The 144179-nt window shown below is 34.9% G+C and overlaps 1 pseudogene; it reads left to right on the forward strand.

Annotated features, from left to right (window-relative positions):
- The first annotated feature begins 10142 nt into the window (after positions 1-10142).
- On the forward strand, positions 10143-110171 carry LOC113932636 (annotated as a pseudogene).
- The last annotated feature ends 34008 nt before the right edge of the window (positions 110172-144179 follow it).

Here is a 144179-nt window from a genome sequence, read left to right on the forward strand (position 1 = left end):
TAATGACAGTAGAGGGATACCTTGAGTATTTTCTGAGCCTAACAAGCTGTTTCCCAAAGGATTGAAAAGAAGTATCCAATCCTGGTTTATAGTGTCCCAAGAGCTCTAACAATGCTCCTTGTGGAAGCACACACACATGGAGAGAAATAAGCAGTTTTTCCTTGGGTGTATATGTAGAGCTTTCTAGTCTTTCTCAGAGCATACAACTTTTTTTTGGTAATCACAAGAAAAAAATAGAAATTATAACGCACACATTAGTTTTATCTTTCAGTATTGAGATAGTCTGATGATGACCATAGTCAGGACAGTTTGCAAAGTGTCTCAAGGATCTTGAATATTTATATCAATATTCCAAGACTAAGAGAGGGAGATGTAATATAAAATAGAAACTGACCTTGAATCAATTATGTAATCTTCTCAATAACTTAAAAGTGTTTAAGGAAAAGCATGCTTTGACTTAATGTCTTCTTACTTCAAGATCAAGAGTTTTGCCCAATGATGTCCTGCTTCTCCAAATCACCCAAACTTCTGAGGTTTTTGTTTATACAACTAATTATATTTAAGAAATTTTTTAATCCAACATGACTATTTGATCATAAGGTGCATTTTTTACTATTAAAAGTCAATCCGTAACGTGATATATGTTGTCAATGATATGGCAACATTGAATAATCATAATTTCTTGACACCAGGGCAACTCCTCCGTATGATTGCTCTCAGTGAAACAATACTGTCCAAGGGCAGTAGCCTGTCAAGCATTACTGTCCTCATGACCTCATAAAGGGTTGTTGAAGTCCTCCTCTAATAAATAAGGAAAGCACCACTGAAAAGTTTAAGAGAAATACTATCTCTTTCCTGTGATTTTTGAATTTCAAGTGGCAGAAAGGTAATACCTAAGTCTCCTCTATTCAAGATAAGGCAGGTGAGATATATGCTTGAAATAACACTCTAAACCTGACAGGACTCAGGATGCCTTCCTTGTCCAAAGTTCACATTGAAAGAAACAACAACAGACAGTTTTCTCAGAAATAACCATAGTCAATCAAGCCATGATGCTGAGCCAAAACGCATTTCTGTAGAGGCAGACCTGTTGTCTATGGAGTAGCCTTATAAGATTACTCTGTTTATTGAACATGGACAAATGCTCTCAGATCCTTTCTATTGGGGAATTTAGTGAGAGAGAGAGAAATTAAGAATAATGACACAAAGAATGAGAGGGCCTTAAGCAGAATCTATTAGGCAATAAAATTAGTGAGTGAACAGGAGCCATAATTTAGAGTAGAAAGGAGGTAGCAGGACTGGAAGAAAAAGAGAGTAACTGGAAAAAGAAGCCATAGATACCTCTGAGGGAAAGAAGGATTGGAAGTCATTGTGACCTGAATAATTTCCTGATTCTCCTTAAGACAGCACATTTTTATGTTCCCAGGCATGTGTCCTTACAGAAATCTATTAATTTTGGCAATCTGATTGTCCACACCTTGAAACTTTTAAGATAATAGGACAAACATCCTACAACAGTGCAGGAGGGTTCACAAATAAATAATAATAATAATAATAAAGATAATTTTTTAAAAAATAATAATTTGCTCAGAATTGTGCAGTATGTTTCTGAAGTGCATGAAGCTTCTGACACTGAACAAGGCATTGAAACTTACCAACTGTAAATGTGAAATCTATATTGCCCCCAAAGGATATTTGGCAATATTTGAAGACATCTTTGGTTGTCACCAAAGTGGGTAGGCAGCTGCTACTGGTATTAGGGAGTAGAAACCAGAGATGCTGCTAAATATCATCCTACAATGCACAGGACTCTCCCCTGACAAAACAAAGAATTCTCCAATCCAAATGTCAGTAGCACCAAGTTTGAGTCTATACACTGATCTAAACCAAGACAACTTGGATCAAACAAATTAAAACTTTCTAATTGTAACTAATTCCCATCTATTTCAAATCAATGTTTACTCTTTTACCTATATGCCTCTATCATAAATATAATTGAATATATATAATTTCATAATTGAAAACATCTAAAATTAAACATGTAAGCTTTCAGAATATAATGTTTTGAGTATTTTGTTTTGAAAGATTCTATCCTCTATCCAAGAAAAATAATATTGTGAGAAGTTTCCTTGAATTGTATTATTGCCATTTTGCTGATATAAGTCAAAGGAACAGGCTGAAATGAATGCTTTCAGACAATAGGGAAATCAATGCAAGTGATGAACTTGCAGAGTCAAGTGTGTACTGATTTTTATAGCAAAATGCCCAGAGTCTATTTTCTTGAATCCCTGATACAGCTACGTGTGAATATTTTGGCCTTGTACAGACTGATTATTCACTTTATAGCTGACTCTTTGCATGTAGGTGCTTATAAATGTTATGCTATAGACACCCTAGAATTATATGTGAACAGATAAATGTTTACCTAGTATGATTTCAACATCAGAGAGTAAAATCTTTTCTTCCCTGCAAAGAAAAAATTCAATCATCATTTCATAATCATCAGACTTTATGATTAAAAATGCAAATATCCTCAAGCTGTGGAGAAAGAAAGCAGTTCAGAAGAGAGGGTTCAGGCTTTAGCAGGCAGCTTACATATGAAGGGGACAACCATAAGGCAACCTGAATCTTTGAAAATGTGGTAGAAAAGTGTAATTCATTGAATATTTCATAATTTGAACTAGTGCTCTTACTAGTTTACACTTACTAAATAGTAATAAAACATTTTTTTTTCTTACCAAAGCTCATAAGACTGCTATGACAGTTTTACATATGTGAAAATTGAGGCTTAAAGTAGTTCACCAGTGTGTCCAGGGCCACACAGTGAGTGCATGGCAGAGGGAGGGTTAGAATCCAGATCTTACTGAGAAGAGAGTATATCATTTTTTAAATTTACTTTTCAAAATCTCTTCATGAAGATTATAGGACCTAATTTTTAATGGGTGGTCATAAAGTAAAGAACACTAATATTCACTGAATATTTATATTTTAAATGCTATGCTAATGTCGTTACATAAATTACTTTTTCAGAATAATAGCTGTATCATTTGTTAGAGAAGTGATCAGGAATAAATAACAGAGAATTATAATGGAATAGTTTAGGCAAAATATGTTTATTTTTCTGGTATTAAGAATCCTATGGGATGTAATCCAGCCCTGGTGTTTGTTGACCAAGTTCCTAAAAAATCCACAAAAATACCTTTGTTGACCAAAGTCCCTGAAAAGTTCACAAAAATACCTTTCTTATAAAGTTTTCTACTCACTGCTTAAGAAAGACCACTACCTTGAAGATATTTTAGTAGCCACAGACAGAGTAATTACAGATTTTTGGTGTCTAGTTTAAGAGGGCTCTCTCAATGTTGGAGCCTATGTGAGAGTAGGTGAAATTTAACTTGTGATAGTTTAAGATTAGTGAACACAGGAAGGTAAGGATTTAGAAGGCAATCTTGAAGGGTAAACAGCCAGTTGAGAAGCTAGTTTGCACTATCCATTGCCCTGAGAAGAGAGAACGACTAATTGTTCAGTTTCTTGCTCAGATAAACAGACTGGAGTGTGTTCCTGAAACTAGCAATAAAGTCATTTGCAATGTCATTTGGACAAGAGTTTCTTGGATTAGGTAAGTCGTATTAATTGCAGATATGTTGCTTCTCTTGTTTTAGCTCAAAATGCCATCAAGAATTCAGGTTTCTTTTTCCTCCTCCCTGCCATCTTTTGAGAGAGGCATTTATTTTAATAATCTGAAGGTAACTTGAACACTTTCAAACATCAATACAATGTGGATTCCAGGTATTCAGAAGAGAAAGGAAAGAGAAGAAAGGGGGAAAGTCTAGATTATGCAAGTCTGTCTTTTTAAGAATGTTTTTCCATAAATTCTAGGTTTTGCTTTTATCCCATTTGTCACAACTAAGTCTCATGACTAGCTCTAACTAAAAGGAAACTGGGAAGGTAAATCTTTAGGCTTTACAGTCTCTAAAGCAAAAGAAGGAAGTTAAAAGAGGTTGTGAATTGATTTTATGTTGCTAATACACAGCGTTGGTTGCAACACTGATTTTAGCTGAATAATCTCCTAACTGGCACAGTTATCAATATTATTAAGGTTTCATATCGAGTTGCACTATATCCCCAGGCACTCTACTGTATTATTTACATGCATCATTTCTTGATACTCGACTCCAACCCTATTTGGTAAAAAATAGTATTATTCCTCTTACAGATGAGGAAACTTGATGGTAGGTAACTTGCCTAACGACACAAAGAGCTTATGTATCAGATGGAATTTAGAACTCAGAACAATTTTACTCTAAAGCCTGGGCTATTCACATAATAGCCACTGTTTCTTCCAATGTAAAAATATAACATTCAACTGTAGTGGGCCTGCTAACTGTGATTCTTTTTATGACTAGTGAATTATCCTATACTCAAATAATTTCTCATTTTAATCAGAACTTCTTATAATCAGATAAGTTAAATTTGTCTAAGTATCCAGAATATGTTTTTTACATGACAAAGACTGTCTTTAAAAAAAAAATAAATTCTACCTAATGTGGAATATATTGTAGTATTTTTTCATATACTGAAATCAGTGAAATGGAACTTGTGTTGTAAGCTATGTTTTTGTTGGCAACTGTTATCACCCAAGAACATGTATTCAAAATAATTTAATAATTTCATCTTACAAGTTGCAGATTCAAAAATATTTTTAAAAACTCATCTAAAAACAAATCAGCATGAATTTTTCCATTCTCATTTAGTATCACTACAGCTGATTATTTTAAATAGAAATATAAGTAGAATTTCAAGTTTAGTAAAATCATTTTCTCCCAACAAGCTGTAAAATCTTTGTGTTTACATTTCAAAATCAACTGATTCAAAATTAGAAACATAGTATTGCCCGCTACTTTTTCTGAGGCTGTTATGAAAACATAATCTGTCATTCCATTAGAAAATGGTTAAACCAAAACCAAGTAATCTAACAATAACAAAATACCTATTACAGCTGGTGCCTTGCAGATTTTTTTTTTTTTAACTACTGCTTCTTGTATGCTGATTGTAACTCAGAATTGAGAGTCTGACCATGACCTTATAGATTTGTCAGGGTAAGTGGATCATATGGGAATATAAGCCTTCACTTACATTAGGCAAGATACTTAAAAATTAGACCACACACATTGCTTCCATACAGTATTGAACTTGTACATTCACAGAGCACACAGTTGCCACAAAATGGTACCTGAAGGATATTTAGAAAAGTCATTTTATCAATATAACAAAAAGCAAAAGAAACAAATAAACATTGATCTGTCTCTATGTTTGCAATCCTTGATTTTTTTTTAAAAAGATTATTTATTTTAGAAGAGAGAGCTTGTGCACACATGTGAGTGGCAGAGAGAGAGGCAAAGGGAAAGGGAGAGAGAGAATCTCCAGCAGCAGACCTCCCCACTGAATGCAGAGCCTGACTCAGGGCTCTATGACCCTGAGATCATAACCTGAGCCAAAATCAAAAGTCGGATGTTTAACCAACTGAGCCACCCAGGCACCCCTTGATTTTTTTAATATGAAGAATATCGAGACCTCTGTAGGTATGACCTATCTCCAAGGAATAATACATTAGCCATGAGTTATTAATCAATAGTTTGTTTTGTGAACTATGTTTTTTGTTTGTTTGTTTGTTAAAGAATTTATTTATTTATTTGAGAGAGAGAGCATGAGTGGAGAGAGGGGCAGAGGGAGAAGCAGACTCCCGTCTGAGCAGGGAGCCTGATGTGGGGCTAGATCCCAGGACCCTGAGATCATTACTTGAGCTGAAGGCAGATGTTTTACCTACTGAGCCATGAACTATGTTTTGTATTAGATTGGCAGTCTTGTCACTGAGCAGGGACCATTGAGGGTAAAAATCAGAGCCAATATGTTTGTAGCCTTGGTATCGTTACTTTTGTTGTTTATAGACTGTTCTAGATTGGACTAGCTAAGGGAAGAATTGGCACATTAGGAAATCCATCTGCTCCCCAGGAAAGTTTGAACAGATAGGCAAAGCATTCTGACAACTATATACTTTATTTTCTTTCAATACTGGCATATATGAATAGTATCTGTGAAGAAAAGTAGCCATTCAAGGTATTTTGTCCCCAGAAAGTTCCACAAAATAATCATGGGAGAACAATGAATTTGTTTCCTAAATGTTTGCTTTTTAAAGCCTCATTTTGACATCTGCTTGCCTTCCTGCTCGATTGTAGGCTTCCCTGTTTTCCTGCCTTTTTTCCTTACCTCATTTTTTTCCTTCAGAAATAGTTCATTTTAAAAGTCATTAGGTGGGATTAAGAAAAGTAGGAATCTACTTGCACTTGAGTGGGAGCACAGCACACTAGTTAAGAGCCCAAGTGGAGTGAGGAGGATGCCCATCCAGTAGGTTAGTAGGAGGTAGGCAGCATGCATAGCGTATCAGAGAATAGAGGATGCTGCTTGCCACTGAGCATCGTAAGCCAAGCAGGGTGAGAAGGCCATCTGCACAGGAGGGATTGCAATGGTGACTAGACATTAATTAACTGCACGAGGGACTTGTCAAAGAGAGTAAATATATTAAGGATAATGGAAGCCATGTTTCTCTCTGTCAAAGAACACATGGAAAGGGAAATGCTAGAATGATTTCTGTGATGTTGAGTTAAAGTTAGAGGCATCAGTGTGAAGATATGGTTTTGAATATATAGAGACATAAATATGTGGGGAAGAGGGAAGGAGTAGATATGTTCTTTAGCTCAGTCCACTGAGAGGCTGTAAAAACTTGAGGCAACAGTCACCCCATCATAATGAGTATACCTAGGGCCCACATCTTCCTTTCTAGGTACCATTGTCCACCAAAAAGAACAAGAGCTCTGTAGAGAAATTACTGATTTCAAGATTGGGACAGGGATGATAAAAGATAAGCCTGGAATAATTTATGATACTAAAAAGTAAGTACTTTCTCTCAGAAAGATTAGGAGGCATCAAATAAACACAAAGTGGAAGCCAGCTTGAAGGATCTACCACAGGCAATATTGGGGATAATCTGATAATCAAAATAAATAATGATAGGAATTAATTGTCATAAACAAATATAATAAGAACTCATTATTTTTTTACTAAATATAGAAATTAATTTTCAGATGGGAAAATCTTTCCTTGAATGGTATGCCAATGGAAAAGTGTAGAAAGGGAATGATGGAATAAATAATCATCACCTGGTAGCCATCACAGTAATGACTAATTCATCCACGAAGCAGAAATAGATATTAAACTACTGGGTGAAAGTTTGAGAAGGAATGAAATAGTCTCAATTACCTCCCTGCAAGATTCTTATAAAGACAAAAAGATTACTGTGCCATGGAGAAACTTGGCAGGGAACACTTTAATCAGGGTATCAAGTTTAACATCATAGGCAATGGGACAAATTGAAATACTGTACCATCTGATAGAAAAGAATGGGAAGAACACAGCATCACTTGTGTGAGACTCCTACCAAAACTATATAACCTAAATTTCAAAATGAAGACTTTTCAGATAAATGTTATCTGAGAGACATCCTGCAGAACAATTGGTCTATGATCTTCAAAATGTCAAGGTCATGAACATCCAACAACTTCTCCAGAGTACTAAAGGTTCATGAAGAGTAAGTGTGAAAAGTAATACTGGCCTGATCCCATTTAGTGAAAAGGACATTATTGAGAAAATTGCCAAAATTCAGATGGAGTCTTTGGATTAGATGGTAGTAATATACCAGGGTTAATGACCTTATTTAATGGCTGCATTGTGACTATATAGGAGGGTGTCTTTGTAACTTGATATATGTTTAAGTGTTCAGTTGTGAGGGGGCATCATCTAAGCAACTTCCTCTTAAGGGCTTTGAGAACAAAAAAGTTTTTTGTGATACTCTTGCAATAGTAAAAGTTTGTGGCTGTATCAAAATAAAAGGACAAAAAAGTTTTAAGAATTATAATTCCATATAGAACTTGCCCCAATCCATTAACTCTGAAAAATTTGACTCACTATTTTCCATACAAGCGTCTCTTGGAACTCAAGGAGAACAGAGTTATTCAAAAATGAATGTATGATAATTGTGTCTTTAGGAGCCTAAGCATAGTTGCAGAAAAGCTTCGAAGAAGTTCTCATTTAAAAATAATGTTTAAAATGTGTATTTCTAAATTACTCTAATATTATATCTACCAATTACTGGTACTTATTCCTTTATAGCTTCTAAAATTAATTTATTTTCCCCTTACTCTCTTTTTTTTCTTGGCTGAAATCCATGTTTCCATATCTCCTTAGGCTGTTTAAAGAAAAGTAGAGTTCATTGGATTCTCTTTCAAATTATTTCTCTGCCATCTCGTCGGACAAGTTTTAAAAGTGTAAATTTGCTTACATAAATTTCAATATAGTTTGTAGCTCAAAATGTAGCAAAAAGGAAAAACACAAAAAAGTTTGTACATAAGAGGAAAACAATTGGTATAAAATAATAAATAATTTAAACTGCTGAGAATCAAAGTTAAAGTTACATTGGGTTTAATTAATTAAAATAAATTATAACACAACCAAGTATTAGCCCCTGTGACCTTAAATAATTCAGGATTGAACCCACGAAAAATACATGAAAACCTCTGGTGGAAATATAATATATATATATAATATATTATTTAAAATATAATAATGCTATCTTACTAGAGTTAATTTGCAATGTGTTTTTGAAGTTGAGTGCTATACTCATGCAAATTGAAAATTAAAATATTTTCCCCTGCCATCAATCCTACCTGTCTCCTAAGAATCCTATGACTAAAATCATATTGTAACACTCTATTGGAGTGAGCTAACTTACAGCTAGCAGTTTGCTCCATTATATCAAATGACTTATTTTTTCTACAGTATGACAAATATATGATTAATTCTCTTTCTTTATGAAAGCTTCTCTACTTGTGTGGCTTTGAAAGGAAAGGTGCCTTTGAGGATGAATGAGTGGAGTTCCACAGAGACAAATAGTCTTGAGGGCAACAGGTTAACCCACTCAATCTGTAGTGAAGTGGAGCTTCCCTGGAGATTGTCCAAAAAGCAAAGAATCAAAAATAAGGAAGATTTTAATTTTAGTGTTCAAACCCAGGAAAAGTCAGTGTTTGCTTTTTATAATATTTTTAGATATAAGTGACCTGGAAAAGTAATAGTCATCATGCTATAAGATGTCATAGAAATATTTTCAAATTCAAGAAGAAAACCTGGGAAACATTTGAGGATATAGTTTTTTGTGGGTTTTTTTGTTTGTTTGTTTTAACCTGTGCTTAAAATATTTTACTATACAGGGGCGCCTGGGTGGCTCAGTCGGTTGAGCGACTGCCTTCGGCTCAGGTCATGATCCTGGAGTCCCGGGATCGAGTCCCACATCGGGCTCCCCGCTCGGTGGAGAGTCTGCTTCTCCCTCTGACCCTCTTCCCTCTCATGCTCTCTGTCTCTCATTCTCTCTCTCTCAAATAAATAAATAAAATCTTAAAAAAAAAAAAAATATTTTACTATACAGTATTTCTTCTAAATGATTTTAAAGCATGATGCTAAAGGGGAAAAAATCTGTAAATCCATTAGCTAAATTTAACAGAGATCTTTACACATGAACATATTTGTCATTGAATTTATTAGTGTGATACAGAGAAGTTGTATAGTTAGATATATTACCATTATTTTGGATACAATATATTCCTTACAGAAATAAACTCAGAGTTCTGGGTATTTAGAAATCAGAGGAATTTCCACTGGAAAACATTTTACTTTTATAGGAAAAGTAAAGATTTCAGAATCAGAGATCTGGTAATAGAACCCTGAAGAATGTAACATGCAAAGTAAAACAACCTTCTGTAGAAGTAGATTCTTGAGAACTGATTATGACATATTTGCCAGCCAGTGTTATATAAAGCAGTAAATGTAAAGTTGCTTTGTTCCTCTAACTCAAAGGATCCCCAGAATCCACACTGACTACGGAATTTGAGGCACCTTTGTGTGAGGAACGACATCCACTCTCTGCTATCTTTGTGTGTGGATGTATGAGTATTCTCTCTGCTACTTGTTTGCTGGTTCAGTGTCAACTAAAGGAAAAACAGTCTCACTGTGAAAAAGTCAGACTAGCCTATTGGTAAATGAGAACATGGAGGAAGACCAGTGTCCAAGCTGTCAGTCAGGCGAATGTGATGGAAGGTGAAGGAGACTCCTTGGACTCTCCAAACCCGGTTGTGATGTCAGATGACTACAGGTAAATGAGAAAGCCAGAATAGATGAGCCAAGACCTGCCTGGCTAACCTACAGAGTCAGGAGAAATAATAGATCATTGCTGTTTTAAGTCAGTAAGTGTTGGGAGTGAGAATTTAAGTGGCAATCGATAACTGAAATAGGCAGTTAATGAGAAGGAGAAGAGGAAGAAAGCAAAATGGTATCCCTCGTCCTCCAGTGAATGCTTAGGGACCAGTTTCTTGAGATGGCTTTCCGCTTTCTACTCTCCTGCCAGGAATCACATTCTGCTTTTTACTGCAACCCCTGGGTAGAAATCATGTTCCTTTTGCTTAGAATGTTTTTTTTCCCCCTTTTCTTTTTTTGCCTAACCAATCCTTACTTATTCCTCAAAAAGGTTTACAACACTTTCTCTAGGCAGCTTTACAAACCTCACCTCAATCTTTCTAAATATCCCAATTTCAGTCTCACATTTCATTCTAGGAATGTCACTACGACTCTTTACAGATTACTTGCTTATGTCTCCCTACTGAATTGTGAGGCTTGGAAAGGTGCCATGTTATATCTAGCTTTTTGCCATCACCACTTGATATGTATCTATTTAACAAATTCCTAAAATGTTTATCTATGGGAAAAGTGTGGTTGTTTTATATAAGGTAGATGGATATTACTTTTAGCCTTTATGTACACAAATTCATCTAATTACCACGTCTTATCGTGTCATAAGAATAAAGGAAGAAACTTTACCTGGCACAGCGTTTTGTTCTATAAGCAGTGTTTGGTTGCTTTTATTTTCTAATTCACTGTTCATTTGTTCTTCAAATAAAAAAAAATGAAACTGCTTTAAATAAGTATTTTAAATAAATGAGGAAGTCAAGGGTGTAAAATGAAATTAAGACAGGTATGACTCTTGCTCCCAAAACACATAGGATGGCGACGGTCTATGAGTTTCTTCCAAGAGATGAGCTGAAAATATGGCTCCAAGATTTTTTGCACTCAGTTTGAAAAGGAATACATTATTCTAAGTGGACCTTGGGTGATAAAATGATAAACATACTCAGATACACAGAAAGTATGGGGCAGAAGAGTGGCAAATTTCTAAGGACTATTTCTTTTAATGTTCTTCAGTTTAATCTGATTCTGCTATGGCCAAAGCATAAAGAAGGTAATCCTGTGGGAATTTCCTAAGTGTCTTATTTCACCGAAAAATACATTTTAGTTTGCTTAATGAGTATATGGACATTATATACTCAGGCTATCCTCCATAAATACTTTCCTTACTTTGGATTTTTATCAGAATAGACATAGTGAATTTTTTGGAGTACATATATTTGGATTGTAGATATTTTTCCTTGCCATTCAGTTTGTGCCAAGATAAGCATCACATTTTAGGAGAGACATTGGAAAATATTATGTGTTCATGGAGTATGATGACCATGGTAATAAAGGACCAGAAAGTCTTGAAAGAATTGGAGTTTATAACCCAGGAAATAAAATACAAGAAAAGTGATATATTCCTCAAATATTTGATAAAACTTAAGGTAGAAGATGCGTTAAACTTGTGTTGTCTGATCCCAAAAGGTAGAACTTGGAGTTACAATGTAAAGTTATAAGAAGTTATATTTCAGTCTGACATTTGAAAGACTTTTCTGACACTTTAAACCATGTAAATATGATAAAGACTCAATGGTTTACAGACTCACTTTCAGAGAGGTATGCATTTGTAACAAATTTTTCACCAATGAAGACAAAATGGAACAAATACATATTTTTGTGTGTGTGTGTATAATTGTGTATGGTAGCCCATGAATATTTGCCGACTGTATTTTCTGGGAAATGACTGGTCTTATGCTCATCTTATTTTTTTTAAACATTCATTATTTTTTTCTTTTTTAAAGATTTATTTCTTTGAGAGAGAGGAGAGAGTGTGTGAGTGCATGTGAATGTGGGGAAGGGCAGAGAGAGAGCATCTCAAGCAGACGCTGTGCTGAGTGCAGAGCCTGAGGTGGGGCTAGATCTCACGACCCACAAGATCATGACCTGAGCAAAAACCAAGAATCAGACACTTAACTGATTGAGCCACCCAGGCTCCCCTAAAATATTCATTCTGCATGAATTGATGATGATGTTTTTTTGATGTCTGGATTTTTTCTTTGGTTGGTTTAAAAAATTATTCTTGAAGGTCAAAATCTACAACCTTTGTAATAGATAGCAATATAATGGTGATATTCATGAGGGAATTCAAGCAAACAATAATTAGAATAATTAGTCTATGGAGTCTCTCTAATCAAGAAGTTTTGCTTCTCTGATTCAAAACTCATAGCCAAGAATACCTGGCTGGCTCAGCTGGAAGAGCATGCAACTCTTTATTTCAGGGTCGTGAGTTCAAGCTCCACATTGGGTATAGAGATTACGGGAAAAAAAATAAAAATAAAAATAAACTTCAAAACGAAAAGAAAAACAACAGCCTCATAGCCCATGGATTTCAGTGATAGTGATCTTTCACTGTACCATTATTCTAGATCTGTATTTTTAAAAGCTTCCAGACGGGTCTTTACTTTGTCATCTCACAACATCTCTGTTTTGGACTTAATAGACTCCAACTCCATATCATAGATTTCACACACAGTGGCACAGAAGTAAAGCAGTATAAATGGAGTCAGGATTTTTACAATTGAAGATAACTTTCACAACGATCACATATAATTTAAACCTCCGAAGAGGAATTTTTATTTCATATTTTCTAAATTAAGGAAATAGTTGGAACATAAGATGTATGCATTTACTTTTTTTCTGCATCTGATATTAAATTAGTGTCTTAATGACATACAGCACTCTGGCTATTGAACAGATGGCTATATAAACATTACCATCCCCAATAAATAATGTAATGGTAGTAAAAATGCCCAGATATTATCTGCTATTAATGTATTTTCATTGTCATTCAATAATGTTTTCATATTTTCAACCATGTTGTTAATATTTCATCAGCTAACATTTATTTTTACTGCAAATATTATGTAACTATTTAAAATTTAACACAAAATAGAATCAAAATACATAGTTCATTAAGTTTTTAATCTATTTATAGCTGTTTGAGTCTAAGAATTTGACCAAACAAGAGATGCTCATATTAATAACTAATGTTAAGACTGAAATATATTAGACATCTGTATTCTAACAGTGAAGAGAAAGATGGAAAGAACAAAGTAAAATCCATTTGCATGTAAAAGAGAAAGCACCAGTGTTATTTAAACTATAGTAATATCCTTGCTTTTTGAAAAATCTTTTATTTATTTATTTATTTATTTAAGTTATTATTTATTTATTTGACAGAGAAAAACACAGTGAGAGAGGGAACACAAGCAGGGGGAGTAGGAGAGGGAGCAGCAGGCTTCCCGCAGAGCACGGAACCCGATCTTTTAGCAACCACTATTTGTCCATGAGAATTGGCACTCTAGTTAAAATCAATCTGCTTTTCTATTTGCTCTTCCAAGTAGATCATGAGAAGCTGGAAAATTCATCCTGGAACACTAAAATAAATTTAGGAAACAGCCCAGAGCTTGGATGGTGAAGTTGTCTATACACTACAATAAGTAGATTTCTGAGGTCTAAAATTATCCATTAGCCTAAAGGACATCTAATCTATGAAGATGAAGGATACTCTTTTGTTCACTTAAAACCCATCATTGAAAACATTTAAGAAAATCCATATCATTTCTAACCAGTCTGAAGTAAAAACTGTTTAGGTCTTCCACAACAAATAATTTACCAATGATGGGTGTTGGGGGTGATAGGAAAATGAAGTTAACTGTCTTTAGAGAGCTTAGAATTTTCTCTTAATGACAATCACATGCTGGTCATTAAAAACACCACTGTAAATAAGACAAACAATATCCTTTCTCATGGATCTTACATTTTAGCTGGGGGGTAGTAAACAACAAACGATTAAGCAAATAAATAAGATAGTTTTCACAGGAAAAAGTGCTCCAATGGAAATTCAACAAAATAATGGAATAGGGAGCAAGAGGGGAGGGGGTACCATTAAGAATCATGGAAGTACTCTTTGAGAGCTGAGAGATAGATTACAAATAGGGAGGAATTGGGATATAACATTAATGTCAATGCCATATTCATTCTATTAGGACTGCTTATGTCCTGTTTTATTGTTAATGTTATCATGGCGTAACTGCATTCACAGAAAGGAATGAAAGAAAAGAAATCCAGGGAAAGAAAATAGTAAGTACAAAAGCCACGAGGCAGGAATAACCTAATTTATGCTTTTGCACAATATGTGATTAATATTAATCAGCATATACAAAAGTTTTCAACTGCTTACAATTTATACAGAATGTTTACTTCAGATAGAACACATTCATGACCAAATGGAGTATAATCCACTGCATATAGATTACTCACATGTTGTTATTTGCTTTTCTCAATGTAACTATTCAAACCATTATCACTAGGGGTAGATATTGCCTCAGTTAGTACACTCACTTAACTATCTGTCATAACTATTTCTCTCTTCATTGGGACAAAATTTTACTTTTTCTGCTAAATGTCAATAGTTTAAACTCGGTTCAGGGTTATTAAGCATCTCTTAATTGTGCAATACTTTCAGCAAACAAATTGAAAACATTGGAAAAATTTATAATTGCTATAATTATTGTCTGAAGCAGTGATAGGCAAACCACCCTTTACAGGCCAAGTCTGATCTGCTGCCTGTTTTGGTACATAAAGATTAATTGGAACACAGCCGCGGCCCTTCATTTAAATATTGTCTATGTCTACTTTGTTGCTGCAACAGGGAATTGAGCAGTTGCAACAGAGATCACATGGCCTGAACTCTGAAATATTCACTATTTGGTCTTCCACAGAAAAAGTTTCCAAACACCCTGTATGAAGTGCTTCAGTAATGTTGGAGGACATTTATTTATTTATTTATTTTTAATTTTTTAAAGATATTTATTTATTTGTCAGAGAGAGAGAGCACAAGCAGGGGGAATGGCAGGCAGAAGGAGAGGGAGAAGCAGGGTCCCTGCTGAGCAAGGAGCCCGCTGATGTGGGACTCGATCCCAGGACCCCAGGATCATGACCTGAGCTGAAGGCAGACGCCCAACTGACTGAGCCACCCAGGTGTCCCAGTAATGTTGGAGGACATTTAAAACACCAATGTGTTTTATCAAAGTCTTCAGTGATAATTTCATTTCTGGTTCTTATTTTTATCTACTTCTTTTCTGTAAATTTCACCTGAGACAATTTAATTAATTTTATTTTCAGTTCTAGAGAAATAAAACTTTTTATTTTTTTTCTAGAGAAGTATTTCTTTTTGTTTTCTTTTTTTAAAGATTTTATTTATTTATCTGAGAATGAGAGAGAGAACATGAGAGGAGAGAGGGTCAGAAACAGAAGCAGACTCCCCGCTGAGCGGGGAACCCGATGCGGACTCGATCCCGGGACTCCAGGATCATAACTTGAGCTGAAGGCAGTCGCTTAACCAACTGAGCCACCCAGGTGCCCCTCTTTTTGTTTTCTAGACCAAACTGCTATTTTCTTCACCAGTGGAGTTTTTTCTCCTTTTTTCTTTTCTTTTCTTTCTTTTCTTTCCTCTTCTTTTCTTTTTCTGTTCTTTCCTCCCTTCTTTCCTTCCTTTAGATTAAGAATACTTCTCTCTTTCCATCCCTCCTCTAGAATATTTTTATAAAATATTACTTGAGTTTTATAGTAGAGTCCCTCTATAGGCAAAATTTCTGCTGTCAACTTGGAAGAGAAGCCTTGACTAAGTAAAAGTTACCCCAGTTGTCCTGGCTGGAGATTAGAAACCTTACCAAATTGAGATCCATCCATCCATGGTCAGGAATTGTTGCTGTACAGCTCAAAGTGGCAATTTGAGTGTGATTTGTTTCATCAAATAATTCCTCAGAACCAGATAAACAAATACATATATATTTAATTTAATTTTAATTTAATTTAATTTTTCTTTTTAGAACACCACATTAAGGGATTCCACATTGAGAAGACTGATACTTGGGAATAGTTGTCAGAATTGGGATTAACATCTCGATTTATCACAGCACTTTAATTCACTATTTACAAAAGCTTGGCCACTTGAAAGGCAGCAAATAGGAGTCAGAATTCTATATTTAAGTTTCAAATTATAGCATTTACAAATCGGATGGACTTGACCAAATCACTTACTCTTTCTCTGTTTAAATGCTTTCTGCTATAAACTTACTTTGCTAATTATTTTAGTAAATTAATACCAATATGATAGGCATTTTGTGGGCTATGATAGGCACATCATATGATAGGCATTTTGTGGAATAAATTGAAGATCAAGAGATTCTTGCCACTTATCCTGCCTTTTGTGACCTTGAGGACATTATGCTAAGTGAGATAAGTCAGAGAAAGACAAGTACTGTACAATATCACTCACATGTGGAATCGAAAAAAATCAAACTCGTAGGAAACAAGTTTTGGTTACCGGGGCTAAGAAATGGAAGGATATGTTTGATGTTGTCTAAGGGTACAAACTTGTAATGAGTAGTAAATAAACCATGGGCATTTAATGCATAGTATAATGAATATAGACAGTGATATTGTTCTACAATTGTGTATGTAATATGATAAATATCTCTACAATGGTAATCATATTATAATATATAAATGTATCCAAGTAATATGTTGTACACTTTAAATTTACACAATGTTAAATGTCAAATATATTCCATAAAAATAGAATTCTGACACCAAAGAAATAACATACTAATTATTTTCCAAGATATTTACAAAAATATTAACAATATTATAAGTGCTTCAAACAAAGTACAAGCAAAAGCCATAAATGATCAGTGAAATGAGAAATCACTTCTACACAGTGGAAAGTTTATGGAATTTGTGTTGAATCTTATAAAATTAAGATTTCAGTAACTTAATTTCAGAATCCTAACCTTTCCAATATATCCCTTTATACATCGTACATACAATGTATATATGATGGAAGTTTAACATACAACTTGCCATTATTTATGAAAGTGTTGACTATAAGCCAGAGTTAGTAAGTACCTACTTTTAAATATTGATGGCAGGCAAGGTTAGTTAATTAACCCTAAGGGGAAAGAAAAATATCACCCCATTTTGATATGTTTTCTGCTAACATATCTTTCCACTTGGCCATAAGAAGTTTTAGTTCTCAAAGTTTATTTTACAAAGCATGATTAAAAGTACATTAATAGTTTTCTTAATTTTAGAATTCAATTCCATGGTCATAAGAACATGGAAAAGTATTTAAAAGAGTTATAATGATTCACAATTTATCAAGTATTAAATTAAAATATGCAAGTTGATATGTTATAGCTAGATTTACACAGTAAGCTTGTAATAGTGCCTGGATCATTGATTCCTTTAGAAGCAATTATGACTTGCATTTATCACAGTACTCAGAATATGAAATGCACAAGCTAGAAATAGTTTTAAAATGTAAATAAAAATAGAACTTTGATTATAAGTTATATACATACTCTTCAAGTGTTTAATGAGATTCATGACTTTGAAATATGAATTCATAGAAGTCTCTGTTAGCTGTATGATTTGCACTAATCCCATAAAATTCAGGTTTTTAAAATAATCAGAATTATGGTACTGTACTTTATTTCATTAGTACTTGTAGCTGAAGAACTGCATATAACCTTTTTTTATATTACAGAGGAATGGATTTATGGCATGATTACAGCCGTTTTCAAATGAAGCATTTCACTTTAATATTTGTAGTAAAAAAAAAAAGAATTCCTCTTTGCTCTTGATAGATTTTCTATCCTGCCCTATCTACAAAATAAATCATAGATGTTTTGATACTGGAAGACTCTAAAAGGTAAACCAGAACATTTGAAAATGTTAGCATAATATTACTAATTTGTTTTGCCTCTATTAATGACAAAAGCTATGTAATGATTGTGTAATATACACCCTAGACTACAACTTGTAAATGGAATTTAAGCCATTATAAATTATGCTGCTTCTTTTATGCTAGTGTAGTTAAGAAATCCCCAACATGTCCATTATAAATCTTAATCTTTTGGGCTTTTATATGCCATAAAGATGTGTTTAAGCACAGCTTAGAAGGTTACAGTTTGGGAAAATATACCTTTTAAGAACACAGAGAAAAAGATTGCAAAGAGATCATTTTATATATATGGCCTCACTATTAACGAGTGACTATTTAAATTAAATATTGAAAACCGTATTTAAATATATGTTGTCAAAAACCGTGAAATGTCTGAGATGTCACCCTACTTACATAGTATATATCAGGAACATGAACCTGGGTCAGAGCAAAGAGCTCTAGTATAATTAGACCACAATTAATTGCCAAAATAACATTGTGGTATACGTTTTCCCACTTCTGCAATCTAGAAGACCAGTATTATGAGAACCAGATGGAAAACTTTCCTACACTCATGATGGGCTCACTCCATTGGTGAGGTCTGGCAAATATGAATTTCCTACATTTGTAAAGAGGAGAGATCATTTTCTCCCTTCCTCTTCTGAGGGAGTTTTATTGGAAAGGAAAATAATGCCTGAACTGAGAGTGTAACCTTCAGCTTTTGGGGAGATAGGAAAAATCTTTACTGGATCAGAGCAATAAATAGCTCAACCAGTAGGCTGCAGATCTAGTCCTCATGGTATGTGAAAAGTAAAATATTTCTAGAGGAAGACAAATGTTCTCATTCTTTTATAGAGTATACACTTTCATTACTCAGGAGATGGAGGCTTTTATAAGAACACTGAGAAAGCTAAGAAAGCTTATTTCTCCACAATATATAAACCATAAAATTTTATCTTAATTATTATTTTGTAATAGCAAAAAATTCCCCGTTTTATAGGAAGCCTCGATATTTTTGTCAACTAAATGTGATTATTTTAAACATATATTATTATTCTAAATATATGGTATAGCAATTATGTATGCTACATAACTTTTTCTTGGTTTAAACTAGTTTATAAATAGTTTTAGAAGAGAATTTTCATTTTGAGCAACAAATACAAATTTTAATTTTATCACCATTCAGTTAGATGTAAGCTAATCGGTTTATTTATTTATTTTTAATAGCTTGGTTGAGGTATAACTGATAATCAAAGAACCACACATATTTAATATATACAATTTGATGTTTTCTGATGTATGCAAACACCCATGATATTATCATCACAATCCATCACAATCAAGGTGATGGACACATCCAACATTTCCAGAGTTGCCTTTTGTTCCTTTTATTTATTTATTTATTTATTGTTGTAAACATACTTAATAGGAGATCTTTGAAGTGCAGTTCCAGTTATGCTAAGTGAATAAATTCTAGAGATTTGCTGTGCAATATAGAGTCTATAGGTAAGACTATGTGGTATGGTGTACTTAATATTTAATTTAGAAAGTATTATTTATTTTACGTTGGCATAAATAAATAGTTTGACAAGGTATGATCATTATGTTCTATTCAATATATATTCCATCTTACTCCAATATAGGTAGTAGAGACAGCATGTTTCTAGAATCAGCAACTATGACATTGAGGTCCTGATTTACCAGGCTTTCTGAATCTGCATCAATTTGTACTGGGCAGAGGCAGGAGTTACTTTTTAGTTTGGTTCTTAGCTGTTGTTTGAGATTTTTTAATTAATATATAGATTATAGACATTTTTAGGGCCCCCATATGACTCCTTGAGCTATGTATGCCATTTACTAATCTCCTCTTATATCACCTCGATTTCATTTTCCTTAACTAAGAACCCTATGCATTACAAGCACAAGTTTGTATTGCCTGTAAGGGGAATACAGTGACTTATATTAATTTTTGAGGAATGGCATATTTTAGTAAATGTATGGTGAAGGTGGATATGTCATGTGTAAAATCATCTAAGTGTAATTTTTGAGAAATAACAGTTTACTCTTTTATACACTCTGATTCTGGACAGGGTACTAATTTGTCTAACCTTGTAGTGAAAAATATAGTTTTCATTGGAAGTTGTACTCTAAGTGGAAATACATATTCTAGACACTGGCCAAATTCTGGTCTTCTGTTCTACATAGGTGTTTCAACGGATTGAATTGGAAGTCAAGACATCCTTATACACTTTTAAGGACTCTCAAGGCGTTATTTTATATAAATTGATCTCACTGCAGGAGAAGAAATCAGAGGACCCAGGCAGTTCATTGAGATAGAATGATTCTTGTTATTTCAGGGATTTGACCTAATGCACTTTTTCTTCAGAACTGCTTTGACAAACACTTGGGAATCATGTCAAAATATTTGAAGATTATGAGAAAAGAGAAGATAAAGATTTGAACTTTGTCTTTCTAGCTGTCTTTTTTCCCCTTACACTTGGTGAATACAATTCAGAGATAAAATTAAATCAAGTTATTAAAATGTGCTGTTTATTTTTTCAGATTATAAAAATGACAAATATTATTTGTAAGAAAATTACAAAAATTAATCATATTAAATTTAGAAAATATGTAAAAGCCCCAAAGAGAAAATTAATCAGCTACATCTTAACTACTTAAAAACATCCATTGTTAATAAGATTGCCCTATACATTTATCGTAAAGTTACAGACATATGTAAGTATATAAATATAAGATATATTTATGCATATACTTAGATACACATATATATTCTACACTTAGATTATATAACATAGTACTGAACCCTGTTTGATTATAGCATCATGTCAAAATTGATAACAATTGTATAATACATTTCATGAAACACCGTTTCATTTATTTCATCAAAACATTATTTACTTTAATAATTTCTGTGGATACACAAAAATTGATTTAAGTAAACATTATTCCATTACTAAATACTTTTCTACCTATGATATTTTATATAATTAGAATGTGTTTCTATCAGTGGTAATTTGAACGTTTTATCCCACATTATTGCCCATTGCAGTTCCTTTGTGGATTTTCTTATCATGAGCTTTCAAAAGGAAAAATCAGACTATATTGTTTTTCACAATCTCCTAGAGCATTAATATTGTCTGTCATATCTGTGGAAAAGTCTTTATCAATTTGTTCACATTATTTCACTTGTTATAAAATTTTGACGTGCAAATTTGAAAAAAGATAGTAAAATATAATGTAGTTATTTGTGATTTCTTTTAATTGCTTGATGTGTATGAGTTCCACCTTGTTCCTGTGATCAAACACATTTTCCATCCACATTCTTTACTTATATAACTCATATAACAGTGGCTGGGGGTCAACATAACATGTCTATGTTTCAATACTTTTCCCTTTTTCTTAGCAAATTTTAAGTAATTCTCCTTTTTAAATAATCAGTGGCACACGAATTTTTCTACAAAAATTTTGTAGGCTTAACAGTTTCCTTCGCCCCTCATATATCTCTGTTTTTATTAAATTGCCCATTATTTTAAGATCCCATTATTTACATAAAGTCAATTTATAACATGTTTTAAAATATGCCAAGGCAAGTTCTCTTTGTTTTCTTTGACTTTGAAAATCTTTTGGCTATTCTTTTTCTGAGTATTATAATAGACATTTTTAAATATTTTTTATGTTTTTGAAATAACATTTATGAATTTATTGAAAAATAAGTTTCTATAAGTTCTTAAAGAATGACAAGATTCTTTAAAGAGACTTTCTATTTAAAAATAAGATAATTCCCTTATATTTATGTTGTTTTTTTGTAAACCCATGCATGTTTTAGCACTATGTCTTTCATCCCTGTTAAATAACAATTTATAGTACTGATTATATATAGCGTCTAAGAAGGTTGTTGGTAGTGGAATGTGGATTTTGATTCTGATCACCTTTCTGCATACCGATTAGTTCCTTTTGTTTTCAGTTCCTCTGACAGGAAGCTATTGTTGGGGGGGATTCTAGTAGACAATATCAGCTGTTAATAATAATACTAATATCAGCTTCAACTTTCACATACATACACATGTATATATTTCTCTTTTGCTTTTGTTTCATCTTATTGGTATAATTTACCTTTATGAGAAGAGATAAAAGTGATATTTCTTACTTTGTTAATAAGAAATACCATTTAAGTGTTCTTCATATTGTTCAAAAATATTCGTTTGCAAGTTTTAAATAATGGGTCTCTAGCTTTCTTCTAACTAAAGAGTGATACTGTTTCTTTAAAGTATTCTAATTATTTACTTCTTTTTCTTGTGTTTCCGTAACATTATATATCTCTATGTCTATCTATCCTAACAAATCATATGTATTTTTCTTTTCTTTTTTTTTTTAAGATTTCATTTATTTATTTTAGAGAGAGAAAATGAGCAGGGGCAGAGGTGAAGGGGGTAGGAGAGAGAGAGAGAGAATCTCATTCTGCACTGAACATGCGGCCTGAGGCAGGGCTGATCTTGGGAGCCAAGGTCACGACCTGAGCTGAAATCAACAGTCAGTTGCTCAACAGACTGAGCGACCCAGGCATCCTCTATTTTTCTTTTAAATCATACTAAATTCACAAGACATTTGTTCTGTTAGTTGTGATTCCTGATATTTTCTTCCTTAACAACCTCAGCTTATTAAAATTAATTATTCATATTTTGGTTTGATGTTTACTTTAGGGAAGATACTTCTCATATTCTTGACTGGGTTACATCTCTGCCTTAGAAACATCATGTATCTCTTCTCTGTAGTACATAGGGTAGTTATGTGCTATTCAGGTATGTGCTGTTCTGCAATTTCACATTTAGTTGTGCTAATTTTTTAACATATGTCTCCCTCCAACACCTGCAAGATGCTTGACCCTGGATTTCTAAAGACTTTTACTCATCCTTGTGTCCTCAGAGACTAGAACAAAGTTTGGCTCCTAGTGGGCCCCTTCCTTCCTGGGGCCCAGTATGAACCAGACATGACCCACATCAGGGGAGAGGTCACTGTTTCCTGTTGCTCTAATGGGGACCCCCACCCCAACCTACTTCTCTGCCTCCCTTTTTCCCTTCCCTCAGTGGACTTTTTTTTTTTAATATAATGTTCAATGATTCCTTAGTTGCATGTAACACCCAGTGCTCATCACATCACATGCCCTGCTTAATGCCCTCAGTGGACTTTTTATGCCAACAGTGCTGTTTACATTTTATTCCCTTTTTATCCCTTTTCACAGAGAAATAGAAGTCTACAAATTTAAAAATGTATAGTAATTAAATAAAACAGTGATAAACATCACATCGGTAAACATGAAAATACCCCACAATTCTAATATGTAAGCAATTTGATATTAATTTCATGTCAGACTTCCCTGTTTCCTGTGTTTGCACCATTACATTTTCTTCTGATTATCTCATACTATCTGACAGTAACCACTATCAATGGCGATGATTGCAAACAAGAAGGACTTACTTAGCAAGCCTTTATATATTTATATGAATATACTGATAATAATAAATAACTGAATGCATAATTAATTGGGAGAAGGGAAAGCTTTTTGAAAAGCAGAATTTTAATCAATAAACATAGAAGGAATAATGGAAATAGAAAATCATCTTTAGGTAGACAGTAGTATAAATGAGCATTGCAAGTAAGAATCAATGATGGAGATATCATTGTCTTAAAGTATCTACTCGTAAGAGACTTGTTTATTAAAGGAAAATTAGTAACTTTATAGGGGGGAAGCTTGGCAGACTTGGCAGCACATTTGTCCAGTGACCAAAGCTAACATCACCAATAAGATAAATAAACACTCTGTACCTCTGCATGTGATACACAGAGAAGCAGCTCCACATTATTTCTGTTTCCTTCTTGCCAGAAATGCACAAACTCAACTTAATCATGAGAAAACATCAGACAAATCCCACATAAGATGCCCTGAGGGGCATTCTACAAAATATCTGGTCAGTATTCTTCAAAAGTGTCAGGATCATAAAGAGAAAAATTGATGTACTGTCACAGATTAGAAGAGACTAAGATGACATGACAACTAAATGCAGTGTGGGTCCCAGATTGAATTCTAGACCAGAAAAGGACAGCAGTGAGAAACCAGTGAAATTGAAATGAGTTCCATAATTAATTAAGGATGCTGTATCAATGTAAGTCTCCAAATTTCCATCTTTGTACCTTGGCTGTGTAAGACATTATCATTAGGGGAAGCTTGCTGAAGAGAAAATGCTTTCTATTTGCAATTGTTTCTAGAAGTCAAAATTATTTTATTTTATTTTTTTAAAAGATTTTATTTATTCATTTGCGAGAGAGACAGAGAGAACAAGCAGGGTGAGAGGCAGAGGGAGAGGGAGAAGCAGACTCCCTGCTGAACAAGGAGCCCAATGTGGGACTCGATCCCAGGACCCTGGGATCATGACCTGAGCCGAAGGCAGACGCTTAACCATCTGAGCCACCCAGGCGCCCTCTAGAAGTCAAAATTATTTTTAAAAAAAGTTTAATAATTTTATCCATAGTTACAATAATAGGTAGTACCTATGAAGTTTGCTAAATTCCATGATGGTTCCGTGTATTTCTTCTATATTAATCATTTCATCTTAAGAAATTTATTAGGTGGCTACTACTATTAACTCCACTTAAAACTTGAAGAAATAGGGGTGCCTGGGTGGTTCCATCAGTTTAGTCTGGCTCTTGATTTCATCTCAGGTCTTGATCTCAGAGTCACGAGTTCAAGACCTGTGTTGGGGTCTATGCTGGGATTGGAGCCTACTTAGAAAAAAAAATTTTGAAAAAATAGGTACAAATGATAAATAAATACAGCCAGTGACATGAAGCAATATTTCAAATGGAAGCAAGCGGTTGATCATTCACATTTGTGCTCCTTAATTACTCTAGTGTGTTTGTCAATAATTAATTTTCTCATATTATTATGCTTAATATGTTGATTATATCTAATTGAAAATTTAGAAATTTTAAGTATTTTTAGATTTAACATATTTTTGATAAGCTTTATATTTAGAGCAGCTTTATAGTTACAGATAAATTTAGAAGATAGTACAGAGAGTTCCTGTATATCCCATCCACAGTTTTCACTATTTTAACATCTTACATTAGTATGATATATTTGTCACATTTAACAATGTAATATTGATACATTGTTAACTAAAATCTATATATATATATATTTTAAGATTTATTTATTTATTTTATAGAGAGAGTGAGCATGTGTGAGTGGGAGAAGGGACAGAGGGAGATGGAGAGAGAATCTCAACGAGACTCCCCTGAGCATGGAGCCTAGCTCAGGGCTTAATCTCATGGCCCTGAGATCATGACCTGAGCCAAAAGCAAGAGTCGGACACTTAACCAGCTAAGCCATCCAGGGTCCCCTAAAATCTATATTTAACTGGATTTCTTTAGTTTGTACCTAAGATCCTTTTTCTATTAAAGGAGGTCACTCTATATTTAGTAGTCATGACTACTCTTGACTTCTCTTGACTAGGACAATTTCTCAACTGTCCTTGTTTTTCATGACTGTAATAGTTTGAGAAGTACTGTTCAGGTACATTAGAGAATGTCCCTCAACTAGGAGTTATTTGATTTTTTTCCTTATAATGAGATTGTGGTTCTTGGTTCTGGGGAGGAAGACCACAGAGGTAAAGGGCCAGCATCATGTCATATAGTAGGCACATACCTTTGACATGAGTCATCAGGGTAGAAACAGATTCCGTGACCTGACTGAGAAAGCATTTGTCAGATTTCTCCACTGTAAAGCTGCTCTTCTTTATACCTCTCTTTTTACACTCTACTCTTTGGAATTGTGTCATTATGCACAGCTCATATTTGAGGAGGGGGGGATCGTGCTGTGTCTCCTTAAGGAGACATAAATTATTTGGAATTCCTCTGCCCATGAGATTTGTCTCTTTCCCACCATTTATTTATTTATTTATTTATCTATTTATTGTTATCAGGATAGATTCACAGGTGTTTGTTTCTTAACTTTCCCCCCAATTCACAGGCACGATACACAAAGTAGAGTAGAGCAGACTAGAGGTCAGAGAAATATACTTCCAACAAGTGGAATAAGGTTCTGGTAAAGTCTTTGCCCCTAGAGAGTAGGTCTCTGTTAGGAAGAATGCTCTAGGGCTACTTTACAATTGTTACTTTTTCCTTTCCCTTGCCATGAGGGGAGATTTTTTGGCTCTTCACTGTGAGAACCTGGTGGGGTTCCTGGAGGTAAAATCCAGTAATATCCAAGGGGCAATTAAGACCATGGAGCACAGAACTTTCTTGGTCTCAAGAGAGTCCACACTCAGCCTTCAGGCATTTTTTCAGCATCACCATTTAAATATTCCTTCCAGCTTAGTGCTTCAGTGGTCTCGGTTCCACTTACACAGATATCAGTTGAGACTTTCTGGATTCCCCTGTCTCTCCAGATTTCAGGGACTTTGTCCTGGGACCTTAGTTCCTTAATGGATCCAAGAAAAGTCATTGATTTTCAGTTCATTCAACTTGTTTCTTATTCTAAGATCAAGAGTAATGACGCTTATGCTCTTTATGTGTCAGAGATAAAACATAAAATCAGATTTACCATTTTCCCATCCTTTTTTTCATGAACATATTAATCTTCCTTAACCTTTAACCACTCCTTTTCCCACTATTCTAGTGAAAATAAAGAAAATTAAAACACTTTCAACACACTGTTGTCAATAAAATACTTAACTTCTTTACTTGCCATTTTATCTCCATATTAGTACCACATCTAAGTACCACACGGTAAGTACATCCTCCAAACAAGTGAGTAGATGGAATTTGACATGACATAAGTTTATTTTTAAAATACCTATTTGTACATTGTACTTTTTTCATTCTGCACAATGAGCTCATCATTTTATTCATTAAAGACTTTTTCCTATTATATGACCAATCCTGTAAATTAACTGTAAAGACAAAGTATTTTGAAAGCAGTCGTCATACAACTTGTTAAGTAAATAACAACTTTGTGTTGCTATTTGTTGACAACATTTTGATACAGGGCCAAGGTCATTTCTGTGACTATAGGTCCACTTTGGAGCTCCTCATTGTTTTTCTTCACATAAAACACAGCTATAATACAATCATTAATTATTGTTTATTTCAGGTTATTTCCAATCAAGTGAAAACATAAGGACTTATGAATCAAAATGAAGGCATACTCCTAGATTTTCACATAAATTTTTCTATCTTTTGTCATTGTCATTTGCACAGCTCATTTACAAAACTTTTTTTAAAAAACAAACTAAATTCATAAAATCTTCCCAAAGGAAATTTTCCCAAAGTATTCAGCCTTCAAGAGATCACTTTCTTTTTACTCCCGTATTTCTTTGGTGATATTGAAATGCAGCAATTTGTACATCTGGCGGACAGGATTTTGTCAATAAATGCCACCAATACCAGGGAAGCAAAAATTTAATTGTAGATGAATGAGGACGCTATACGGTTTAGCCTAGCACAAGAAACAACATTTGAATCCTTTGTATCTCCACACCAGTTTACATGTTGTGGGAATGAGGAGGGAATGGGTAGTAATAGTTTATTATGTGAGTTAGTTAAATAAACAATGGTAAAATATATTCTGCATTTTTCTCTAGCAATTCCTGTAACATCATCCTTTTATTCCTGGATGGGAAACTTAAGAAGTTGAATGATAACAAAAGAGTAATGGGTATAACTGCTTTCAAATGAATTATGTTTGATTTCTACAAAAAAAAAATTAATTAAAAAAGAGGTAGTACTCTATGCAGTAGACTATCCCTCTATTTTTTTTAAATAACAATCAAGTAACACTTATTCTTTTTTACATATTAAGAATATTATTTTAAAAAAGATGCATCAGTGAAGCATTAAATATCAGAAAGAAATAAGATCGGAGTACCTGGGTGGCTCAGTCAGTTAAGCATCTGCCTTCTGCTCAGGTCATGATCTCAGGGTCTTGGGATCCAGCCCCCATCAAGCTCCCTGCTCAGCGGGGTGTCTGCTTCTCCTTCTCTCTGCCTCTGCCCCCAACCTGTGCTCACTTTCTCTCTCTCAAATAAATAAATAAAATCTTAAAAAAAAAAAGAAAGAAGTTTCTTACCAGCAAATAGATACTGTCTTATGCCAAAAATTCATTATGAAATACATTTTAAATACAAAAGCAAATAAAGTTAACAGATGTTACTATTTAAATACTATTAAGCTTTAAATAATTTAGTGAATAAACAAGTTATTTATGTGATTTTTGCTTAAATACTTTTTACATATAAATAGAAAAATTTGAAGCAGACCAGTTTTTCTAAAGGAACACCCTAAAACTATTTTTCATTTTAAAAATATAAAATAATTATTAAATATTTTTCATTTTCTTAACATGCAGGAGCAATTACATGAAATTGAGTAACAGGATCTTTAAAAATAATTTTAATTGGGAGCTCATTTAATACGAAGAAATTCAGGGAATATGTGAATTATTGTTTGAAGACATTAAGACGGGGAAGAAGAAAGGTTAAAGTAACTTCTCATCTTGATACATTTGGCAAAACATCTAACAGATGTTAGCCGACTTGCAGTTTCCAATTAGAATTTTTAAACACACTTAAAGAGGATAACCAGTTTTGTTTTTAATTAGTTAGAAAGCCATTATTTTGGTTGAATTGGTTTGTTTTATAAAACTTTAAAGGGAAGTCATTTTGTGTTGTGGGCTAAAGCAACTCCTGGGTCATTAGTAGTTCTGTTCTAGTTTTAATGATCTGAAAGGCGTTTTCTGCTCAGACTTCTGTTTCTTCCTGTGTCTCTCATAGCTCCTTGCACTGCCTCACCCAACCAAAACCAACCCCATCCTGGCCCTGAGGAAACAATGGTTGATTGTTTCACCTAAAGAAATTGTATATCTCTTATACAAATGGTCCCTGACTTACAATGGCTTGACTTACAATTTTTTTTACTTTATGATGGGGCAGAATCTATACACATTCAGTAGAATCCAAACTTCCAGTTTTGAATTTTGATCTTTTCCCAGGCTAGTGATATGAAGCATGACTGTTTTGTAATTCTGGGCAGCCCCCAGTCAGCCATGCCATCATGAGGGTAAACAATTGATACCATCATTCTGTACCCATACAAACATTTTGGTTTTCATTTTCAGCACAGTATTCAATAAATTACATGAACTATTCAACACTTCATTACAAACTAGGCATTGTGTTAGATGATTTTGCACAACTGTAGACTTATGGAAGTGTGAACATGTTTAAGGTAGGTTAAACCTTTGTTCTGTGGGTTGGGTGTAGACTATCCCTCTATTCTTTTAAAATAACAATCAAGTAACAACTATAACTTAATGATACTATAAATTTACGATGGGCTTATTGAGACATAACCTCATCATAAGTCAAAGAAGATTTTTCTTGTGTCTTCAAATACTAGTTTAATTTCCATAAATAATTTATTTCTGCCTAATCCAACCAATTCATACCTCTTTTTAGCTTCATGGTAGAAGCTCTCTTGCTAAGGAAAACTGGTAGCTTCCAAATGGTTGCTTGTGGATACATTAGTTAGACACAGTTACTTCTGAAAAGAATTATGTTTTTGATTTGAGACCCATTTTTACCAAGTAAGGGTATTCTGTTTCTCAAACCAAAACAAACAAACAAAAAAACTCTCTTCCTTTTCTGATATATTTTTATTGTGTTTTTTTTTCCTACTCCTCTGCCCAAATACATCTGTTTTTACTACTTTGTACATTTTTGAAGCAAGTACAGTTCAATCGTATCTTGAGAAACACAATCAAGAAAAATTCTCTCAATCTGAGTCACCACTCACTGGGCTACTTGCTCTTTCTCGCCCACAGAAAAAAACTGTAGTTTACCACAGATGAGTTTCATTTAGAAATTTACCCAAAGATGCACAGCTATTCAAAAATGAGTATGTACTCTAAGGGTAAATACAAATCAAAAAAGAAAATCTCTGTTAACAAGAAGGAAAGAAACTCATCCCACACCTTATCTTAGAGCATTTACTTTAGAAAAATTGTAAGTTATTTCTCTCTCTAAAATGTATGTGATTTTTTAAAAGCTAAATAAGCCTTTTCCCGGCTTTAAGACCCAGAGAACCATCTCATTGAAATTTAACCATCAAAGAGGATGGAACTCCCAACTTCCAGTTTCTTGTAGGGGATAAAACCTTAACTTTGGCAAGGGCCTTACTCCTAAACTACTTCTTGTCATAAAGATGTGATGAGCCTATTTGTCCTTTGGATTAAGCTAGTTAGCTAACACAGATGATCAGTCTCATGGCCAACGGAATGTAGGATGAACTACATTTGACAAATGGTGCTGTCAAGTCCTCCAAAATTAGTTATTGTTTATCTTAAGGACATGCCTGTAATGTGCTGTATGTGCATGGCTATATAAAAGGGTGAGATTTCTTTGTTTTTGCAGTCTCTTAGGGGATTGCCTGTAGAGTGCATCACATTCAGAATTGATGCTTACTCAATTTTAAAACTTTTTTTTCTTTTTTTTCTACTTTTGTGGAAAGGTTTAGTGGGTTGGGAGGAGTTATGTTTTTAATTATATATTGCCAACAGTATTCAGTATCGATGTCCACCATGTTAAATTTTATCTAAGCCATGTGGTTTCCAAAAGCAGGAACTGTTAAGAAATCATCTCCCACCTTTTGTGTTTTCAGAAAGGGCTGGTCAAGAACCACCACATATTCTGAAATAAGGCCTGACTCTGGCTCTCCTCACGATGCTCCTGAAGCTCATGGAGAGTTCCCTTGCTTCACTGCTTCTATCAAACCCTAGACCCTCTTCCTTCTCTTTGACACATTCTTTGTTAATAAATGTTCTCCTTACTGTAAACTTGAATAAAATCATTTTCTTAATTGTCTTGTGCATACTGTATTTAGCAATGCTCATTTTTTACCAACCCATTGGGTAGTTGTGGGTTTTTGTTGTTTTGTTGTTGTCCCTTTGCCAATTATTTTTCTTTAGCTTACTGAGTATTGCCAAATGAATGTCACAGGGTTTTCTTATCTTTCTCCTTCAGATGTGTTACCGAAACCCAAGTTCAACTGCTTGTCGCTCTAAAGGCCAATACTCAAGAGAGAAGCTTTGATTGGAAAGGAATATGAGTTTTATTTAGGGGACGGGCCACCTGGGGAGAAAGCAGACTCTTCTCCAAAGGCCAGCTCTGAGGTTTCTGCCTGGCCCAGAGATTTTTAAAAGGGTTTCATCAGTTAAGGCAGTGCAGTGGTTTGTGACATTTCTTGATTATGTATAGACTCGATGATGCTAGCTAGAGTCCTCTTGGTGCTCTGAGGTTGTGTAAGAAGGTCTGGTTCCTTGGTACCTGGGGTTTGTGGGAGAGTACTCTGTTCTTTCTGCAGAGGGCAAGGTCTACAGATGCACAAAGGGAGGTCAGTAAAGTCATTGTGTGACCTTAAAAAGCAAAGCAAAAAAAAAACAAAACAAACAAAAAACAACTTTTTGCTAAAAGATTGCTGGGCTAATCAGAAAGCTGAGGCAGCTTCAAACAGACTGGCTGGCCTCTGTGGTCCTTTATTCCCCAAGGTCCATGGTTTGCAAATTTCAAATAAAATAAATTAGTTCTGTTACAGATCAAGGGCCTTAATCAGCAGGTAAGGAGTGTGTTAACTTGCTTCAAGTTAACCCTTCAGACCAGCTGGAGTGCTGTAACAGATGTCTGAATTAACTACTGAATTGCTTACTAGGCAGGTCTGAATGGAGGTCTTCATACAGTGCTTAACCAACAAGTTTAAACTTAACTCATTATCTTGACTCTTCGATCTCGACTCTTTCTATCTATTGTGGTGATAAGTGAAGACTACTCAAATGAGAACAAGCAAAGGCTGTTTATTCAGAGCTTGCCATTGCAATAGTTTGCTACGACCTGTATTTGGCAGAGGTTCAAGACATAGAGGGGCGGGAAAGCTTTATAGTGTAAGAAAGGGAAGGCTGCAGGTTGGCCTTGACCGGAGCCTGCTGGCCAGGGAAAGCTGGAGGGAAGATAATTACAAGCGGAGTGTTTTCTTTGATTTTCTAAGGGAGCATATTTGGCTTCCCTCAGTTGGTCCTAAGTTGGGAGAAAATGTAGGGAAGCTGTCAGTTATTGATCAAGTCCTGATGATTGGCGACCACTTGCTACAGAGCTTGTGGTTTGGTTTACTGCACTGGTTGCTGCAAATTTTAGGTGAAAGTTCTATTTTTTTGTTTTAAGATTTACTTATTTGAGAGAGAATAAGAGAGAGCAGGGTGGGGGCAGAGCGAGCGAGAGAGAGAAAATTGCAAGTAGACTCCCTACTGAGCACAGAGCCCATTGCCAGGCTCAGTCTCTGGACCCTGAGGTCATGACCTGACCCAAAATCCAGAGTCGGACGCTTAACCAAGTGAGCCACTCAGGTGCCCCTGAAGTTCTGTTTGTATATGTGATCTGGTCATTGCTTGTTTTTATATTGTCTCTTGTTGTTAATGTCATTGTCATTCTCTCTGTCATTTAAGCTCAAAACTGTAGCATCATCTAAATTTGTTTTTGTTACCTCTCAATTTTCTTATCAACTTACTTTTTAAAACTTATTCATTTTTATCAATTGGGTAGTTGTGAACTATGACATCCCATATTCTTCCCATGGCCACATCTTTAATTCAGGTCTTTGATTTCTTTATCTAGAAAATGTACCAGTGTTCTTACTGGTTACTCTGCTTTAGGAATTTTTCTCAGCATTCTATTTTCTATACTATTTTTAAATAAGGACAACTTTATTTTGATTAAATTGTCTCCCCCACCAAAAAAGTCCTTCATCCTTCCCGTGGCATAGCTGTCAATTCTGTCCATATTCAGCCCAGCTGTCTTCCTTGTACATGTCATAAAATCAGTAAATGACATTTATTGGATGAACAATATTGAATAAAATGAATTCACTCTATATAATTCCCCTTTTGCTTTCCCTCCAAATCTGCCCTTTTGTCATTTTCAAGGCTTTATTTTGGCCTAGAAATTGTTCAAAAGGAAACAACAGGCCCCAAATAGAGTCATTTGTGTTAACCCCCATGTCAGCAAATCAAGACTTCCTAATCTAACTGTAGTTTCAGCCTCTCCCAGCAATCTAACTTTTAATAGTCAACCTGGAATTACCTGTTGCACTAGTGAGGAAATCTGCCTGAGAGACCCCTATCATCCCCGCTTAGAAGGGGGCCTTGCCTAAAACAATACACTCTTTGCTAATAAGCTTCCTTTTGTCGGCCTCCTTTCTGACTTTAAAAACTTTTCCTTTTCTACAGCTCTTGAGGGCTCTTTTCTATTTGCTAGATGGGATGGTGCCCGGAATGAATTGCTGAATAAAACAAATTTGATCCTTAAGTTTACTCAGTTGAATTTTGTTAATAAAGTAAGATTTGTTTATCGAAAATATTTTCAAGTAATGATATTCCAATTGAAAAATTAAATAATTATATACAAATCGACTAGGAAAAAACATGCTAAAATAATTTCCCTATTCTTTCTTATAAATAAATTGAGGTAAGCCAGAGGGAATTCTCCTACTGGATTTTAAGAACAGGGACCATTTCCTTCTCATCTTGCATCCTATTAACCCCTATCATAATACTTTGAAAATAGCAGATGCAGCTACAAAAAAATTTTTAATTAAATGTAATCAAATCTAACTTTCGGTACCGTGAATCTTTGTGTGATGCATATTATAGCTCAAAGCAATCACTGACAAGGGCCCAGTAATGTGAGTGCTAGGAATTTTGCAACTCTAAATTCTTACTAAGGGCATTTGAAGATTGAATCCTGGCACATTTTGCATGGGTGGTGGAAGGAAATGTGCATGACTATATGGATTCAGAGCGTACCAAATATGAACCCTCTGGAAGCATGTCCTGGATCTATGCTCTACTTCCCTAAGCACAGGGTAGGTGTCTCTCCTGTTCCATGACACTTTGCCTGTAGCATAGTATTCATCACATTAATTAATCTTTCTCCCCTAGCTGGTAGTAGTTCTTTGAATAAAATGACATCATTTTTTTTGTTTGTTTGTTTTTGTAAGCTATTTTGAATGTTGGTTATAGAAAGCATTAAATACCTGAAACTGACAGTAGTGAAGATTTTGTATATTAAGGGACAACAAATTAAGGCTGTTTGAGTAAGTCATAGTACATATGACAGTTTGCAAAAACACGGGACTTAATTCATAAGAAATATAAATTAGATATGGGTGTTTTTAAAAGATTTTATTGATTTATTTGACAGAGGGAAAGACAGTGAGAGAGGGAAAACAAGCAGGGGCAGAGGGAGAGGCAGAAGCAGGCTCCCCACTGAGCAGAGAGCCCAATGTGGGGTTTGATCCCAGGACCGTGGGATCATGACCTGAGCCGAAGGCAGAAGCTTAACCAATTGAGCCACCCAGGTGCCCCTAGATATGGGACTTTTTTTTACCTTTTTTTCCCCCAGTGCTCTTATGTATCTCATTTCTATAACTAGTAAAACTGAAGAAAAAAACAGCATTCAAGAGGAATCTGAGTTTGAACTTTCTAAAGAAAATAGAATAAGTGAGCATTGAGAACAATATAGTTTAGACATCTTTGTTTTCAAAAACTAGGAATGTTAACTCTAATATTGTACATATGATGAGGGAAACAAAGGCAGAAGAGAAATTATTAAATTTCCTTACTACCTATAAGCCATTGACAAGTTCTTGAAACAGACAGAGTGACATTCCTTTAGGGACTCAGCTGCCTCAATGTTGACACTCTGCTAAGGGCAAAAAGCAATCCTAGCCTGACCCTACCACCTCAAATTGTAAGTCTACTTTAACATATAAAAGTTCCTTTAGAAATTTCCTTTATCTCTAAACACCCCGCCCCCCCCCCCCCCCCCGCAAGATACGTGTTGGCAATCATCCTCCAAGCATATGACCCACTGATATACATCTGAAGGGTCTCATGACTCAGGTTTTATTAGATGGTAATAAATGACCTTTTCCCAACAATAGCTAGCCCCCTCAAGGTCCTGGAAACCTTGTTTCCAAAATTCCTTGGAAACTTACACTGTCCTTAACCCCCTCCCAACTTGAAAGTATATAATGGGCCACTCCTCATGACCCTGGTGCAGCTCTTTCTGCCCACGGGTCTTGTCCCTGTGCTTTAATAAAATCACCTTTTTGCACCAAAGACATCTCAAGAATTCTTTCTTGGCCATTGGCTTCCAACCCTAACACCTTTCCTACATCACATAGACTAAAATCTACCCCATAAAACTATAGAAAAAATAAAATCCAATAGCAACAAAGAAACATGAATGTCAAATGTAGCCATCACACACCTTAATTCTACGATGGTTTGGTAATTCTGGTCCAATATACTTGCTAGATAACAAGAAATCCATCATTTTGATGAGGGTTACTCTATCTTGTGTTTTATTATTTCCAGCTGTGAGAAAAAAATATATTGCACTCTGTGATCTAATGATTATATGTAGATAGATAGATGATAGATAGATAGATAGATAGATAGATAGATAGATAGATAGATGATAGATAGATAGATAGATATTGAATTAACTAATTCTCCAAGCTCATGACTACACATATCTTTCACATTATGTGACATATGTAACAGTTTCAATCATGTTGATTTCATGAATTCAAACTCAGAAAGAATTTAATTTCAAGGAGGAAAAAAAAAGTGAGTGGTTATGATGATGAAGGCGTTCAGGACACCATGTATTCCTGCCCCTCCCCCCAAAGTGTGCCCCTTTGGCATGTGGATTATTTTGAGTTGAAGGTACTTGAGACCTTGGAGGCTCAAGGGAAACTTTTAGCCATCCCTTAGCCACATGGAAGAATATAAATTGGGGGCCTTTCCCAGAATAAGGGTTATTAACAGTGATAAATTTATCTGAGTGACCCATGGGTATGGTAAGGCAAATGTCTAATTATCAAACACCTGTTATATTGCCCTGTAAAGTGCATTCCTTTCCTCTGAATTCTAAACCTCTACTCCTTACTCTTTAGTTCAGAATGACATATACATATCTCATTTTGCCTCACTGTTTTTGGAATTACCATGTCTATGTTGATTTCCCATATGTAGACCTATTAAATTTGATTTTCTCCTGACAATCTGTCTCATCTCAGTGTGATTCTTAGTCCAGCTGGAAGGACTTTTGAGGGGACAGGATTTCTTGCTCCCCAACAATGAAAAATTTTTAAATAAATTTTCCTCTTGGATCTTTGCAAAAATTAGAGTTGTGAAAAGACATAGACTGATATTTGTAGATTATATGAAATAATATTTCTTTAAATAATGTATTGAAAATTCAAGGCATTACTATTAAAGTTAAAATGGGTATTGTTAAAACCTTGAGAATTATCAGAAAACTAGAGAATATTGTGACTCCACAGTTTCGAAATTATTCCAATGGGGGAGGATTTATGCGTTCGTGTAAGGATTTGGTGCTACTTGATATTATCAATAGATACCTAGTTAAGGTCTATTACATAAGAAATAGGAAAGCGGCAATGTGTAGAAAGTTGCATAATACCTGCTTCTCAAATATTCTAATATGATAAGGCAGATAGACATATAATTCTGGTTATAGTTAATTGTCAAGCAGGAGAAATTTAAGGTGTTACAGAGGCATATAAATTGAGAATTTACATTAATCTCCTTTTCTATGGGTGGGAAAGAACTATTTAGATAAGTCTTTGTTATGATAGTGCCAAACAAAGACTTGAAAGATTAGCATGGAGTTAGAAAAGAGAAGCAGAGACGGGGGAGGTATACTTTGGGTCTTGAGAGCACATGTGAATATCCTTAAGGTAAAAAGTACATGATACTTTCAAGGAAGTAAAAAATGCCTGTTAAAGAAAGAAATTTAAAAATAAGGGACGATGGAACTAACAGACAATTATTGCAAGGTTGTAGGAGACAGGTTAATAGAAATTTAATTTCTTATATAACAGTAAGGGACATTTGAAATTTGAAATTAGAAACACAATATCATTTACTTTAGCACCAGCAAAAATGAAATACTTAGTTATATATCTAACAAAATATGTACATGAACTATATAAGGAAAACAAATCTAGGCATCTGACAAACAAATCACATTTTATCTGACAGAATCCGCTATTTCAAGTCTATAAAGGCCAAATAGTCCTTTTATTGTTTTTGGATATTTTCATTAAAATATTAACATGTTAGATCAAGTTGGCTTTAAACAACATAGATTTAATCTGATTTTATAAAGTATCTACATGATTAACTTGTTACAGGGATCTGCCTGAAACCTGTCAGTTGTTAGGTGGAAAATCAGGAACAACTTGAAGAAAAATTATCATAATAAGTAAAGATAGATATGTCAAGCCCTCCTGTTGATTATATACTCATTGTACCAAAAAGCCTTAGGCCAGATTCTCTATTGAGTTTGATTTTTTAAATTCTATTTTAATATATGCCCTGTTATTCTTGTTGTTTAATTTTTGTTTTAAAAATATAAATAAGAGGAGTTCAAGTATGCACAATGCTACCTTCTTTGGTTAAGAGATATTTGAGTTAGAGTTAGCAACACTTTCCTTGGGTACCTTGTAGGAATAAAATACAAAAAAAAAAAATGCTTTCTTCAATATAAAGATATCAAATAAATCTCTGAACCTGAATCCTGGGAGAATTGTTGGAAACTTGTTTCAGTTTAGGCTCCAAAAGCAATAAGCAGAGGTTTATGTGAGAAAACAAAATAAAAATAGAAAAGAAGTTTGTTGGGCTTCATCCAAATGAGACCTAGATTGGCCTGTAAAGACCCTCAAACCAAAAGGAAATTACATCTGTCATGCTGGTTTGTCATCTCATCAAAACTATTGAGATATATTTTTGATGTGTACTACCCTTAAATTTTTGATACTTTTGATTTTATGATGATAATCCAGATGTTAAAAAAAAAAAAAACAGTAAAATTTTACCACGGCATTGTTTTGTATTACAGCAGTCTGTAAGTTTTCCTTCATGTCAGAAACATTGGACATATTTAAATACCAGTGAAGAAAATTTTAGTTTCAGATTTCCACCTATGTCAATCTAAAGTGTTTTATTTAGGGACGGCTGGGTGGCTCAGTCGGTTAAGCATCTGCCTGTGGCTCAGGTCATGATCCCAGAGTCCTGGGATCGAGTCCCACATCAGGCTTCTTGCTCAGCAGGGAGCCTGCTTCTCCCTCTGCTTCTGCTGCTCCCCCTGCTTGTACTTTAACTCTCTTGCTCTCTCTCTGGCAAATAAATAAATAAAATCTTTAAAAAATAAAAAATAAAGTGTCTTATTTGTACAAAATATTTTAGGAAAAATAACTAATTTGAACAACTTTTGTATTCCCTATTTTTGGTAACAATAATGCAAATTTTTTTTGCAAATAATTTTTATTAGTAAATGGCTTTAATGAAACTTATATGTAAATTTATTCTAAATTAAATGATTTTTCACAGTTAACATTTGTGGATTAAAGTTTGTTTTATAATATGAATCTTCCATTTCATCATCTAAAAATACTGTGCATATATTTCTTGATTACCAAAAATGAGATGCATTTGTTTTATTGGGGGAAAAAACTTTATAATTTCAAGTTCAAAACGTACATTACAACTATTCATAGAAGTTTATTCAGTAATGCTGTTTATTGTTTTTTTTTCACATTTGGTAAATAACAGTAAAGATTTTCAACTGGGAATGTGAAAATTCTCCAATTATATAAGTATATATTTTTGTTCACATATTTGACTCTAAAGGTCAAATTTTCTTTTATCTAAAATAGCTTATAAAATGAAAGCACAGATACAATTTGGTATTGGCAGTCATTATTCTTTCTTTTTTTCAGCATAACTACCATTTCTTTATGTTCCCTGAAGTTAATTCTTTTCTTTTAAAGATTGATTGAGTGATTGATTGATTGATTGATTAGACAGAGGGAGAGAGGGAGTGGGGTGAGGCAGAGGGAGCGGGAGAGAAAGAATCTTAAGCAGACTCCATGTTGAGTGTGGAACCTGATGTGGGGCTCCACCTCAGGACCCTGAGATCATGACCTGAGCTGAAACCAAGAATTGGATGCTAAACCGACTTTGCCACCCAGGCACCTTTCCCTGAGGTTAATTCTAAATAATAATAGAAGAAATCACTATTCATTCATTACTAAAGTTGGCTATAACTTTTTTTTGCATAATCAGTTTAATATATTTGAACACTAAATTCAACTATGCTTAAAAATAATAATTTCATTAAATTATTTTCTCAGAAGTCAAAGTGTTTCTTAAAATCACAGAAAGAAATTCAGCATCTGAAACATAAACCTGAGGTATTATCAATATGTGGGAGGTATATTTAATGCAGAATAGGATTTAAACAATATTTTAACATCATTTTTACCCTTTTAGAAAAAGACAGTTTAAGTTTCCTCGTTCTGAAGTAGCATTTTAAATCACTTAGGTCTAATTACATAGTGAAATTTCAAAATATTGTAATGGAAGTAAAATAATCCCTTTAAAATACAATTAAAGTACATTAAAATGATGAAGACATATATTAAAAAGTATCACTCAAACTGCCAAAGGCATTTTTACTTATAAATTATGTTGTGGGCGCCTGTGTGGCTCAGTCAGTAAGTGTCTGCCTTCGGCTCAGGTCATGATCCCAGGGTCCTGGGATCGAGTCCCACATCGGGCTCCCTGCTCGGCGGGGAGTCTGCTTCTCCCTCTGACTCTCCTCCCTCTCATGCTCTCTGTCTCTCATTCTCTCTCTCTCAAATAAATAAATAAAATCTTTAAAACAAATTTAAAAAATAAATAAATAAGTAAATAAATAAATTATGTTGTATTGTAAACAGATATTAGAATACACACTCCTCTCCACCCAAAATACTATGTTTTCCAGTGATTTTCTTTCTCTTTTTCCATCAATCTCTTCAGTCACTATTATGCTGGTGTTTATGTATTTTAATGGTCTCAGACTCTTTTCTGGATTCTACTATCAAATTTCCAGAAGCATGAAGATAGTATCTTCCTTGACAATCTCTATGGAAACTCAGAATCAATATATCTAGAATATTTTCTTGCCTTTCAATCTCAAAATGACAAAATTTCCCTAGTCTGGCTAGTTCTTGTTATATCCCACTAGTAGTATTATACTTCTATTGATTCTAAATATACTGTTCTAACCTTTAGTTTCTCCCCTTTCTAGAATATATTACACTTCTAGATAAATTTTCCAAAATTGCTGTTCATCATGTCACTCTCTTGGTCAAGAAAATAGTAGGTTCCTGCTATCTTTCTGAACAAATTAGTCAACAATTCAAAAATAACCATCTGGTGTTTCTATCTGTATTCATCTCCTATTATAACTTTAATGATGCTTTTCCTAAAGACTAGTCTCTTTTCCATCACCCTTAATTTTTTTTTTTTTAATTAGAGACTTATGATAGCATAATAGGAAGAACACGGTTTCAAGTTAAGTCCTGTGTGAGGGATTCTGGGGTTTTGTGGGCCGGAGGTGACTTATAATGATGTCAATAATGATGTTAAGAAGGAGTGATGTCACAAAATAGTGGAGAAGGAGACTCCAGCCTCCAGTGCTGCACAAATACCAACCATTAGCTATTCATGAACAAAAACAGCTCTAGGAGAGCTTAGAAGTCTAGGTAAGAAACTTCAGTAACACAATGGAACAAAAACCCTGAGAGTAATGCACAGGGAAGAAAGAACAGTTTCATTTTGCTTGTTTTATCTCATTCCAGGCCAGCACTGCGCAACACCAAGAGGAAACAATCTTGCTAGAAGTTCCCTTGCTGGGAAAGGGAGAACAGGGTGAATGACCAGCTTGGCTAGCTTTTGGGGGCACTGCAGGAAGGACTCATCTTATTTCACCCCACCCAGAGACTGGCAAAGCTGAGACATATAAAGACAGGTAGAAATAAGATTCACCAATGTATGACTCAACAGCCACAGTGACCTGCTCTGCAAAGTACCCTAGCCTCTTTTGCCATTGAGGAAACCAATTTTGGGGACAGCCACTATGGACCGTTACGGATTTCACTGGTTGTCACCCGACAGATATTTGAATTTGCAGATGACAGCTGCCTGAGTCCCTCCCACTCCCTGCCTTCCAAACCCCAGCAGGAACCCAGGACATGCACTGGCATATAGTCCAGGCCTCTGTGGTTGTTTGAGTACAAGACACCAGCACAGATCCATGAAGCTGACCCCTCTTCAGGTCGGCACTCAGGGCTAGCCCTCCCAGCTATGATCCTGCACATCCCTGGCCCAACTCCTATCACTGGCCTTCACTGCCATGTGCATGCCTGTGGCTGACCAGGAGTGCACACTGGACGGCATCCCTGGGCTCACCTGCACCTAGCGCCTCCACTGTGCACCTGTGTGTCCTTGCCTGGTTCCTGTCACCTGCCTCCATTGCTGTGTGACTACCTGTGTAAAGACCCTTACACCTACCATACTGCATACCAACAGCCAGGGTCCCACAGTTGCTTGTGAGCCTGGATTTGGGCCATTTTCTTTCACTGGTCAGTCCCAATGGACTTACCTGCAGCTAGCCTTTCCTCTATGTACCCTAGTCTCTCTAGGCTGAAACCTGTCATAGACTTCCACTACTACACATATCTCCTGCACAGGTGAAACTGTGTAGCTCCAGGAGTGTACACAAGCAGCCAGGGCCCAGGCAGTTGCCAGAGCAACCCACAGTTGGTTCTGGCCCTTGCTTCTGGCCTCATGTGTGTGTCCACAACCAACCCCTGCTACTCCACAAGCAGCTGCAGTGTGGAGTTCTCCTTCCACAGCCAAGTGTGTGGAAGTCATGGCTCCAGCTACCATGGCTGCCTACCCTAGTCCCTGGCCATTGAACCTGGAGGTGTCACTGAGGACTTTAACAGTCCTTGCAGACTCTGTAGAACCCCACAGCAATTGCCAAGTATGAGGAAACATGCCTCATTCCTTGTCCTTCACACCAGAGCCACATGTTCTCCTGCAGTAGGAACCCTGCCCCACTAGGCCCAACATCAGAGCATGTTCCAACATGTGCTCATGTGCAGGTGAAGGCCTTTTTTTTTCTTTTTTTTTTTTTACTAGAGTCAGTCCATAAAAGCAAATCAAAACCACATTGGGAAATCAGCTCACACCTGTTAGAATGTCTATTATCTAAAAGACAAGAGATATTAAAAACTCTTAAATAGAAAAGACAAAACACTGGTGCACTATTAATGGAAATGTAAATTAGTCCAGCCATTATGGAAACAGCATGGAGCTTCCTCAAAAAGTTAAAAATAGAACTACCTTATGATCCAGCAATTGCACTACTGGGTATTTACCCAAAGAATACAAAAACATTTAATTCAAAGGACTACTTGCACCCCTATGTTAATAGCAGCATTATTTATAATAACCAAGATATGGAAGCAGCCCAAGTGTCCATCAACTGATGAATGGATAAAGAGGATGTGGTGTACTATTCGAATACTATTCAGTATTCCACACAATGGAATACTATTCAGCCATAAAAAATGAAATCTCGCTATTTGCAATGACATGGATGGAGCTAGAGAGTATTATGCTAAGTGAAATAAGTCAGTCAGAGAAAGACAAATATTATGATTTCACTCATATGTGGAATTTAAGAAACAAAACAAACAAGCAAAGGGAAAAAAATAAGAGAGAGAGAGAGAGAGAGAGAGACAAAGCCAGAAACAGACTCTTAATTATAGAGAACAAACTGATGGTTACCAGAGGGGCAGAGTGGGCAGTTGGGTTAAATAGGTGATGGGTATTAAGGAATGCATTTGTCATCATGAGCACAGAATGATGTATGGAAGTGTTGAATTACTATACTGTACACGTGAAACTAATATAACACTATATATTAACTAAGTAGCATTAAAATAAAAACTCAGAAGAAAAATAAAACATATCACTATCAAGATCCCAAACAAGCTACTAAGTATCTCACATTCAGGTCATGTTCAAATAGCACTGCGGAGACTTTAAAAACACAACTGAGGGGTGCCTGGGTGGCTCAGTCGTTAGGCATCTGCCTTTGGCTCAGATTGTATCCCAGTGTCCTGGGATCAAGCCCCACATCGGGCTCTCTGCTTGGGGGGAATCTTACTTCTCCCTCTCCTACCCCCCCTGCTTGTGTTCCTGCTCTTGCTATCTCTCTCTCTGTCAAGTAAATAAAATAAAATCTAAAAAACAAAAATAAAAATAAAAAATAAAATAAAAACACAATTGATATTGCAAGCACAGCACAAAAATGTCTGATCAATACTTGCAGTCTGAGTCCAACTGGGCTGATGGCTAAAACAGAAATGCCATTCTTCATAGGCTTTAAGTAAGAGCCAGAATCTTGTAAGACAATATTCAAAATATCCAGCATGTAATCCAAAGTTATTTGGAGTACAGAGAACAGGAACATTTCAACTCACATGAGAAAAGTCCACCAATATGTGTCACCACTGAGATGACATAGTTTAAATATCTGACAAAGATTATTAAAGCAACTACTATAAAATGCTCCAAAAAGTGAGCATCTAAAAGACTACCATCAACACCACAATGAAGTTCTCACTGTGCGGGCTCAACAGTGAAACTGAGATGAAAGAGAAAAATCAGTAAAGGTAAAGAGAGATCAATAGAATTTGTTCAATCTGGACACAATAAAGATAAAAGATTGAAAAAAAACAAGGCACCAGTGACATGTGAGACAAGAGCAGAAGTTCTAAATTTTCTGTCACTAGAGGCTGAGTAAGACAGGAAAAACTGTGAAGAAAAATGGAAAAAAAATGATATAAAATTTTGCAAATTAGTGAAATACATAAACCTACAGATTCAAGAAGGTTGAGGACCCCTCAAATAAGATAATCACAAAGAAATCTATATCCAAAAACATCTTAATCAAACTGCTGAAAACTTAAGAGAGAAAAAATTCCTCAGAGCATTCGGAAGAAAAATGCACTTACAGGAGAAAACAATTTGAATGACTGTTAATGTGACATCAGAAACTAAGGAGAACAACAACAAAAAACAGTGGGACGTTATTTTTAGACTGCTGATGTAAAGAACTTAAAACCTAGGATTTTATATCAGGAATGAACATAAAGTTAAGAAATTCTCAAGATGAAGAAAAGCTAAAAAAAAAAAAATTGTCAGCAGATCTATGCTAAAAACTTTCTAAGGAGTGTTTTTGGACAGAAAGGAAATTATATCAGGAAGGAAACTTTAAACATCACGAGTAAATGATGAGTAATGCTCATGGTAAATGTTTGGGTGCATGTAATAAACTATTATTCTCCTCTTGAGTTCTTTAGATATGTTTGATGTTTGAAAATATGAATTATAACATTGCCTAATCATGTTTTAAATATGTGTATAGATGTAAAATATAAAGCAGCCAAAACATAGAGTAAGAAGAGTAAAGATAACTTTCCTGGTGATGAGATTCCTATATTCCACTTGAAATGGTAAAACACTGGTTCTAAGTAGTCTTCGAAAAGTATGTATATCATAATCATTACATCAAACCCTAAAAAGAAAACTATATACAAAGAGATATAGTAAAAAATATAGTTGGTAAATTAAAATGGGATAGTAAGAGGGTTGAAATAATTTCAAAAAAGGCAGGAAAGGGGAAAGAGAGGAATAAAAACAGAGGGAACAAACAGAAAACAAAAAATGGGAGGTCTAAATTCAAACCAATAAATATAGTAAAAGTCTAATTATGTTAAAAGTCTAAGCACAGCAATTAAAATACTGAGATTGTCAGAATGGATTAAAAATTACCCAACTATATGTTGTCTATAAGAAATTCACTTGATTATTATTATTATTTTCATTTCTTTTTAGAGAGAGGGAGAGAGTGCATGTGTTAGCAAGGGGGTGGGGAAGCAGCAAAGGGAGAGAGAGAATCTTAAACAGGCTCCAAGCCCAGCGATGAGCCCAACACAAGACTCAATCTCACGACCCTGAGATCATGACCTGGGCGCAAATCAATAGTTGGCTGCTCAACTGACTGAGCCACCCATGTGCCCCTGTAAGAAATTCACTTTAAATATAATGATATAGGTAGGTTAAAAGCAAAAGGATAGAAATAAATATGCACATCATGCAAATACTAATCAAAAGAAAGATTAAGTGACTATATTAATATCAGGTAATATATAGACTTCGGAACAAAGAATAAGCATAATCACATCAAATTACTGCTTTGTTGAAAACCTGTGACTTTCATTCACTCTCAGAATAGCATCCAAATCCCTTATCTTGATCTAACAAAAAATACTCGTATACACCTTCCAGCACTCCTATCCATTCACTTGCTGTTTAACTTCATAGCTTTTCAAACTATTCGACATAATCTTAATCATTGTTTGTTGTTTTTTTTATCCTACTAAAATGTAAGCTCCATGACAGAATTGTCCTTGCTTGTCTTGTTCATTCTGATATATTTGGTGTGTATGAACAGTGCTTGGTATAGAATATATTATCAAACATATATTTTGAGTGCATAAATTAATTCTCTTTCTAGAAATTATTACAGAAATTGTATTTTTCCCTGGCATAATAATTTTAAAATCTCAGAACAACACAAGAAATAATTTAATATGATTTCTAGATTTTTAAACTCATTGTCTAAAATTTCCATTTCATTAGTATTCTTCCACAGATAAATATTTCTTGACTTACCTTCATATGAATGTCTATAGATAATGTGAAGAGAATGCTTAAATGCTGATTCTTTTTACTCTGGGAAGTTATTCACATTATATGACTATAGATTTTTCAAAGTAAGCAAGACTCAACCAAAACTTACATAAGCTGTCCTGAATATCAGAAAACATGCTGAATTTGGGTTAATGATAAATTCCAAGAGAATGCAGGGCCAACTGGTCTACTGCAATTCAAATAAAGAAGGAAGGCAAAGGAATATAAGGAGAAAAATAAGTAGTTACTAATAGTCTTGTGATTTTTTTTTAATGTTTGAAGAATCACAGAATCTGAGATGGATAGAAATTTAAAAGTCAATATTAACTTGATTCAATTCAATTCAATTTGGTAAATACACTGAAATGTGCTTTCGGTTGGAAGGCACCAAATGATTAAAAATACACAGCAGTACAGGTCTGTTTAGCAAAGACTGAGAATCCAGATCATCTTGGCATCTAGTGTCAGGATGCAGTGCAAATAAATGTTGGATAGCATAGCATTCATCACACTCTAGACGTTCAATAAATATTTGTTGAATGGATGAAAGGTAAGCTAAAGACATGTTTTTAGGGATTTTTGAAGACCATTACACTGTGTACTTAGAAATGCTACTGGTCTCTTTCTATAGAGATATTCTGCTTCTCTGCTCCCAGGGGTAAACATGAAGCCTAGTCTACGCCAAGGATAATTGCCTCATTCAAATGTACACAGTGACTTTCCAAGAGATAAACATATGACCCAAGTTAAGCCAACCAGAATTTTTCAATAGAAATTTTCAATTTGCAACCAGAAGAAACGAGTTTTTCAATTGGTGTTTTGTTTTGTTTTTATTTTTGTTCTCTGCCACTGAGTTTTCTGTCACTCCATAATTATGAGTAGAGGAATACCAATGATCTCACCCCCTCATTACATACTGATCATCAGTAAAAGAAAATGAGTGTGTAGACATTTAGATATAAACAGGAGCTTAAGCAGTGGGGGTCCACTTTCTCCTCAAATTATGTTTCTTTTCATTTGGAAAAAAAATTCAATTAATTACATACTTGCTCAAATAAAAGTTTTTTTTTATTATTTTGAGGTCACAAACTGCTTTGAGGATCTAAAGAAAGCTATTTCTATCTTCTACATTGTTATACATTAACAGACTTGACCGATATTTTGGCTGTCTTGATGTCCACCCATGCAGCATTTTTGGACATTATATATCCCAACGTAGTGAAAGGAACTTAGGCAAGTGTAAGTGGACACTTGCCTTATTTACACATCAGCTTTTATTTCTAATAAAGATATGCCTGCATTTTTCCTTTTATTCCCTTGATTTAATTTTATCTGTCTTCTTTATCTTTCCTCATCTTTGTAAAGGCCCATCTATATTATATCAGTTGCAGAAAATTCTCAGCTTCTTCATCTGATATGTCTCAAAAATCACAATTTCATGGCAGAATCTTCCTCTGTAGCATTTCTGGAGTGTTAGTTATTCTGGCTTCAAGTAACTATTGCACTAGCCCACACAAAGCTTAAATGTTCAAGTTGGACTCTGCAGAGTCCAACTTTTTATTTTTATGTAAGAATGGCTTTGCTCTCTGTGAACCTCACTTCAGAACATCTTTAATTATTCTGTATGCTCTCAAGTATGTGCTGTGAAAGCGGATGTGGATTTATTTTCTGGTCTGAATCATGATGGGATGAGAGCTGACTTCAAATTGGTAGAATCCAAAAATGTTTTTCTCCTGCATGAAGATTCTATCTTGTAGTTATTTCTAACTTACTGCATCAGCCTGTGGTTTTACTACTGTAAGACTTCATGTCCAGTACTTTAAGGGTTACACTGACACAATGCTAATTTTATCATTTTAAAATTATCACTGTTATTAGCTCAAACTTCTCCCTGCTCTGAATAATTTCCAGAAGTCAATTCATTGTTAAAGGATTCTTTGTGCAACTATCTAATTGGTGATAGTGATTAAGCTTAAATATTGCTGGCATATTTACTAAGTACTGGTTGTATGCATAAAAAGTCCTAAATACTCAGCCAGACATCTCAGAATCTTGATATACTAATGCCAGCAGATGTATCCAGACTTCTTCCTCCCCCCGTACTCCTTAAAAAATATTCTTCTTAAATTGTCAGCAATATTAACACCTAAGGTATACTAAATGTACATTTTTGTCAGACACTAGTTTAATTGCTTAATCTTACTCCAATCACCCTTTCAAATAGGAACTATAATTATTCCCATTTTACATCTAAGACAGCAGAGGTCCAGATGGATAAAGTAATTTGCTTAAGATTACAAAAGCACTCTTACCCACTTCAACAAAAAAATCTATGATGGTAGGATTTGTCGGTTTATTAATGTATCTCAAAAAATATACCACAGTACTGAAACACATATAAGCTTTGATAGTTTTTTAATGTGATGGATATTCTCCATTTGTTCCTCCAGATACACTGTCCACCATTTTTCACTTTTCCCTATGCCCTGAGTAGGGATAGGGGTGACTTTATGAGCTGGATTAACTGATCTCCCTTGCTTTCTAACTTCCTGTTGGGCTCAGCTAATAGTATATCTGTGAAAGATCTAGGCCACCATGAAGTTATTCTTGCACTTGCTCCATGTGGCATAGCAGCTTCAACGATGTTTCAAGTACCTATTACAGATAGCAATGCTGTATAGGGTCATTGGCAGCATTCTGTAAGGGAAATACACAGCACATCTTCAGTGCACTGAAGTAAAGTTGTACCATCCTCTTCAAATAATTATTCTCTTTTTACAAAACAGCTTTCTGCATGCTAGGGAGCCTACTAGAAACTGAAAACTTGACTATGAGCCAGCAAGTTAGTATGGAACCTGAGTTGCTAAGCATAAACTTCATTTTATTTAATCCAATGAGCTGTAAGATTGGGCAAAGTACTCAACATAATTCCATTATCACATGGAAGTGGTGTATATGTTATTGGGTTTAAAGAGATCCTGAAGGTATAAGTAAATTACATGGCCAAGTGGTATGGATGCCCATGACACTGACTCTTATTACCTCGCCTCCACCCTCTGAAACTATACCTATGAACTTATAAGGCATTTTCTACAAATGGTTAATAGAGGAAGAAAAAAATGATTTTGTACATATGCTGGTACTACTATAAAGGAGATTAATATAGTATTTATTATATGCCTCCTCATGGTCACCCCAAAGAGGAAGAGGCAAAGAGTTAAGCAGTGTGCCAATTGTTCATTTGCTTAGAAAAAGATAACCAGCAAATGAATTTACACTGAGTGTTGTCAGTGGCTAATGGTTTGGTTGGATGGTCAGATGTATGAAAAGACTGAAACTGGAAAGTTGATGAGAGTGAAGTCTAGGGAAGAGGTATATGTTACACCTCTCTGAATGGGCAGAGAGTGTGAGGATATTTGGGTTCCATGTGAATGCTCACAGAAAAGTATAATCTTAATAATCAGGTGGATAAGATAAAATGTCCTGTGGAAATCAATTGATCTTGTATCTGTCCTATGGACTCACAAACAAGGTAGGCATGACATCAGGGGTGGAGGTTTTGCATGGATTCATCAATGGGAGCATCCATTTGCTAAGCTCTTCTCATAATGTTAATAACGGCAGAAATAAACACTATACCCTTAGTATGGTATAATTCCCCTGAAAATGGAAGGAAGTTCAGCCAGCCACTTCAATCTTGGAATCAGCAATGCTTTGATTTCACTAGAAAATAGTTTTCCCCTTCTTACCAGCAGTGGTCCTGCAAAAACCATTTTCTGTGGTCTTGCAAATAACTTTATCATTACAGTATTACATGTAGCATTGTGTCTGACTGAGGAACTCATATTAGAGCAGATGATGTATGGCAATAGACTCGTGATCATGGAATTTAGTGGTCTTACCATGTTTCCCAGCTCTGGCCTGAGAGAAGAATGGACTGGGCGTTTCAAGGCTTGAACTTAATGCCAGCTGGGTGGCAATACCTTATGTGGCTGCAGTAAAGTCCTCTGGGTTGAAGTACATGTTTTAAATTGTTGACAAATGTGTGGTACAGTTTCTTCCATAGCAGGATTAACAGGTACAGGAATGAAAGTGTGGCTCCTTTCAAATTGCTTTTGGTAAATATTTCCTATAATTTTGGCCTTTGCTAGTCTAAATATTTAGTGCCCAAGGGAGGATGATTCAATAAGGGTACCAGCCTTGAGGCACGTGACTATTCAGTATATTGGTGGAAAAGGAAAAGCAGTCAGCTGAGTAAACTGATAGCAACCACTAAGGTAATGGGAAAGCAAAATCACAAGCAGACAAAAAAATAAACAAATAACAAGACTGGTTAAAGAAAAAAGTGGTGATCAAGTACAGTAGACTTTTTTTTCCAACTGTGCATTGATCCACCTTCTTTGGATGACAACATCCTGATTTGCATGTGAAGATAACCCTACATTTTAAATAACCAGTCTTAGAGGCAGGCACTCAAGGCTGACTGTGCCCCAGCCTAGACAAAGCATGGTTTCACAGTCCAAACTAGACCCATATAACTTTATCCTAAAACTTTGAAGTTGGACAGAGTAACATGTGGATTAGAAATTCTTAGTATTTTTTAAAATTTTATTTTACTGGCAATATGGAACCGACTATTATTGTTTTTTTGCCACCTATATCCCACAGCCATCCACGGTTCTAACTTTTTTTTTTTCCTGAAACCTAGTCATTTAGCTTTTCTTTCATTTCTATGAGCTACGCTTACTGTGTTTCACTGAAGTTACCTAGCATCATTTTTCATGGTTTAAAACCAAAGAATTAAGAAATTGTTTAACATGAAGATAAAATACTATCCATAGAATTTGGCAACTTGGAAATCATCATTGATCTTGCAAAAAGTTTAACATGTTTCCTGAGTATTGAGATGAGTATAGTCTTGGGGAGAGGGAGACATTGAATGCAAACTTTTTTCACAAAAACCTCTGTAAGGGAAGAAGAGAAATTAGGTGGGAGTTGAAGAAGTTGAGCAGTATCAAGAAGAGGTTTCTTGTTTTGTTTTGTTTTCTTTTTTCTTTCAAACAGAAACACCAGACTATGTTTATATATTGATGGGAAAATATTTAGTTTTTTCTTTAATTAATAAAAGAATGTTACTAATTTAAAACTTAAAACAAATTCTTTCATTCAACATACAAATCTTAAGTTTCTATTTATGAAGGTAGTAAATGTTAACATTCACGGTTAAGGAGCCTTTGAGTAAGGTTAGTTCCCATTTACTAACTTTAATTTTTTCTAAAAGACTTTATTTATTTATTTGACAGAGAGAGAGAAAGCACAAGCAGGGGGAGCAGCAGAGGGAGAACAGGCCCCCCATTGAGCTGGGAGGCCGACATGGGGCCTCTATCCCAGGACCCTGGGATCATGACCTGAGCCAAAGGCAAACACTTAACTGACTGAGCTGCCCCGGTGCCCCCAACTTTAAATTTTTGTATAAGTATATTCAATTCCTTTTCTTTAAAATTTGCTAAACAAAGTCTTATTAATTTCACTCTTTGTGGTAAATAAATTATCATCACAACATAAAATAGAAATAACGTTCTTCAGAAATGGAGGTTAAATGTCATATATCCATTTTATTATATAATAAAGTTTTAATATTTAAAAGGTATTTAATTCATTACATAATAGACTTTTAATATTTAAAAGGTATTTATTACATAATAGATATTTAATATTTAAAAGGTATTTAATTTAAAAAAATCTCTTTGCCACTCTGGAAAACAGTATGGAGGTTCCTCAAGAAGTTAAAAATAGAGCTACCCTATGACCCAGCAATTGCACTAGTAGGTATTTACCCCCAAGATACAAATGTAGTGATCTAAAGGGGCACCTGACCCCAATGTTTATAACAGTAATGTTCACAATAGCCAAACTATGGAAAGAGCCCAGATGTCCTTCAACAGATGAATGGATAAAGATGTGATTGATATATACAATGGAATATTACTCAGCCGTCAGAAAGGATGAATGCCTACCATTTGCATTGATGTGGATGGAACTGCAGGGTATTATTCTGAGTGAAATAAGTCAGTCAGAGAAAGACAATTGTCATATGGTTTCACTTAGATGTGGAGTATAAGAAAGCACAGAGGATCATAGGGAAAGGGAGGGAAAACTGAATGGGAAGTCATCAGAGAGGGAGACAAACCATGGGAGACTCTTAACTATAGGAAACAAACTGCGGGTTGCTTGAGTGGAGGTGGGTGGAGGGATGGGGTAACTGGGTGATGGGCATTAAGGAGGACATTTGATGTGATGAGCACTGGGTGTTATATGCAACTAATGAATTATTGAACTCTACATCTGAAACTAATGATGTACTATATGTTAGCTAATTGAATTTCAATTTAAAAAATTAAAAATTAAAAGTTTATGTGGAATAAAAAGCTCTTAGAAAAACAAAATTCATGAATACATGTTTGTTTAATGTGTATAATATACTAAAAGAGTGGAATCATTGCCTAATCTTGATCTTCTGAGCTTTGTGAACACTGCTTCCAAATCAATAAACTCACATTTTTATGGATCACAGGACCCCAAGTTCTAACTCAATTTTGAGGGAGTAAATCCTTAATCTGTAAAATAAAGATTGCCTCACATATGTTTAGAACAGACTTGAAATATTTACAGCTGTTTAAATTTCTGTGTCTATTCAGTTTCTCTTGTTTGACTAAGATGATTAATTTCAAATGCCAATGATTTCTCTTCCCTCTGGCTCTTGCAATCAAAGTTTAATCTGAAGAGAACATTACTCCATTTTGATAAATTTCTAATTATTTAAATATCTTGTTATTCTATTTTTGAACCCAACAAATTTTGATAGTATTTCTTTATAAGCCTGTGGTTCACATTGAGTCCCATTTGCAAGTTTCAGTAGGCATTTATTTAATAATTTTTATAAGTACATTATATTAAAAGGGTAAATATGGAAATGGAAATTCTTAAATTTGCTTAATTGATCCAAAAGAGTAAATAAACTTGTTTCAACTTAAGTCACAAATACAAAACAGTTACTCAAATTGTATTTTTCTAAATCACAAGATTGACTCAGATACTCTAATAGCTCTATCTGCTGGATTTTTGGATCAGCTCAGATTTGCATGCTTGCTTGGCTCTTTAGCCAATGGGAATAAACTTTGGATAATGGAGAACAGAATCCTGAGGGTAAATTCATTTCCCTTTCCATCCCCAGATGGGCTGGTTGGACACAAAGTAGTTCCATATGACTTCATGTGACAAGCCTGAGCAATCAGCATTTCCTTGTATTTTCGCTTCCCCGGTCTCATTCCTCTTTTCCCTTATTTCTGTTCTTCTAAAATTGTAATCCACTTCACACTGCAATTCCCTAAGACTTTGTCTCATTCTTTGTTTTCTAGAAAGCCCTACTTCAGATAGCCAGAATCTCATAAATATCACATGCCTGTAAAATGCCATTTTGGCACAATTTTCTTAAAACATTAATGCTTTTGTCATATGTGTACTATTTTTTCTTCTGTTAGCACTGGTGGCTATGTTATTTAATTGAACTTGCATTTCCTTGGATCTTTAAGCTATTTCAGATCTTCTCTGCTAGCTCAAAATCTTTTTACCCTTGATGAAAAAATTTTATCCTTATTTTCTCACCTGTTAAAGCCATAAAATCTTATGACGCTTTGAGATTTTCCACTTGGCTTTGCCTGATTACATGGTTGTTGAATTCTAATAAAATCCTCCTCAAACTTTAGCATGCATTAGAATCACCTCAAACTATTGTTAAAATAAGTTTCTGGGCCTCCTTTCCAGACTTCCTGATTACGTATGTGGACGAAGTCCTGAGAATTTGAAATTCTTACATGTTCCAAGGTGATGCTTATGTTTCTGTGCTGGAAACCTCATTTTGGGAACCACTGTTTTAAGAGAATGCAAGTGACATGTACCAGATAGGAAGTCTTAATTAAGAGTGTGTGATATAGATATGGGGTAGCCAAGTAGAGAAGCAGTACAGAAAAGCTTATGGAAAATATGTAAAAACCAATTTGACAGTATTAAATTATAATTTGTTCCTTAAATAAGATAAAGTAATCACAAAGATTGACAGGTTTGGTCCCTTTATAGCAATATTCTATTTTGTGAAAATTTCCATAAGTAAATTTATTTTATTTATTAAATTTCCATATAAGCAAATGATATTTGTCAGATAAGGAGAATCTCTACAACATATATAACTAACAGAAAAATAATTTTAAGAACATATAAGCAATACATATGAGTCATAAAATATCAATAATCTGACAGATAAGTGAATAATGGACATAAATATGAAATTTATAGAAGTGAATATCACATGTTTCCATTAACCTAAATATATAATCACATTAATAATAAGGAAAATAGAAATTAAAACAAGATACTGCCCACATTCATTAGATTTGTAACATTTAACAAATTGCTTTACATCAAGTGTTGGTGAGAATGTAAAGAAATTCTTTAACATTTCTTTCTGATAGGATTGTTATTTGAATAACTAGCTTGGAATGTAGCCAATCTTTTTAAATTTTAGTCATTGTGGTAGGTAGGTAGTAGCATCTCATTGTGGTTTTATTGTTAAGTATTGATACCTAGGTATTGATTTTGAAATATTTTTTAACCTGTGTCAATGTACTAAATTTACAAAATAAACATAGATACATATTCAATGAAGAAATTTAGCCTTAACATCTGGCCCTTGTGGTAAAGGTTGGAACTCTAACATTAAATCACTAAATAAAACATGATAGGTAAGAGTGAGAGGCTCTATTCATTATCACTCACATACTTTTTGGAATAATTTGTGTGTGTCTTGGAAATATAAGTCTGTAGGGAGGTTTTTTTAATTTTTTTAAAATATTTTGTTTGTTTGACAGAGAGAGAGAGACAGCCGAGAGAGGGAACACAAGCAGGGGGAGTGGGAGAAGGAGAAGCAGTCTTCCCACGGAGCAGGGAGCCCGATGCGGGGCTCCATCCCAGGACCCTGGGATCATGACCTGAGCCGAAGGCAGACACTTAATGACTGAGCCACCCAGGTGTCCCTGTAGGGAGGTTTAAATGATAATTCTTGTTCTAGGTGGTATTGAATATTCTGGGACAGGCTGACTAATATTATTTCTAGGATATCTTTGAGACATATCACGACTTTACTAATGCAGATATTGAGCAAGAAGAACAAAGCTGACAACATCACACTTCTTGATTTCAAAATATGTTACAAATCTGTAGGAATCAATACAGTGTGGTACTGGCATAAAAACAGACCTATAGACCATTAAAACAGAATAAAGACTCAGAAATAAACCATTTGACTGAACTTTTACAAGGGCTCCAAGAACACACCACAGGGGGGAAAAATGAATTTAGGCTCTTATCTCACATCACATACAAAACTCAACTCAAAGTGGATTAAAGGCTTAAATGTAAGATCTGGAATTGTAAGACTACTAGAAGAAAACATAGACAAGAAGTTTCTTGACATTGGTCTGGGCAGTGATTTGGGGGAGTATGACACCAAAAGCATAGGGAACAAAAGCAAAAAATAGGTAAGTAGGATTGATCAAACTAAAAAGCTTCTGGACAGAAAAGAGCACAATCATCAAAATGAAGAACAACCTATGGAATGAGAAATAACATTCATAACCATATATCTGATAAGAGGTTAATTTCCAAAATATATGAGGAACTCCTAAGATTCATAGCAAGGAAACAAATAATTTTAAAAAATGACAAAGAAAACAAACAAATAACCAACAAGTATATAAAAAGGTGCTCAGTATCACTAATTATCAGAAAAATGCAAATGAAAACCTCAATGATATATCATCTCACATGAGTTGGAATGACTATTTTCAAAAAGAGAGAAGATAATGAAGGGTGACAGAATACGTTACCTTAAAATATGCCACTTTGGCATTGGGTTATTTTGAGTTAAAGGCCCTTGGAAAACAGTGAAAGCAAAACAAACAAAAACAAAAATAAACAAAAAAACCCACTGACCTTTCTTCTCTTTGAGTAAAACTGTAAGAGACTTCTAATTCTAGAAAAAAAAACTGAAGGTTTCTGTAGGGGAGGTGGATGGGGGGATGGGGTAACTGGGTGATGGGCATTAAGGAGGGCACGTGATGGAATGAGCACTGGATTATATGCAACTGATGAATCACTAAATTCTACCCCTGAAACTAACAATACATTATATGTTAATTGATTTTAAATAATAAATAATAAAATAAAATAAAATAAAATAAAATACTGGAGACAGTGGTACCTGGCTGGTTCAGTTGGTGGAGCATGAGACTTTTGATCTCCAGGTTGTAGGTTTGAGCCCCATATTGTGTGTAGAAATTTCTTAAAAAAAAAAAAAATCTTTAAAAAAATAAAAATAATAAATGAATAAATCTTTAAAAAAAAGCAAGAGATGAAAGTCCCATGTGAAAAATGACCTCCCTGTTGCAGAGGTAAAGATATATCCTCATCATCAGGGGAAAGAAGTTGAGACTGAGAAAATTCCATGCAAACAGACCTTGATAAAATAATTCTCATCTTCCTTTAGCCTCTCCACAAAACGTAGTTACATTCCACAATTGCTTCTTTTTGTTCAACCTACTATAAGATCCTATAGATTCCATTATTTCTTTGGGTCATCATGTCATTTTGAGGACCCCTATGTCACATAAAACATATATGTAAGTTTAGATAACATATACTAAATGATTTTCTCTTTTTAATCTATCTTAGGTCCATTTAATTGTCACGCCCAACCATAAAACCCTACTAGCGTAGAGGTAAAATTTGCCTCCTATACAATAATAAGTGTTGACAAGATGTGGAGAAAAGTAATCCTTGTATGCTGTTGGTGGAAATGTAAATTGATGTCCCCATTATAAAGAACAATATGAAGATTCCTAAAAAAATTATAAGTAGACCTATCATGTGATCTGAGAATCCAGTTCAGGGCATACCCAAAGGAAATGAAATCATTATCTCAACAAAACTCCTATGCCATTTCAGCATTATTCACAATAACCGAGATATAATGGAATATTATTTATCCTTAAAGAAGAACGAAATCCTGTGATTTGTGACAACATGGATGAACCTGAGGGAAATTATGCTAAGTAAATGAGTCAGACACAGAAAGACAAATGCTGCATGATCTCACATAAAATGTGGAATCTAAAATAGCCAAACTCAAAAGGAAAAATAGAATGGTGATTACCAAGGACTGGAGGGTGAAGGAAGTGGGAGATGTTAGTCAGATAGTACCAAGTTTCAGTTATGTAGGAAGAATAATTCTGAAGATCTAATGCACAGTAATGTGACTAAACATCATAATACTGTAACCTATACTTGAAATTTGCTAAGAAGGTATATCTTAAATGTTCTTACTGCAAAAACAAAAAAAATCAAAAAACAAAAGATACAAGAAAGGAAAAAATGGTAACCATGTGACATGATGGATATGTTAATTATTTTGGTTATGGCAAATATATAGTGTTGTGCATCTTAAATGCACAATAAGTCTTTTATTTGTCAATTATATTTTTCAATGAAAGTGGAAAAAACTTGCTTTGAACACCAGGAATCTATATGTGTGCTTTTTTTGCATAATAGTCAGTATTTGCAAGTAAATTATTAATTGAAGACAGTTGATTAAAGTTTTGAAAAAAAAAATCACACATTGTCATTCAGTATTTCCTAAGGTTTTGAATGCTCATGTGCCAATCTGAGTCTCAATGTTTGTATTTAAAATATATATTAAGAGGGGCGCCTGGGTGGTGCAGTTGGTTGAGTGTCTAACTCTTAGCTTCAGCTCAGATCATGATCTCCAGGTAGTGGGATCAAGCCCCATGCCCAGCTCTGTGCTCAGCATGGAATCTGTTTGAGTTTCTCTCTCCCTCTCCCTCTGCCCTTCCCCCCCTCAAATCAATAAACAAAGATTTTAAAAAACAAAATATATGTTAGAAAAAATATATATGTTAGGATATTTTTTATAATTAGCAATATTTTCCATGTGAAAAAATATGTTCTGAGGAATTACAATCAACTACTGTTTTGTGTGATTTTTGTGAATTAACTTTTTTTTAAGATTTATTTATTTGACAGAGAGAGACACAACGGGAGAGGGAACACAAGCAGGGGGAGTGGGAGAGGGAGAAGCAGGCTTCCCATGGGGCAGGGAGCCCGATGTGGGACTCGATCCCAGGACCCTGGGATCAAAACCTGAGCCGAAGGCAGATGCTTAACCAACTGAGCCACCCAGACGCCCTATGAATTAACTTGTTTAACCCCTGTAACACCACTGTTAATTTTCATTTTCCTTAAGAACTCATATAGCTATGTGTAAACATGTGCTAGTCACTGTTCTCAGACCTTTACAACACTTAACTCTTGTAATCTTCATAACCACCCTGTTGGGTACCTCTGTTACTATATGCATTTTACAGATTAGTGAATTGGCCACAGAAGGCTAAGTAACTTGCACAAAACACAGCTAGTGAGTGGCAAAGGCACAATTCAAAACCCAGTAGTTTGTGCTGGTAACTATTCTGTTACATTGCCTAAGAGTAGATAATGCTAACATGGATAAGAAGAATAAGTCCAGGGAGAACAAACTCCTAACTGGGCAATGTCACTCCTGAATCTGGGCTTTTACCCTGTGTACAATGGCTCGTGGTGGTTTTTTCATACTACTAGCTAGCTTTTTTTTTTTTTAGTTTATTTATTTATTTTTTTAATTTTTTAAATCCCTACACCTGACATGAGGCTTGAACTCAGGACCATGAGATCAAGAGTCCCAGGCTCTTCCAGCTGAGTCAGCCAGATGCCTCAATGATAGCTAGTTTTTCATCAGATATCATTTTCTAGTCACTGCAGTCAACACTTTCTATGAATTTGCTCATTTAATCCTTAAAAAAAAGGTATATTAAATACTTAAAATATTATTATTTTATTTTATAAATAAGGAAAATGGATCTTAAAGTAAGTTAAGTGATTTAGACAGGTTACAGAGCTGGGGATTGTGCAAACCAGATGCAACTACAGGCACAATCACTATGCAGTGCAGTCCAAATGTATCATAAAATCTATTTGAAATTCTACAAACTTAATTGAGGTTTAAGCAACAACAGTCATGATACAACATCAATAAAACAAACATGCAAAAAAATTCCTCTTTTAAAACTGTGGTAACAGTTCCTTTTTGTTGAATAGATTATAAATAATTTGTTATAATCTGAGTTCCATGAGCTCCAGAGACTTTATTCATCCCGGCAATGTACCCCTTTATTCACCAATCATCTACTGAGTGCTTGCTATTCATTCTTTCATTTATTTCTCAGCATATGTTTGCTGAGTGTCTAGACTATCCCAGGGGCTCACCAACACACCATGGATCTGGAGTGAACAAAGGAAAAAGCACTCTGGTTCTTTGGGGCTTATGTTCTGGTGAGTGGCTTCAGGGGAGAAAGGTGGTAAGTGGAAAAAAACAAAATAAGCAAGGGAATTTCAGAAAAATATTTGTAAATGACATATCAGATAAAGGGCTAGTATCCAAAATCTATAAAGAACTTACCAAACTCAACACCCAAAGAACAAATGATCCAATCAAGAAATGGGCAGAAGACATGAACAGACATTTTTCAAAAGAAGACATCCAAATGGCCAACAGACACATGAAAAAGTGCTCAGCATCACTCGGCATCAGGGAAATCCAAATCAAAACCTCAATGAGATATTACCTCACACCAGTCAGAATGGCTAAAGTTAACAAGTCAGGAAATGACAGATGTTGGTGGGGATGCGGAGAAAGGGGAACCCTCCTACACTGTTGGTGGGAATGCAAGCTGGTGCAACCACTCTGGAAAACAGTATGGAGGTTCCTCAAACAGTTGAAAATAGAGCTACCATAAGATCCAGCAATTGTACTACTGGGTATTTACCACATAGATACAAATGTAGGGATCCGAAGGGGTACATGCACCCCGATGTTTATAGCAGCAATGTCACAATAGCCAAACTGTGGAAAGAGCAAAGATGTCCATCGACAGATGAATGAATAAAGAAGATGTGGTATATATATATATATATATATATATATATATATATATATATATACACACACACACACACACAATGGAATATTATGCAGCAATCAAAAGGAATGAAAGCTTGCCATTTGCAACGATGTGGATGGAACTGGAGGGTATTATGCTGAATGAAATAAGTCAATCAGAGAAAAACGTGTATCATATGACCTCACTGATATGAGGAATTCTTAATCTCAGGAAACAAAGTGAGTGTTGCTGGAGTGATGGGGGATGGAAGGGATGGGGTGGCTGGGTGATAGACATTGGGGAGGGTATGTGCTATGGTGAGAGCTGTGAATTGTGTAAGACTGTTGAATCACAGACCTGTACCTCTGAAACAAGTAATACATTATATGTTAAAAAAAAAAAAAAAGAAGATAGCAGGAGGGGAAGAATGAAGGGGGGATTTGGAGGGGGAGATGAACTATGAGAGACTATGGACTCTGAAAAACAAACTGAGGGTTCTAGAGGGGAGGCGGTGGGAGGATGGGTTAGCCTGGTGATGGGCATTAAGGAGTTCTGCATGGAGCATTGGGTGTTATGTGCAATCAATGAATCATGGAACATTACATCAAAAACTAATGATGTAATGCATGGTGATTAACATAACATAATAAAAAAAAAAAGAAGAAGAAGATGCCATTTAAAATAAAGCACAAACACTGAGAAAGAACCAGACACATAAAGATCATTCCAGCGTGAGGAGACAAGAGGAAATTTGCCTGTGCCAAGCACCATGGGGATAATTTCCCTTTATTCCCATTTCCATCTTTTTCATCCTGGATTTCATTATTCTTACTGAGTCTTATTATAGTTCCCTAATGATCTCTTTTCTTTCACTTTCTCTGATTTCCAGTTTAGCATTTTTTCATCTGACAGGTGTATCTTTTTGAAGCACAGATTTTACCATTAACATCCTTGTTCAAATGTTCTTATTATTTTTTCTCAGTCTATGGTATCGAATGTAAACTCTGTAGACTAGACTATCATTATAATCTTTCTTTGTTCTCATGACAATCTGCATTTTCAGTCATATTTTTCAGTATACCTTTCACACATATTTACCCTGGCCAAAATAATTTATTCAGTGTTCCTATCATCACTTTGTGGCTGAGGTTTTCCTCCTGTTGCTCTCTTAACCTAAATTCCCTTCTACCTTGCATTTATGCCATTTCCAAAATGTTCCCATATTCTAATGGCTAATAAAAGTTCTGATCTTACTCTAAGAAACTCCCAAATTGGTAAATTATTTGTAATTACTATTCCCATGTTTTGCATAACCAGAAATATACAGTGGACTAAAGAAGTGAATTTTTTAAAAAAAGACATTTTGGCAGATACATATTTTATATAGTGGACATTTATTAAGTTTTCTTTCTTTCTAATCATTGGATGATTTCTCTCTTTATGAATAATACATTCTGTAGCCAGAGCCTTAAAACTCACCCTTGAATGTCCTTTGAAGCTAGAAAAAAGACATATGAACCTTTGGCTTCATCAATCGATTGAAGGAATACTTGATTTTAAATAAATGGTGTATAGTTCCTGGGAAAATTTCCTGTTTTCTTATTGTTTATTTGACACCCTCAACAACTGTAACAACTTGGAGCTCAGGGAGATGCATATTGTTTCATGTATTCTCCTACTGATGTCACTCAGCAAAACTTAAAAAAAAGACATCTGTATTCTCACCTTTTATACCAACTGTCCTAATGTACATGTACTAACTTCAGGAACCATGGGAAAATATACAACGTTTGTATATTGTACTACTTTGCTTAATTAGAATTGACTCTGAATGAAGTACAATTTTGCCCTCTGTGAAACTGCCATGAACTTTCTCCACTTATATGGATTCCTCAGCTTTGTTGCCAAGCAACCATGCTTGGATTGCCACTTTGCCTTTGCAGTGAGAGGAGTCAACTATACTACACATTCACTTTGCATTTTTTAAGCATAAATAATTTTTTTTCTCCTCTCTTTAAAGCAGATGTATCTTTTAGTAGTGTGTTCTTGACAGATGTGCTCCATAAGCTATTTACATTCTACATCTTATACCTTACAATTTTCCTACTCGGTCAATTTAGGAACTTGGCATTTATCTCCTTTTTGGCTTCTAGTTTAGAATTGTACTTGTATCTTACTAAGTAAAATAACAACATTTATAATAGAGGTAAAAATTTAAAAAGATGAAGTTATTAACTCAGCAAAAATTAACTATATTCTAGTTATTCTTTTTGGGCCTAGGGATATAGCAGTGACCAAAACGGATGAAAATACCTGCCCTCATGAAGCTTACATTCTACTCAGGGAAAAGGCAGAATACATATGTGAGCAAAAAAAGAAGCTATATACATAGATGGTTAATAAGTTATAAGCAAAAAAAGATCCACTTTTTGTGTAGTCTTTTTATATCTCAATGTATCTCTATATCTACATATATATCACATATAATATGATGGCACTTCTAAGAGAAATAATAAAAACCATAAATACAAAATTAGAAGAATTTGGAAGAGGCTGTGCTAAAGAGGACTTAAAATGTCAATGGGGGCTTTGAAATTTAAGCACCCTCAGTTTCATAACAATAATACATCCACCATTGATGTTATGTTTGAATATAAAAATGAAATGAGACATGTGGAGCTCCAGGCTGGTAGGAAGTTGCAATTCTGTATAGGGTACCCAAAGAAAGCCTCACTGAGAGCATGGCATTTATCAAAAACTAATGATGTACTATATGTTGGCTAACTGAACATAATAAGAAAAACAGCAATTTTAAATCATTGAAAGAAGTGGTGGTATGATTGATAAATGGTTATGGTTGGGTGGAACTAAAAGATAGGAAGTTAAATTGGAAAGATAAGATAGAAAGTTGTTGCCTACCAGAATGTGTGAAATTTAGATTATGGATGTTGAAGATGTTGGTAATAACAAAGTATGGGATTATCTGTGGGAATGAACAACTGAAGTAGAGTGAAGAATATGATTATTGGAAGGATAGAGGTCAAAAACTGAGGAACAAAGTTATTAGGTAAATTAGATACATTGATTTTTAAATAATCAGAAATTAAGGCAATATTAATGGTGGACTGCATGACTGTTAATCAGGTGCTAAAATCACCTATGGGTGATTGGGTAATGAGCTGAGAGATGGTAGTAATAAGATTGACAGCATGGTAAGGAGGAGAGGAGGGGTAAGAACCTTGCCAGGAACACCCAGAATTTTTCAGTCATGTATTCCTGTGTATATGACAGCAAAAAGGATAGATAGTGAGTGGTATAATCTGGTGTCATGAAATTTATGAGTGGGGTAATTCAGTGAATATAGATGAAGAATATTCTGAACACAACAATGAAGAGCATGAGTGTTATGAGCCCTACTTCCAGGACCTTTATTATGTACAACATATAAAAGAAAGCAGCCATCACTGAGGACTACAAGGGGAATAGTTTCCTAAAGGAGATCCAAGTTTCGTTTCCACCAAGAAGGTAAGGGAAATGTTCAAAGAAGAGATTTAGACTATAATGTGCTTGTTGATGACCAACCATGAATCCCTACAGGCACAATGGAAAATTTTCAAAAATTGAAGAACAGCTTCAGGAGCAGAAGCTGACAGGAGCAACTGACAGAAAAAAGGGACGTGCAGACCATAAAGAAAAATTAAGTCTCCATGATGAGGTTTACTAGTTAGTATTTATGTACATTGGAATCAAGAAGATCAGTCTTGCTGTTCTCAAAGAAATTCAGTTACATTGACATATGCATTTATCATATCTGCATATATATCATTCATATTCATATACTTATAAGCATATTCAGATACAATCACAGAAAATAGACATTGGAATTTTCAGAAAACAGGCAAAGATGAGATATTGATATTAATTATCATGTCATGCATTTAACTTGCAAGTAACTTCTTCCTCTGGAGTTCCATAAACATCTCTCTAATGAGTCACCTCTAGCAATAGAAGTCTATTATTATATCCAAATTTCAGAGAGCCAAAGCAAGAGCAAAATTTTCTTATACCTTAGGTAGATCACAATGGACAATATCATCTGGTTACATAGCTGCACTTGGAGGCCAAAAATTAAAATGTGTGTATCTTTTATGTAATCTTTTTATTAAGATTTACTTTGAAATAAGCTGATTTACTTATTAACAGAAATAATATTAGAAGAAAAACCAAAAACTCAACATAACACCCTCACATCTATAGACCTGTTTAATGGGTTCTACTCAACTACTAATCTCATTGAGCAAACATTAAATCTATGTTTTTTGAATTCTTATGTTTAAAAGGAAGAGGCCCATTTCATAAAAGAATCTTGTACTCCTTAATTAAATTATAAATTTCAGTGGTAGTTCATTGTATGACTCATTGACCTTTATCTCTCTGATTCTCTCATTTAAAATTGAACTCACATAAGCATTCCTAAAAACCCACACTGGTAATTTGTTTGTAAAAATCCACTTTGGAAAAAGATTTTGTAAATGTCTTTATCTCATTTGAAACATAAAGCAATTCAAATGTTTCAAAAAATTCAGAATAACTGACAGTTTCAATAAGTATTTTTCATTCATCTACGTGAGTGAAGACTTATTTTTATTTCAAGAAAGTAAGCACTTTATAAAGTTAGCACTTTATAAAAGCTTTTAAAAGCTATCAAATTGTCTATTCTAAAATACTGAATAGAGGGAGATAGGCAAGAAAGATCATTGTGCATATGAAATGTGGATTAGGAAACCATGGAGCACAATGGCATAGGAGCTCAACTGCAGTCTCAACTTCTGGTACTTTTGCTAGGAATTCTTTAATCAGTCTATGTGGGTGATTTATCTAGAAGGAAATTTATGATTTTAAAGAGAAATGTACTCAGGGAGTCTAGATAATACTTTGTGTATCTAAGGATAGGATTGTCATTGGAAGGGCCAATTAGGTCTTTCTGATGGGTGATTTAAGTCCCAACTCATGGGAAAGGAAGTGAAATAAGGGCTCTTGTTTCTTGAGGGCCTAGTGCAAAAGGAGGATGCTCAGGTAAAATGCGGAAGGAAAGAGAGTCTGAGGGTCCACAGGCAAAGGTCTTTTCTCTTAGAGGACCCACATCTGTTCATCAGTTTGAGTCTAGGAAGCACAAGTCCTGTAGACTAGAAAAGATTCCCCTATGAGGAGTTCAATATGAGTTGTCAGGACCATGGTGAATTAAAAATGCCAGGTCAACACTTGAGCTAGAATTGGTTTTTCCACCTATTCCATGAGAGAAGTATTTCCTTGTCTCTGTCCAAGAGTGACTTTTTCTGGCGATCGTCAAATACCTCAAGTATCTTTGGGACTTGGAATTGTCATGTGTCAAATCCTTTAGTTACAAGGTGGGATGCTCCCTGCCTTCACCAGAAGGTGGTAGAGGGTGAAGAGTAGCTTCCTTACCAGGACCCCATGGCTGGAATAGGACAATTTAGTGTAACTGAGATGGGCACCTGATGAAGCAAATTCTACTCCTATGCTATTGTCAGTTTACACTCTTTTTCTTTCCTTATCAACTAGAAAAAGCACAAAATGGATGTCACACATGAATAATGTTGACAGAAATCTCAAATCACTAATATATATTTAAAAAGACTGCATTTATTTAAAATTTATTAATTTTTTTCTTGACTAAGACAGAAGTGCTTGTAAATATAGAAATTCAGCTTCTCACTGAACAAAGAAGATGAGAAGTTATTTAGGTTGGCGGGGCACAGAGTTGGGGAAAGGAATTTGAACTCGATTTAAACAAAGCAGGGTTTTAATTAGAGCTTATCACTGAAAGAGTGTATCCTGCAATCCAGAATGGATCTGTACCTAGAGGGTCTACTGAGTGTGAGAGAGATTCAGGGCAAAACAGTCTTTGACCACTCTTGTAGTTTCCCGGATATATATGATTCATATCCTTCAAGAAGGGCAGGATTTACAGATAGACTCCTATGTAGGGTAAATGATGTCTTCAGGCAAGTATGGAATTTGTCTTTAGTCCCTCTCTTTATCCTTCTTTGGCCAGATCTTAGGGGAAGCCATTAAATATAGTCCAGATCGATAAATTGCCACACTTCTACTCAGGAAAATTCCTTATAACATTTAGAAGAGGGTAAAACTACGTACATACATAAAAACGGACAACAGATAGGGCAAGCGATTTTGGAACTTTCATTTTTTTCAGTGAAAGAAAGTGATAGTGTGAAAAGACAGTACTTCACCAAAGAAGAGAAATTTTTATCACAACTTTCAAATTTGAATTCTGAAAGGCTTAACAAGTCAAGCAATGTATACAAAAATACAAAAATAAATAAACAAGCTCCCGACCTAAAGGCCACAAAATTTCAGGATAGTAAGATAAATTTAGCCAGATGCAGTTGGTCTGAGCTCTAGAGATTTTTTATGAGATCTCAGATTCCCATGTTGACACTCATCCATCAGTGATGGAGACTAAAGGATTAGTAAGGGCTCAGGAAATGTATGTTATGTTTTCAAGCCTCTTGATTCCAATGAACGTACTGAGCAAGATTATTAAGGAAATCTTAGTGGAAAACCTCATATTCCACTGAAATCTGCAAAGGAAAAAGCTGAATTCATTCATTTTAAAAAATGCAGTTTCTCACTGAACAAAAAAAATATGAGGTAACACGGGATGTGGGAAAATGGTGAGGTTTCAGGCTATACTTAAACAAAGCAAGACTTTAATTGAAGCTAAGTATAACGGTCTATTTTGTAAATGAAATTAAGAACAGATCTGTTCATGGGGGGGTCTATAGCTAGTGTGTGATTCTACACAAAACCAGCCTCAACCTTTCTTTATGTCAGTCATATCCTTTAGGGTCCTCAACAGTATTTTTTAGCATTCTATTAAGTTTTTTTTTTGTTTTGTTTTTTATTTGTCAGAGAGAGAGAGAGAGAGAGACCAAGCACAAGCAGGGGCAGAGGGAGAAGCAGGCTCCCTGCCGAGCAAGGAACCTGATGTGGGACTCAATCCCAGGACCCTGGGATCATGACCTGAGCCAAAGGCAGATGCTTAACCAACTGAGCCACCCAGGTTTCCTGCATTTGATTAAGTTTTAAGGATTCTTTTAGTTATGTTGTATACATATCTCCAAGAACAAGTCATTGATAAAAAGGAAGCTAAAACCCGTTGGCTGTTTTTTTTATGTGTTAATTTATTTATAAACTATTCATAACTTTCAAGAATCAATGATGATTCAGTGATAAACACATTTTCTTCTGTTAAAGGGAAAACTTTGGTGGCCTCTATTTAGATGGTAAATATTTTTGTGCTAATAATAACATATTGTAAGTAATGTGTTCTGGCTCAAAAACCTGTCATATTTCTTGATTGCTTTTCAGTATTATGAAAAATAAGACTCAATAATAAGCACATAGGAAGGTAATTTAACAATAACCAAACAGGTAATGAAGTCATATTTTCATGATTGATTCATTATTATTTCAGTGTCTTATAAAACAATGGCAATGATGATGTCATCCTGAAGCTGAAGCACTCACACTAGAGGTGCTTGTGAACTCTGCTGAAAGGTGAACCTCCTATCTGGCTGCCTGAGCTGCAGAAGCTGCCTCTGGGGAATAACGGGCCATTCTCCTGGCCTCCCAAATCTCATGCACATTCTTTATTGTAAGCATTATTTTAATGGTGAATAATATTTCATTATATTGCTATGTTAGGAACAGATAAGTATTGGACTATATTGAATCCATAGCAAAATTAATTGCATTGTTTGCAGTGTGAAAAGGAACTTGAGGGGGCCTGGGTGGCTCAGTCTGTTAAGCATCTGCGTTCAGCTCAGGTCATGATCCTGCGATCCTGGGATCGAGTGCCTCATCGGGCTCCCTGCTCAGTGGGGTGTCTGTGTGTCCTTCTCCCTCTGCCTCTCCCCCTGCAAATAAATAAATAAATTCTTTAAAAAATAAAAAGGGACTGAAAATATAATTTTATAAGACATGTATGCATAGAATCCTTTAAGCTTACACATTGAATAAACAAGAAACCCCACATTAATTAGAAATGTTAGTATTTTCTGATAAATACCAAATTCTGCCCTTTTCCTGCTCCAGAATTCTTTCTACTCCATGGTGCCAAACAATTTTCTGAGGGCCTTGTGCTTACGAAGTTATTTATACTTCATAACAATTCTTAGAGGACAAGTTATCACTCATTTTATAAATTAAGAAAATAAGCCGTAGAGAGGCTGAAGAATTTTTCTGAGCTCATACAGTTCTAATTATTCAAGTAATAAGTGAAAGTCAAGAAAAATAAAATATCAGCTATTATGCAGTTCCACTGTTTAAATGCCTGATTTTATACATAGTGAAAAGCTATGTGTCTTATATTAGTGCCCAACACATTTAAATAGCTTGCTATTTTTCCTTCCACTCAATTGCATTTAATACTGATAATAATAATAATAACTTGGGTTTCTAGGACATTTTATTTTTTACAAGTTATTTTACATTTTTAATGCGTGAACACACACATAACTTGGTAGCCTACTATTATTAGTTTTATTCACTTGGGAAAATAAGCTTTGAAATCAGGATTAATAATATGGTATTTATTCTTTTTCCTTTGGAAATTTATATGTAGAATTTATATATTAACATTATATCAAATTATTATATTAAATATAGTCATATTTTAATTACACACAAAACAGGTGTTTTCCATGGACTTCAAGGTTATATAACTGCCTTTTTTTCCATGTCTGTATATAGGCATTGACTATATTTTTAAATTAGTGATTTTTATAAACTTTAAAAATCAGAATTTAGACAGTTGTTAGTGAGGTTTTCTTTGTTTTTTGTTTTTGTTTTGGTACTAAATAAATCACCAGAAAGACCAACTATTTTTATGGTGTTTTGAAGTGCATTTACAGAAAAATACTCCAAAAAAACATACACTGAAGGTAAACGTCCTTTTGCCTTTGGTTTAACAAAAAAATGATGTAAAGGGAAAAGGTATGACAGTATTGGCCAAACTTATGTAATACATAGTCATCTTTTAATGGGAAAAAAATTGTATATATACCTATGTGTAAACTTGTGTGCTTTCCACGAGACATAATCATTTATTTTAATGTTATTTAAGTTCAAAACATAGACCTAAGATAAATTGCCTATGTTATACAGCTATATAGCCAAAACTAATTTAAAAATTAATTATCAACACGATAAAATTAATAATATTCAAATTAACAACATTGATTTAATGTCACAATTAATATTTTGCTGAAACTTAATTGCCATAACCAGCTGGGCTAGGGCCTTTTTTTTTTTTAATTTAATATGCCTATGAACTTGTGCTCAGTAATAGCTAAATTTTCTTACCAGCATTTCTAGGCAAACCTTGGTGGAAACTTCACTAACCTAAATAATATGGCAGAAATTCAGAATTTACACTTATTATGCCCTGTTGCTGCCTCATTAATAGTAGAATATGGCAACCTTTCCTTTTCTCATTAGCATAATACTGTGTGGACTCCAAATAGCTTTAAAACCAAAACTCAAATTAAGAGGCAAACTCTCAGTGTCTATTCTTGAAAATATATTATAATAAAACAAAATATATTATTATGTATTTATCCATCAAACTTAAAAATTGGCATAGTAGCATAGTATCAGTATTTAGTAAGGGCCTACTTTGTAGCAGATGCTACAAAAACTTGCATAAAAAATTTATGCAAAGTCCATATTCTCATAGAACTTATATCTTAACATAGGAAAAAGTAAATTAAAATGAAATCTATAACTCTTCATAATTCTACATCTATATCTGCATAATCTGGAATTTTAAAAAAAGCAAAGATAAAGGGAAATTCTTTTTTTCTTTGCAGTGTTAGATACATAAAAGTATATAAGTAATATATAAAGGTATACAAGTGGTATATATAAAATTATAAACATATGTATTTATAAATATATAATATATAAATGTAAATAAATATTTATATTATATAAATAAAAAATATAATGTATTATATATGTAAGTTATATATATGTATATATATAAAGGCATATGTTATGTCCACATATAAATAGGTATAATGTTATTCAGTGTAGTATTATTTTTAATAGCAAAAGATGATAAAACATCCTAAATAAACGTCTCATCATAGGAACTAGCTGATTAAATGCCAATGACATGGAATATAATATAGCCCTAACAAAATAATAAATGTGCTCATGATGCAACAAAATGGAAAACTGTATAATCTTTATTAACAAATGAAAAGAAGAAGATTGTTCTATATGTATGCTATCATTTGTTAAAAGGTAGTTCATATTTCCCATCTATCTAGATCTTTAGAAGAACTCACAGGAAAATAATAACAGTGGTTATCTGCTTGTAAGATAGAGAATGAAATATAGGGAGAGACATTCCCCTGCACATACCTTCTTTTATTTTTTTGCTTTGTGAATCACAAGAATTTTCCACCTATTCAAAAAATTGAGTCAAAATGTAATTTTATAAAGATCTTCCAGTGCACTTGAATTTGTGTGCTGGGTTCAGAGACCAGATGGGATGACATTGTAGTACTTGCTTTGAAATATGAAGGGGATGTTAACATATAAGAAGAGGTTTACACATTCAAGATACATTTGAAAAGTTGTCAGAGGAGTTGGCACACTATAGCCCTTGATTGAAATCAGGGCCAATGTCAGTGTTCTAAATAAAATTTTATTTGAACACAACTACACTCATTCTTTTATGTATTGCCTATGGCCTCTTTCATACTATGACATCAATGATCACTTTGTCTGCAAAGACTACAACATTTACAATCTTGCCCTTTTTAGAAAAAGCTTGCTGATCCCTGGTATAGATCAGAGGATTTTCTAATGGATGACTTGTATGGTATTAAATAATAATGGGAGTAAATAATGACTGTACCATTTTTAGCCTGCGCAACTGGCAAATGCAATTGCCATTTATTGATATTTATTAAAAGACGATCATTTGGGCTGGAACAAATTAGAGTTGAAGAAGACTAACACAGTCAACAGGATATTGGGGAATTCTTTGAGAGTGTCTGTATGACCACATGAATTCCCAGATCCCAGTTTGAGAAGCAGTTGTGTAGTAAGATAGGAAGTACATATTTATAGGTTCTAAAACTAATAACACTTTGAGCAAATCTTTTAAACTTTATGATTCTCAACTTCCTCATGAATATGATAGTAGGTTAATCTTAGTAATCACTAAAGTCCTTTTCCAACCCCAAATCTGTGAGGTAGTTACAGAAGTTTTAGTATATGTATATAAATCCATTAAATGTTGCCTTTAAACTTTTTTTAGTTAATGAGGGATGCAAGGTATCTAGTTAGGGCAAAAAGGTAACTTTCCCGCTGAAAGCCATAGGGTAGATGTGACTTTGTAAATTTTGTAGATTTTGATTCAAATAAAGACATCATCAAAAAATTTAAAAGATTGTTTATTAAATTGTATGGCATTAAATTTCAGGAACACTTACATTTCAAAAGTTAATAATAGGAAAACGTAACCAATCATATAGGCTTCCATCAAACTAGCATCCCACCTTCATTTTGCATTTTCGTTTGATGATTTTGCATAAATATAGAAGATTTTGATGGCAAGAATTTCAGAGTTAATTGATGAAGAACATAAGGTATTCCTTTGCAAGTTTTACCTTACTGTGATGTTTGACTTAAAAAATAAATATAGTAAGAATGTAATAAAACACAGAGAATTTCTCAGTGTTCCTTTCCTCCCTTTCCATTAGAAACTTCCAACTTTTTTCAAGGATTTTCATATTTAAAAGAGATTTGAACAGATATGAAGGCCAAGAATCAATGTCATTATTTCTAAATACCGGTCTGTTTCTGTCACAATGAAATTTTCAGGGCTTCTTTAGGCATCTCTAAATTATTAAATACATTTAAATATTACCTGACCTATTTTTTTAAGTGCTAGCCATTACTTTTTTTAAAGAGATGTTATCTTTATAATTGTTTTTTGCCCACACACATTCTCTCATTTATTCCACACACCACTCTCTAGAAACGCTGCTAGATATAGAATTTCATTGTATCTAATTTTCATGAGAGTAGAAGTGAGTGTTCTTCATTAAGGTTCCATAATAACTACATTTTCATCCCCCCAAAAATATAAAGTGGCAATGTTATCACTCTTGCACATCCTCAGTGAAACTCCAGTTCTATTGTCTCTAAAATATTCCTCTTTTGTTTTCTCCAATTGATCGCATTATATTCTCAGATCAGCAACTGGAATTGCAGACAGCTTTGTGTGATCTAATCACATGAAATTCAAAACTGCACCCGTTTGTCTTCTGAAAAGTTATCATGCACATCTTAATAAGTTATGTAAAACAAGTTTATAAACATATTCAAGTATGCATAATAGTTATTTGCTTTTCTCATTCAGGTTTTTTACTTTATCCTCTGATAACTTCTTACCATCAAAATTTCCTTCACTTTATCTACTTCCAAATTTACTGTTTAAAAAATGGATAGAGCGATTCCTCCTTGAGCACAGGTAAATCGTTTATACTTAAAAATTATGTGAAGATAACATCAGAATATTTCATAAACAGCATTTTGAGAAGTGATTTGTGAGAATTGGTATATTTGGTGACACTCTAGGAAGGTGAGTTTATAGGCAAGCTTTAAAAGGACTACATACTCTCTTCTTCTGCTAGCTGCCACAGATAACAGAAATATCTCCTTTATGATTTCATAAACTGGCTCAGTTTCCTCACAAATCAATATCTTAATGAAAATATCACTATCTAATGCTCCACTTTAAAAACAAAAAAATATTTCTCAAATAATAAGTGAAAATATCAACTAATCATTCTTTCCTTCCTCATGTTTTTATTACAAAATTAAATAGGAAAACATGTTTTTTTTTTTTAAAGATCTATGCATGTATTTTAGAGAGGGGGAGGGGGAAAAAGAAGAGGGAGAGAATCTCAAGCAGACTCCCCACTGAGCATGGAGCCAGATGCGGGGCTTGATGTCACAACCCTGAGATCATGACCTGAGCCAAAATCAAGAGTCTGATGCTTAACCGGCTGAGACACCCAGGCACCCCAACATGTTTTTTTTTAAGACAACAAAAGCATATAAAAATATCTCAATTCTCTTTCCCTCTTTTCTCCTGTTCCTTCCCACCCAAACTCAGCATCCTCCTCACTCTTCCTCGGGTAACTAATATATCCTTCCAAAAATGTTGCTATGAATTTATATACACATTTTTTATACCTACCTCTAATTATTTTCAATACCTCTTGTTCTGCAATTTGCTTTTTATCTTTACATTTAGCAATATATCAAAAATATTTTTCCATGTGGTTATATATAGGTCTACCTCATTCAAATAGTTGCAGAGCCTTTTATATTAAGTCATTTGCAAACATTTAGGACATTTTAAACATTGCAAACAAAATTACATAAATTTTTCTATAATGCAGTGTATTGGTTAAGAGTATGGGCTCTAGATTCAGAACTCTATGTATCTGTTTGTTTGTTGTTTTTTTTGCAAAAGTGAGGATAAGGAAAGTGTGTATCTCATAGATTTGTTTTGACAAATAATGACACAATACAAAAAAGTATTTAAGCAGGGTCAGGGATATACTAACTACTCAATAAATATGGCTACCACCATTGTCATATTCATGATGCTAAAATTGTTTATGAATACAGACATATGGGTTGTTAAACTATTAGAGTGCTTCCACTTTGGTAATCACCATGGCTCTGGGTCCTATAAGTGCTACTCAGCTTTGACAGCTATTTTCATTCCATGGAGCCCCAGATGAATACCACCTGCAGAAATCCTCATCTTCTGCTATCCTGCAAATTTCTCTGAAAGTCACTTGTTGGTACTACAACCCCCACAATATACTATCTTTAATATTAAACATTTTTTATTACACTCAAGATTATTATTGGTAGTGTTATAAATAGTAATTAATTAATACAAATACAATGATAAAATGCTATTTGTACATATATTTTGTAAAGATAATCTATGTGGGGGATTAATTATATATACCTTTTTAAGGATATTTTGCTAAATAGAGATATACTCCCTCACAGAGTACAAATGCTGATGCCACTGGTTAATTTTTATTGTTCTTGTTTTAGCTTTTACGCCTGTCTTCTTAGAGGTCAGCCTAGTGCCAGTATAGCTTAGAAGTCAGTTCGTGATTAGTCAAAGGTTAACCTTAAAAACATTTAGCAAGTAAGACTTCCGTTCTCTGCTGATGGATCTTGCACAGGATGGAAATGCAATGCAAAAAATCAGGCAGCTTACAACATCTATTTTGATTTTTACTTCTCTCCAGGTCCTCTCATATCTCCTCTGCGTTCTGAGCATGGCCTCATGTTCAGCCATGGACTTGTGGACAGCAATAGCCATCCTTAACTTCTTCTGTACAACATTATTTGATTATGCAGTTTTGTAGACTGCATCTTATACACAGCATATAAGATGTATCTTATTGAGGCTCATTTTTGCTGTTTCATTTCTTGCATTTCCCTGTTAAATTTCTGGATAGTCTTCCTGGCTGCTACTTGCCCCAACCAAAACTTCCTGCAATATTGGCCTCCTATTTGGTCACCACTGATAATGATGCTTTTTTTTCTTTAATTTTTTTTTCTTGTTATGTTAATCACCATACATTACATCATTAGTTTTTGATGTAGTGTTCCATGATTCATTGTTTGTGCATAACACCCAGTGCTCCAGGCAGAACGTGCCCTCTTTAATACTCATCACCAGGCTAACCCATTACCCCACCCCACCCCTCTAGAACCCTCAGTTTGTTTTTCAGAGTCCATTGTCTCTCATGGTTCGTCTCCCCCTCTGATTTCCCCCCTTCATTCTTCCCCTCCTGCTATCTTCTTCTCCTTTTTTTTTCTTAACATATATTTGTTTCAGAGGTACAGATCTGTGATTCAACAGTCTTGCACAATTCACAGCGTTCACCATAGCACATAACCTCACCAATGTCCATCACCAAGCCACCCCATCCCTCCCACCCCACCCCCACTCCAGCAACCCTCAGTTTGTTTCCTGAGATTAAGAATTCCTCATATCAGTGAGGTCATATGATACATATCTTTTTCTGATTGACATTTCACTCAGCATAACACCCTTCAGTTCCATCCAAGTCATTGCAAATGGCAAGATCCCATTCCTTTTGATGGCTGCATAATATGCCATTGTGTATATATATATATACACTACTTCTTCTTTATCCATTCATCTGTCATTGGACATCTTGGCTCTTTCCACAGTTTGGCTATTGTGGACATTGCTTCTATAAACATTAGGGTACATGTACCCCTTTGGATCACTATATTTGTATCTTTGGGGTAAATACCCAGTAGTGCAATTGGTGGATCATATGGTAGCTCTATTTTCAACTTTTTGAGGAACCTCCATACTGTTTTCCAGAGTGGTTGCACCAGCTTGCATTCCCACCAACAGTGTAGGAGGGTTCCCCTTTCTCCGCATCCCCGCCAACATCTGTCGTTTCCTGACTTGTTAATTTTAGCCATTCTGACTGATGTGAGGTAATATCTCATTGAGGTTTTGATTTGGATTTCCCTGATGCCGAGCGATGTTGAGCACCCTTTCATGTGTCTGTTGGCCATTTGGATGTCTTCTTTGGAAAAATGTCTGTTCGTGTATTCTGCCCATGTCTTGATTGGATTATTTGTTCTTTGGGTGTTGAGTTTGATAAGTTCTTTAGAGACTTTGGATACTAGCCCTTTATCTGATATGTCATTTGCAAATATCTTCTTCCGTTCTGTCAGTTGTCTTTTGGTTTTGTTGACTGTTTCTTTTGCTGGGCAAAAGCTTTTTATCTTGATGAAATCCCAATAGTTCATTTTTGCCCTTGTTTCCCTTGCCTTTGGTGATGTTTCTAGGAAGAAGTTGCTGTGGCTGAGGTCGAAGAGGTTGCTGCCTGTGTTCTCCTTTAGGATTTTGATGGACTCCTGTCTCACGTGTAGGTCTTTCAACCATTTTGAGTCTATTTTTGTGTATGGTGTAAGGAAATGGCCCAGTTTCATTCTTCTGCATGTGGCTGTCCAATTTGCCCAACACCATTTGTTGAATGATATTGCTACTTTTTCCCACCATGCCTGAAGCATAAGGTAGTCTCATGCTCCACTCCAAATCAATTGAGCACTTTTCAGCAGCAGAGTTGCTGATTTTAATAGCTTGTCTATTCTGGCAGAAATACTAAACACAAAGAGTTGGGACTAGGGGAAAAGGGGAAACTCCAGTTAAGAGTGCTATGACTTCCAAGATTTTTACCTAAGGCTCAATAGTTTTTCTTGAATAAATGCATTTCTGTTTGCCTTTGGTCAACTTACAGAATCCCCAAATAGTTGTTGTTGACAATTTGGTACAGTTTTATCATTGCATTTTGGGGGTACAAAATTTTTTTTTAAGCAGTTCTTTTTTTTTTTTTTTAAAGATTTTATTTATTTAATTGCCAGAGAGAGCAAGAGAGAGTGAGAGCACAAGCAGGGGGAACGGCAGGCAGAGGGAAAAGCAGGCCTCCTGCTGAGCAGGGAGCCTGATGTGGGACTCGATCCCAGGACCCTGGGATCATGACCTGAGCCGAAGGCAGATGCTTAACCGACTGAGCCACCCAGGCGTCCCGGGGTACAAAATTGCCAAGCTCTTCACTTCACCAATCCAAAAGTCTTGCCAAGACACCGATTTAAAAATACTTGGGGATACTCTATTCCATTATGAAAGAGAAGGAAAATAATCTCAAATTCATATAACTCTCATCTTGAATTTCAGACTTCTAAAGGATCTTTAATTAACACAACTTACTTTTTAAAATCATAAGTGAAATGCCAGAGTTCTTTTTCTTGTATGCGGGAATGCATGACAAAGGGCGGATCTAGAGATATTAGAGTACAATACATGATATTATGGTAGCTATCCTTATTAGCCTTCAAGTTTACTTTAATTATATCATGCTGGCTTTGAATGGATATTATTGGAATATATGAAATATGGTAGATAAGTAGATAATAGAGGATACATATTAGAGTATCAAGATTTTCTTGAGTTTAGAAAGCAAATATCTGTGTTTTAGACACGTTAAAATAACCAATTAGGCAATGTTTTTATTTGCATTTAAATAAGTGAATTAATGTGAACTCCTCCTGCAAAACTAGTTATTTTGGCATTATATAGCTTAGGAGTGTCTAATTTGAAAATTTACCTGGGCCAGCTACATGAGAAAAATAAGTGAAAGTAAACAGAGTGCTGCTTATAAGGAGCAACCACGACTCAGCTCTGATTAACTCTCATTGTGTCAGAAGTGTTGTAGTGTTCTAGAGATCTCTCTATTGTTTTATGAAAAAAGCCAATAAACCAGATTTTTATGTAAAATATCTTGTCAAAGTACATTTTGTATATATAAACATTTTAAATTTACATTTTATAATATAAATAGACAAAGGATCTTTCTGAAATTGAATTGAATAATGAAATTGTATTGTAATATTTTAGCTATCAAAATAAACTCAATTCAAATTTGGAGTTAGCATAATATTTAGTTTTACATATTTAAGAGATAGGGAATAGAGACATTTACAAAAATATGTTTGTAATCAATTTATAACAAGATTGTCAAATGGAAGAGTTCTAGATAAAACCTTCCAAATAAACCCCACTTAGCTATATCATCTCCAATGTTGAGGCTTATGATAAAGAAACATTTAAGGAAACAAACATTTGTTATGTATTTACTGTATTCAAGGCACTCTGCTGAATAACAAAGATGTAAATGTGAAAAGGTCATGATTAAGAAGATGCTTTGCATTCCACATTTAAAAATGAAACTATCTTTCGGCATACACAATGTACTATTGTAAATAGGGGAGTAAAGTGGTTTAAATTTTCATTAGTGTAGGTGGGAAAGCCATATCAAGAACTGTATTTCTAATAATTTATTCTTTCTAGATAATTAGCGATGTAAATAAGAAATTGTTAGAAAGAATTAATCAAAATTAGTGCAACAATAAACTAATATTCATCAGTGGGAAATAATTTACTAAATTTTGTATATTTATAAGTTTGAATATTATACAGATATTAAAATCATATTCTCAAAGATATTAATGCTATGAGAAAACATTCACATAATTATATGGTAAAGCAAATACAACATTCAAATATATAAACAGGATGATTCTAAATATATTTTTATAGAAAAGGCATGGGAGTATAAAGATCTGTGGATGGATGGATGGATAGATGAGCAGACACAAAGATAGATGTAGATAGATGGAAGAACCATTACACATGTTTTCTGTGTCTCTGATCCGTGGGATTTCATAAGATTTTCTCTCTATACTTCTCTGTGATATTTTAAAATTATTTAACAAGGATTTCATATTAAATTCCTAATCAGAGAAGAAAATTAAAAACTTTTCCCTGACGATGACCTCCTCTCTCTGTCACCCCGTCCCATAATATTCAAAACCTGCATAAACATCCTAAACATCCTTTAAAAAGAATCATAGATAGATCATTGTTTTATCTCCTTCAATCAAATGTAATCTCTTGAAAGACAGGAACCATGATCTTTATCTCTCTCTTTTTCTCTTTATTTTCCCCAGAAATAAATAGTCACATTGGCCATGGAAGAAAAAAATTCTAATGAAGTCTTCCAATTTCATTACAAAAATAAAAATTACTGAAATAATGGTTTCTAAGAGATCACATTTTAAAGTGGCAAACTATAGGGGCACCTGGGTGGCTCAGATGGTTAAGCGTCTGCTTTCGGCTCAGATCATGATCTTTAAGTCCTTGGATCAAGTCCCATCAGGCTCCTGGGTCAGTGGGGAGTCTGCTTCTCCCTCTGCCTCTGTCTCTCCCCCTGCTCATGCTCTCTCTGTATCTCTTTCTCAAATGAATAAATAAAACCTTTAAAAAAATAAAAAATAAATAAAGTGGCAGACTATATCATTAATGTAACCTGAAAAATCCCCAAGAATTGGCAGTTTTGAGCATTCTAGGTTGTATAAATCCAGGAAGATATTAGATTTTATTTTATCATTTTAAGTATGCATATACAAATATGTACACAAAAAGTGCAAAATAATTTGTAACAATATCACATATATTCTATGTCTTGTTACTTTCATGCACTTGTTAAAAACAATTGCAAAAATATTTAATTGGTTAACTTCTGCATCTGTATTTTATTTTTAGTTGACATTTACTAACTGGCTATTAGCCATGTATTTTTATTTCTAAAGAGACCTCCAAAGCCAATGCAATTTACCCTGATCATTTTACCCAGTGATGAATTATTTTGAACTTCTTAAGCCTTTTTATGTGAGTTTAGAGAGATAAAATACATCAAACTAAACCTTTTAATAAAGCTTCAATGAACTGATAAATAAGAGTTTGACTATTGCAAACAATGTAGAAGTATACTTGTACCACTAAATGGTGTAAGAAGCATATCTAGTATAAACGAATTGTTTGAAAATCAAAGAAGCATCATTCCATTAAGTATGTCCTTTTAAAATGATCCTTCAGACTCTACTTTTTAAAAGCAAAATAACTTGTTTTTGTTGAGTTCTGATTTTTTGGCAAGATTCATCAGCATTCAAGTTTTCAAATATACTAAACTTTTAAAAATTTAAAGTATAACCAGGTTACTCTGTATTTATTAATTTTTATTTTAAAATTTATATTAGACCAATGAAGTATTCCAATGTCTTTTTTTTTTTTTAATGGGAATTCATACTAATACTCCCTTGAGAAGATACACATCAAAATTTTTGGATTACCAATGTGGCCAAATTATTATAAATCCAAGATTGTTGATATTATATTATTTGTAAGTTTGCTTTCATCAAAGGATGTAACTTTTGAGCTTCTAAATGCTTTTGGTGTTTTCAAGAGTGTTGTGAAAATGTTGCTGTTATTATTCTTTTTCCATATTATACCTTCTCTAGTCTCCCAAAGAGTGATTGCAAAGGGTTTGAGAAAGAAATGTATTACTAAGGAGAATCTTCTTTTTCTAACATGATTGACAAGGAAACGATTCAAACTAGCCCTTTTTCTTTCATCTCCCATAATAATTAAGGAGAAATGAGAATGCATTGACTCAGGTTTTTTGGCACCCATTCTGGCTCTGTGTAAAGATTGTCAGCATATATAACACAATTCAATATATTTAATATTTAAGTTCCTTACACTTACTGTTAGAGTTCACATTGCATAGTGACCTAAGGTAGCTTTGTACTATTTAGCACCATCCCTGGATTTGATTTGTATGGCTGATATTGTCTATGAAGAGAATCTGGGATTCTTGCTGATACTCTCTATACCTAAATTCACACTGTCAAGTTTGAGAAATGGGTTTCAATACTTAGAAATAGCAATAGAAAGTTTTCCTGGAGTAAATGTATGTTCAAAAACTAAAAGGATAATCATTCATTATTTGAGAATTGTTCAAATAAAAGAGGAAAGCAGAAGTAGGTGGGGAACACAAGAATTAGAGTACATCCCAGCATCTGCTCAATCATATCTCAAGGAAGTCTGACTGCTCCCAGTGAGGTAGAAACTCCCCCACTTGATAATCAGATTGTGTTGGCTTTTCCTCTCAGCCCTCCCTGAAGAGATCCCATCTCAAGACTCCACTAAGTGGGAGTACACATTTTGGCAAATTTCAAGGTCTACTGAAAAGAGAAATCTGACCTAAAAATCAAATCCCTTCTACTTTATTCTGTATGAGAATTTCCTTGCAAATGTAAGAGAAAAAAAAAATATCTCTTCAGCTATTGTAGCAAAATTTGTGTATTCCTAATTTTAGATTTACTTTGCTCCTTAAAAGCACAACTTCCTTCAGTATATATAACTCTCAATTTTAGAGAACCCTATCAAGCTTTCTCTTTTTCATCTTTGTCATACATGATACTATTTCTGGCTTGACTTATGATTACAAGTTTTCATGATCAGTCACTCAATAAAGCAACATTATAATGAATAACTATTTTATTAACTCTATGAATATTCTCAGACATTATTTCTCTGACAGTAATTTGTAGATAAACTTTCAGAAATAGAGGTAAAAATCACTAAACAAATTATATTTTAGTTCTTTAATTTTGAATTAATTTTGATTGAATTAATTTTAATTCAAAATTAAATTAATTTTGAATCCTTCTGTTCTCAGGATCTATTAAATAGCAATACAAGTCTAAACTCTGATATCTGATATTTCAGCAGCCACTTAAATAAGGGAAGAAATAGCTTAAACAATATCATATCCATGTAAATATGTGGAGAGATCATTACAGTGGCAAAGACCTAAACCAAGAAATAATTTTTCTAGAACATTCTACCAACTCTGGGATTGATTTTTATTCACGTTTTAAATTGATCACCCTATTATTTTAATTCTGTAAAGTAATATTAACCTACAGAAAATAAATCTATTAAATGTCTTCACTTGTAAGGGAATTCACTATCACCTTTGCTACTCTTTGTCAGCAAAACAATGGAGGTTCTGTCCAGATTTTGTCTGCTCACCTCGTTTAAGTTCCTAATCCTACACTTTTATAAATGCATTTAATTATTAAAACCTAGATAATTTGTATTTGTCATAGCTAAAGGATGGCCAGAACCATGATTTTTTTTTTTTTATTTGTCCATGGGAGGATAGAGGCTCATTGACTGAGCATATTCCTAAATAGAGAAAAGTTATTTCAAAATGTTGGACAGCCATGGCCATGCCAACTATTTCTTGCACCTGTCATTTTGCTGATATTGTTAAAGAAAAAACTATGCAAAATCAGCAACTACATGTCAGAGCCATTTAATTGCATCAAATTTTTCAATGAATTTCTGAGGATATTTTTAATGTTTTTGTAGGCCAGTCAAAAGAATATATATTTAAATTGGTGACAAACCATGAACTCAGCAAGGAAGAGAACAATGTTTTTGAATAGAAACTGATTAAAAAAAAAAAAAACGGTGGCAGAGCAAGATGGCAGAGGAGTAGGAGACCTGGATTTCCTCTGGTCTCAGGAATTCAGCTGGATAGGGATCAAACCATTCTGAACACCTATGAACTCAAAAGGAGATCGAAGAAAAGAATAGCAACAACTCTCTGAACAGAAAAGCGACCACTTTCTGGAAGGTAGGACATGTGGAGAAGTGAATCAGAGGCGATATTCAGGAGGATAGATGGCAGGGGGAGGGGCCTCCATCAGCCGATTCTGGCAAGTGATAAAGCCACGGAGCACAAAATCAGAACTTTTAGAAGTTGGCTCCGCTGAGGGATGTTGCTTCAGTGGCTAAGCGGGGGGTGGAACCCTCGTGGGACACTGTGGTCTCAGGACCCTCGGGGTCACAGAAAGACCGGGGGTGCCTGAGTGTGGCAGAGCTCCTGGGTATCAGAGCGGGGAAGCTGGCTGCAGAGACGGAGCTGAGGCGCAGGTTCTCAGCTCAGGGTTGCAATAAACTGTGATCGGCGACACAGTTGGGCCACTGCTTCTCCAGCAAGGACACAGCAAGCAGCAGATCTGGGGAGACTCCCCTTCCTCCCCCGGTAGGAGCAGTGTGGGAGTACACTGCAGGGATCTGCTGGGTTTGAAGACTCCACACTGAGTCGAGTGCCAGATATAGAAATGCTAGGTCACAGGCCGGGTGAGCAAGGAATGCGGCCACAGACTGGGAAATTGGGAGTGACTGACTGCTTTTCTCTGGGGGCGCACTGAGGAGCAGGGCTCCAAGTTCTCAGCTCCTCCGGGGCAGAGATTGGGGGGCCCCCATTTTCATTCTCATCCTCCAAAGCTGTACTGAAAGCTTGCAGGGAACAAAAGCTCCTGAGAGAAAACCTGCGCAGATTACGTAGCCTGGACAGGCAAGGGTGGGGCAATTCTGACTCCTGCAAAGACATTTGGGAACCACGGCAATAGTCCCCTCTCCCAGAAGATCAGCACGAACAGCCCAACAAGACAAAGTTTACTGATCAATGAGAATGGCAGAATTCCAGCACTAGGGGAATACTGCACATACAATTCATGGCTTTTTTACCATGATTATTTAGTCTTTCAAAGTTAATTTTTTTAACTGGCTTTTTTTATTTTTGAACTTTTCTTTCTCCCTTTATCAACCAGAATCTTATCAATCCCTTTTAAAAAAAAATTATTATTTTTCATTTTTAGAGTCATATTCTATCCCCTAATAGTAGTTACCCTTATTTTTGGCATATATATATAAGTTGTTCTCTATTTAAAATTTTGAGATACAGTTTCTTCTAACAGATCAAAATATACCCTAACTCTAGTGTATGGCTTTGTTCTAGTCTCCTGCCTGATCACATTCTCTGCCCCTTTTTTCTTTTCTTTTTTTTTAATCCCCTTCTTTCTTTTTTCAAACAACTTCTTATCAATTCTTTTATAAATTTCTTTGTAATTTTCATCTTTACAATTATATTCCATCCCGTCAACGTATCAACCCTTATTTTGTACATATATGTCTTTCTTTGTTTAAGATTTTGGGAGGCACTTTCTTCTAACAGACCAAAATACACCCAAAATTTAGTGTGTGGCACTGACCTATGCACCAGTCTGATCATATTTGATAATATTCTATTTTTTGTGTGTTGTTCTGTTTTTGTTTGTTTTTATCTTTTTCTTTTTTCTCTTTTTTCCCTTTCTTTTCCCCGGTTTCAGGTCTTTTCTGATTTGTTTACAGTATATTTTCTGGGGACGTTGTTACCCTGTTAGCATTTTGTTCTCTCATGCATCTATTCTCCTCTAGACAAAACAAGATGGAAAAAATCACCTCAACAAAAAGAACAAGAGGTAGTACTGACTGCCAGGGACCTACTCAATATGGACATTAGTACAATATCGGCCCTAGAGTTCAGAATCATGATTTTAAAGATACTAGCTGGGCCGGAAAAAAGCATTGAAGTTATTAGAGAAACCGTTTCTGGAGAAATAAAAGAACTAAAATCTAATGAAGGCGAAATCAAAAAGGCTATTAATGAGGTGCAATAAAAAATGGGGGCACTAATTACTAGGATAAATGAGGCAGAAGAGAGAATCAGTGATATAGAAGACCAAATGATGGAAAATAAAGAAGCTGAGAAAAGGAGATATAAACAACTACAGGATCACGAGGGCAGAATTCGAGAGATAAGTGCTAACATAAGAAGAAACAACATTAGAATAATTGGGATCCCAGAAGAAGAAGAAAGAGAGAGAAGGGCAGAAGGTATACTGGAGCAAATTATAACAGAGAACTTCCCTAATGTGGGGAAGGAAACAGGCATCAAAATCCAGGAAGCACAGAGAACGCCTCTCAAAATCAATAAAAATAGGCCAACACCCCGACATCTAATAGTAAAATTTACGAGTCTCAGAGACAAAGAGAAAATCCTGAAAGCAGCTCAGGAGAAGAGATATGTAACTGACAATGGTAGAAACATTAGACTGGCAAAAGACCTATCCACAGAGATCTGGCAGGCAGGAAAGGATCGGAATGATATCTTCAGAACACTAAACGCGAACAATATGCAGCCAAGAATACTATATCCAGCTAGGCTGTCATTGAAAATAGAGGGAGAGATAAAAAGTTTCCAGGACAAACAAAAACTAAAGGAATTTGCAAACACGAAACCCGCCCTACAAGAAATATTGAAAGGGGTCCTCCAAGCAAAGAGAGAGCCTAAAAGCAGCATAAGCCAGAAAGAAGCACAGACAATATACAGTAACAGTCACCTTACAGGCAATACAATGGCACTAAATTCATATCTTTCAATAGTTACCCTGAATGTAAATGGGCTACATGCCCCAATCAAAAGACACAGGCTAGCAGATTGGAGTAAAAAACAAGACCCATCCATATCCTGTCTGCAAGACACTCATTTTGGACCCAAAGATACACCCACGTTGAGTGTGAGGGCACGAAAAACCATTTACCATGCTATTGGACACCAAGACAAAGCTGGGGTGGCAATCCTTATATGAGACAAATTAGATTTTAAACCAAAGACTGTAAAAAGAGACGAGGAAGGACACTATATCCTACTTAAAGGGTATATCCAACAAGAAGATCTAACAATTGTAAATATCTATGCCCCTAACATGGGAGCAGCCAATTATATAAGGCAATTAATAACAAAAGCAAAGAAACACATTGACAACAATACAATAATAGTGGGGGACATTAACACCCCCCTCACTGAAATGGACAGATCATCTAAGCAAAAGATCAACAAGGAAATAGAAACTTTAAATGACACCCTGGACCAAATAGACTTCACAGATATATTGAGAACATTCCATCCCAAAGCAATGGAATACACATTCTTCTCTAGTGCCCATGGAACATTCTTGAAAATAGATCACATCTTAGGTCACAAATCAGGTCTCAACTGGAACCAAAATATTAGGATTATTCCCTGCATATTTTTAGACCACAATGCTTTGAAACTAGAACTCAATCACAAGAGGAAAGACAGAAAGAACTCAAATATATGGAGGTTAAAGAGCATCCTACTAAAGAATGAATGGGTCAACCAGGAAATTAAAGAAGAATTAAAAAAATTCATGGAAACCAAAGAAAAGGAAAACACAACTGTTCAAAATCTTTGGGATGCAGCAAAGGCGGTCCAAAGAGGAAAGTATATAGCAATACAAGCCTTTCTCAAGAAACAAGAAAGGTCTCAAATACACAACCTAACCCTACACCTAAAGGAGCTAGAGGAAAATCAGCAAATAAAGCCTAAACCTACAGATCAATAAAACTAGGAGCTGGTTCTTTGAAAGAATTAACAAGATTGATAAACCCCTGGCCAGACTTATTAAAAAGAAAAGAGAAATGACCCAAATCAACAAAATCATGAATGAAAGAGGAGAGATCATAACCAACATCAAAAAATACAAACAATTATAAAAACATATTATGAGCAACTCTATGCCAGCCAATTAGATAACCTGGAAGAAATGGATGCATTCCTAGGGGTGTATCAACTACCAAAACTGAACCAGGAAGAAATAGAAAACCTGAATATACCTATAAGCACTAAGGAAATTCAAGGAGTCATCAAAAATCTCCCAACAAACAAAAGCCCAGGGCCAGATGGCTTCCCAGCAGAATTCTACCAAACATTTCAAGAAGAATTAACACCTATTCTCCTGAAACTGTTCCAAAAAAATAGAAATGGATGGAAAACTTCCAAACTCGTTTTATGAGGCCACCATTACCTTGATCCACAAACCAGACAAAGACTCCATCCAATAGGAGAACTACAGACCAATATCCTTGATGAACATGGATGCAAAAATTCTCACCAAAATACTGGCCAACAGGATCCAACAGTATATTAAAAGGATTATTCACCACAACCAGGTGGGATTTATCCCTGGGCTGTAAGTTTGGTTCAACATCTGCAAATCAATCAACGTGATACAATACATTAACAAAAGAGAGAACAACAATCATATGATCCTCTCAATAGATGCAGAAAAAGCATTGACAAAGTCCAAAATTCTTTTTTGATCAAAACTCTTCAGAGTATAGGGATAGAGGGTACATACCTCAATATCATAAAGCCATCTATGAAAAACCTACAGCAAATAACATTCTCAATGGGGAAAAACTGAGAGCTTTCCTCCTACGGTCAGGAACGCAGCCGGGGTGTCCACTCTCACCACTGCTATTCAACATAGTATTAAAAGTCCTAGCCACAGCAATCAGACAACAAAACGAAATCAAAGGCATCCAATTCGGCAAAGAAGAAATCAAACTCTTACTGTTTGCAGATGATATGATACTTTATGTGGAAAACCCAAAAGACTCCATCCCAAAACTGCTAGAACTCATACAGGAGTACAGTAAAGTGGCAGGATGTAAAATCAATGCACAGAAATCAGTGGCATTCCTATACAACAACAACAAGACAGAAGAGAGACAAATTAAGTAGTCGATCCCATTTACAATTGCACCCAAAACTATAACATACCTAGGAATGAGGCAAAGGATCTGTTCTCAGAAAACTATAGAGTACTCATGAAAGAAATTGAGGAAGACACAAAAAATGGAAAAATGTTCCAAGTTCATGGATTGGAAGAACAAACCTTGTGAAGATGTCGATGCTACCTAGAGCAATCTACACACTCAATACAATCCCCATCAAAATACCATCCACTTTTTTCAAAGAAATGGAACAAATAATCCTAAAATTTGTATGGAACCAGAAGAGATCCCAAACAGCCAGAGGAATGTTGAAAAAGCAAAGCAAGACTGGTGGCATCACAATTCCGGACTTCCAGGTCTATTACAAAGCTGTCATCAACAAGACAGTATGGTACTGGCACAAAAACAGACACATAGATCAATGGAACAGAATAGGAGCACAGAAATGGATCCTCAACTCTATGGTCAACTAATCTTTGACAAAGTAGGAAAGAATGTCCAATGGAAAAAAGACAGTCTCTTCGTCAAATCGTGTTGGGAAAATTGGACAGCCACATGCAGAAGAAGGAAACTGGACCATTTCTTTACACCACACACAAAAATAGACTCCAAATGGTTGAAAGACCTAGACGTGAGATAGGAGTCCATCAAAATCCTAAAGGAGAACACAGGCAGCAACCTCTTTGACCTCAGCCGCAGCTACTTCCTCCTAGAAACATTGCCAAATGCAAGGGAAGCAAGGGTAAAAGTGAACTATTGGGATTTCATCAAGATAAAAAGCTTTTGCACAGCAAAAGAAACAGTCCACAAAACCAAAAGACAGCCGACAGAATGGGAGAAGATATTTGCAAATGACATATCAGATAAAGGGCTAGTATCCAAAATCTATAAAGAACTTACCAAACTCAACACTTAAAGAACAAATAATCCAATCAAGACATGGGCAGAAGACATGAACAGACATTTTTCCAAAGAAGACATCCAAATGGCCAACAGACACATGAAAAAGTGCTCAACATCGCTCGGCCTCAGGGAAATCCAAATCAAAACCTCAATGAGATACCACCTCACACCAGTCAGAATGGCTAAAATTAACAAGTCAGGAAATGACAGATGTTGGCGGGGATGCGGAGAAAGGGGAACCCTCCCACACTTTGGTGGGAATGCAAGCTGGTGCAGCCCACTCTGGAAAACAGTATGGAGGTTCCTCAAAAAGTTGAAAATAGAGCTACCATACGATCTACCAATTTCTCTACTGGGTATTTACCACAAAGATACAAAGTTAGAGATCCGAAGGGGTATGTGCACCCCGATGTTTATAGCAGCAATGCCCACAATAGTCAAATTGTGGAAGAGCCAAGATGTCCAACGACAGATGAATGAATAAAGAAGAGGTGGTGTATATATATATACAGTGGAATATTATGCAACCATCAAAAGGAATGAGATCTTGCTATTTGCAATGACTTGGATGGAACTGGAGGGTATTATGCTGAGTGAAATAAGTCAATCAGAGAAAGACATGTATCATAGGACCTCACTGATATGAGGCATTCTTAATCTCAGGAAACAAACTGAGGGTTGCTGGAGTAGGGGTGGGGGGCTGGGAGGGATGGGGTGGCTGAGTGATAGACATTGGGGAGGGTATGTGCTATGGTGAGTGCTGTGAATTGTGCAAGACTTTTGAATCACAGATCTGTACATCTGAAACAAATAATGTAATCTATGTTAAGAAAGAAAAAAAAAGAAGATAGCAGGAGGGGAAGAATGAAGGGGGGGAATCGGAGGGGGAGATGAACCATGAGAGACGATGGACTCTGAAAGACAAACTGAGGGTTCTAGAGGCGAGGGGGTGGGGGATGGTTTAGCCTGGTGATGGGTATTAAAGAGGGCACGTTCTGCGTGGAGCACTAGGTATTATGCACAAACAATGAATAATGGAACACTACATTAAAAACTAATGATGTAATGTATGGTGATTAACATAACAAAAAATAAAAGAAAACTATAGTTCTCTAGGTCTAACTTCTTAGAGTTTGCTATAGTCTAGGATAGAAGTTCTACTACATATCAGTTGGTTGCACTTTGCCCACAAGATGCTAATCTCATACTTCCCTTGACATTTCTACAGTGCTTTAGACGGTATTCTTTGTTTTCCTGTTTTCTTCTTTGTTCGTTTGTTTTTTCTTGGCCTATGTCCTAAGAAAGTATACATAAGAGTAATTTTCCCAAGTATTTTTAAAATTAAAAATATTTTTATGACTTTATGCTTAATTAATACTTTAACTGAATATGCAATTCTGGCTGAAAATCATGTTTGAAGAAGTTGCTCCATTTTTTCTACAATCTAACACTGTTTTGAGAAATTTTATCCCTTCTGCTTTGCATTCATTTATACAGTTAATATCCCTAACACTTTCCCTCCAGAAGCCTTTAGCAGCTTCTACCTCACTGTTGAAAAAGTGATGATACTATGCTTTAGTGGCTAATTAATGATTTGTGGTACCTACTGTTACACTATAAACAGAACAAACTAAAACATAAGCAAAATAAACAAGAGCCATGGAAAGCTAGTTTAAACTCAATATACCATAGAAAATATGAGAGCAGAAATCATGATAACAATAGATGAATGGCTTATCTTCTTCAGCATGCTGAGTCCTTTCTCATATTGTGAAAAAATGCTCTTTCATAAAAAGCTGAATGTTGATTTGTGCAGAGTTTTGTCCATGTTAATAGATTTAGGAAATGTGTTGATTGTCGTTGTGACTTGAACATATTTACTGAGTCTGATATTTTAAGAGAAAGGTTGACTTCAATTTCTAGATCAATAGAAAAAGAATATTTTTAGTTTCTTCCAATTTAATGTTCACAGTTTGGCTTTATATCAATTTGGCTGATATAGGCATCTTTGTCTTAACTTCTTCCATTTTTTTTTTTCAAGCTGGGAGATGACTATTGGAGATAAAGATTTCCTTCTTAAAGGCACACATGAAAACTTAAGCCAGCAAGTTGGCTAAATTTATTTTTTCCAGCTATTTTAAATACTGTGGGTTTTTTTTTTGTTGTTGTTGTTACATTTTAATTTTAGGTTGACAAACTTTCCTCTGTTGGCAATAATTTCTACATGATATACATTCTTTTAAAAATATTTATTAAACCATGTTTCTTGATTAAATTTGTCCTCAGTCTTCAAATATATATTTTAATTGCAGACTAACCAAGAAGAACTTCTTCAATCATGGTCTTTTGGCAATATTTAATTGTATTTTTTAAAAAAACTTTTCTTGGGGAGCTTGGGTGGCTCAGTCATTAAGCATCTGCCTTCGGCTCAGGTCATGATCCCGGGGTCCTGGGATCGAGCCCCACATCCAGCTCCTGGCTCGGCGGGGAGCCTGTTTCTCCCTCTGCCTCTCCCCCTGCTAGTGCTCTCTCTTTTTCTATCTCTGCGTCTTGAATGAATAAATAAAATCTTAAAAAATAAAAAAAAACACTTTTTTTTTCTAAAACATTCCCTCTTTAATACCCATCATCAGGCTAACCCATCTCCCCACCCCCTCCCCTCTAGAACCCTCAGTCTGTTTCTCAGAGTCCATAGTCTCTCATGGTTCATCTCCCCCTCTGGTTTTCCCCCCCTTCATTTTGCCCTTCCTACTATCTTTACACAACTTTTTGCTCTTCTTAACATATATAAATGTGAAGCGTCTAAACTACTTGAAAGACCTATGTCAAATTTTCCATAAAATTTAGCCATTACTACGTTTCCAGAACTTATAGATATTACTTTCTCTTAAACATTGTATTGCTTAGTAATAGTACTACTTACATTAATTCATTAAAAGACATCAAAATTCAAGATGATAAACCATTTTTCAATGTAAAAATTGAAAGTGATTAAGTTATTTAGGTAAAATATGCTATATATCTGTATTTTTTTACACTAAAAAAAGTGTCTAGGGGTGCCTGGGTGGCTCAGTTGTTAAGCGTCTGCCTTTGGCTCAGGTCTTGATCCTGGGGTCCTGGGATTGAGCCCCACATCAGGCTCCCTGCTCAGCAGGAAGCCTGCTTCTCCCTCTCCCACTCCCCCTGCTTGTGTTCCCTCTCTCAGTTGTCTCTCTCTCTCTCTCTCTCTGTGTCAAATAAATAAATAAATAAATAAATCTTAAAAAAATGTGTCTAATAACATATGTGGTCATTTTTGCTGAAAATACAGCCTAAGCAAATATACTAATCTCCTGAAGCCATAAATATATAATTTTATCATTTTATTATGTTTTAATATAAGATGATGTAAAGTCTATGTAAAAGGGGCGCCTGGGTGCTTAGTCAGTTAAGCGTCCGACTCTTGATTTTTGCTGAGGTCATGATCTCAGGTTGTGGGAGCAAGCCCCACGTAGGGCTCTGTACTCAGTGTGGAGTCTGTTTCAGATTCTCTCTTTCCCTCTCCGTCTGCCCCTCCCACTTATGCTCTCTCTCTCTCAAATAAATAAGTAAATAAATAAATAAAATCTTTAAGAAATGAAGCCTATGTAAAGTATGCAATATAATACATAAAATGATTATTTAATATCTTTTTAAACACAACTATACTAGAATTGTTTAACAAAAAAAGTGAACAATTTTGCTGTCTTAAGTAGTAATCTGGTTATCTGGTGGCAGGACTCATAAATTGGTATGTATTTTTCAGAGAAAGACAAATACATTATGATATCACTCATATGTGGAATTTAAGAAACAAAACAAATGAACATAGGGAAAAGGGAGGAAAAATAAAATAAGATGAAAATTGAGAGGGGGGCAAACCATAACTGATGCTGAACTCTAGGATACAAACTGAGGGTTGCTGGAGAGGAGGAGTGTGGGGGGATGGGGTAACTGGCTGATGGGCATTAAGGAGGGCACAGGATGGAATGAGCACTAGGTGTTATATGCAACTGAGGAATCACTGAATTCTACCTCTGAAACTAATTAAAATAAATAAATAAATAAATAAATAAATAAATAAATGTGTATTTTTTAATTTAGTTTAACAAGGTGATGTTTAAATGAATAATTTTTCCCTGACCAGTGTCTTTATTTCACCATTATGAGTCAGATATTTAGTTTTTGAATATAGAATGAGTGCTTCTTTCTCTGATTGGCGGACTTATATTGACAAAACCCACCGATGAGTTCACATAATGAAAATCAAGGCCACCGAACACCTCTGAGAAACAGAACTCTTTGTCTATATTTTTTCTTCCTCTTTTTCTTTTTTTAATTCAATTCCAGGGAAAATACTTTTGATTAAGCCATTTGTATCCTACCTCAGCCAACCAAATGTGCCCTCAGGAGCAGTAAAACTCAGGGCTGCTTGTTAAGTCCCACCTATAAAACTGAGTAGATTGGGAGAAGGTAGTCAACCCCCAGGAAAGGGAGAGAGAGATAATGTGGATGATCTAGTAGATTCTCAGTACTTATACTGTGTTTGGTTGAATGGCTTATTGAGAAGCTGTACTTTCTTTATTCTCAGTATCAATAACTGAAAACTTTGCAAAGTAAAACTTTGGAAGGTCATAGTCATAATAATAATAATTATATCAATATATCAAATTATGTTTATTCATTTCAATGAATTTGTATTGTTTCATTTAATTCTTGCTAAAACTGGTAAATTATTCAAAACAACTATAATCATTATGTGATGAAGAGATTATTATGATTCACATATATTTCTCCAAATAACATGTTTAGAATGAAGCATAGTCAAAACTAAAGATTTCAATTACCTTAGTCCAGTAATTAGTCCTGCGATAGTAGAACTGCACCATATTAGGAAAGTCTAGGTTCTATCACAAATCATTTGTGTTATTTAAAAACTCACTTAACCCCTGTAACTTACCCTCTTTATAAAATACTACGTGTTTATCATGCTCCTAATCATTTATTTTGACACTCTTACTGACTTGTGTATACCTTTATATTCCTTATTTTGAAGACAGTTTAGTTTACAGTAAAATATAACATTAATGAAATTAAAAGCAATGGATGCCTTTCTGCTATAATTGTTCTGCAATTTTCTTATTTGTTTTATGTTTAAACAATTTTATTCCTGCATCACCTGGTGATCTAGCATATCCTGTTCACTGATTGTTTTTAGAGATGTTTGAACCTCATTTGAGTTTTTATTTATACTCTGAAAGAAGAAAAGATTGAAAGACTCAACCCAAATTAATAGAGTATTTCCAGTCTCCATCTGAATGTCACTCATCGTGTAAACACCGAAATTGTCAGATGAAGCAGCAAAATACAGTCCCTCCAGAAAGTGCTATTCCCTGCTGAGCAGATTCTTAGAAACACTGAAAATCTTGAAAGAAAAAATGAAGGGAGTCTACTTTGAAATAAGCATGATGTTCCATGCTGAGACAAATCACACTCACAGGATATATGAACATTGAAAATAGAATTGCAAACCAGAAACAGGAAACAATGTAATGCTAGCTAGAAATTCTACACCCCAAAATTAAAAAATGAATATTTTAGCATTTAGAGGAATTTAAGGCATGAAGTTAAGCAAATAAAACAACAGCAACAATAAAAAGAATATTAAGGGTTATATATGATTCCTTAAAAAACAAAAGTAAATGAGATACTGTGTTGACAAGTGTACTCTTATAAAATGTGAATGCCAAAGTGTAAAAGTTGCAAAACTAATTAAATGAGCCAGATGTGAATGTAAAGTCATTTCCATAAAAACTGGTTTGGGTATGTTGGCTTTTAAATGCTCTAACCTCCTCTTTCTGAAATGACTGTCAAATACAAACATTTTCAATAGGAAAACTTCTAGCTCATACCCCTTTAGAACATTTTTTATTTATATCGTATCCGAAGTGTAGGTATTCTTTTAGGACACAGCAGTTTTATAAAATATTGTCTGCCCAGAATTCCATGTAACTTATATTAATATTACAACCACATATTCTAACAAATTAAAAATGAAAAATAAGTGAATCATAATAACTGGAAAACTAAACACTACATAGTGGATTCCAAACAACAATCATCAAATTAGAAGAGAAATGTTTATAATGATACATTTATCTTCATCTTAAATCATCTCAAAACACAGGGCATGATATTTTTATTCTATATATTTTTATTTCTTCTACATTTTTCACATATCATATCAGACCTCAGTGCAATAGATGGACTGAGAAGTGGAAGAAATAAGATATAAACATGAGTGTTTAATAAGTTATATGTGATATTAAAGCTGTGGGAATGAATTCTAGTCTTGTGCCTTACCTCAGAAGTTATACAAATATTGCACATTAGAATCAGTTGTTAGAAATGTATAGTTGTAAAAGAAATAGAAAGCAAAAGAAAAAATGGTGAAAATAATATAATTATGGTTTATATTTATAAGTTATTGCAAATAAAGCATTTTATTTCCTAGTTTAATTTTACTATGGCATTACTTTAGGATCATAGAAATAAAACAGTAGAAAATAAGATGCACAAAAACATTTCAGTTACTAACAACATAAGAAATGCTTGTGTACTATGTGGATGCCTTTAAGGTATTCCTAACAGAGTGTTTTTCATATCACAGACCTCAATCAATGACTTAAGATAACATAAAAAATTATATAGCAAACAATTCTTTGCTAAGATGTTTCTCAAGAATTGATGCCTATTCAGTTATCCAATCTTTACAGAAACTGTGATGTGTAATTCCTTCTAGAAACTCTGGGAGATAAGATATAACCTTGTCTTCAATATAGTTATTATTAACTTGGAAACACAGAATTAAGCATTTTATAATTTCTAAATAATGCTATATGGCTTGCTATGAATAAATGTTCTCTTCAAATTATATGTTTGATAAAGCCTTAAAGCAACAATAGAATTGGGGTGCCTGGGTGGCTCAGTTGGTTAAGCATCTGACTTTGGCTCAAGTCATGATCCCTGGGTCCTGAGATAGAGCTGCGGGTTGGCTTCCCTGATCAGCCCGGAGTCTGGTTGTTCCTCTCCCTCTGCCCCCGCCCCACCCCTGCTCCTGCTCTCTCTCTCTCTCATAACTAAATAAAATCTTAAAAAAAAAGAAACAATAGAATTTAGGGTATATGGGTAAGGATGGTTAACGTTGACAAAAATAATGCAGTTGATGCAGGAAGACATGAACAAAGGCGTTGAAAGCAAGCATAACAGACTGGGAGATGAGTGGCCCGGGTGACACTAAGGCTCATATTAGACTAAAGTATCACATGCCCATTAGGGTGGCATGAAAATTGCATGTGGTAATCCACAGTGGTTAGTACCTCTGGAAATATATTTCCTGGTTTCAAATCGCTCTCTCATTAATTCACTGTCTGACATTAGGCTATTTGTTCAGTTTCTGTGACTCAGTTTTCTCATACATAAAAATAAGGGTAATGATTTTTTCTAGCTCACAGGAGTGTTGTGAGGATTAACTGAATTTATACAGGTATAGTGCATGTAACAGTATCTGGCATTTAGATAGCTAATTGTTAGCTACTGTAATTATCTGGTATTCTATAATAGATTGTTAAATATATGTACTTTAGAGGGAGGCAGAACTTCCCTCACAACTTAATGGCAATGTGAGGACCACTGTAAATTCTTTCCTACCTAAAGATAATAAAAATGCTTGAGGAATGATCCAAATCAACTTTTTCAGAACTCCAAAAATTAAGCGAAATCTTACAGCATGTTAGAGTACTTATTCAAGAAAAAGAGCAGCGAAATACCTATCAATATCCTAGCAGGCTATTTTTCCATGAATTGACAAGTAGATCTTAAAGTTTATATGGAAATGAAAACACTTAGAATAGAAAAAAACTCTTGAAAAATAAGAATAATGTTAAAGAAATTTTGCTTCCTGATTTCAAAAATGATTGTAATGTTACAGCTTGAAAGCAATGTAGTGCTGGAAGATAGATACATAAATCAATAAAACGATTAAGTGTCCAAAAGTAAATCCTTATATTTGTACTCAACTGATTTTTGACACAGATGTCATGGTAATTCATTGGGGAAAGATAGTCTGTTCAACAGATGATGCTGGAACAATTGGATATCTACATGTAAGATGAACTTAATACATCACCTCACATTATACACAGACATTAACTTAAACTGGATCATAGATTTAATTGTCACAGTTAAAACAAATAAACTTTTAAAAGAAAACATAGAAAAATACCTTTGAGACCTAATTAAGCAAATGTTGCTTAGATATGATATCAAATGCATGGTCCATAAAAGAAAAATAATTGATAAACTGGATCTCACCAAAATTCAAAACTCTTTTACTTCAAAATGAACTATTAAGAAAAATAAAAATGTAATCAATGGTCTGTGAGAAAATACTTGAGAAAAACATATCTTATAAATGGCTCATATCCAGAATTTGCAAATAATTCTTACTGCTCAATAATAAGAAATGCAACAACATCATCAAAAAGTGAGCAAAAAATATAAATAGTCACTTCATCAAACAATATAGGAATGGCTAATAAACAAATGAAATGTGCTGAACATCCTTATGGGAATGAAAATTAAAACTACAATATGATGCTATTTAATACTTACTAAGATATCTATAATAAATAAAGCAGACATTAGCAAAAGCTGGTGAGGATATAGAGTAACAAACTCTCATACATTGCTGGTGGGAATGTAAAATGGTGCAGTCACTAAAAAACTTTGGCAGTTTCTAAAAATGTTAAACATGAAACTACCCTGCATTTTGACTACTAGCTATTTAACAAAAAGAAAGAAGGAAAGAAAGAAAGAAAGAAAAAGAAAGAAAGAAAGAAAGAAAGAAAGAAAGAAAGAAAGAAAGAAAGAAAGAAAGAAAGAAAGAAAGAAAGAAAGAAAGAAAGAAAGAAAGAAAGGAAGAAAGAAAGGAAGAAAGAAAGGAAGGAAGGAAGGAAGGAAGGAAGGAAGGAAGGAAGGAAGGAAGAGAAGGAAGGAAGGAAGGAAGGAAGGAAGGAAGGAAGGAAGGAAGGAAGGAAGGAAGGAAGGAAGAAAAATTTTTTTACACAAGGACCTGATGGTGAATGTTAATAAGAGCAATATTCATAATAGCCCAAAACTAGAAATAATCAAAATACAATGAGTGGAGAGATAATATGTAGTTTATCCATACAATGGAATATTATTCATCAATAAAAAAAATACTGTCACATGTTATGAACTTCAAGTATGTTAAGTGATCATACACAAGAGATCATCTATAATTCTATTTATATGATATGTTCTGAAAAGACAAATGTATAGTGGCAGAAAATAGATTAGTGGTTGCCTAAGGCTGGAGGTGAGAGGGTGATTAATTAAATGGATGTGAGGAATCTTATTGAAGGAATGAAAATGTTCTAAAACCAACTTATGATGATGGTTGAACCACCTAGTAACACTAACAAAAATTATTGAAAAGGAACACTCAAAATCGATTGGTTTTATCTTATGTAAAAAATACCTTAATAAAACTGCTTAAAATGTAATGTTTTAATAAAGTTTATAGAAGGATATGCAAGTCAGATATGTTTAATTATATTTATCCTTGTATTTTGATACCATTTTAAAATATGCACAACATTATAACTTAATTTATCACATTTAATCTCATATAGCCCAGGGAGATGGATACAACAGCTGTCTAAATATCCTTGTAAAACTGATAATTAAAGTGGAAATAAATATAGACTCTAATGCTTGAAACTTCTTACCTATCCTTGGGTTAGGGTCATCTGGATGGAATTGGACCAAACTGGAGCTGAATGAAGGATATGAATTCAAAGAATATTATACTTAATATTTTCTGTGTCAACATACAAGGAAAAATAGCAATATCTCAAAGACATTGCTTTAATAATTAATAAAAATTACAAATTAAAGTCAATACTTATTTAATTAGTTATATGAAGTATTCTATTTATAGCTCTTTTTAGCACCCTCCAAGTCTTTACTGGATATGATTTCCTCACAGAGGAATAAAAGGATTTAACAACATATAATGTGAAATCACATTAAGGTGTGTTTAGACTGAATATCATACAGATCCCAGCATGGATGTCTATGTTTTAATTTTGCTTTCAAGATTCAAAGTGTGAAATTACTACTTTGATTCTCTTTTGATAATAATTAATTCTTTAAAATTTGATGGTGATTCTGCTGATAATACAAGCTTTCAAACTGAGATACTGTTTTGGAAGCAACATAAAATTTCAGGGGGACGGTAGGCAGAGACAAACACTCATGCAAGATTTCAAAATTAAATTGAGGTAGTTACATTTCATTTTGAATGATAGAGATTAATATCTGTAAGTTATAAATTTTGTCTTGAGATTGGAATAATGAAAGAATTCTATCAGATTCAGGCATTTTTTTCTTGGTGACTACATACGGTACAATGAATCAGATTTCTTCTCTAGGCCATCTGAGAGAGCTTGCTGAATACAAATTTCCAACATATCTAAGAAATGAAAAGGTTAAGCTCTTCAAGACTTTAATGACTTTATAATTGGACCATAAATAATATACCTAAAATGTTAATGTGAAATTAATAGCAAGTTAGGTGTTCTCAGTTCTTTAACTTTTCTTATGATAAAAATATTTTTATTCAGTATAATACTATTTGGAAAACTCATCAGTTTATTTTGGATTGCAAATGCAGTCCCTTCTTCAAATGAAGAAAATAATTATTTCAAATTTTAGTTTATTTATTAAAATATAAAAATTAGTGTCTTAGTTCAGGAGAATTTTTTAAATGTTCCTAAGATTATAATAATAGCATGAAAGAGGAAGTAACCAGAAGACTGGACAGAATCTTTGTCTATAGATCAAATATTTACCCCAAAATGTATTAGCAACCACATTTCTTCATACTCTTGAGGATTACTGTTAGAACAGCCAACATTCATTGAATATTTACTATGTAATGAAGCAGTATAGTTGGTTTTCACTAATTCATAAATTCACTGGACAGATATTTATTTGATTTCTTCATGTACCAGAAAGTATTCTTGGGTTTAGAGATGCATGAGTAAACAAAGTTAAAAAAAAAATTGACATTCATGAAGCTTACTTTTGGTAGGGGAGGCAGGCAAGGAAAAAATTAAGCATAATTTCAAATCTAGGTTACTTTACTGCTACCATTTTCATAATATTAGAAGGTGTAACTAAACTATTTTTCACACTGTTGGGTCACTAATGATATCAGGCTGATGGTAATTTTTACATACATCAAGAATTCCTTGATGTTAAAAAATAAAGAAGAAACACAAAATTATACTGTAGACATGTTAAAATAGTAAGTATATAGAATCAGAATGTGATAAGTGCTATAGAAAGAAAAATTGGGACTGTAACAGGCATTTGAAGTGTTGGGGGACTTGGACTTTTAGATGGGGCACCTAGGAGCAGTGCTATTTAATACAGGGTTTTCATGAGGAGAGGAAGTAAGCCTTAAAGTTATTTTAAGAGAAAATGTTTCCAAAACCCAGGAAGAGCCAGTGCAAAAACCCATTATGTCAAAGCAAATCCAGGATGTTCAGAGATAATGAGGAGGTTAAAATGTCTGAAGGGTGGTAAGCTAGGTAGAGAATAATAGAAGTAGTGTAAAATCCTGTAGGGCCTCAGGGCCATTACAAAGAACTACTGGATGATTATGTCATGAAGTGATGACCAATTTCACACAATTAGTTTGATGTTTGCTTCAATGATGAATTGTAATAATGCAAAGGTCAAAGCATGGAGATCAGTTGAATGTTAGTGCAAAAATCTAGGCAAGAATCATGGACATTCAGGCCAAGGTCTTCGGAGAAGATATATTTTGGAAGTAAGGCCAAGATTTCTCGGAAGAACAAACGTAGGGTATCAGAAAAATGTAGGATGCAAGTCGATTGTAAAGGTTTGGGCATTAGCAACAGGAAGTTCCATGATGAAAGTGCAAATCAGGAAACTGAATTACAAGAGACAGTAATTCTAGCATAAACTTGCTGGAGATTTTATAAATAAATTGTTGAAATAAGGTGATTAAGTACATCATTTTGATAGAATTAAAAATGTTTTCACTTGTTTCTTAATTTGTTGTTCTCTAATTAGCAGAGTGAACTTTTATTGTTTAATAATCACACACATGCTTTGAATTATGAACTCCATGCTCAAAGAGTTTTTAAGGTTTTCCACTGATAGTATTTTTTCCCTTAATTTTTAGAAATGCACCGTGTGTTATGTAAGTTACCCTATGAAATGTTTGCTGCAATATTGGCTTTGCTTACACACAGTTTTTATGCTTTTAAAAAGGTATACATATTTAAATTTTTATGTAGACAAATTTATCCAATAGTTGCACTCATTAATTTTATATGTTTTTAGGTTTTACCCATTCTTTAATCAGAAAAATTAAGCCACCTATTTGTATTATTTTTCATTAATTCACACTTAATTTATTAATATTTCATAAACATATAAATTTATAATGATACGATGAAGACCTCTATGAACATCTTTGCATTAATTTCCTCTGGCTGCTATAACAAGTGATCATGAATTTTGTGGCTTAAAACTATACAAATTTATTTTATGGTTTTAGAGGCTAGAAGTCCATGATGGATTTCACCACACTCCCTCTGGAGGCTCTAGGAGAGAATCCATTTGTTTGCCTTTTTCAGCTTCTGGATGTTGTCCTTGTTCCTTGGCTCATGGCCACATATGGTATCACCTTTTCTCCCCTGCTTCCATGGTCACATAGCCTTTTTTCTCAATTCCCTTCAAAACTCCCTCTATAATATAATATAATATAATATAATATAATATAATATAATATAATATAATATAATATAATAATCAAAAAACTTGTGATTACATGTAGGGATCATCTTAAGGAAGGGGAAAAAACAAACAGGAAAAAAAAATATGAGTAGGCTTGAAGAATTCTAGACCAATCGCATCTAACTCTTATATTCACATTTAACTTGATTAAATGATGTAAGGTAGGCGTATGAATTAATTATTTTTGACATCACTAACCGATTTTCCAGCTATTTGAACAAATAATTGCTTGTTTTCCCACTAATTGAAATGCCATCGCTGATACAAACAGGAATACTTGCCTAGCATTCTTTCTATTTTTATAGGATAGCTTGGGCATGGAATTTTAAGTCAAAGATCTGACTGCTAATATTTTTTCCAGGCTTGGTCTTTTTCAAATTCCATCGGCTCCAGAGAGTCTAGAAAACTTGTTAATTACAATGAAAAGGACCTTTTGTCTTTACTTGCCTTTGCTGCTAATGTTTTATCTGTTGAAGTAATTTTCCCTTTATGTATTGCAGCTGTGTCCCCAGTCTCTTTTGTGCTACTAGAAGCATGTAGGCACTTACTTTGCTTTTTATGAGTTTAAGGTTAAAAAAATGATGCTTTCGGTTAAAAAAAATGCACCTTACTTTGCTTTGCATTAGTTTAAGGTTAAAAAATGCAGGTTTGGATTCTACTAAGTGGGAGATTATAAGAATATTAATTTTCCTTGTTATGTCTTATTTTCCTCAACCATAAAATTATGCAATTAATGAACCTTACTTCATGGAGGTATTGTAAAGAATAAATAAAATAATCTACATGAAGCATTTCACCTAGTACCTGGAAAAAGCAAGCTTTCAGTAAACATTAATTATTCCTCTATTCTTTTCTATATTCACATTTAACATTATTTAGATATTTAGATTATGACCTTCATAATGTCAGGGCTCACAGAAATGATTTCCCCAATTCTCAGATACCAATTACTTAGTTAACTTTTATTCAATTCAACTAATACTCATATTTTTTTAGCTTATCCATCCTATAAAATAATCATAAAGTTTAAAAAGCACAAATTTTCTCTATTCTTATTTTATCTTTATATGACTTCAAGTCATATAACTTCCCTGCTTCTGAGTACCTCACTGCTAATACACTTACCCAGTAAATTATAACCCATGAACAATTTTATTCATTCAGGAAAACATATATAATTCTGCAGGCTAAAATTTAGTTTATCACATAAAACTTTCGCCTAAACAAACACACTTTGCAAATGACTACCCTATTTATGTACTAAAATAAATGCATTCAGAAAGTAAATTCTAAAATTTTGTTCCATCTTTAGACAAATATTTACAAACAAGTTTTCTTGCTGAATGAAAATACCATGTTGGCTCGTTGAATTTTTACTCTCAAATAATTGTTTTTTCCCCAAAAATCATACTGAATTAATTGCATATTTTAATGTTGTAGTCAAATATACTGCCAAACTTACTTCTGCACCTTAAGTCCCTCTAAATTGTCCTATTATTTTCCACAAGTACCCTTCGCATATTTCTTTTTGATTAATTTTCTGGCAAAATATATTATTTGCAAAATTCCCTGCCATGTGTTTTTTTCTTTTGCTTTTCCAGTGTGGGTTAAAAGTAAAAAAAAAAAAATCCTGAGCAGTCAGCTCCAAGTATCATATAACTTCTATGACTAAAAAGTACAGATAATTTGCTTGTTTTCCCAGAGAAGTGGGCAGGCAGACAAACCTCACAACCAAAATTAGTTCCCACTTTGGTGTTTGATGTCATTTCACAAGGACTGGAATGAAAAATGAGACATTAGACACGTTAACTCTGAGGAAAATTATCACTTCACCTTGTATAGGGCGTCTTTGCAGGATGAAATCAGAGGAGATAAATCATCTTGTCCTGTGACAGATCTGCCTGTCATCTAGGGGAAAAATGTCCCAGAGTGAGGGGGCAGGCACCGTCTGAGTTTCCCTCAGGTTATGACCAGGTATATTTTATGCCTCAAAATAATCATAGAAATTTGGAAATAGAGATGATGTATGCAGGACACACTTACCAAGTCAATTTTTCCCAATGACATTTTGAGTGTATGTATATAAATACAAATAGAAATACATACATATTTGTGAGCTGCATATATCCTTGAAATGGTTACTGAGTAAAGAAAACATTTACTGAATGCTTACAATGATCAGGCATCATAGTGGCCTGTGATAATCAATAAAAGTAAAAGCAAATGTCCAAGTATGAGGCATGGGGTGTTTTGTCCTCCAAATTTTCCTTCAGAAAGCAGAAAATCAGCATATATTAAATACTTGCAAAGTTGGTCATAGTATAGAAAGTCTCTCACATAATTTATTTTGAAGTCTAAAGTACTTTTGGGAAAAAATACATTAACTAGAAATGATATCACTCCAAATCAAATTTTGTTACATATAGAGGCACCTTATGGAAATAGGAAAAATAGAGGCAAAGATATTTTATCCAGATTTTGTGATTATTCCTTAGCTATAGTATCACAACTGAGAATTTTGGTTGCTGTTTTTAACAAGTATTTTTTAAAGTAATAGAGAAGCACTAATGGGGAATTTGAATATAATCCTTCAACACCAATAATTACCCTAAATGGTAAATGAACGGGTCTTTGTAGCTTGAGATAAATGCTTGATGGTAGCAACACCATTTTAAAAGAGCTGTATCTCACATTTTTAAAGGAGGTCAACGTCAAAACTTCTAGATAACTCCAAAGTAGTTCTGAATTTAATAAAGTTAAAGCTATATATTTCTGCTAAAAACTGAAAAAAAAAAGCTCTAGTATTATAAAGATAAAGCTATGTTATGAGGGCTCTAAATAAAGTATTTTCTTCTAAAACCCTATTCCAGTTTGGCTGAAAAAAAAGTCCTTTTGAAATCATCTTATTAAATAGGCACTCTATCACCTTATATTTCTGGTTACTTGATATTTATAAAAGTACATTATAAAAATAAAATTTTTTGAATAAATTAATGTTCCCACCCAAAATTTTATGTCTTTAAAAATTATACAATCTCAAACACTAAATAATATATTTATAATTAAGAAATTAAAATAATTTAAAGTAATTATTTGGGTTGATCCTTCCAAGGAGACCCAAATGTGATAAGCCTATCTGTGATTTTCTGTAAGGTTTCATTAAATCTCTTCCTTAGCTCACAGTAATATTATATTGGGGCTCATTGTTCACTCTTTTATTCATCATGCATATATTGAGCACATCCTCTTGCCTGGGTCTTGTCCTGGGCACCAGATGTACAATGTAAAAAAAGTAGACAGGTCAACTCAGATCTTGAATTCTAGAGACCATAGATTTTGTTCATAGAGTTGATTGTTTAGGACTACTGTAACCTTAATATGTAACCTTAACACTAACATATGTCATATTGTCATATGAGCCAGACAAAGGAAAGTACACAGGACCAAATAGGTCAGCAGGAAAAAGAAAAATTATAGGAGATGCTTAAAAGCTAAGACTAGACAGGCCATTAACACAGGAAGGAATGCTATGAGTTTCAAAGAAAATAATCTGGATTTAGGAGTTATGTTATTTTCTATGCAACTCATGGAGGGGGTAATTTAGAAACTGCCACAGAGATTAACTAGGAAAAAATACATTAGCTGGCTCTCTGTTGTCTAAGGGTAAAGCAAAAACTCCACCTGACTGCATTCATACATTCATTTCATTTTTTACTCATTAAGTCATTCATCAAAAATTTATTGGGCTCCTTCTATCTACCAGATGTCCTTCTATTTCACAGGTATAGAGTGGTAAAACAAACTAAAAAGAAGTTCTTGTCCTTATGGAGCTTATATCCTACTGCAAAAATAAAGATAATAAATATACCATATATTTATAATATAGTCATGTACCAGCAAATCTATATATAGATTATGTATAGTATACGTATTATACATAGATATGGATGGTATATTATCTACATTTATATTTCTATATACCTCTATCTATGGGAACATAGAAAAATAATAAAGAAGAAAACTGGGATGTGAAATGGCAGGAGAGAAAAAGAGAGTAAGAAGGTTTATAACTAATTTCACATTCATTATTTTAAAATTACACTTCTTTCCTAACCATCTTGGACACAATGCTTCACATGTTCCCAGTTTCTCAAACACCACACTCTCTCCCCATTCCCTGCTTTTTTTTAAATCTTTTTTTTTTTTTTAAGATTTTATTTTGAGAGAAAGAGTGTGAAAGCAGGGGGCGAGGGGCAGAAGAGAGGAAGAGGGAGAGAGAGAATATCAAGTGGACTCCACGCTGAGCATAGAGCCTGACAAGGGGCTCAATTGCATGACCCTGAGATCATGACTTGAGCCAAAATGAAGAGTCAGATGCTTAACTGACTGAGCCACCCAGGCACCTTTCTTGTATGCCTTTAGATCTATTGCTCTATTTGGATGCTGTTCCCAAACTTCTTTAAATTGAGATTTAACACCCCCTGACTTTTTCATATTTAGTGAAATTAAAAAAAAAAGTTTGTTTAATGTTGAAGAGTGAATTGGGGAATTCTTGTTAACAGGAAAGTAATGTGATCATAGAGTACATTTTTGGGCTCTAAGGCACCATCGAGTGAGGAGCCCGGATGAAAAAATGTATTATAGAGGGTGTCATATTAAGCCAGGCTTTTATTGAAAAGAGGCTTTTTGTTTGTTTGTTTGTTTTGATACAGAAACACTGCTATAAAATTCCCTCTCAGCAGCAAGAGAATTAATATATAGCATAATGAAGCCATTTATGAGTATTATGAGCAAAAGTAATTATTAGTAGAAGTTAGCAATTAGTAGAATTTAGGCTGCATTTGCATATATACCAGCAGAGGGTGGGGGAGGGTTGCTGTTAATTTAAATAGCAACTTTAGAAAATGGTATTAGTGTTAATATAAGGTAAATGTGCACTTGCTTTAAGAGTGTTTTTTATAATGTTTAAGCAAAAATTATATTACTTTGCATCACTCTGCCAGTAGTGTTTCACTGGCAATTTATCTTCTTGCCTTGGAAAACATACCATTCTAATCTAAAGTCCATCTGTCTAGTAGACTGATCTAAAATGCAGATTCAGTCATTGTACAATTTTGTTTAAAATGCACCTTTGGTTTCTCCAAATCTTGGGAAAAAGTATTAAAATTTCTATCCTTCAATGCCTGTCAGTGTGACCCTTGTGTACCCATCTGGCTCATGCACTTCTTGTCAATGTTAGAGAAACAGTTTTCTTTCCAGTGCTACTACTGTCTTGCAACTCTACCTACTTCAGGTATTCATACTTTTGCCGAAACTATTCCCTAGGTTTGTAAAACGTATTCCCATGTATTATTAACGTTTCTCCAATTCCCTACATTTTAATATCAGCTGATGTCTTATTTCCTTCAAGATTGGCAATCTGTCTTCCACATTAACAGTCTACTAAATCCAGACTGTATAATCAAATTCCCCAAGTAGTTTGTGTGTAATCTTAATTTGATTTTTGTCACAAGTACAATTTCTGTATTATACTTGCATATTTACTGGTCCCTCTCCAGCATTGTTATGTGAAACTCTATAACCTTAGTTTGTTATTTTGGGTATATATATTTTTATTTATTTTGGGGTTCATGATTCATTCCCATCCCAGAGATTTTGATTAACTTAGGCTTAAATTAGGCCTGAATCATGAATTTAAAAGAAAGAATCAAAAGAAAAAAGAAAGGAAGGCCAAAGAAGTATTTGAAAATAATCACTTGGTAGCAAAAAGTTTGGAATCAGTGTCCTGAAAGGAATTCGGTAATCCTAATACGTTACTTAATGTTTCTGGAACATTATAAGAAGAGAGAAAAAAATAAATTGAAAAAAGAAAAAGTAGGTTATCAATATAAATATCAACTTGGAAAATTTGATCATGCTTCAGTTGATTTAAAGATATTCAAAATATTGTATCATCTTATTAACCACCTTCATTTGTAACTCTGTGACCAATGGTACCTAATATCCTTATTGTTCTCAAATGTATCTTAATAAGACACTATAACAAAGAACAACACACTTTTTGGTAAGACATCCCAGGGTAATTTGTCCCATGGCTAAGGGGACTCTTAGACCCAGGTACAAGCCTTCCACCCTGCTCCAGAAACAACATAGCTCTAGGTGTGCAAACATCTACAGGTCCCTGGTGATATCATCCAAATTCTCATTTCTCTACTTCTTATCAAAAGTCACCTGTCTTAGGTCCCATTCTCCCAGAGTTCTGTCTCTGCTTTGGTTTGCAGCTTATGTAATAAACTGAAGTAAAGTATACCAAAGGCTTCGGTGGGCTACATTCCGTATCCTACTATATATCATCTTCCATTTATATTTAAAAAAAAAGAACTTCTGGAATTAGAGTAACTTAATGGGAATCAGTGACATCAAAAATAACAATTCAGACAGGTTGTTGAGTTCTTTAAGAAAAAATAATTTGAAGTCCATAATCAGCTAGACTATACATATGGCAACAAATAAATGTCATTTGAATGTTTTTAATTACTTATGTTTTTAGGAAGAAGGAGATCACTTTTAAATCATGTATTTATATTTTATAGGATTACTTAGTGTTTCATGTGACTGGATATTGTTCTTCCAGCAGGGCACCATTACTGGATACTTGGTTTGGCAGGAGAGGGGAGCACAGCAAGTGGAGTGATGAAGTGCTAGGTATCTTTTAGCCACCTTATAGAAGCTAGATTTAATTTAATTCTAATCCAGGGAACACTAAAATGTCTCAATTAACTTAGCATTGAGTAATTAAGAATATGAATATTTTTAATATAAAATGCACCAGGATCCATTTTATAAAAGTTGTTTAAATATAATAACAATCAACATAATAATAGATTGCCACAGAGAAGGCATGCAGAGCATACTAATAAATGATAAAATATAATCAGAACATAATGAACATACTAATGTAAGGCTAAAATGTTTTAAAATTAGGAACATAAATTCATTTCTTAACATATCATAAAACAAACATATTCCATAATGTTGCCACTGATTTATCTCTTACTTTTGTTGGGAAAAAAAATCCAGCATTATAATATTTAATTACAGCTATTTAATAAACATTAAAACAGAAAAAAAAATGACTTAATTCTCTTTTGATGAAGTCATAATATTACAAAAGTATAGCATATCTCTTACAGATGGAAAATGAAAAAAAAATTGCATTAAATCATGGAATGAAATCCATTATCCTTGGATCACAATGCATTATGTGTCAGAGCTTGAGCAATAATTTGGTTTGTTGAAAACATGAAATTCAGAGAAAACTGCCTAAGTCCACTGCATTTTTTAACTGTTAGTATTTCATTATACACTTCAAGAAAGATTGTTAGTTTGCTTGCTTGTTGATTTGTTTTTAATGTTCTCAAAAGTACTGTAGCCAGGTTATTACAACTTCCTTTGGCATCTGGTAATCATATATTTGATCACTAAGGTCGTTTTGCCACTGCCAGCTCTTATTAACTCTTAACATTTTTTTTTCTTCACACGTGTCTCAGTTCATATTCTTCAATGAACTACTGCCATTTAAAGCTCTAATCTAATGGCTCTCCTGTGGTACAGGCCAGTAGGCCAAACATGAAATGGCTCTTGAAATCGGATAAGTATTTGTTAAAATTATTAATCCAGAAAATAGCTTTTAGTCACTTAAATTCCAATCAGTAACCCGAATTCCCCAGCTCAACACTGTATTAAATAAAAATGTATTCTGCTTGCCTTGTCACTCACAGCATCCCACTCTGCATTCAAAATGCTAAAATTTCATTATCAAAAATCCTTGCCAGATAAACAACCTTGCCTTAATATTATTTAAATTGCACATGCTGGATAAAAATAACCAGTAGAGAACCTCCCCTTTATATCTGGGCAAAGGACTCTCCGGGTCCTTCAGAAAATACTTGATTCTATTGTTGGTTTTCTGTGAAAGCTTTTTTTTTTCTTTTTAAGATTTTATTTATTTATTTGACAGAGAGAGAGGGCTTACAAGCAGGAGGACCTGCAGGCAGAGGGAGAGGGAGAAGCAGACTCCCCAAATGAGCAGGGAGCCCAAAGCAAGGCTTCAACCCAGGACCCTGGGATCATGACTTGAGCTGAAGGCAGATGCTTAACTGACTAAGTCCCCCAAGCGCCCCCTGTGACAGCTTTTATACATGACTTGCACAATAAATTTCAACTTCTTTCTTTCTTCTCATTATTACAGATTTTTAAGTAAAATGCAGACGCTTCCAACCACTACTCCTTTTTAATTCCACTATTTTATAATTAAGGACATTTAGCCCCTGAGCTGGCCTTGGTTTTGCAGCTCTACCCTCTCCACACCCCCACACACCCACACCCCCCCACACCCCCCACACACCCCCACACACCCCTCCGCTGCAGGCGCCCACCCCTGTCTCTTAACCCTTCTGCTGCTGGGCACTGCCCTGTGCATTTTAGAAATCAGCTACTCTGGGAGAGCGACTTTTATTCCCATGAGTCATCCTCTGAGCACCCTCTTCCCCTGTCTGTGGGCCTTCAGCTCAGGTCTGGAGCTCATCTCTGCAGGGTTTGTGGCTATTTAGGCCTCAAAACATACTCCAGATGTCACAAGATACATTACTGCAGTAAGGAGCATCAAACTCTAGACTGGAGATACGAGCATAAGCAGGTTTGTGCACAACCATATTATTTGGACAAAGCAATTCCAGTCCAAAATTTCCTTTATCCAGAATTTGAAACTGTAGTAGAAACAGAAGATGAGATTACACCTGAAGTTGTCAAAAAAGAAAATGAATCAGAAATTATGGGGTGCATGGCTGAAGCACTTAAGGGAGAATTGGATTCCATGGCAAAACATGAATCCAAGGAAGATAAAATTTTCCAGAAGTTTAAAACTAAAATAGCCCTTGAGCCAGAACAGTTTCTCAGATATGGCAAAAGGACTGCACCCATCTGGATCTCTGGTGAAAATATCCTTCAAGGAAAGGCTATTCCACATTGTCTGTGGTGCCAAGAGACTATCTGAATTTCAGGTCATGCCTGAAGCTGCTCAACTCCCTAAAGGCCAATAGGCTGGGCAAGAGTGTTGATTGTGGTGTCTTGGCTGTCTTCACCTGAGCCGAAAGCTAAAGAGTAGAAATTGGCGACACAGACGAATTTGTTTGGAAGCAAGATCTAACAATACACCCTAAAGACAAGGTGGTAAAGCCTTACAAATGCTCATAATCTCTTAGACCTTGCAATTCCATTTCTAGGACTTTTTCCTAAGGAAATAATTATACCAGAGACAAAGGTGAAAAGATGTTGTTTCAGATGAGTTTACAATATGTAAATATTAGTGAGACAAAAGTGTCCAGTGACAAGCAAGTGAATAAATTTGGGTGTATCTCTAGAGCAGAAGGTAATGCCGTCTTAATGATACAGACCTATATCCACATCAAACAAGATACAGGTTTAAACTGACACCAACATATTCATAGTATGTTCATATCTTTGTAAAAGTATTTATACATGTGTAGTCCACTGGAAAGATACATGCTTGGTGGGAATTAGTTAACTATGAATGGTAGGACTAAGTGTAATAATCATTTTACCTATGTGCTTGCTTCCTTCTACAATAAAAATGGGTTAATCGCCCAACTAAGACAAGAAAAATAAGTATGTTTAGTTAGGGCATTTTAGATTTCAAGTAACAGAAATTAACTTGAGCTAGCTTAAGGAAAACAGGGTATTTTTTAAAGTAAAAGAGATGTTTGATATCAGGACAGAAATGCACCTGGGCCTTAGGAAAGACTGTAAACCAAACGAAGAGAGCTATCCAAAACACAGAACATGTGAGTTTCCTTTGGTTTTTCATCTCTAATTCTTCTGAGTTGGCTGCATTTATCTTTTCTAGCACAGCAGTGTTCCCTATTAGTCAATGCACATGATAAAAACAAACAATAAGGGACGCCTGGGTGGCTCAGGTGGTTAAATGTCTGCCTTTGGCTTAGGTCATGATCCTGGGGTCCTGGGATCGAGTACTGCATCGGGGTCCTTGCTCAGTGGGGAGCCTGCTTCTCCCTCTGTCTGCAGCTCCCCCTGCTTGTGCTCTCTCTTTCTCTTTCTCTCTGACAAATAAATACATAAAATCTTTAATTTTATTAAGGTGCCTTAATCTAACTCAACTATTTGTATGGGTGCTACTGAAATTAGCCATTTTCTCTGTGTAAAAAAAAAATATATCCCTAATTGTTGACTCTAGCAGCTACCTGAAATTGAATAAAATTATACCATAGAAAAAAAATAAAACAAATAATAACAAAAACAAAAACAAAAATAGAGCCACCCAATTTTAGCCAAGTAAAGATTATTTTTTCTCTTTCTCTCCCTTGGTCTGAACCCTAAATCTCCAGGCAGGATCTCTCAGTGACTGAGCATGGGCCAGGGGTTCTTTCACTGAACTAGCACTAATGTGGCCACATTTCATATCAACAAAACACACCTCATTCTAGATGTCAACTTTTGCTTATAGAATTGATTTACCTCTTGACCAGAACTAGGTATGGAAAATGGGGATTAATTTCCTCGGCATATATTTATTCTCATAGAATGAGAGAAACTTGGAAACCAATGTATTTATCAAAGAAAGAAACAGAGAAAATGGGACCATCGAAAATACAGCAATGTATAGACTACAGACTTTACCATCAGTTAAACTTGCATTCACATTCTGACTGCCATTATACAGGTCTTGTGCATAACATTTAATTTCTTTGAGCATCATTTCCTCAATTGTATAAAAATAATATTTACCTCATAAAATTGTTTTGTGGGTTAAATAGCATGATGAATATAAGTGAGTTTTGTGCAGACAGTGTATCAATATAGTGAATTAATATGGCTAGTCCTGCTAATGGTTCAGGTCCCTACTCTGATGAAATCTCTTCAGAAAATCATTCCTTGATTATCTCACCCCTTACTCTGCTTTATTTTTCTCATTGCACATTTTATTGTTTAAATTATGTCATCTCTGTCCATATTTGTTTTTTAACTATCTCTTCCATCAGACTGTAAAGTTCATGAGAGCAGTTTTTGTCCACATCGCTCACTAACATAGTTTCACTTTTTGGAACAATGTTTTAGGATGCAATTTTGTTTAATGATGGAAATGTATATTAAACACAAAACAGCCATTATTATATTTCAGTGAAATGTTAGAGGATGTAGTCCAGCTTCCAGATCTTTGAATATATTGTGTCATGAACAAAGAAATATTCTTTAATTAAATGCTAAAAAAAAAAGATTCTGAAAGTTTTCGTGGGATTTCTTAAGGTTGTAAATGTAAAGAGAATGTTTCCCAATGAAAGTGAAAAAAATAATTACGAAAGTAAAAGAAGATTAGAAAATGGATTCCATATGTTTCCCATTATCCCAAAGATATAAAAAGTAGAATAAAATTTCTAAAAATGCTCTCTTTGCCTATCAGAAGGTACTTTTGGATGGTGATGTTATGCAAAAAGTTTAACTTGTATTAACAGTTTAATGAACATTCTTTTTTTATAGATTTTATTTAATTATTTGAGAGCGATCGAAAGCAAGAGATTGAGAGAGAGAGAGAGAGAGAGAGAGCACAGAAGAAGAGGGAGATGCAGACTCCCACTGAGCCGAGAGTCCAAGACGGGGCTCAATCCCAGGGACCTGAAATCCTGACCTGAGCCGAAGGCAGATGCTTAACGAACTGAGCCACCCAGGTGCCCCTAGTTTAGTGAATATTGTATGTTTACAACATGGTGCATGTGGTACTGCCTTACAGTGCAATGAAAGTTGTTTTGTAGGGGCGCCTGGGTGGCTCAGTTGGTTAAGCGACTGCCTTCGGCTCAGGTCAGGATCCTGGGGTCCTAGGATCGAGTCACACATCGGGCTCCCTGCTCAGCGGGGAGTCTGTTTCTCCCTCTGACCATCTTCCCTCTCGTGCTCTCTATCTCTCATTCTCTCTCTCTCAAATAAATAAAATCTTAAAAAAAAAAAAGAAAGAAAGTTGTTTTGTTGTAGATGAAAGACTAGGTTTGAAATAATGTTATTTATATCAAGCTATTAAATCATACCATTAGTGAATTTTAAGTGATTAGTTGAGCTCCTATGGATCCTTGCCCACAAGGTGATATGAAACAAGGAAGGAAGAACATTTGGCAGTAAGGAAGGGGTAAGCATTTAAAAAGTGGAATAAAGGATGGTGGAGCAAGATGGCAGAGGAGTAGGAGACCTGGATTTCGTCTGGTCTCAGGAATTCAGCTGAATAGGGATTAAACCATTCTGAACACCTACGATCTCAACAGGAGATCGAAGAAAAGAATAGCAACAACTCTCTGAACAGAAAAGCGACCACTTACTGGAAGGTAGGACGTGCGGAGAAGTGAATCCGAGGCGATATTTGGGAGGATAGACGGTGGGGGAGGGGGCCTCCGTCGGCCGCTTCTGGAAAGTGGTAGAGCCCTGGAGCACAAAATCGGAACTTTTAGAAGTTGGCTCTGCTGAGGGATGTCTCTCCAGTGGCAAAGCTGAGGGTGGAATACTCGTGGGACAGTGTGGTCTCAGGAACCTCAGGGTCACAGAAAGACTGGGGGTGCCTGAGTGCGGCAGAGCTCCCAGGTATCGGAGTGGGGAAGCCGGCTGCAGAGACGGAGCCGAGGCGCAGGCTCTCAGCTCGGGGTGGCCATAAACTGTGATCGGTGACAGTCGGGCCACTGCTCCTCCAGCAGGGACCCAACAAGCGGCAGATCCGGGGAGACTCCCCTTCCTCCCCCAGGAGGAGTGGCACGGGAGCGCACCGCAGGAATCCTGCTGGGTTTGGAGACTCCACACCGAGTCGGGTGCCAGAGATAGAAACACTCGGTCACAGACCTGGTGAGCATGGAGTGCAGCCAGAGACCGGGGAGACAGGAGTGACTGCTTTTCTCTGGGGGTGCACTGAGGAGAGGGGCCCCGAGTTCTCGGCTCCTCCGGATGGAGATTGGGAGGCCACAATTTTTGCTCTGGTCCTCCAAGGCTGTACCAAGAGCTTACCGGGAACAAAAGCTCCTGAGAGCAAACCCGAGCAGATGGCTTAGTCTGGCCCGACAATGGCGGGGCAATTCCACCTCTGGCAAAGACATTTGGGAACCACAGCAACAGGCCCCTCCCCCAGAGGATCAGCACGAACAGACAGGAAGCCAAGACCAAGTTTACCGATCAAAGAAAACGGCAGAACTCCAGCGCTAGGGGAATACTGCACATAGAATTCATGGCTTTTTTACCATGATTCATTAGTTTTTCAAAGTTAATTTTTTTAAATGTTTTTTTTTTTTTGAAATTTTCTTTTTCCCTTTTTCAACCAACATCTTATCAATCCCTTTTTTAAAAAAACATTTTTTAGTTTTCATTTTTAGAGTCATATTTAATCCCTTTATAGTAGTTACTCTTATTTTTGGCATATATATATATATATATAAGTTGTCCTCTCTTTAAAATTTTGAGATACAGTATCTTCTAACAGATCAAAATATACCCTAAATCATTAGTGTATGGCTTTGTTCTAGTCTCCTGCCTGATCACATTCTCTCCCTTTTTTTTCTTTTCTTTTTTTTTTTAAATCTTCTTCTTTCTTTCTTGTTTCTTTCAAACAATTTCTTATCTTATCAATTCCTTTCATAAAATCTTTTATAATTTTCATCTTTACAGTTATCTTCCATCCCTTTGCTGTATCAACCCTTATTTTGTACATATATAAGTCTTTATTCCTTTAAAATTTTAGCAAGCAGATTCTTTTAACAGACCAAAGTACACCCAAAATCTAGTGTGTGGCACTGATCTATGCACTAGCCTGATCATATTTGATCATATTCTGTTTTTTTTTTTTGTTTTGTTCTGTTTTTGTTTGTTTTTATCTTTTTCTTTTTCTTTTTTTTTCTCTTTCTTTTTTCTTTCTTTCCCTTTATTTTCCCCTGGTTTCAGGTCTTTTCTGATTTGTATAGAATATATTTGCTGGGGGGTAGTTAACCTGTTAGCATTTTGTTCTCTAATTCATCTGTTCTCCTGTGGGCAAAATGACAAGATGAAAAAAATCACCTCAGCAAAAAGAACAAGAGGTAGTACCGTCTGCCAGGGACCTACTCAATATGGACATTAGCACGATGTCGGACCTAGAGTTCAGAATCATAACTTTAAAGATACTAGCTAGGCTTGAAAAAAGAGTGGAAGTTATTAGAGAAACCCTTTCTGGAGGAATAAAAGAAAAATCTAACCTAGTTGAAATCAAAAAGTCTAGTAATGAGATACAATCAAAAATGGGGGCACTAACTGCTAGGATAAATGAGGCAAAAGAGAGAATCAGCGATATAGAAGACCAAATGATGGAAAATAAAGAGGCTGAGAAAAAGAGAGCTAAACAACTACAGGATCATAAGGGCAGAATTTGAGAGATAAGCGCTACGATAAGACGAAACAACATTAAAATAATTGGGATCCCAGAAGAAGAAGAAAGAGAGAGAGGGGCAGAAGGTATATTGGAGCAAATTATTGCAGAAAACTTCACTAATGTGGGGAAAGAAACAGGCATCAAAATCCAGGAGGCACAGAGAACCCCTCTCAAAATCAATAAAAATAGGCCAACAACCCGACATCTAATAGTAAAACTTAAGAGTCTCAGAGACAGAGAGAAAATCCTGAAAACAGCTCAGGAGAAGAGAGATGTAACCTACAATGTTAGCAATATTAGATTGGCAACAGACCTATCCACAGGGACCTGGCAGGCCAGAAAGGACTGGCATGATATATTCAATCACTAAATGAGAAAAATATGCAGCCAAAAATACTATATCCAGCTAAGCTGTCACTGAAAATAGAAGGAGAGATAAAAAACTTCCAAGACAAACAAAAACTAAAGGAATTTGCAAACATGAAACCAGCCCTCCAAGAAATATTGAAAGGGGTCCTCTAAGCAAAGAGAGAGCCTAAAAGCAGCAAAGATCAGAAAGGAACACAGACAACATACAGTAACAGTCACCTTACAGGCAATACAATGGCACTAAATTCCTATCTTCAATAGTTACCCTGAATGTAAATGGGCTACACGCCCCAATCAAAAGACACAGGCTATCAGATTGGATAAAAAAACAAGACCCATCAATATGCTGTCTGCAAGAGACTTATTTGGACCCAAAGACACCCCAACATTGAAAGTGAGGGGGTAGAAAACAATTTACCATGCTAATGGACACCAAAAGAAAGCTGGGGTGGCAATCCTTATATCAGACAAATTAGATTTTAAACCAAAGACTGTAATAAGAGATGAAGAAGGACACTATATCCTACCTAAAGGGTCTATCCAACAAGCAGATCTAACAATTGTAAATATCTATGCCCCTAACATATAAGCAGCCAATTATATAAGGCAATTAATAACAAAAGCAAAGAAACACATTGACAACAATACAATCATACTGGGGGACATTAACAACCCCTCACTGAAATGGACAGATCATCTAAACAAAAGATCAAGAGGGAAATAAAGACTTTAAATGAAACACTGGACCAAATGGACTTCACAGACATATTCACAACATTCCATCCCAAAGCAATGGAATACACATTCTTCTCTAGTGCCCATGGAACATTCTCCAGGATAGATCACATCCTAGGTCACAAATCAGGTCTCAACTGGTACCAAAGATTGGGATTATTCCCTGCATATTTTCAGACCACAATGCTTTGAAACTAGAATTCAATCACAAGAGGAAAGTCGGAAAGAACTCAAATACATGGAGGATAAAGAGCATCCTACTAAAGAATGAATGGGTCAACCAGGAAATAAAAGAAGAATTAAAATAATTCATGGAAACCAATGAAAATGAAAACACAACTCTTCAACATCTTTGGGATACAGCAAAGGCAGTCCTAAGAGGAAAGTATATAGCAATACAAGCCTTTCTTAAGAAACAAGAAAGATCTCAAATACACAACCTAACCCTACACCTAAAGGAGCTAGAGAAAAATCAGCAAATAAAGCCTAAATCTAGCAGGAGAAGAGAAATAATAAAGATCAGAGCAGAAATCACTGATAGACACCAAAGAACAGTAGAACAGATCAACGAAACTAGGAGCTTGTTCTTTGAAAGAATTAACAAGATTGATAAACCCCTGGCCAGACTTATTAAAAAGAAAAGAGAAATGACCCAAATCAACAAAATCATGAACAAAAGAGGGGAGATCACAACCAACACCAAAGAAATACAAACAATTATAAGAACATATTATGAGCTACTATATGCCAGCAAATTAGATAACCTGGAAGAAATGGAGGCATTCCTAGGGGTGTATCAACTACCAAAACTGAACCAGGAAGAAATAGAAAGAAATAGAAAACATGAACAAACCTATAACCACTGGTTAGTTATAGATAACCATAAGGAAATTGAAGCAGTCATCAAAAATCTCCCAACAAACAAAAGCCCAGGGCCAGATGGCTTCCCAGGGCAATTCTACCAAACATTTCAAGAAGAATTAATACCTATTCTCCTGAAACTGTTCCAAAAAATTGAAATGGAAGGAAAACTTCCAAACTCATTTTATGAGGCCACCATTACCTTGATCCCAAAACTAGACAAAGACCCCAACAAAAAGGAGAATTACAGACCAATATCCTTGCTGAACATGGATGCAAAAATTCTCATCAAAATACTAGCCAATAGGAACCAACAGTACATTACAAGGATTATTTACCATGACCAAGTGGGATTTATCCCTGGGCTGCAAGGTTGGTTCAACATCTGCAAATCAATCAACGTGATACAATACATTAACAAAAGAAAGAACAAGAATCATATGATCCTCTCAATAGGTGCAGAAAAAGCATTTGACAAAGTACAGCATCCTTTCTTGATCAAAACTCTTCTGAGTGTAGGGATAGAGGGTACATACCTAATATCATAAAAGCCATCTATTAAAAACCTACAGTGAATATCATTCTCAATGAGGAAAAGCTGAGAGCTTTCCCCCTAAGGTCAGGAACGCGGCAGGGATGTCCACTATCACCACTGCTATTCAACATAGTATTAGAAGTCCTAGCCACAGCAATCAGACAACAACAACAAAAAAATTTAAAGGCATCCAAATCGGCAAAGAGGAAGTCAAACACTCACTCTTTGCAGATGATATGATACTGTATGTGGAAAACCCAAAAGACTCCACTCCAAAACTCCTAGAACTCATACAGGAATTCAGTAAAGTAGCAGGATATAAAATCAATGCACAGAAATCAGTTGCATTCTTATACACCAACAACAAGACAGAAGAGAGACAAATCAAGGAGTCGATCCCTTTACAATTGCACCCAAAACCTTAAGATACCTAGGAACAAATTTAACCAAAAAGGCAAAGGATCTGTATTCAGAAAACTATAAAATACTCATGAAAGAAATTGAAGAAGACACAAAGAAAATGAAAAACGTTCCATGCTCATGGATTGGAAGAACAAACATTGTGAAGATGTCAATGCTAGCTAGAGCAATCTACACATTCAGAGCAATCCCAATCAAAATACCATCCACTTTTTTCAAAGAAATGGAACAAAGAATCCTAAAATTTGTATGGAACCAGAAGAGACCCCGAATAGCCAGAGGAATATTGAAAAAGAAAAGCAAAGCTGGTGGCATCACAATTCCGGACTTCCAGCCCTATTACAAAGCTGTCATCATCAAGACAGTATGGTACTGGCACAAAACAGACACATAGATCCATGGAACAGAATAGAGAGCCCAGAAATGGACCCTCAACGTTATGGTCAACTAATCTTTGACAAAGTAGGAAAGAATGTCCAATGGAAAAAGAAAGTCTCTTCAACAAATGGTGTTGGGAAAATTGGACAGCCACATGCAGAAGAATGAAACTGGACCATTTCCTTACACCACACACAAAAATAGACTCAAAATGTTTGAAAGACCTCAATGTGAGACAGGAGTCCATCAAAATCCTAAAGGAGAATCCTAGCAATCTCTTCGACCTCAGCCGCAGCAACTTCTTCCTAGAAACATCGCCAAAGGCAAGGGAAGCAAGGGCAAAAATGAACTATTGGGACTTCATCAAGATAAAAAGCTTTTGCACAGCAAAAAAACAGTCCACAAAACCAAAAGACAACTGACAGAATGGGAGAAAATATTTGCAAATGACATATCAGATAAAGGGCTAGTATCCAAAATCTATAAAGAACTTATCAAACTCAACACCCAAAGAACAAATAATCCAATCAAGAAATGGGCAGCAGACATGAACAGACATTTTTCCAAAGAAGACTTCCAAATGGCCAACAGACACACGAAAAAGTGCTCAACGCGCTCGGCATCAGGGAAATCCAAATCAAAACCTCAATGAGATACCACCTCACACCAGTCAGAATGGCTAAAATTAACAAGTCAGGAAGCGACAGATGTTGGCGGGGATGCGGAGAAAGGGGAACCCTCCTACACTCTTGGTGGGAATGCAAGCTGGTGCAGCACCTCTGGAAAACAGTATGGAGGTTCCTCAAAGAGTTGAAAATAGAGCTACCATATGATCCAGCAATTACACTACTGGGTATTTACCACAAAGATACAAATGTAAGGATCCAAAGGCGTACGTGCACCCCAATGTTTATAGCAGCAATGTCCACAATAGCCAAACTGTGGAAAGAGCCAAGATGTCCATCGACAGATGAGTGGATAAAGAAGAAGTGGTATATATACACAATGGAATATTATGCAGCCATCAAAAGAATGAGATCTTGCCATTTGCAAGGACGTGAATAGAACTGGAGGGTGTTATGCTGAGTGAAATAAGTCAATCAGAGAAAGACATGTATCATATGACCTCACTGATATGAGGCATTCTTAAACTCAGGAAACAAACTGAGGGTTGCTGAGTGGTGGGGTTGGGAGGGATGGGGTGGCTGGGTGATAGACATTGGGGAGGGTATGTACTATGGTGACGGCTGTGAATTGTGCAAGACTTTTGAATCACAGATCTGTACTTCTGAAACAAATAATGCAATATATGTTAAGAAAAAAAAGAAGAATATAACAGGAGGGGAAGAATGAAGGGGAATAAATTGGAGGGGGAGATGGACCATGACAGACGATGGACTCTGAAAAGCAAACTGAGGGTTCTAGAGGGGAGGGGGGTGGAGGGATGGGTTAGCCTGGTGATGGGTATTAAGGAGGGCACGTTCTGCGTGGAGCACTGGGTGTTATGCACAAACAATGAATCATGGAACACTACATCAAAAACTAATGATGCAATTTATGGTGATTAACATAACAATAAAAAGAAAATAAATAAGTGGAATGAAAAAATAGTATTGAAGCGGAAGTAAAAATAGAAACCAAGATAGAGATAAATGTAAAGATCCATTCCAGAATTTTCTCTAAGTTTGTCTTTTGTGTGGTAACTCAATGGCCACCAAAGGTTGAGATTACAAAGCATAGTCAAATACCACAAAGAATGATAGAATTTGAGCAATTAGTGGAGCAAGGGTTTCTACAGAAATACAATCAATCATGGAAAAATTTTAGTGCAAAGTAATTTTAAAATCAACATTATGATATCCCATATTTCATTGCCTTCTTACTTCATTCTTTCTTATTTCTGAATCTGGTATTCAAATACCACTCATCATTTTCAGTATGGCTCTTTGAAAATATTATCATCTTGTTTTGAGAAGTTAGGCTCTAAGATTAAATGCATTGATTTCTAGCCACAGGGAGTGAAAGTACTGCAGGAGGAAGATATGTAATCTGCCTCTAGAAGTGTATGATACAAATGAGATGAGATAAATATACACTGTATACAATGTACTAAATAGATGTAAAATATACACATAATTTCTGAAGGTACATGTTATAATATACTGTGGCTATTTAGTGAAAAAGTGCAATTTATGCTAATTGTATAAGGGAAGGAAAAACAATTGCATTAGAAATAATTTATAATTTTCAATGCCTTGGTTTTAATTAAAAAGGTAAATTAAGGTATTTATAATTTATATCCTCCATACCATGTATAACATATAATGCATATTTAGCAACAAATTGTTCTCATGATCTTAAAATATTTTTTGTTTAATTAAAAACCATACTATCACCAAACAAGAAGAAAACGTAATGTTATTGAACCATTTATTTTTTTCAAAATTATACTCTACCCTACATGTATAGAATAATAATGTATGCTAAGGTATGAAGATTAAAACAGGTAATGTATACAAACACTCTTCTAAAAATGCTTTACCAAGCAAAGAATGTGTTTTATCTTAACAAATTAAGGTAATACTGTGACCTAGACATGAAAAATTTAAAGGTTGGCAATAAGAACAAAGATATACAATGTTTGAAAAATGGTTAGTGTCTCTTTTGAATATCCACATCAACATTCATCTAAAGGGAACATAAACATGTGTGGAGATTGTTTCTGTTCTTCTGGCATTATTTTTCCAAAAATAATAATTAGCAAGCATTATACTATATTTCCCCTAATAACCCATTTATTTATTGTCTTAACAAAGACAGTTTTAGAATAAAAGAAGCTTTGGGCACTTCTATTATTATAACAAATGTCTCATGAGATGTGATGATGTGTGGGTTACAATATTCTGACAGTGATTTCTAATGCATTACAGTAGGACATAGACCCTTGAGAATCACATGAAATTATCTTCCATCTAGATTACATTTTCTCACTGTCCCAATGTGCTTGATATGAACTGACACAGCCATAAATATGTTTATATAAATGGCACACTGTCAGAGTTAGAGAAATATATAGCACTGAGTGAAAAATAATTTCAGATACTTTTCAAGTGCTTTTTGCTGTTGAAACAGTAATTCCTGCAAATCACATAGTAGACTATGTAAAATAACAATACTACCTACAGATTTAGTGAACTGTGTTTTCTTCCAGGAAGGTTGAAAATTTGTGTTCAGATAGTACCTAAGTGTATTATGCAGGATGATTTAACTTTCTGGTGGTTTATAGATCTCCAGTTCCCTACACTCTCTCTTGAGAAAGAAACCAAGTGCTCTTGTCCTTCTAATAAATTACGAATGACCAGTGATCACTGCATGTATATCTAATTAATGAGAGAAATAGATTCACAATATTCTAAATGTATACACAGAAGAAATACATACATTAGTTGTGTTGTGAATTGAGAAAATACGTATTTCAACAACACTAGATTATCAACAATAGAGAAATTAAATTTAACAAATGCTTAGAACAGTGCCTCTTAATAAGTACAATACAAGTTGTTATTTGATAGATTTAATAACATGAAATTTGTAAATATCTTCAGAATTATGACATTGCCTGCACAAAGCCTTACATGAAATTTATTTCATATTTTGAATATGATTTTCCCTTTGTCCTTTTACTTTGTCTAAATAATTACTGATGTTAGATATGATTGAGCCCTATGATTGAGTTGGTTCATTAAATGTATTATTCAGGTTTCTCAAATGGTAGGGTGGTATTCAGAGGACTTTGCCATGTTGCATGAGTATTCAAACTGCTGAAATATTTTAGTATCATAATCCAAATTGTAGCACTTGTGATGGATTTTATATCCAACATTTTTTTTCAATTTTTTATGTCATACTCCTGACTATTAGGCTCATTCTATTTGTCCACAATTTTAGGCTTGTCATTATTTAAAACCGGATTAAAGCATCAACTCCCTCATAAAGTATTCTTCAAATTCTATACTAACTTTCTTCTTCTTTAAACTCTGTGCCAAATGTAAAGGCAGTAGGGACATTTTGAAAAACTTGTACCTATCTTTATTGAATCTTTTATTTCCACCTTGCTCAACAAATCCGAAGTCTGTTAAGAAACTTTGCAAGTGGACTCTAGATTTTATATGAAAATTCAAAGGTCCAACAATGTTGAAGGAAGTCTAGAAGAAAGAAGAATAAAGTTGGACATAATCTATTGAATCTTGAGATGTACTATATATGCAGTAAAACCGGTTGGCCCTTTGCCCTCATGTCTTGGGAGATGACCTCCAAGCCTTCCTGATAAAGTTGTCTTTGTTTACCTGGAGATATTGTCTGTTAGCCTATGCTAGAAGTGGTCAGCCATGTCTACGTGATCAACCCCCGACACTAGTGTATGGGATTTCCTTGTTGGCAATAATCCATGAGCATTGCCAGACATCATTGCAGAGAGAAATACCAGCTCTTCACACCACTCCTCTAGAAGATGACAACTGGAAGCCTGGCATCTCTTGCACCTGTCCAATATGCCTTTCCTTTTGTTAATTTTAATCTGTATCCTTTCACCATAATGAACGGAAACCATGAGTGTAACAACTTTTTCTGGGTTCTATGAGACTTTTTATTGGTTTGTGACTCTGAGGATGATCTCGGAGGCCTCCCAACTATATTATAAGACTACAGTAATTGTCAATTTGGTGTGAAATACAGAAAAATAGGTCATTGGAACAGAAGTTACTGTGTGGTCCAATAAGGTAGCCACCAGTTACATATAGCTGTTTAAATTTAACCTTTAATGACTTGAAATAAAATAAAACATTCAGTTCCTCAATATATACGTATATACATGTCAAATGCTTCATAACATATGGTTAGTGGTTTTTGTAGTGGACTGCACATATATAAAACATTTCTATCACCATAAAAAATTCTGTTGAGTAAGAAGAGTGAAGGTTCCAATAAAAGGTCCAGTTAGATAGATAGATAACTGTTTCAGGCAAATTATGCATTAGAATTTGGAGGTAAACTTATAAAACTTATAGAAAATTACATATGAAACTATCTTCATGTCCCTTGGGTAGAGAACAATTTCTTAACACAAAATAAAAATACTAATTATTAATGGAAGCTATTGGACTACATTAAATAAAAATGAGTTCATCAAATAACACCATTAATAATGTAAAAAGGAAAGTTAGAGAGTGGGAGAAGAAATTTGTAGTTCATATAATTAACAAAGGGCTTGGATCTAGAACATAAAAATAAATTCTACAAAAAAAAAAAAGACAAATAGTCCCATAAAAAAATGGATGAGACTTTATCAGGCATTTCACAAAAGGTGATATCTAAAGAGCCAATTCACACACAAAAATGTAATAAACTTCAGTAGTCATCAAGTAAATGCTCTATTAAAAATACAATGAGAGGAAGCAGCGTTGCATCACTTCCAGCCTCCCTTTAGCTGCCATCTTGCGTCCCCGCGTGTGTGCACCTAATCTCAGCTGGTCCGCCCGAGACCCCCTGAGCGCCAACCCTATTCCCCTGCGCGGTCCCATTTCCGCTCCAACAAGATGAAAGAAACTATCATGAACCAGGAGAAACTCGCCAAGCTGCAAGCACAAGTGCACATTGGTGGGAAAGGAACTGCTCGCCGAAAGAAGAAGGTGATTCATAGAACGGCTACAGCAGATGATAAAAAACTTCAGTTCTCCTTAAAGAAGTTAGGGGTAAACAGTATCTCTGGTATTGAAGAAGTGAATATGTTCACAAACCAAGGAACAGTGATCCATTTTAACAACCCCAAAGTTCAGGCATCACTGGCAGCCAACACTTTCACCATTACAGGCCATGCTGAGACAAAGCAGCTGACAGAAATGCTACCCAGTATCTTAAACCAACTTGGTGCAGACAGTCTGACTAGTTTAAGAAGACTGGCTGAAGCTCTGCCCAAACAATCTGTGGATGGAAAAGCACCACCTGCTACCGGAGAGGAGGAGGATGATGAAGTTCCGGATCTTGTGGAGAATTTTGATGAAGCTTCCAAGAATGAAGCAAACTGAATTGAGTCAACTTCTGAAGAACATAAAACTTGAAGAAGTTACTGGGAGCTGCTATTTTATATTATGACTGCTTTTTAAAATTTTGTTCGTGGATCTCATAAAATCTAGATCTCTAATATTTTTAAGCCCAAGCCCCTTGGACACTGCAGCTCTTTTCAGTTTTTGCTTATACACAATTCATTCTTTGCAGCTATTTAAGCTGAAGAAGCCTGGGAATAAAGTTTGAAACAAGGTTAATAAAGTTCTTTGCCTAGGGAAAAAAAAAATACAATGAGATACTACGATATGCCACTAGAAAAGCTAATTAAGAAAAACTGAGAATATCAAGTGTTGGTGCGAAAATGAAACCATGAAAATTCTCACAGTGTGCAGGGGAGATTGTAAATTTTTTAAATTATATTTAGAAACTCTTTGATACAAATTTTCATGTTAAACAAATATACACACTATGACCTAGCCATTCCTCATTTGGAAATATATAGAACTGACACTCTCATGTGCATCAAAAGGAATGCGTTAGTATAGTAACTTCAGCATTATCATTAATAGCTACAAAGCTAAAAACAATCCAAATACCTATCAACAGTAAACGAGATAAACTGTGGTAAGTATGATAATAAGTATACATGACTAATGCTGCATGCAACAATGTGGATGACTATTACTGTAGTACAAACTTAATATAGAGATGATATATCAAAGAATGTATTATATAATTTGTATATAAGGTTCAATAAAAAAGAAAATTAATTCAAATTGTTAGAAGCCAGGATGGCAGTTTTCTTTGAGTGAGAGGAGAGTATGGATTTTGGGAGGATGACACCAAGGCCCTCTGCCTTACTGGTACTGCAATATTTCTTGATGTGTGGGGCAGTTACAAAATATGTTTACATTGTGATAATTCTTCAAGTGGTACACAGGATCAAATGTACTATTGCGATGTACACTATAATTTAATAAAAGGATTTTAAAATCTTATAGCTAAAGTAAAAAGGAGTGTAACACCTGTTTAATAATAATTGCATACATTCTGGAGAGATGCTTGTCCAGTTTTTACATGCTAAAATGAGGGGAAACAAAATGATTCTGGATAATTTTAGTAAATAAAACTAGTAAAATTACTAGTAATAACTATTTACATATTTTTCAGAGGGGGAAGGGTGAAGGGAAGAGGGAGAGCGAGAATCTTAAGCAGGCTCTGCTGCAAGGAGCTCGATCTCACAGCCCTGAGATCATGACCTGAGACGAAATCCAGATTCGGATGCCCAACTGACTGAACCACCCAGGCACCCCTTAATTATTTACATATTTAAGACAGCTTAATAAATTACTCACTCAGTTAAATTAAATTTAAGCTGCTTATGTAATTTATAGATTCATTAATCCATCCAGTTATTTGTTGAACAACTACTAAATGCTAATTACTGAACTATACCCTAGCTGCAATCATGAATTAGATTGACACTTTGCATATTTTAATGGATTTAAAAATATAGAGGAGATAGAAAAAAAATGTTAACTCCTTTGAGTCCTTAATAAAGATCTTTATAATTCCCCCATGTGCTTATTAACCAATATATCATTAATGCACTTACCACTCTTTTAAATAAGAAATACATTCAAGAGCGATCATTTGACCTGGTAAAGATATTTTAAATTTGTTATTTCAGAAGTGTCAATTTCAGTTTGAGCAGTGCAGTTTTCTGTTGCATAATGAAGATAGTACATGGCCTAAAATATAAGTCGGGCATGTGCTCACTGTGTGAGTCACTGAATTGATTGCCAAGAACAGAACATTCTGTGATCCTCAGTGTCTTAGAATTTACAAACTAGTAGTTTATACACACGCGACAAGAAATAATAAACATAAAACTGCAAGAGTGGTAAGTGTTATGGAATGTAAGTCTGTTGTGAAAGCATATAACAAGAATGCACACTAATATTAATACTCATGCTAATACTAATTGTTAAAAGATTAAACTTGCCTGAATTTCTCAACGTTCTTGTGAAAAGCCCTCGCTTCCCAAGAAGCTTTTCACGTACCATAAAATGTGTAGGTATTTGTCTAGTTAATTGTTCTAATCGAAAATGTAGTAAAATTTCTCTTTCTTCCTAGAGAGGCCAGAACAGTTATCGCCCTGAACTAAGTCTGTTAAGTATCTTCCTAAGTATTTACATATCAATGAGTAATGAGCTCAGACACTTGGAGAAAACTCTGCATCTTAAAAGCTGAGACAAAGAGAACCATCAAACACCTGCAGAGATTGTATTCTCATCTCAAATGGCTAGAGGCGAGGGAAGACCTTTTCAGTAGAGAGGGGAACAGCTACCCTCTTCAACCTTGTGAGTAGAGGAAAATAAGTTTTCCTCATGCCTCAACTGTGAGATCTCTAGTCACTCATGTGGGAAAATTCCCATCATTGGCTCACAGGACTTCACCTCAGAAGTAAGGACTAGGGCAATGGGGGGTACAGACTTATTATTTACTCTAAAGAAATAATAAATCTGTCTGATCCAGTGCAACTTGTGTGTGAATTCAACATAATAACTATGAATATATAAAATCCAGCACTCAGGGGTGCCTGGGTGGCTCAGTCGTTAAGCATCTGCCATTGGCTCAGGTCATGATCCCAGCGTCCTGGGATGGAGCCCCGCATGAGGCTTCCTGGGAGGGAAGCCTCCTGCTCCCTCTCCTGCTCTCCCTGCTTGTGTTCGTTCCTGCTCCCCCTGTGTCTCTCTGTCAGATAAATAAAGTCTTAAAAATAAATAAATAAAATAAAATTCAGCACTAATAATAAAACTTTGTGAATACTTTATATGTGCCAGACACCATTACAAGTTCTCTACACAAACTAAATCATTAAATATCTACAGCAATAATTTAAAGTAGTTGCCATTATTATCTCCCAACTTACATATGGGAAAAATAGAGGTGGAGAGAAGTTAAGTGTCTTGCCTAACTAAAGCCAGTGTCTCTAAGTTGTCATTTAAAAAAAACAAACAAAAAAAAGGAAGATTCTGATTCCAGAGTCCATGCTTTTAAAATCCATGGTATAGATAAAGGATACTCCCCTGAGGAAGTTTCATTTGATTTAAGATCCTTCTACTTGAAGGATTTAGACAGGTGTAAGTGGTAGAGGTGCTGGTCCCAGTGAAGAGAACATAATATGCAAGGACACTGAGGCCAGGAGAGTTTGGTATATTTAAAAAATAAAGAAAATGCTGAGAACTGAGGAAGGAAACTACTAATTATTATAGATCTATGACAAAGTTAGCATTGCATTTCTTGTTTTCCAGCCCCCTATTAATAAGGATCGTATACAAACATTTTAGCTATAACACTATATAGGTATTCCTGAATAATCTCATATTTTGCTTAAATTGCACACTAAAATAGCAAGGCTTATAAAAATAAAAAGAAAAAAAAGAGGTAAGTTTAGAAGAAGACCACTGAAAATTCATGCAGTTTTGTAACTGGAGAGCCCTTAAAGAGAGACGGAGACAGAGACAGAGAGAGAAACAGGGAGACAGAAAGAAGCCAAACAAATATAGAAGGGCAGGTAGTTAGTTCTCCATGGGCATTCATATGCAGCATCACATCCTTACTAGCCTTCAAACTTGAATTCCTCTTTCTCCATCAAATATGGATCCTTGAGGGGATTCACTTCCAAAACTATAGGACACCAGATATACACTACACTTTCATTTTTTCCCCCCATGGAGGAAATATTTTCACATTTTCCTCATCTGTGCTTTCTACTTCCCAAAATAATTTCACATAATAGCCTCAAAGAATATCTTGAAGCAACAAACTAGCTACTACTCCCACTAAACAAAGGCACTTCTGTGGGATTTTAACTTATTCTTAAGGTTTTTATGTTACATATTTGCCTTTTCTCTGTGAAAAAGGTTGTCAACTACAGCTTTAAAACAGTAAAGTAACTGAAAAAAAAAACAAAACAACTTGACTTCTGAGTGATAGTAATATTATTTCTTATTTGCTGAACATGTGTGAGATGATTTGCATTATATATATTTATATAGTATATAAATATATAATATATTTCTGGCCGAATAGGCTGGACTCAGAATAAGTATTAAATGTTTGACTTTGTCATTTATGAATTAATTTATGTATTAAGAAAAGACAACCTTTTAAATTTTTATGACTGGCAGTGTATTTTCCAGATAAAATTTATATCATTACTTTCCAATGGATCTTTCCTCAACCAGATGGGAGCTGTTATAAACAATTTCAAGTCTTTGTCTTTATTCTTCACTCTGCAATTTACTTCTCCTTGTGTACAGAGATAAATTAAGTTTTCACAGCCTCTATTTGTTCATTTGTGAATTGAGGAGGTTAGAATTGAAAGGTATCTTCTATGTCTTGACCAACTCTGGCCAAAGCTTAGGAGAGAATAAAGGTACATTTAATTTTTTGAACTCACATTCTTCAGGAAAAAACTATATTATATTAATATATTATGTGTCTAAATTATATATGTATAATATAGACACATAATCTGAAAAATAAAATGGTGTGTTCTCCTTCTGACTAATTTGCTTTAAACATTGTAAATATCTCTTATTTCAATTAGCTTCTAATCCATATTCTTTACCATGACCTTCTTACTTTCGTAGACAGAATTGTTTTTAAACTGTCACTTATTAGATGAACCACAAGAAACTAAAAAATGTAAAAAAAAAAAAATTCCTGAACTTTCTGGGATATTCCTGTTTTAATGATATCTCAGTTCACATGCTTACTCCTAAATTAAAAATGTAAAATATTCAGAAATATTTTGACCTTTTCTTGATTAAAATGTTGACATATCCTTAATCTACAGCCCTTCTCATAATGCTGGGATTTCTCAAAGCACCAGTAATGAAATTGTATATTGGAGAGAATAAAAAATGCAATAGTGCTGCAAACATCTACAATATTACATGCACAAGATGCATGCTTTGAAAAGGCATGCAGACTTTTTAATGTCCTTTTCAATTAAATTGCACATCATTTGATATATTCACTAAAAGTCATTTAATTATAAATAGTGAAAAGCAAAGAAATATTCATTGTCAATATTTCATGATATACCAGTTTTCAGTTGATAAAACATTTAAATATTTTGGTTTGACCAAAAATGTATAATATATAGAATAAATGAATTGTGTAGAATTTCTATTAACATAAGAAAAGAAAATTAGCCATATTCCATGTAATTTGAAGGTGCCTACTATATTATGTCCATGGTTACACAAATGATTTAAATCCAATGTTAACATTCCATTGAGACCATAGCTTTTTTATATATTCAAATATTTCTCCAAAATTTTTTATTTAGTTTAATGAAATTTTGTAAAGAAGCATTTTCTACATACTTCTTAGAGGAAGAAAGTACTGTGAGTGAGTAAATTATGCTGCAAATGTCATTGATACTGGAAAAATAATCATACATAGGAAGGTGGACAGAGTCATTGTTACTTTTTTTGTTTTGCTATTTTTTTATATAATAATTTATTATTCATGTATCCAACAGTACTTACCTCAGGTATCAAGTTCAGCAAACCTCCTCCTTGGGTTTAGAAGTCCCTATTGTGAGTTATCATAACACTGTGCATATCTCTCAGTCTGTGTTCTTTACTGTGATTAGGAATTATTTGTCTTTCCCTTTAGAATCTTTTTTTTTTAAGATTTTATTTATTTATTTGACAGAGAGAGACACAGAGAGAGAGGGAACACAAACAGGGGGAGTGGGAGAGGGAGAAGCAGGCTTCCTGCCGAGCAGGGAGCCCGATGTGGGGCTTGATCCCAGGACCCTGGGACCATGACATGAGCCGAAGGCAGATGCTTAACGACTGAGCCACCCAGGCACCATTCCCTTTAGAATCTTACCTCTTAGTAAAGAAGATGCCTAAATTTTCTGATCATTGCTAGTATTGTAATCCTCTGTGCCTCTCAAAAAGTTCTCTTTCTCTCCCTTTCTTTTTCTTAGGATAGCATAGATATGGATATGTATAGTTGTTGGAGATAGTTTATTACAGTGGAAAAGAGTGTTGGCTCTGGGATCTTATCTGTAGGTTTCAAATGCTGGCTCCAATACAATTGTTCAGTGCGATCCTTGTCAGGTACTTAAGTTTCTTATGAACTGAATTTTCTCATTTGTAAACTAGGCATAATAGTATGGGCCTCATTTTGTCTTTGTAAAGATTAAATAAGATGCTAATAATGTAAATAGTTATATTTCCTGATATATAATAAGTATTTAGCAAATGTTTCTGCATCCTAGTATTCATATTAGTATTATTTATGGCCTTGTCTTTGTTTTAGGTTTCTATTCTTGTCTTAAGGCTATGAGAGTTCACAATTTTACATTGCTGATATGTTAATGACTCACAAATTAAGGTCTTCTTGCTCTCCACAATGCTTCTCCAAATTCCTATTTGACATTCCCAATTAATATAGTTTATTCAGGGATCTAGCTTATTCCCCTCTGCTCTCCAAATAAATCCATTCTTAATCCTGGCTTGCCCAACATGAAATGGCTGCACCATCTATGTAGAAGTTCAAATAAATACCCAACTTTATCTTATCCACACCTACCATATCTAATTAATTAAAGAACATTGGCTTTCTTCTTCAAAATATAGCTTATATTCATTTATGTGTCTCCCTGTTCTGCTTTGTTACCTCTCCGGTACAAGTCACCATTTTCTTTTGCCTGGATTACCATGCTGATTTGCCAGTTCCTGGAACAGACCAAGCCTTTCCTCTAGCTATTCTCTGTCTTGTTCACTCTTCCCTCTGATTTATATATGTTCCCAGAACATACTAAATGCTCAATAAATAACCACTCAATAAATATTTATTACCAGCCTAACAGAAAAAAAGATAAAAAAATGAAAATTTTATTAAAAATATAATAGATATTGGGGAGCCAATAGAGATTGTGTCAGTTGGTTAAGTGTTCGACTCTTGATTTCAGCTTCATGATCTCAGGATCATGAAATTGAGCCCTGAATAGGGCTCCACGTTGGGTGTAGATCTTGCTTAAGATTCTTTCTCACCCTCTGCCCACCCCCACTCTCAAAAAAATTATAGATAGATAATAGAGATTGAGGCAGTAAATATTTTATATAAGTGAGATTATAACTCAGGAAGAAAATATAAACTTTATATCCAAAAAAACCCCAAAACATATCAAACGAGTTTTAAAAATCAGGAATTCAATTGGTACTGTAGATTTTTACATACACATACTTCTCCCAGTCTTTGAAAGTGAAATAGATATTAAGGAGACACTAATTTTTCTAAAAAATCTAATTAAGAAAGAAATAGAAATACCAAGAGAATGTGCACACACTTTTTAAAAGCAATAGAGATTACTCCATCTCATTTTGAAGCATCCATAAAACTTGATTAAATTTTATCAAGTATTTCATTAAATTATCTGTAAGTTAACTCTAAATGGCAAAAATCATTCAAGTTATTTTCTGTTCACAAGATAATATAACTAGATTAAATTACAAAAGTTGAAAAAACATATTTAATAAATTTAGTATTTCTAATTAAATTAGATTTATTTCATGAAACAGAAGTTTCTTGACAAAAATCCCTTATTGTCACATCAAATTGGTAAGAAAAATCACATGATAATTCTAATAGAAGATCAAAGAATTTTGATCCCATTTCTGATTTTAGTTATCTTCTAAAAATAAAAGTTTACCTTCCTACTTTAAGTAATCTGCTACAATAAAATATATTTAGAACAACTTATACTTAAAAATTATCATTCTATATTATCCTTTTTATTATTTAATATTATAATGAATAGTATGAGATTATTGATATGATAAAAAAATAAAACTGGGGGTATCATACCTATGTTCATGGAGAAAGAGATTAAAAGGATAAATTATTAAAATTGACAGCTTCTCCTTCAATATAAACAATATGAGCTGGAGGAATTACTTGCCCTTCTCCTTTCAGTTTCTATTACATTAACCAAAGACATATACAAATAAGGGTGAACCTGTATCTGCACCAGAAACTAGGATTGCACACACACACAGAGACAAGGTATGAGTTCAACAACAATATCTAAAAAAAAAAAACTAGTGGTTCCAACTCCAGGTGATGAACAGTGCCATCTGGAGAGTTTCCTAAAAATACAGTAGAACTATGACATATTTTATTTTGTCTATTTTACTTTATTTGTGTACTTCTCCTTTATTTCGATTATCAGACAACTTTGGGAATAGTTAGTGTAAAAGAAACCTGATTGAGGGAAAGATCAATTCTATTGCAATTAGGAATCTAAAAAAAAAAAAGTCAACAAAGTAAATCCCAATGAAATTTTCTAGCCCTCATAACATGGAGTGATATGGGATATAGAATAATAAGTTTATGGTGCAACTGTTGGCAGGAAGGAAAAACTCATTCTATGGGCACTTGCATCAGGAGAACCTGGAACTAATGCCACCATGGCATTTATCTCCTGTGACACGTTTTTTTACCTCCTCATATTTAATGTGGCCAAATATTGCTTGTCCCAGCTGATTCATAGATGACAGTCTCATCTGAGAATGGCAGCACATCACTAGGATCACATTACTAGATTACCACAACAAATACAAAAATGAAGTGTTGACAAAGAGGCAAATTTGCTATTTCTTCATTACTCATTCATTCTCTGCACAAGCATGTGGATCCTTAATCTTTCATTATTAAATACAATAGAATTAAGTTTCTCCGTCTCCTTTCAACTCCCTTCAAAGATTTTGAGTTAAGAACTGACAAGGTGCTTGGATGGCTCAGTCAGTTGGGCATCTGCCTTTAGCTCAGGTCATGATTCCAGGGTGGTGGGATCAAGGCCCACATCGGGGTCCCCACTCTCTCTCTGCCCCTCACCCCTTGTGCATTCTCCCTCTCTCAAATAAATAAATAAAATCTTAAAAAGAAAAGAACTGACAAAATTGAGCCCCCCTGAGTAAATACAGGAAAAACCAAATTCTTCACTCATTCTAATTTGCTCTTCTCAAAATTATGATTATATAAAGTGATTAAGTAGTTTAAAAGAAAGCCATCAATTTAAGAAATTAAAATAAGCTCCTTCAGATAAGCAGTTACCGAGAGAAAGAGAAAAGTTAGTATCTAGAATTCCTTTTCTCATTAAGATGTGGGAGAACATAAAATCCACAAAATCTGAGATCAGTAGATTAGTTTGAAATTGATCCCATAATTGCCACATTTGAAATGTGACACAAGTACTAAATAGCAAGTTAAATAATACAGAATACTAAATTAGAGACTATGACAGGACATTTGAAGAGTTTGTAGAGAACTCTGAAATAATATAAATGTTATAGAAGAAAAAATAAGCGATAAATTGAAGGAGGAGCACTTCATCCATCAATTCACCATATATGAATAAAAAGATCACAAGAGTAAAAAGTGTAAAAGACATCCAGAATAAAACTTCACTAGCACTTCCACTTTGGATTGAAGTGTGCTGGAAATACTGGAAGAACTTAAGAAAATCACCAGCAAAACACCTTTCACATTTGAACTTTTGGTAGATTTAGAGGATAGATGTGGAAGTTTTAGTTTATGTTAGGAATAACTCCAGATTCATCTAAGGAAAGCAGATAGAAGATAAGCAATATTTAAAATTTTAACTATGTGTGGAGATGGATGTTAACTAGATTTATTTTAGTGACCATTTCACAATATGTACAAATACAAATCATTACATTGTACACCTGAAAATAATACAATGTTATTTGCCAATTATATCTCAATTAAAAAAATCAAGTAAAAAATTTTAAGCAAGTTTTCTGAGCAAAAACATTGTTTTTTTCTTTAAAATATTACATCATTAAAATTTTAGCAGGTATTTATTTAATGCTTACCACACACCTGTAAATGTATGAATCCTTTAGGTTACAGTAGTAAACAAGATATGACCTTTGCTTTTCAGTCAAAAGAAAGCTCACAGTTTTGTTAAGGGTACAAACTGGTAAATAAACTGCTCTGCCAATTAACAGCTGTGTAACCATGAGCAACTTGCTTAACTTCTCTGTGCCATTTCCTCACTTATAAAAAGGGATGATTTAGCTTCTACTTGGGATGGTTTGACTATTGTCAATGTGGCTTCATTAACACATCTTTCCAAGGTCTCCTCTGCATTTCCTTAACCTCCTTGTCCCATATGTCTCCTTGTTAGAGTTTGCCAATGATAGATATTTGTGAGCCTTGGAAGACAGAAGAGCAGAAGCCATTATTCTCTGGAGGCTGTCACAGCCAAACAAATGAACAAATGGGAGATTCCATTGCTGCATCATTTCAAAGAGCACTGGGGTTCTAGCTGCTTGGCTTTTGCACACTCAGACAGTTAGTGAGAGTTTCAAGTAGACTGTTGAGCACCGTAGCAGTTTCCAAGATAGTTCTTGGGAGCTTCTGGCTGAGATCTCTGGAAGCTTTCCTGAAATTTCTTACTGGGTTCCTTACCCTTCAGAGTCAGCCATCATGACCTTTCTTCTTGTTCTTCTAACATTCTTATCAACCTTTAATTCTTATATTAACTCTTTCATACCTGAAAAACTTAATATGGCTTCTGTTTGCTCTTGGATTTTAGATGGCTATAGTTTTGGTAACAGGAATGAGGTTGATTTTGCACCTCTGACACACATGTGTGTTGTTACCAAAACATCTGTGATATATAAAATTTTTCTGCTTATCAGTCTAATCAGCATGATTGTAGACCAGCCTGCCAATAGCTACACACCAGATGTTGGGGACTATGGAGATTTATTCTAGTAAAGAGACCATATTTGGAACAGTAACTGTGATTGACAACAACATGGGGTGGTTCATGATAACTCATTAATATTCTCCAAGATCTCTTAGCTTCTTCACTGTCCAAATAAGCAAGCTCAACAGGGATGTGATGGGATTCCTCACTACTCCATGTTTAACAGTTTTTATTGGGGCATTAATCTTGCTAATTTTTCCTGAAATATCATATGGTTTTGTTTTAATATTTTGAAGAGACAGACAAGTGTAGTGGCTTCACTTGGCCTTCTTGCTGTAAGAGCCCCCAGTCCACTTCCTAGGGACCAACATGAGTATTCTGCCAATCCTTATTTCATCTACAGCTTCAAAAACAGGAGAAAAAACACAAATCAGGTTTGTGGATCCAATGGGCCCATTTTGACATAGACTTGAGCCAAAACTAGATCATGACACTTAGATACATTTACATGGTAAGGAAATCATACAAATGAAATACTTTAAAACTATGAATCACAATATATTTTGGATCTCCTGGAGATAATATCTGCTCACAGCCAGTGTACAGTAATTCCTTAAAATCCTGTGGATGGTTATCAGTAGATACTTTTGGAAATGGAAAGATTTTCAGTATAGTTTTTTGTTTGTTTTTGTTTTTGTTTTTCTTTTTGCATTTGAAAACAGTTTGATTAAAATATCAAAAACATATACATACTACTTTTCCTTATAACTAACATGTGTTCAATATATTTTAAACTTGGCAATAAAAAATAAAACATATATATATATGTTTATATATATATATATATATATATATATATATGAACTAGATGAGAAGTCATGGGATTAATATTCACAGATTAAGAGTATGTAAGGTAGTTTACCTATCCAAAAGCCCAAAACATACTATTATAACTGACTCAAAAATAAAACTCCAAATTAAAAAAAAAAGTAAAAATTAAAAACTAAACTTAGAGATATCATTTAGCTTGTTTTCAGAAAAAGTTTGGTAAAACCCAGGTAAGCTGATCAAGGAAAAAGTACAAAAAGTGAGAAGACATAAATTACCAATAGCAGGAGGAAATGGGGAACACATAATGCTAGACCATATGTGGCTTATCCATGAAATTTAAAGTTGGGCTAACATTTGAAAATTATTCTCATAAATGAAGAGACAAAAAGGAGAAAACTAACATGATTTTTTTCAAACACTTTTTAAAGCTACTGTTATGAAAAAAAAATTATCAACCCATCAGAAGTAGAAAAGAGTGTCTTTAGTTGTAGAACATCTACAAAAACCTGTAGTGAGCATTAATACTTCATGATGAAATGCTTTCTTGCTCAGGAAGAAAGCTAGTATGTCTTCTTTCTGTTTCTATTTAACATTGTACGGGGTCTCTTAATCAATGCAGTAAGGTAAGAAAAACAAATAGTAACCATAAAATTTGGGAAGAAAGAAGTAATTTATTAAGAGATAAAAAGGTTGTTTTATTGAAAATCTAGTGGAATCTACAAAAAGAATACTAGAACTAAATATTTTCAGCAAACTCATAAGACAAAAGGCCAATATAAAATATCAATTGTATTTATAAACTACAAAACATTGCTTATATTAATATGAGAATATGTTATTTTAGCAAATACTGATTATTTTATTATAAAATGCATCTTTGGAATTCTTCTTTGACTGAAATCTAACTTATCTGCTATTAGTTTAAACACTCTAGAGCGTAAAAATATGAACTATTTTGTATTCATATATTAGGAGCTTAGAAATATGAACTATTTTATATTCATATATTAGGAGTAGTATCATTTTCAAGATGTCAAGTCTCCCCAACTCATCTATAAATTCAGCAGAATTCCAATAATCCCAAAAGCTTTTTTGTAAGAATAGGTCAAATATGTTGATAGGCGTGCACTCGCAGTGGATTTGGCATTGCAAGAGACCCAGCATCAACAGTGGCCTAAAGTGAATGAGTTTGAAATGACCTAATATCCGTAATGGAAGAAATATGAAGTCTTAAGGAAGTGGAAATGTTGGGATGAAAAAAATATTATCTGAAACCTTCAGAATGCTGCAATGCTGCCCCAGGAATATATCATAAAGGCAGACTTAGAACATGTACTAAGAAATTTTTTTATGTGTGGGAAGAAGCATCCTTGAATAGAGACTGTTCTCTGTAGTGATTGTTCTCTGTATTTAAGAGATTATGCTACAATGTTTTAAGGGGTGCTGTAACGGATATGCATTTCCTGATATCAATAGAAATAATGAGATCTTACAGTTGTAAATGGTAGGTAGTGATGCCTAACAGCCAGTGACAAAGTAGTTACAGCCAGCCACATCAAGCTATGGGCCGAAAGGTAATCGAGAGTATTTTGAGACCTGCAGGGATTTGTGGTAATGGTTAAATGGTTATTGGATTTGTAGCAATGGAATAGCTTGCTGTATTATGGTGCAAATTTTTTTTGCCTAGTGGGAAGAAAATTAACTTGTATCATCAGTTGGGCATTCATGCTCTCTTATCCAGTCCCCATACTTAGGTAAGTTTACTCAAGGATATCTTACATTGAAGGGAGGCAAGAAATGTTTAAGGAAGGATCCTGCGGTGCTGCAAGTTATACACCATGACTCATCCGCAAAGCTTTCTTCAGAGAAAACTGCTGCCACTTACTGAGGCCTTGCACATTGTGAGAAATGAATTGCCCATCCCTTCTGAGAATTATAAGGTGCTGGCTCTTAAGAGACACATATCTCTGAAGACCAGAAACCTCACTTTCTACCAGTCAGGATGGGGCTTAAAAGATGCCTCTTGGCAAAATCCATCTCACTGTGGGTTTAGAGAGACTGTAGACCATGCTGCAGTTATTTCTCTTTGCTCGGAACAAATAGTGAGAGTAGATAACTTTGGTAACTGACCCAATCCTTGTCTTACTAACTCTACTTATCGAATCAAGAAACAGTTAAGGAGGAATTCCTGAATAACCATTCCCTCACACACATGCTCCCTAATCACCAGATGAATAAACTGAAAGAAATGCTACATCCTTGGGGTGTCATGCAGTGATTAGAATCATCCGGGAATGCTTGAAAGATGCAAGGACAGTGATTATGACATAGATGTTATATAAATGAACCTAAGATGACCTCTGTATCTTGGCCTCTAAGTTATCTACTTCTTTATATAGGCTGATACTTGTTATCTCAAAAGTCAACTGGTGCAAAACTCAAATTTTGGTGCATCTGATTGTTTTAAACATAGCTCAAATAAGCAGATTTTTGGGCATCTAGAGCTTGCCTGCTTTGCATACCCTGTAGAGCTCCCACACATTTGTTAGCCATAGGTTAGATAAAACACAAAAATATAAAGATCCCAAGCCACTGCTGCCCTTTGGAGCTCTCTGTCCAAAAGAGTCTCCACTGAGCTGTTGAGAGACATCCCCTAAATATATAAGTCCCATCTTTGATTCCCCTTTCTCCTGGACTTTGCTTACTCTTCTTCCCTTCTGAGTAGTAAGCCTTGAACTTTGGCCCCTATATTGTCTCATATGATGAGGGACTTTACTTACATATAGCTGTCCTTATATAAGCATGGGTTTTTATTTCCCATTCTCCCCTATGCATATTAGACTGCTTTATGTCAGAACATTCCTCAAATAAAGTTGTGTGCCATACTCTCACCTTATGATCATATCCTGTTGCTTAACTCCCCAAATTCCTTGAACTCCTTATGGTAGCCACATTCAAGTTTTCTATTTGTCCATCACAAAAACCACATGTTCCTTGAAAAATGCTAATTATAACAAAACTAATCAGGTAATAATGCCAGTTACAACTGTATATCTGGATGTAGTATCTTTACTGGAGCAAATAAAGTCTCTGTAACTGGTGTGCAGACATTGATCGAGCACTTGATTTTAATTAAATTCCTACCAACCAAAAACGTGGGAGCAATTAGCCTTCATGTGGCAGGATGGCCACTTGCATTGTCTTTCATCTTGATCTATCAAATCCCTTGCCTTTGCTATAGTCAGGGATGACATTGATTTTCTTACCATCAGGCAGACCGTGAATGTGGTGCCGCTGAGCAGGATGTAGAAAGCAGCCTCGATACCCTCTTGACTTCTATGCATGGTGGAGAATAGAAAGTAAACTCCACCCATGTGTAAGAACCTCATACAGCAATGAGGTTTTTAGGTTTCCCTTTAAGAAAAAACAAAGTTGCTGTATCTTTTGATGCCCCAAACAGAGAAAGGATATAATATTTGATGGGATTTTTTTTGTTTTGTTTTGTTTTAAGATTTTATTTATTTGAGAGCGAGAGAGTGAGTGAGAGAGAGAGAGCAAAACAGCAGGGGCAGAGGACGAGGGAGCAGGGAGCCCGACACGGGCTTGATCCCGGTACTCTGGGATCATGATCTGAGCTGAAAGCAGACGCTTAACCACCTGGGCACCCCGATGGGATAGTTTTTTAATTTAAAAGGCAAAAGAGAACATATATGAGAATGCTGTTCTAACCCATCTTCTATGTAAACTCAAGAGTATTTGGTGACAAGTCTAGACAACCACACTTTTTCCCCTAGCCCGCCAAAGATACTGACATCTGTGATGCATTGTGGAACCTCAGACAATGGGGACATCTAGCTCAAACCCTCAAAGTTTTCATGTAATACAAACCAACTGTTTTCCATTTGAAAAGCCGCTTCTGGTTTGCTGCTGTACTTCGATAAAGACCATAAACATGTCCAAGGGACACCAGTAACAATGCAACCTAAATTTCCCATCATAAAATGAGTTTATTCTAATCTACAGGATCATGAAATTGGTCATGCACAGCAGCAAGCTGTTGTAAAATTGAAATAGTCCATGCAACACCAGGCGCAAACTTCACAACTGCTGGCCTGGGCTCTCATGGTATCTGCTCCTGCTGTTCGCAAACCTTCCTTCAACCCACATACATATGGGAATTCAGTATGATCAGGTAATTGAGAAAAAATGAAAAAATATTAAGCCTGGTTTAGTGATGGATCTGGCACTAGTTGGAGTTGTCTGACTGGTGTAATATATACACAGTAAGAAGTGAGGAGTGTCCCTGAGAGATAATGGAGAAAGAAATGTCTTCCAGTGGGCAGAATTTCATGTAGGACCTTCTGTTGCTTACATTATTTGGGATGATAGCTAGCATTGAGTGTGAATCCACGTTGATTCATTAGCAGTGGCTAAGAGTTTTTCAGAGGAATAGGAACTTAGGAGACTGGTGACAAGGACGTCTTAGGGGAGACGTGTGGTTGAACGCTCCATGATAGGTATCCAATGTGAAGATATTCAAATCTGCATGGTCAGTTTCCAGCTTTGCATCACTACCAACCACATCTAAGGACTTTACTGCACTTCGAAAGAGAAGGAGGAGTTGCATTTCCAAGGATGCTTTTCTTTTTAAGAGTCCATATGAGAGTGGAACACACATCAGGTTTGGGAGGTGAATGTGAGGAGAGGGAATTATTATCAAGAAACCACATGGTCAGACAAATGGACAACCACAAAATATACAGTGGCTCCTCCAGTCAAAAGTTTCTAGAGACTTCTGAGATTTACAGAATTTCCCAGTGAGATTTTGCAAACCACCCTCTTCTGCTCATTAACCTGATGTTTTCAGTGACTCTAAACTATCAATCATAGCTTTTAGGCCCTAATTCCTATATTAAACTCCTTAATTCCTTAAAACATAGAATGACTGATTTCCTAACAAACACAAACTGGTAGAAATTTGGTACTGGAAGTAATTCCGGAGGAACAGAACTGTGAGGATGGGTCCTTGAAGTTTGTTCTCTGTGTATAATGATCTCACTGTCAGAAGTATATGGGACACCAGTAGCCCATGAAATGCTTTGACAAAGAGTTACTTGTTACCATTAGTGAGTTTTGCCTGGAGTTGAAGACCTGGAGAAAGCAAGCTTTAGGAATGAGGCAGCTTCTGCAATAGAATACTGCAGGGAAAATATAAAGACAAAGATTATGAAATGACTTTTCTGCTTCTATCCATGCTTAAAAAACTTGGAGAAAGAAAATTACTAGCTTGGGGCTTCAAATTCCCAGCTCAAGGTCGAGATAAGGAATCAGAAATCTTCTGTGACTTTTTCATTATATATATATATTCTTATACCAGCAAGATGGGAGATTTCTAAAAACCTTAGAGTCTGGCCTAGTTGGAACTTAAGTTGTAATTACAATACAAGTTGAAATAAAAGTGTCGTAAGTTCTGTTAAGATCATGCTAGAGCCCTGGTTAAGAGAAAAATGGGAAGCTTGAATGGGCAAAATTTTCCAGATGCTCATGAAGATGCGTAACTTGAACCGTCACATTCAGCCAACCTTATCTTGCCAACAGAAGCAGCCCTATCTAAGGAAGTTAATATTTTTTGCTTGAAAACTCTATCAAGACTTCACCTAAGTTAGCTCCCTTGCAATACTCTCAAGATATACTCTACCAAATCTTTGCTTCTAGTCTAGAAGCACAATTTATAAGTGGTTTCAAATCTTGGCATTCCCTAGTAGACCAAATATTGTCAGAACTAGAAAGAGTTACACAAACACCAAAAGAATGACAAGACTTTGCAATTTATATTTACATATGTAATATATGTTATATATTACATATAATATATACAAATCTATTATATATATTCTAAAAATATTAGATGAGAGTGGAAAAAATAATGTATGATCAGGCTGGATTTATTTTTATGGGTGCACTGACCATAGATTCTGGCCCGCTGTGTACTTTAAACAGCTGAGAAGTTTGCTCAATTGCCTGAAATCTGGGCTCAGTGGTGACCTGTGTTAAGGAAAGTTTATGTGTTCACTTTTTCTTGTTAAAATGCCAAGGATGCAATGTAGGGACATAGAAATGATACCATGAATTTATTTTGTTCAATCTGTTCTCCTACTTTCTATCTATATCTCTAGGAAAGTCCAGAAGATACCACCATTATCAAGCCTTTGAGAAACACTTTGATGCAGAGGAAACAAGCATCTCTGAAAGGGTTGGTAATGTCAGTTCTCTAGGCCAGGAATAATGGAGATAAATACCACTCTCCCAAAGGGCTCCCTGAATTCAATGCTAATGACGGAGTTCTGGACAAGCAGAGGTCAGGCGGTCGCACTTAGCTACGGGATAAAAAAAGAATATAGTTGCTCTAATGAGTGGTAGGACCAGAGCAATAACCAGAATTATTTGTTCCCAAAGAGACCTTAGGGACTGAAATAGAAATGTATCCTACTCAAGCCTCACTTGATAATTCAAGTTTCACTGCATAATTAAAATCTGCTAGGAATGGTGAACAGACACCAGATTTTCATCACTCCCAAAGAGTTATGACTGCTCACAAATTTTTCAGACACTAGTCAGTTCACAGACAAACACTTTGAATGAAGGAGAGGGAGGCTGTATCCTCTTGAGATAAGACACCGCTATACTACCAAAAATTTATACTGTAAGCTATTTTTTCCTCTGCTTCCTCAAATTGATATATGGCTATTTGCCAGGGTTAATATATTTATAAAAATCTTGCCAGTTGTAAGCAGGACCCTATGCAAAAGAACGTTGTACAGTAGGTCAGGGCTATGCGACAGTTGCCCTGCATTTTCTTCATGTGATTTAAGAGATTATAGGTACTGACCTATCTGTTTTACATAGGGATGCTCTATGGAACCTTTGGCAACACCTATGGGTGAATCACATATCATAACTTCAGCATTTTGGAGCACTTCATGTTGCATCATGAATAGAATTATCCTTACTTTGAAAAGTGACATTCACCTTGTGACCAGGCCCTGGTAGAGATTGATTGCATAACTTTTAGCTTTTAACCTATTGTGTGACCTGAGCTGCCCATGATGAATTGACTGCTACCTAACTCACCTAGCGTGCATCCAATGATACATGTGAGATCAGTCTTCAGCAGGCAGAGGCACGAATAATTTGCATGAGCAAGTGGCTTAAACCTCCAAGGCATAGACTTTGGATATCTCCTCTTTCTCTCCTCAAAACTATAGTTACATGAGGAAGTCCATATGGCTAGTTAATTGAAGAAGAACTATAATCTGGATCTATGTTTTAAAATATTGTGTATTAATAGAAAATTTGAGGTATAGTAAAGCCCCAGGAGAAGGGGTCTTACCATGACAGAGGACACCATGGGGAAACAGATGGGTTTGTCACCAGATCTGTGGGGGAGGGGCAGAGGTGAGGGACTGTTGCAAGAGCTTTTATTGTGTTCTCCACAAAGAAGAAGTAAAGCAAGGTCAGAAGACATAAGAATTGGTTAATTTCAATCATTTCAGCAGGCTCTGGAGCATAAAAGCTGTTGTTTTTGGTCTGGTGCTTGGGCCTGAGGTAATTAGGGCAGGTGTATTAGTGCACCAGAGTACCAGAACCTGACAGAGAGGGGGCTGGTGGTGTGAACTCAGGATTGGATGGTTTGTATTTAAAAAGCATGCCGAGAGGGGAGGACTTCTCACCAGGAGGTAGGGGGGATGAGATGAGGAGACAGGTGACTCATTCGGTGATTTATTGGATTGTCCAGAATAAAGTGTGTCCAGTATATGCATCTAGAGCAGATAT

The sequence above is a fragment of the Zalophus californianus genome, chromosome 10 (assembly GCF_009762305.2).
Source record: "Zalophus californianus isolate mZalCal1 chromosome 10, mZalCal1.pri.v2, whole genome shotgun sequence".
Classification (NCBI taxonomy): Eukaryota; Metazoa; Chordata; class Mammalia; order Carnivora; family Otariidae; genus Zalophus; species Zalophus californianus.